At 38.3% G+C, this 144,179-nt stretch overlaps 3 protein-coding genes across 12 annotated transcripts; all 3 read left to right on the top strand.

Annotated features, from left to right (window-relative positions):
- Positions 1–15,336: 15,336 nt before the first annotated feature.
- CCNJ (cyclin J) lies at positions 15,337–25,646 on the top strand. Of its 2 annotated transcripts, XM_030488404.1 has the most exons (6): positions 15,337–15,422; positions 15,740–15,834; positions 17,699–17,909; positions 20,300–20,599; positions 20,687–20,846; positions 22,469–25,646. In XM_030488404.1, exons 2-6 carry the CDS (start codon positions 15,766–15,768, stop codon positions 22,878–22,880), a joined length of 1,152 nt encoding a protein of 383 aa, XP_030344264.1. In that variant the 5' UTR covers positions 15,337–15,422; positions 15,740–15,765; the 3' UTR covers positions 22,881–25,646. The 2 variants fall into 2 exon arrangements, with proteins under 2 accessions (XP_030344264.1, XP_030344263.1); XM_030488403.1 differs by having other exon boundaries at positions 20,300–20,846.
- A 25,073-nt stretch (positions 25,647–50,719) lies between these two features.
- On the top strand, positions 50,720–78,838 carry LOC115607945. Of its 7 annotated transcripts, none has more exons than XM_030485867.1 (13): positions 50,720–50,853; positions 51,384–51,574; positions 51,779–51,855; positions 61,342–61,417; positions 64,998–65,129; positions 65,988–66,111; positions 68,451–68,511; positions 68,615–68,661; positions 69,083–69,158; positions 70,097–70,198; positions 70,704–71,627; positions 72,512–72,553; positions 73,716–78,838. In XM_030485867.1, exons 3-13 carry the CDS (start codon positions 51,827–51,829, stop codon positions 74,026–74,028), a joined length of 1,926 nt encoding a protein of 641 aa, XP_030341727.1. In that variant the 5' UTR covers positions 50,720–50,853; positions 51,384–51,574; positions 51,779–51,826; the 3' UTR covers positions 74,029–78,838. The 7 variants fall into 7 exon arrangements, with proteins under 7 accessions (XP_030341727.1, XP_030341724.1, XP_030341726.1 ...); XM_030485864.1 differs by having other exon boundaries at positions 72,443–72,553; XM_030485866.1 differs by lacking the exon at positions 51,384–51,574 and having other exon boundaries at positions 72,443–72,553.
- Positions 78,839–84,743: 5,905 nt separating this feature from the next.
- On the top strand, positions 84,744–129,076 carry BTAF1 (B-TFIID TATA-box binding protein associated factor 1). Of its 3 annotated transcripts, none has more exons than XM_030485839.1 (38): positions 84,744–85,190; positions 93,426–93,549; positions 94,540–94,654; positions 95,890–96,036; positions 98,474–98,637; positions 98,927–99,063; positions 99,710–99,821; positions 101,095–101,163; positions 103,548–103,637; positions 105,141–105,236; positions 105,477–105,653; positions 106,199–106,339; positions 106,458–106,582; positions 107,551–107,671; positions 107,749–107,853; positions 108,456–108,605; positions 109,231–109,373; positions 109,544–109,718; positions 110,220–110,423; positions 112,576–113,005; positions 114,062–114,252; positions 115,213–115,366; positions 115,459–115,568; positions 117,625–117,826; positions 118,227–118,375; positions 121,275–121,427; positions 121,929–122,050; positions 122,134–122,301; positions 122,496–122,573; positions 122,654–122,783; positions 123,424–123,565; positions 123,732–123,862; positions 124,265–124,390; positions 125,190–125,342; positions 125,930–126,141; positions 126,298–126,457; positions 127,073–127,243; positions 127,481–129,076. In XM_030485839.1, exons 1-38 carry the CDS (start codon positions 85,177–85,179, stop codon positions 127,625–127,627), a joined length of 5,538 nt encoding a protein of 1,845 aa, XP_030341699.1. In that variant the 5' UTR covers positions 84,744–85,176; the 3' UTR covers positions 127,628–129,076. The 3 variants fall into 3 exon arrangements, with proteins under 3 accessions (XP_030341699.1, XP_030341701.1, XP_030341698.1); XM_030485841.1 differs by lacking the exon at positions 84,744–85,190 and adding an exon at positions 90,120–91,734 and having other exon boundaries at positions 106,569–106,582; XM_030485838.1 differs by lacking the exon at positions 84,744–85,190 and adding an exon at positions 90,120–91,734.
- Positions 129,077–144,179: the final 15,103 nt, after the last annotated feature.

Genomic DNA, 144,179 nt, shown 5'->3' with positions numbered 1-144,179 from the left:
AATGACCTACTCATGGTCAGGTAAATTACATCTTGCAAAGCTAAGACATAAATCCAAATCATCAACATACCAGTCTAACACCTTAATAACAATGCCATTCTTATTCAGTTCTTTCAAGATTTTGTCCCTTAGAACTGGTGTAAAACTGTAGAAGTTTTCTTCCATTTTCTCCAGTGTTCCTTACTCTTTTCCAATCTGCTGCAGAGAGACAACAGTCAAGATACCTCATCTAGGCTTTCTGTGTGAAGAGAAAAAAATTTCAGTTCCCCAAATATCAGTTACTACAACAAAGTCATCTTAGGTAGAACACAGCTACACCAACAGTCAGGACTAAGCAACTTAATTAAGAAAAATGTGCATTGCATGGTCATCCGAGCATGACCCAGAGCTCTGCGCTGAGTAGGAGGGACTCCGCTTATCACAAATTCCATTCAGCCTAGCCCTTTAACTTTCTATACACTGTTTTCATATGGATGTTATATATATATAAATGTATATGTCTATGTTTGCATATCTAAAGCTTTCTTTCCCCATTTACAGATGTTTAAGATCAATAAGCTGAAAATACAGTTAAAGCATTTTACTGTAAGCAGTTATCAAAAGTAAATAAATCAGAAAGATCATGAAGACGCACTTGGCAATGAGTAGGAGGAAAACATGCAGAATTTTGCTTGAAGAGTGTAGTTATGCTGAAGAGCAAGTTCAGACTAGTTTGGACATACAGTAACAAGGAGACCATGTTTACCTTGATTTATGCTGAACAAGAAGCCAGGGAGTGATTTCTCATTTTTAGTGAAAGCACTAAGTTTTCTACCCTAACTGATCATAGCAGAAAATTCACAGCACAACTGCTTTAATGCAGAAACAAAGAGACAAAAATGCTACAGGGATGTTCAGACATCACATAACCCACCATTTTCTGAGAGCTCATTCTGCCCTGACTGCGGTGGAAGAGGTCAGACTGGAGAGGGACAGTGGCTCAAAGTGGTTTGAACCACAGCTCCAAATGATAGAAAATAATAACCCTAAGTCATGAGTACAATCCTCTGCCTACACTGTCCTTGCAGGGGGAGGAAGAAGAGGGGACAGTGCAGGAGACAGCTGAGCCCTGCAGGGAAGGATATCTCACTACCCTGAACACAGCCCAGTGCTCGCAGGGATGGGTTCATGACACTGCCAGTGTCATTCTTGTCACAACTTCGCTTCCCACCGTTCCTCTCCTTTCACTATTTCATTATTATTGATATGGTAAAGTCTGAAGCGCCCTGTCTTCAGGCAGAGCAGGTAAGGAAGAGAAAGGAATGTGCTCAGCTTACTGCCGGGTGGCAGGCTTCATCTCTGATCCTGGTGGTCCCTCTAGAGGTAAAAAAGCAGTGCTGTTTCCAAATCTATTCCTAGACATCCCACCCAAGCTGGCAAACTAGGAGTGTGAGTTCTGAGATGCTAGCACACAACAGGCTGAGATTCATCCACTAGAAATTACCAGGCTATAGTATGCATCGAGTTGCACCAACTTAACGTACCCATCAGCTAAGCATAGGCTCTCAGCTCTGCCTCATTTCCAGCTCCTTAAGCCCTGAAGCAAAAGACTTCAATATGCTAAGTAAGAATGCTTGTATTTGACAGGTTTCTTTTTCCATACATTCATCCCTTTCTCCCCCAGAATTCATGTCTTCATTTTCAGGCACTAAAAGGAAAACTTAAAGCCCTTAAATGAGGACTATTACATGAATAAACAAAACTTCACATTATCAATGGTTAGGGGTTTTTTTTCTATCATCAAACAGAAGTTTAATTACACTCAGGAAAGCTACCGTTACTAATGAAAAAGTTATATATACATATATATACACACACATATATATATATAAAAAGAACATTAGATCTTCTGCTTCTTTCCCACAGTGATTACATACTGATCACAGGCTCCTCAAGAGAAGAAATAGCAACAAAAGCTCTTTGTCCGATTGCTCTGCTGCCGATTGGCAGCATTTCACAGTACGCATACCCAATTTCACACACACATACACACACAAATACATATGCCTTCTGCTCTGCAGATGTACACAGCCAGTGGAGCTCTAAGCCACCAGCGTGTCACTTACTGTTACCAGACGAACTGTGCGGTTCAAACCAGCAGAGCACCCAGGGGAGTTGCAAAGGATTTTGTCACTGCATTTCAAGGGAACTGAGCTGGATCCTTGGCGAAGAGCATAGAAAAAAATTGGACATGTACAAACCTGGAAGCCAGAGCTGTCGCAAGCCTGACAGCAGTGCCTTGCATTGTGCATCCCGAGGTGGTGGCAATCTGTCTGGGAGTGCAGCTACTTAGTCACAGGCTGCAGCACTCCAAACCTGAGTCATTGGTATCAGCACCACCAGTTTCTCACCATAGCCCTTCACTAGATCCCAATGAATCTGGGCATCACAGGAGACTTTCCAGGATAAGCGTTCTGGAGCTAACAGAGTTTTACAGTGATACCAGCCTTCTCAAGCCAAGACTTGATTCATTAGCTAACAAAATAAAGTATTTGTGCACATAGCATAAGTGCACAAAAAAAGCCTCTTTTTCTACCCTGGTTCCCTGGTTTAGTATGGTGGCTCCTGCACTTCACCTAGAGTGCAGATACAAGTTTTCAGTGTCTGCCCCATGGCCTCAGATCTGATAATGGGCTCACCCATTATCCAAAGGAGTCTCCCTGATAAGTGACCTTTAAAAGCTCTAATGTGACCGAGACATTAGTGTCCAGAGCATCCCACAACCTCTCCAGTTACATGCTGGCAGTTCTTATAGAGTCATTCCTGCCAGACTAGACATGATTCAGTCATCCTTATCTAGCCCATTCAATTATCTGTGGAGAGGCCAAAGCACCAAGACCAAGAGTCAGCAATTTTTAATTTAGTGGGTATCTGAGTCACACACCATTTAAAAACAAAAAACAAAAAACAAAAAAAACAAAAAAACAAAAAACAAACAAAAAACAAAAAACAAAAAACAAAACCAAACAAGCAAAAAAAAAAGCAACAACCACAAATTTCCAAGTGCTAACACTGTTCCAAGTTCTCCCTGGTCTCAGGCAGCTGCCTCAACCTTCTGCCTTGGTTTACTTTATCTAGGACATTAAGATGATAATTTATCAGTAAGGAAAAACAGATGTCTTTAAAATGCTTGGAGATTAAAACTGCTCTGGTATTCTGGCTAGTATTAGATAATAGAATAGTGGCAATGAAGGCATATTCTTGCCTTCCTTCAATTTGCTTTGAAGAATCCCAAACAAACAAAGACTTCAAAATAATCCTGACAATTTGTAAAAGCTATCTTCTCTAAGATATCCCAGGCTTCCATGGATTAAAAGAGGCAGACAGGATACAATCTCAACATAGACAAAGGAGTATCAAGATTACAGATAGCTAATGCATCTACTAGATATATTCATAAAAAACAGAAAATTCTCCAGCTGCCTTTAGCTGATGCAACTAATCACAATGGCACACTTAAGATGTCCACAAATGTCAGGAAGGTTGTGTAACTAGAATGACATAAGATTCAAGAATCTACCAATTTACTCATATATGAATCTAAGGCACTCCCATACATTCTCAGAGATAAAATTACTTTTAACTTGAGAATACTTAATCATTTCCATTTCTTTTAAAATAGTACTATGTATATTGTAACCCTGTCTGAAGTGAGGTATTTCAAAATACTTTGCACACAAGCAAACCTGACAGGCTTTCTGCTGGTTTTGTCAACAGGCCATAGAAGGTACCCAGCTTTTCTTTTACATTGGGGCAAGCAGTTTCAAATCACATTGTATTATCAAAAGTCTGTTACTGCAAATGACCTGTGATCTGTCATAGCTCCCCATTCAGCAACTCCAGGCTGAGCCTTGGAATATAAATCCATAAGAAGCATACAAAAATTTTGTGTTCAATTTCTGGGCCTGTGGTAGTCAACATCAAATTGCTGTGAAGTAAAGCCTGCCTTCTTTTGCTGCTCTCTTTGCCCTCATTACAAAATTACTCTAAGACTGAATGATTTTGGTTTCCACGTGTAACATCTTCATTTATTTGAAACTATTACATGCACATATTCATTTACCCAGACTATTTCTGCTAACAATATTCAATGCCTTATTTTAATATATGGGTATATGACTAGACTTCGAGATAGAATATATTTCTAGATGCACACCTCAAGAGGTTCTGTTAGGAGCAATAAACCTGTAGCAATGCATAAAGAGAGTTAGGAAGAGGGTTTGGGTTTTGTTTTGTTGTTTTTAATAAATTGTTTCCTTCTTCTGTTTAAACCAGGATGTTCTGCGAACCCTACTAAAACAGCAACATCACTAGATACTATCGGAAAGTTAGAAGGCAAGTGGCAGCAGTGATTTGACAGCTCTGAAAACAGAAACATTACCAGGAAATGGGCCATGGCAGGTTCAGCAGATTTCAGTCCAGTGCCTTCATCGTTCTCAGCCACAGTTTCACAAGGAGAAATCAGAACAGTTCTCATAGCAGGCCACATCTATGCTTTTCCTAAATAATGATCCTCAAAGTAGCCAGGAACATGACATTTTCCTAAATCCATTTGCTTCATATTGCAAAAAGCCTGCAGGCAGTATGACTGTATTTGGGAACACACCAAGAATGCGAGATGCACTAAAGCCATGCTAAACCACAAGCCATATTGAGGCAAGCAGCAACCTTTGGGCTTCCAAAGAGCTTCTATTCCTGTGTCAGATGAGACAGGCTCAGTGATTGTTCAGGCAATTAATATAGTCTCTAGGCCCCCAAAATAGCATGTATACATAACCATTCAGTCTTCTGCTTCTAAAGGAATTTATTTTCCTCAATTATATCATTGTTATCCCAGGTAAGTAGGTTCTGTGAGCTACAGTACCTACAGTACAGTAGGACAGTGAGCTAGTTACTGAGATTACAGCTGTTCCTACAGCTGGGAACAGGAGTGCTACCAGGACTGGTTTTGGTGCATGCGGCACTGAAAGTAATATATTATTCAGTAAAGACTGTACAGATTTTGACAATTTAAGAAGAGTAATTTCTCAGTATCAAAACTCCAACTGACTTCAGTGGGAACAGAACCCAGCTGTTGCAGTAACTACCATCAGATTTTAAAATCTGGATTATGGGGAGCCCTCAATTAAGCCTTGGTAATGATATGCTTATGACATGCTTAAATCATGCTAATACAGCCTTTGAATGTTTTATTAATTCCACTGAGTAACCTGGCTCTTTCCCATCTGGTTGGAAGCAGGTCAAATTAGGCAATGCTGCTAGGGCGGGCCCCTGACAGACATGAGTAATTACCCTGGAATCTTACTCCTGAGAACTCTTTCTAAATGACTTCAAAAAGTAACCCAAGTTACACTGCATTTTCCAAATTTACATTTTCACTCCGTATCAGGCTCTTAGTTAAGTAAGTAGTTTAGGTGTTCACAAGAAAATTCTGGTTGGAATTATGCCATTTATTCCTCTGCTTCAGGAAGAAGCTAAAAATAGGAAGGCATGATGAATGCTGTGTTCTTCTGCAATACTGCTCAGCTCATTTAACTGCTCCTCATGATACAGTTAAATAAAACAGTGATGATTCCATGACAATATAAAATTAATCTTTATAAACTTATATAGACTTATGTTGCAAATAATCCTAATTTGAAAATAGTTTAAAACAGATGCATGCACTGCATATAACTTCCCCTGCATCCATGTACCCAACTTTTCCTACTTCATGATCCACGAAGCATTACAGATGCATGGAGATTTCTCTGATCATATGTTGCTGGCTTTCTCTCTTATTTTCTCTGCCTAAAATACGTCTTAAGTGAAATGTACATTGCTATTATTGAATTTCAGATCATGACTGAAACAGTTTCATGGGAAATGCAAAATCCCTGTCAAAGAAGATGGGGACAGTGAATAATGTTTCTCCTGTCGTGAAAAGGATGTTGTAGCTACACTGGAGAGCTCTGTCAATTCACCTTGTGTTCTGCAACCTCAGAATGTTTCACTGCTTGCCCTCATTTAACTGCAGACTGTTAATCAGCCAAAAACATATATTTTGGCTTTGAGAAGTACTCACAAACCTCTAGAGAAACACCATGAAATAATATTCAGTATGACCTAATCTGAACTCAGAAGCAAAACAGTAGATTCTTTTATTACTTCTGTGATTTTTTCTCTGAATTCAGTCAATCTGTATTACAGTTCCATAAAGTTGAGCAAGAAGGATGTCACTCTATCTTTTAAAAATAATTTCAGCTTTCAATCTCTTCCATTGATGGTAAAAAAAAAAAAAAAAAAAAAAAATCAAAGCCTTCATTGTCTTTTTGTTTTCAGTAACTACTTGAATAGTTGTTCAATCTTATGTACTTTTTAAGACAAAGACTGCCACCTCACCTCATGTTACTCATTTGATCTCAATTGAAGCATTTTGATTAGTTAAATTTGAAGGATTATTTGCATCCAGTTATTGCATGGCATGACTGTCACTCAGTCACTTGGGCCACAGCTAACTTTTTTCCAGAACAAGGAAGTGAAACTCAGGAACACAGAGGATGCAAATGTTCTTAGCCATAAGTAATACCAGCCTTCCATAGGCACTAATACCACACCTGTGTGCTGTTGGATCAGCCAGCAGTGGAAATTTCATCTATATCAGGATCTATATAGATCACATTTTGATGCGATTAAAATAGTAAGACTATAAACTACAGGGCTTATACTAGCTTTATAATTTTATGCGAGCTTTATGTTGGCTGTCAGAGAACAGGTGATTCCTGTTCTAAATATACAGTTACTATAAAGTAACTGCAGCACCAAGAGACAGTTGTTGATATAAACAGCACAAGCATAATCCAGTAAGTGTTTTAAACAAAGCTGAACTATCGGAGAAACTTTATGCCAGATCAAAGCTTTGGGTCATGTAGCAACACATTTTTAAACCTCTTGTAGGAGTCCAAAAATTTAACTTAGCATTTTGTTAAACCACAACCCAAACTGGTTCAAGCATCAGTGGTTCTGTGTCTGCAGCATTATACCTCTGATTTTCATAACAAAATGAATAATTTAAATCTAAGTAAAATGTGGGTGGGTTTTTTGTTTCGGTTTGGGGTTTTTTTGGGGGGGGGGTGTTGTTTTGGTTGTTTTTTGGTTTGGGTGGGTGTTTCCATTTCACTTCTAGATCATCACTGTGGAAATGCTTATCTGAAATCTTTAATAAACATGGTCAGGCAGTAAAACTTAACTGTTGGAAAAGTCTGTCTAATCTGACATGCTTTTTCTCCATATTTAGCCCCTGTAATCTAATATACATGTTGATCTAGCAATGAATTTCTGATGTTGTTTGAAGAGCCAACTCTTCCATGGCGACCCCAACCAAGCATATCAGTGTTTGAGCATTGCTCAGAACATCAGTCTCTAAGGTCTTACCAGTTCATGGTCACTCCTATTAATCACCTGATTCTGTTCTCCTCCTAATCCATCCCACCATATGCCCGCCTCCCTGATCAATCACCTGCAGCCACACATTCACCCAACATTACTGAGAGGCATTTCCCTTCACCTTCTGCAGTCCAGAGGTCTTGCTCCCCTACAGCACCACATAGACACAAAAAGCCAGTTTTGAGCATGCACACTGATGCATGTAATAGGATAACTTTAAATGGCACTGTTTATGTTCATAAAACTTAAAAGAGGATCAGAGCTCGCTTCAATTAAATTCTGGTGGTTATTTACAAAAAACAACCAGGAACCAACAATAACAACACTTGGCTTTTATAGCTAAGTAACACAGTAACATGCAAACTGCAGATGGTAAACTCAAAAGAATCCAAGCATTTTCAACTGAAGAGTAATTTACAAACTGTAACAAACTTCCACAAAACAAGCATGCAGCAGTATCAATCAAATTATTTCTTACAAGCAATACCTACTCCAATCACAGTCACATACTAAGCAAAGCAATGACTCAAACACAAAGATTGACTTTTGCCATCTGTTTTGAAATTGTTGGACCACGACTTAAACAAAAAACACAAGCTGGCATTTCTTAAGACTGAGGCCATTAGTGCGAGGAGAAACATGAAGTGCTAGTTTGTTTTCTTGCCAAAGAGAATCTTGTACAAATTTAAAATATGGTAATGTATGTGTGTTTCACAGATACTGTTTATTTACCATATTGATATCTCTAATTTGAGCCTGAGATTTTTATCAGTTTTTTCATATGTAGCATTTCTCACACAAAATGCTAAGCAAATGTGACTCCATTTTGCCAGCAGTGCAAAAGAAATGGCTCTTACACATTGTTCTCAATTAATGAGGCAAGAAAATAAACATACAATTTCATTAGAAATTATGCACGCAATCACAGCAATGCAGTATGCAAAGCAACTAAATAGAGTCCAGTCACTGATGGACACTGACTCTTGACAGCACTTTTCCTCAAAGTCTGAGGTCGTTAAGGTGCAGAAAAAGCAATGTCTCACCAGTTCCTCTTGACAGTGGCATACAGTGGCAGTGGTGGTGGTGGAGATTGCCCTTTTATTCCTAGAGCAGAACCTCTCTTCCTACTGTTTCTTTCCTTCTTTGTTAGAGAAACAATCAGTGATGACTAATTTACACAGAAAAAATACTTCCTACTGAACCCTTCCTCCTACAAGGTGTTAACTACCTGTTCAGGCACAGCTTTTATACAGATCTGCATATGTCTTAATTAAACAGTCCCATATAAAGACCATAATATAAAACGGGGGGGGGGGGGGGGGATGGACACACAGAAAACGACAAACCACATGGACATTTCATGAGGGAGTACCACCGGCAATAAGCTGTGAAACCAAACAGTTTGGGTTCATTTTACCCTTCCATCCAGATATCCTTTCAACTGGATTGTTCATTTAGCACACTTTTTAAACCCATCATCACAGTGCTTTTAATGATACCCAAATGGAGGTAGGTTTCTGCATTTTTAATAACACAGTGGGTGTAATGAGTCACAATGCAATGAGTGAAAATAAAGAGTACTGACTCATGTCTATTAACACATCTCAACTAGATGTGCTGTGACTAGATAATTATGTACTGAACAGCATAAGAAGACACTAGGAAGCAGAAGTGAAGGTCTATTTCTCCATAAAGCTTGAGAACAAGTACATCTATACACTAACCAGGCATGATATAGTTAAACAGCTCCTCCAATACATGACCATGTGCCTGGCAGTAAAAGCTCCTTCAACACAAGACCACATGTCTGGCAGTAAAAGGTGTCCCAAACATATAAAAATCTCAAATTCTTTCAGCATAAGCAAGACACAGGAGCTCCTGTGTCCATTATGAGGTTCCTGGACTCTGGCTATCAGATGCAAAATTGGCCACATCCATCAGACATGGCTGCAGAACCAGATCCCAGATCTCATTGTGATCTATGATCAGATTAGGGTACACTATTCCTACATAATGCCACCCCAAACCACAAGCTCATCACAACCAAATAAGGTGCAGCACTTCTAAATAACAGACCGAGATGCATAGTACTTGAAACATACATAAACCCCATGGGATTTGGCAGGATTTATCACAGCCCCAAGTCTGCTAAAATTTATGTCTTTTGTTGTTGTTAGGGTTTTTTTTTTTTTTTTGTTGGGGTTTTTGGGGTTGCTTTTTGTTTGTTTGTTTGTTTGGAGTTTTGTTTTGTTGGGGTTTGTCTTTACCCTCATGGACACAGACGAAACCATGCTGTGACCCTGGCAAACATCCTGGAAGAAAGTGCAACATAGACCAGCCTGCTCTACAGGGAAGCTGAAGATTCCCAGTGGCAAGGTGAACATGAGCCAATGGTATGCCCTGGCACTGAAGAAGGCTAACAACATCTGGCCTACATTAACAGGACCACAGCAGAAGAATCGAAAGAAGTTATTATTACTCTCTATTTAGCACTACCATATCTAAAATACTGCATCGAGATTTGGGACCCCCTCCTCCACCCAGTACAACAAAGACATTGACTAACTGGCCACCGAGATGGTTAGGGACTGGAGCACTTGCCCTTTGAAGAAAGGCTGAGTGATCTGGGCTTGTTTAGCCCAGAGAAAAACAGCTCCAGAAGGACCCAAGAGCAGCCTTCCCTTACCTAAATGGAAGTCCAGTGGTCTACACATCCCTGCCTTAACCCTATGCATGTAAATCAGGACAGACTGGAAAAAAAGCTCAGCAAGTCCTCTGAACAGAGAGAGGACGTTAATGGTTACTTTCAGTAGTAGCAGTTGGGTTTTCATTGGCAAGAAACTGGGAGCATGAAGTTTTCCACTTGTGCCTGGCTACAGAGGTGAAAACCTACTAGCCAAGTACTTTGACAAGAAACATAGCAAAGGCCAAGTCTCCCTGTGGATGTAAGCCCATGGCTGCATGCAGTTGTCCTCCTTGGCAGCCACTAGGAAACAAAAGCATTAACTTTGTGGTACCCAGCCTAGGCTGGCTCCTAATTTGGCAGCCCTGGATGTTATATGGAGAAAAAAATATCTTCTTTGCTGGACCTTCAGTTTGAAATGAAAAGGAACAGGCGACTTCACCCTGTTATATTCTGTGGATATAACTAAAATCAAAACACGTTTGACAGGAACGACGACGATGTATCACTAACTACTCTACCCCTCTATCCCTGAGCTAACTGCATGACAAGTAACTTTTCCTAAATTCCAGTCAAATGAGCTGAAGCCTTCCAAGCAGGAAGTACATATGCTTAGATGCAAAATTCCTCTGGTCTTTTTCGTTACTGACAAAGTTATTTCCTAAACAGAGAGTGTGACTTACAGAAAACAAGACCCACTCAGTACAAATTATATCTACCAACACTCTTCCTTGCATATGGACATTTCCTTCATCCAACACATTATCAAAACCATACACATTTATCCTAATGCCAAATAAAACATTCATGGGCACACGTTTTTATAATGCTTCCCAGAGGATGGGAAAACACTTAAAGCCAAATTGTTTGTTAAAATGCCTCATGAAAAGCATGTATCATTCAGGTCAAAGCATTCTCAGATGCTTTCTCTCTTAATAGCTGTATTAACAACTAAAGTCAACAGTTCCAAAGGCTATTTACCAGTAAAGTTCAAATCCAATAATCACATTTTAGTAGCTATTCTGGGAATCCAAATCCCCAGACAACTTTGAAAATCTTACCCACAGAGTACCTTTAACATTCAATACAGGCATTTATAAATACAACCCTGGAGTACTTTCAGTTGGAGCCTGTCCTCACAAATGCTTCTGAAGTGTTACAATTCTTTTTACTGACATGCCACATTTCATCTACCACCATGCTGTAAAAGAGCCCTGTGAGCAGTTACAGTCCTGTCTTCAGAATGATTCATTCCCTTTAATTAAATGCCCTTGAAATATTATGGCTACAAATGTCATCAGATGCAGCCTTTGTTTGAAAATAGGACCAACAAGTACAGTAACAAAAGCAGAGCTAACTTTGTCAGCCCCAAGAAACACAGGAACAAAGTCTGGAGGATTTAGTTCTTTTTTTTTAATAATGCTCAGTTCTACAAAACTGAGATTCTTTTACATTAGAGCTCAAAAAATGCAGTCCTTCAAAAATGCCTTTTAAGGAATTACCATCTCTTTATTCAGAAGACAACAACCAAGGAGCATCAAGACAAAAGCAAGAACCAGTAAGCAAAAGAACAATTAACATAAGGATTCAGACATTATTTAAATATTTCTATGTCATCCCAGAATTCAGTTTCTATCCTGGACTCTGCTTACATAGCTGAAGTGACTGATTGCTCTCACTTTGCCAGTCAAGACAAATCTAAACTTCAAAGATGTGTCTTATGACAGCGAGCATAAAAGTAAATAAACATGTCAGTCTTTAGAATCTGTTGTACTCTGTAGTTGATGTACCATTAAACCCAAGAACAATATACCAGAAATGGATCCTTTGTTACTAGGAAGGGGAAAAGATTTCTAATGTAGAGAAATGGTAGTTCTCAAGATCAGAGTATTTCCTATACTTGGCAACTACCTTTAAGTTCTTCATTTGTATTTTAAAAGCCGTGTTTCTTTTTCCACAGGCCACGAACCACCACCAAAAAATAGGGGAGGAAAAAACACATAAATACATGCATTAACTCCTGAGATACAGATCTAACCTCCCAGTAACTTCAAAGAGAAGTCAGCTCACCCACCATGTCTGAAATTGTTTTAGGACTATAACCTGTGAATTACAGGTCCATAAATTGTAGGACTTGGGCAGCATCCTCTTTAGAAGATTCCACAAAAATGTAACAAGCATTTTAGTCCAGATTTCACAGGTTACATTCTAGCCTGTTTTGGATGTAATTCAGGGTCATAGTTTTTCTTGTGGAGTTCCAAAAATAACGGTGTTTCTTGCTATCTGGCACCCTTTCAAAGCACAGACAGCAGTTCTCGCAGCCAATTTCATTTCCCCCTTGAGACGGGAATCACCTATTTGCTTAGGTGATTCATGGTCATTCACAGAAAGATGATACCCATTTCAAAACGGTTTCCTAACATTTAGTTCTGCTTTCTGTTCTCTCAGGTTCCATGAACTACACATAAGCGGAAAACTTCACACTTCCAGATTCTTGCTAAAGAAAGCCTAACTACTGCCCCTGAAAGTAATCTTTAATATCCTCAGTTTATTCCAAGGACTTACCAAGTTTGTTTTGATTCTATCCTGATTTATACACAGGGGACTAAGACAGGAATGCTTACAGCACCATACACAGCCTTGACCATCAAAACTAGATAAAATCTGCACTGGTTAAAAAAATACCCCTGGACATTTCAGGACTGATCGTAAGACATGCAAAGAAGCTGCATTAACCTCATTACAATTGTGCTACTCCCATTCCCATTTAGATCTTGCAAACACTGGATGCTGAAAGAAATAAGCCTCAGTTTGGAGACTTCAAGACTGTTCTCAATTCCTCCGCTTGGTGCATAAGGTGAAATGTATGCTTCCTGCAGATAATGTGGCAGTGCAGAAGTGCTTTGGCTTTTTCAATAGGGTGATTTTCTGGATGTCTGGAAGATCAGAAAAATGCATGCCAGGATTTCTCCTGGCCTCGGGCAGGATGATGAGGTTTTTTCCAAACCTCTCTTTTGATTGCATGAAAAGCAGACACACATGTAACTTCACAAGATCAACAGCTCAATTAAAATAGGTTGTAATGCGTACATAGAAATGTGGAAATAGCCAATGAAGAGGCATTACAAGGACCTGAAATAGGCAGTTCCACAGTTCAGTCAGCTTTGTAGTGTGGCAAGTAACTACAGCATCGTTTTTCTCAATTATTATATAAAAATGAAATAGCTCTCAGCAAACGTAGCTTTATCAGGCTGATGTTTCCTACCCAAGTCAGACAACTACACCTGAGAAATAAGCCGGCAAGCATCTACTCTATTTTTTTTTCCCCTCCACTTAACAGTCTAGAAACAGCCTAATACACGTGACGGTCAAATAGCTCGGTGGGGAGGCAGCAGTGCTAATAGTAATTTCTCCCAATAACTAAGAGCAGAAACAGCACATCCCTGTTTGGGCCCACCGTAACAAGTTTTTAGCATGTTGGTGTTTATTAGCTTTCTCCTCTTCAAGCAGGCAACACATTTTTGAAGGCCATAAAGCTTCTGTGAATGACAATGTCTCCATTAGAAATCTGCTTTTGAGATTTATCTTACCCTTGAAATACAAAATTTGGTGTTACCTTTCTTCAAGAATAAATAATTTTAAAATGGTGTATCTGTAACTATCAAAAATAGCTTGAGCATACACTTGCCTATAAAGCAATGGATAGAAATGAGACAAAAAGCCATCAAAACAGCAAAATGCGGCTTTGTCAATAGTCCATAGATCTCGGGCAGCTAATTAAATTGTGAAAGAGTTTTTGCAATTATGTAGGCAGGCATAAAAAATGCTAACCTTTCCTGTTCTCTCCCCCCTCCCCCCAAAACTATTATACAACAAAACCTGTCATAAATGGAAACTGCCCAAGAAGCGTGTTCTCAAAAACTATGGCTTTCACCTATGAGCATACCTCCTCAGATGAAACAGACCAACTGCAGTCCATAGGACTACTCATTAAAGTTAAGACGTGCATATTTAAAGAATCAGGCTTTTACAGCCCTGGCTGCAGAGTCATTAAACTGGTTATGTCAAAAAGTTGGTTTCCATTTTCTTAATTAAAAGAAAAAAAGTCATGCCTGAGCATGGGTAGAAATGAAAAACACACTCCCTCAACATAAAGTGCATCCAAAGCATTTCTTCTTCATTGCTTTGCATTGCTTGTTGTTCTCAGTTTTACATTCTTATTAGCTAGTTGTTTGGATATTTGGGAATTCAAAGATGCAAACCACTACAAAGCACCAAGTATTGTTTCACAAGATCTCCACAGCAGGGGGTTACCAGCAGGTGGAAATCATCTAGAAAAAGGCTTTCTGAATACAAAACAGGTGTGCAGCACCTACTGCTCAGCCAGAAGCCCAGGTGGGAGCTCCTGTTCATCATCATGATGCAGAGGATGCAGAGGCCCCTCAGCTCAGGTGAACAGCAAAGGCTATTTAAAAATGGGATGTATGCTATTACAAATTTTCCCCTGGGAATTTAACTGGCAACAAGAGCTCACCCACAAAATAGTCTAATACTTAAATCTCGTCGCTTTCACAGCCCATGAAGTGTATGTCCTGCCACAGAAAGGAAAACGTGTCTGAAGCGTAAAGGAGCCAAACAAGACACTGCTCCCGACACTTTACCACAACCATTCCACGTGGTAAAAATCTCACAGCTGAATCACAAAAGTGAAAAAGTCAAGGAAAAAAAGAGGAAAAAGAGGAAAAAAGGGAAAAAGGCGCTGTCAGGTGCTGTGTGCGCTGAGCACCACCGCGCTCCGGCCGGGGACAGCCCCGCTATCCCAGCTCTCCCCACCCGCCCGGCGGGAGTGCCCCGAGGGCCCCCACAGCCCCAGCCCCGACCCCTCCCCGGGTGATCGGGGCCGGCCCCCCCGCGGCACCCGCCCCGGCCCCTCCTCCCTGGGCCTATTACCGTAGGGACGGCTACGGCAGCTCCGCGGGCCCAAAGCCTTCCCGCGCGGGGCCGCGGAGCGTGGGGCCCGGCGTGCCCCATGAGCGCCGCGCCCTGATTGGCTCCCGGCGGGCGGGCCGTGCTGTAAAGCGGCAGGCGATTGGCGGCCGGACGGCCGCGTGCGGGCGCTGCCTGGCTTTGTACACACGCCGGCCCGCTCAGCCCTTTAACAATGGGCGAGGCGGGCGGCGCCGCGTGATGGCGGGGGAGCCCTCGGGACGCCGCGCCGCGCTCAGGTGCCCCGGGTCAGACCCCGCCGTGGCCGCCAGCCCCGCTGCTGCGTAGGGTGAGTGGTGGCTTCGGCAGGGAAGTGCCGCCGGACTTGGTCGGGGCGCGATCGCCTTCCCTTGGGGCCGCCGCCTGCTCCGCGACCCCTTCTCTCGGCCGTGCCCCGCAGCGGGAGGGGGCGACTTAACGAGCCTCACTTGTGCCCCGCATGGCGGGCAGCTGGGCTGGGGGGCCGGGGGCGCCCCGCGGCGCGGGCGGCAGCTGATCGCGTTTAACCGGGGGTGAGCGGGGAAGGGGGTGAGGGTGGTGCTGTCCGTCCCGTCCCGTTCTGCCCCGCCCGCGCTTAGTGAGCGCCGCTTTCTCCCCTTTGCCCAGGCCCCGGCCGCCGCGCCGCGCCGCCGATGGAGCTGGAGGCGCAGTGGTGGACAGGACAGCTGGCTGCCGACATCCACCAAGCGCTTCGCTACAAGGTAGCCCGGCGCGGCGGCGCGGGGCAGGGGAGGCGGGTGGGAGCCTAAGGGGTGACGGGGGACGGCGGCGGTCTCGGAGCTTTTGTGAAGGCTCTAACAATCGGAGCCGGCCGGCCGGCCGGGGGGAGCCGGCCCCGCGGCTTAAAGCGGCGTGGAAAGAGTGTGTGAGGCGGCCGGGGCTCGGCCCGCCGGGGCTTTGGTGGAGTTTGCTTTCCTAAACATTGGAAAAGACGATGTCTTCCCCTCAGTTACGGCTCAGGCTGTTTGTTTTCGGGCTTGACAGTTTCTCTGACTGACGAGACTCGTCTCTGCATTTAGAAAGGCAGAGGGGTCCCGGGGCGCTTAATTCTTCTGTCTGGATGTGGAAGTGGGTCCAAATTTAAGCTTTGCAGAACTCGTTGTGATGGTGTTGGAACAAAAAACTCTAAAAGCCAAACAAACAAACAAACACTAGATGCAGTAAGGATAGTAAAGGGTTTAGGCAGTACTGCTTTGAAGTTGCTTCGGCTGACTCAAAGTTGCTCTTTGGGGCTGCTTTCTTAATACATCTTATGCCCAGCGCTGAAAAACAGTTTACGGTGGCTGAACCTACTAAAAATGCACTTTTGCTGCCTGATAGTACTTGGTGAGTGGATTATCTTTCTTTAAGGTGTGATTTTCTTGAAGCAGGGGTGGTGGGACAGGAGGACAGGATAAATTATTTGCTACCAAAGTTACTGTTGTTAAACTAAAGTGTTGTGAAAGATGCATTCTAAAGCTTAGTAGGTATAGGGGGGTTGTTGTGGGGTTTTTTTGTTTTGGGGGGGTTTTGAGAGGGGGTTGTTAGGTTTAGGGGGTTTCGTTTCTTCACTTCAGTAGCATGTTTCAGAGCTTTGAATTGACCTTAAGACTCTGAAAATTTTGGGCCACTCCATTCCAACTGGATGTTGTCAGACTGTCCTGCTGGAAATGTAATTGTACTCAAAACACCGCTTACACACAGTAAGTAGGCTGCGCAATCTAATTCATAAATTTATTAATGATAACAAAAGACGGCACTGCTGTTCTGCTGTATACAAGAGGAGATACTAGGCAGGAGCCTGGGGAACGTTCTTTCTACCTGTCCAAATTTTGTATTCAAAATAGATTACGTCACAGACTTTTCTCATCTGTGGTGTTAGTACGGCTTTTGTGGGGTCCCCGCCTCAAATCTGAGACGGTGCGAGTTTTATGTATGCTTGAACTAAATGCCCAAGAGCACACTATAATCAGTGCTAGTGCAACATCAATCAGATCAGATTAACTTGGGGTTTAAACGTGCATGCAGCAAATGTTGACACATGCACACCCCATTCCTCTTCCTAAGGTTGCTACCTTCAGTTGCCTGTTAGTGCCCTTCTCCTGGAGGCACCTGCAGAGAGCCAGTAGCATTGGAACATGCAAACGCTTCAGTACAAAGTCTGATTGCTCAAGTTGAACTGTAGTGGGAGGGGGTTGAGTTAGCTGATGGACTTTGCATTGAAGCAACTGAGGAGTACTCACATACCCTTGCTGTTTGCCTGCTGGGAGGTACAGCCTTTGCAGTGGAGGTAATACAACAGAAATGATAAAAGCTAAAGTCACTTCAGCCGTTTTCCCAATTGAAAGATATTAAATTTTAAATTATTACTCTAATGTTATGCAGAACCAAATTATTTCTTAGTTCTTCTGTAATACAGCAGATTTTGTTCTGTGAAAAAAATGCTGAAATGATGGAAACAGAAGGAAGAGGGGAGAAATCTTTTGGAAATTCCATGATAAGTTTGAGAATATCAGCTATGTTAATCTGATACCAATTCAAACTAAATGATGGTTTTAACAAAATTACATGCTGCTGTCCATCTAGGAGCTGAAGCTGCCCTCCTACAAAAGCCAATCTCCCCAGTTACATCTGAGAAGATACTTTGCAGATCTGATTGCCATTGTGAGCAATCGGTTCAGACTTTGTCCTGCTGCACGACATCTAGCTGTGTATCTGTTGGACCTCTTTATGGATCGTTATGACATATCTATACAGCAGCTGCATGTGGTTGCTCTTTCCTGTTTACTTTTAGCAAGTAAGTATGTAGCACCAAAGTTTAACTAGAGTAATATAGGTTCTGCTGCTAAATACAAGGCATGTCTTGATGGGATATAGCAGATAGGGGAAACAAAGTGGTTATAAAAGACAGGCAGATTAGTGTGTATCAGTTTGGCCCAATTGGTAGGACCTTTCTTTAGACTCTTGGTTTGAGTTCTGTTGACACCTGATGAAGCTGATGGGAGAAAAAACAAACTGACATGAAAAACTAATGTTTATTCTTGGAAACAAATTGTTCTAAGGTGAACTTTCAGAGCTGTATTGTAGGAATAGAAAGACTATCTTTCTGAGGACCTCTCAAAATAGGTAGATCCAGTGCTGGAAATAAGAAATTTGCATAACTGTGATAAAGGAAGAAATTAAATAAACCATATGTAGTCTGCACTGCTGATGATGTGTGGTTCTGGAATACTTCAGATTTCATAAATTGCAATGTTCTTTAAGCAAGCTAAGGCTAACATAAACCCTGTATTGTCACATACAAAATGTAATACTGGTGAAATGATAGTGAATGTACAGTACCCTGAAGACAGAATTAATTACAAACACTCGCTATGAGCAGTGCTGCTTATATTGACCTCTGCTAGATTCTTGTGGTATGTATCCATTTTTTGACATTTGTGGACCCCTTTTAGATGTCCCCAAAGAAATATGGGTACACTTGGCGGGGTACCTGCTGCATTTGTTCTTAAATCAACAGATTCAGATAAACAGGTCCTGGCAGCAGAACTAACTGTTGGTTCAGTTTCTGCTGATCTGTTTCCCTGAATATTTTATCAAATAAGATATATGGCATCATAGCTCCAGGCCCTCTCTGCTAGAAAACCAGAGCACTGAGGTGCTGGTTATTTTTGCTATACTGCTTCCTTTCATTGCATCCCCCTGTCTCCCACCAATACAGCTATTCAGCAGAACAGTTAAACAAGAAAAGGGTTATTTCAGATTCTTCTGGGGTAAACTTTGACTGGATGCCATCAGCCAGCAATCTTTTCTTGGCAAAGGATGAGGTGCTGAGTATGAAAACCTTGCTTCAGAAACCAGCGTAATCCATTTAGGAAAATGGATTTGCTTTGAACTAATGCCAGATTTTCAAATAAAATTCATGTTGTGAAGAGAATTATAATTAAAAAAAAAAAAAAAAATCACCTCTGCCATCTTTCATGACAGTCTGCAAGCAGAGCTCCAGAAGCCTCCCTTCCGAGTAGCAGCACATGAATTGGTTCAGAAAGCACAAACCAGAATGCTATTTTAAACTTTTGCCCTTTGTGGCTTTAACAAGCAGTGTAATCAGTGATGCAATATGTTAGGCAGATCACACCATGATGTATCTGATAACGTTATAGAAGTAGTAAGAGAAATTATTATGTGACTACTGAAGCTTTTATTTCTGTAATTACTAGAGTATGGGAAACAAAAATTAGCAGACTGGGACTGCTGTTGGATTAAGTCCTGTATAAGTACTGGGGCGGGGGGGGGGGGGGGAGAGAAAAATGTTCAGTTCTGCACAACTCCCTAAAAATGTGCATTTACAACATCTCATGTAGTACTGAATAGAGAGTGTAAGATGGAAAGAATTTGCAATGAAATTGAAATAGCACAACCATATGGCAAACTGTATGGAAATATGACACTTGTTTCTCTTATTAATGGGTTTTCTACATACACAATTTTGCTTCAGGCTAAAAACATACATGCCTGATGAGTTAAAAGTCCAAAGAAAGCTGAAGCTGCTAGCAGCATTAAAGTTGAAACAGTGTATATAGCAGTGTGGGTTTTCAGCTGTATATTGCTGAAATCCACTTGTTTGAACTGCAGGAGCAGCTTACCAACTATCAAATCTAAAACCATACCTACCATAACAGGCATTAAAAGCAGCCACGTTAGCTAGAGCTCTAGCTGTACTCTAATGAGTTTTAGAAACAAAAAGGGTGTGTGCGGGTGGGAGGGTGATGAAAGCCAAATGTTGTGGTGTTGTGTATGCCAAGTCACATCACTGTGGTATTTCATTGGTGATGGGGACACATAAAATAATTTGATGACAAAAACTTGCATATGCAGTGCCAGTGACACTAATACAGCTTGCTTTTGCTCTTGACAACCGACTTCTGTGTGCCAGGGTGGGAAAACCAACAGAAAATATGGCACTGCACAATATCCTACACAGTGTTTGACAGCTTTTTATAGTACATACCCCTTTTTGTCTCTGATGACATCTTCCATTTGAACTTTGCATCTGCAGGAAAGTCTCAAGCTTGTTTGACATAGAATTGAAATATGACCAATGCAGACATTAGATACAAGCTGTTTTGTAGTTCACTTGTGCTGAAACTTATTTTTTTTTTTCCTCCTCTTTCTATTCACCGGAAGGTAAATTTGAAGAAAAGGAAGACAGTGTTCCCAAACTTGAACAGCTGAACAGCTTGGGTTGTATGACTAACATGAATTTGGTACTAACAAAACAGAATTTGCTTCATATGGAGTTGTTGTTGCTAGAAACATTTCAGTGGAATTTGTGCCTCCCAACTGCTGCTCATTTCATCGACTATTATCTTTCTATTGCTGTCCATGAGACTGATCTTCATGATGGCTGGCCAATGGTTTGCTTAGAGAAGACTAAGTTATATATGGCAAAATATGCTGATTACTTTCTGGAAGTATCACTGCAAGGTGAGTTACGTATTTCAGGTAATGACTCCTCTGTTGCCTTGACAGACAATGACCAACTTGAATCTTTTTCTTATTCCTTCTTTCTAGATCATGCATTTTTAAATTATGCTCCTTCTTTAGTTGCTACTGCATGTGTAGCTTCTTCAAGGATTATCTTGCGTCTCTCACCAACGTGGCCTACCCGACTGCATCATCTTACTGCATACTCCTGGGATTTTCTAGTGCCGTGTATTGAGCGACTATTAATGTAAGTTAACAGTAGCTTTTTTTAAGCCCATTTCCGCATCTGTTGATATGCTTAATGGCTGGTAGCACTCAGAGTAAATGTCTTCTTTTAATTTCAATTTTTCTATTCTAAAAATACTTAGGTATTAGGTAATATAGTTAAGTAATAACTGTTTTTCCAAAAAAGAAAACCTTATCAGATCTAACTTCTTTCCTGTTCTTTCAACAAACAAACCTCAGCCTTGCATTTCCACTGAACATCTTCTGGCATGCTTTGAGAATCTGTTAAATAGCTTGTTCCCAATCTCTGTAGTCTGCTCAGAGAGCAAAAAGAGTGAAGAGTTCCAAAGGCATAGCAGCTCCTACTTACTCTGAATTATTTATCCCTTGGAAGTTCAAGGGATGCTCCAAACAGATTATGTAGACTGTTTGAGTGGCCAATTTTAGGGAAAGGAAATGACCTGAAGGTTTTATTTAATTCTGCACTACAGTGGAGATATCCAGCTGACATGAGAGAAAAATACCAACAAATGCCAAAGTGAACCTTACTGGAAAGGGTTGTTAAACAATCAGTTCTTTTATTCTAACCCTTAAGATCAAAACCTGTGCCCACCATAACTGCTTTCCTCCTAAAGAAGTTTTCTTTTGCCCAGATCTAAACACAGTTTTCTACAGTATTCTATAGAAGCATAGGAACAGCTGTATCTGGAAGAAGTGCATATTCCTTAAAAGTGTGACATTGTTTTGGCTTCGCTAATATGTGTAATAAAAGGAATAGTACCTAAAGCATGTGAGTGCTGTTGTAGAATTTTCAGTATTGCTGTGGAACACTTGTGGGGTGTGAGGAAGGTGAAGCGTTTAGGTCATCTTTACAGTGCACCATAAAAAGCAGTCTTTCAGGAAAACCTATTGAAGGGTTGAACCCCAACTGTCTTCAAGAGATCTGCTCTGTATAGTACAAAAACCTTAGATGATTTTAGGCCTGACTGAAGTATGTAGGTGGCACCTGATTAACCTCATCATAAGAGCAAGAGAAAGAGTACAGCTAAATACATTTCAGACAGGTGTAAATCAAAGGGAATTCAGGTGAGCTAAACTGTCTAACTGAAGTGTACTCTGTGGGCTAGAAAAAAGGTGAGAGGAAGATAAAAAAATGCATTTCCACTCCCCAGAACAGAATCCAGTATCAGTATACATATGATCTTTAAGTACTCTAATGTACATCTCTAAGAACCCTCTGATATCATGTCTTTTAAAACCCTATATTCTTACCCAATTTAAATGAGGTAGAAGCAGCAAGTTTTAATTTCAGGTTCTGGTAATCTGGCACTTTATTGCAGTACCAGTAGATTATATTGCACTCGTAATTTTAGATACTGCTGTATTATTTGTATTGTACTTGGTGTTTATTTGCATTTTGTATTGCTGTGCAATGAAGTGAAATGCTGAAAAGAAAGTGTATCCTAAAGAAATGAATTTTAAAATCTCAGATGATTTTAAAGGGTAGGCTAAAATTATTTTTTTCTCTCTTTTTAAAGCTTTGGAAGCTTTCAGATAGAGCACTCTAAAGGTCGCGCCGTTTAAATGTTAACCTAGAAGAGTTTAAATTATTTTCATGTATTCTGTCTTCTCAATCTGTTTTAGTGCACATGATAACGATGTGAAGGAAGCAAACAAGCAAAAAGGACAACATGCTCAGTCTGCCCAACACACTGTATTTCAGACCTCAGCTCCAACTCCCCAGCAGGCTAATGCTCAACAGCACATACCACAGTATCTCCAAGCTCATCAATCTTCATTACAGTATCACCATCAGACATCACAGCAGCAAAACTGTCAACAGATATTATCATCTAATCATACAGCATCTTACCCACTTCAGACTTGCCCTGCTGCCTTACAGTCTAGTGTTCAGGCTCGAGGCCATGCACAGACTGGTGCTGCAGTGTCAATCACTGCTCCGCTAGAAGTGAAGCCATGTATAAGTGTCTCCTACAACCGGAGTTACCAAGTGAATGGACGATATTCCTGTATTACTCCTTGCTTTGAGAGGTGATAAATACAGAATGGTTTTGTGCTTGTTTTTTTGGGGTGGGAAGTTGTGTTGAGGGGAATTGTTTTGGGTGTTTTTGTTTTGGTTTGGTTTTTTTGTTAACCCTCAAATAAGTTTGAGGGCAACAAATTGAATAAGAGAGTGTCTTTCCAGGAAAAAAGGCAACTGGATTGGCAAGCAGTACCATAGGTCAAATACAGACTTGAAACAAGCACACAGAACACCCTCCAAAAAGAATGTGTATACCTGGAGGTAGTAAGTTCTTTCTCTGGCACTCGGAATACTCAGTGCTTCTAACGCACATCTTTGAAATACCAGTCAAAAGTAGCTGTGGATTAACTACAGGCTTACCTTTTAATGAAGGAGATACGCAGTATTATTTTGAAGACATTTATGTAATACCACCATACAGTATTAACACTTACTTTAAATTTACTGAAACTTAAGAATCCATTGAATGCCAGATTTCTCCAGATACATGGGAACCACAGGAAGAAACAAATCTCATCTGGCTAACTCCATACTCTTGCCCCTTTTTCAGCATTTGTGTTGGATATTTGCTTTAGGCTAAGGCATTTGAGTTAACTGGTATTTTGGCTAGTTTTAAGTTTTGTACCTCACAGGATAGACACTATGTTTTTGCTTCTTTTCTTCTCCCTGTCTTTTTTATGTTTAAAGTAACTCTTTCATACTAACTCAGGGAATTTTGTATTCATTACGCTGTGCTGCTGGTTTGTACACTTAATTGGGTATAACTTGAAGGGAGAAAGGTAGAGAGGGAAGAGATTATAGCAAGTGGAGTGGCTTTTCTTCAGGGCATCTATGTGCAGGAATACCAAAGGGATATGTTAGTATTCACAGAATGTAGATGTGAGCTACTGCCCAGCAGTGTGCTGTTGAGTAATTGAAGAAAAGAGAGTTTCAGCTGAACTTGCACTGTACCAGAACTACTACAGTGGCTGCGATTCCTCTGTGTATACACAAACACACATGTAGTATTAATCAACGGAGAGCATCCTCCAGTTGTATTGACAGTATCACTTGTACAGAAAAAGTACAGTTAAATGTACTTTCAGGCTTATAGTGGAGGGAAATTCTCAGGTAATAGTGGGGCAACTTTTTCTTCTACTATTTTGGAGTTCTAGGAGAAAATGCAGAGATTTACTCTTTGAAAGGGGTGGATCAAAAATATATTGCAGAGTGAACTGCTTTATCACAATTAAGGTGCTAATTATGTAACTTTATGGATTTACACTATCTCCTGTGGAGTGGGTAGTCTGAGGGTAGAAAGCTTCACTCATCCAACTCTTGGATGAAAATGGTGGTAGAGGTATTAATGGAGGATTATTTTTTTTTAATTATTTTTTTTTTTAAGTACAAGAAGATACCTGAGTTTCTCCTGTGGTAGAATATGGGAGAGAGAGGGGTATGGATGACAGGATTCTTACTACTTTAAAATATCTTTGTAGTATGTGGACTTAAGGCTTTTTTTTGTTTTATTTTTTCTTCTACCACCTTCTTCGCCCCTGTCTTAGTGGCAGCACTTAAAATTGTGTACCATCTAACGATGCTGAAGTATTGTGAATCTTACAGAGACTGTTTTGAAAGCAGGGGCAATTAAGATAACATTATCAATATTTATCACAGAAGGGCCTTATCATAATGTTCAGAGTGGAGGGAAGACAGCTGTGTTAATTCTTTCCTGGGCTGAATGATAACATGCTACAAAAACCTACGTATTGTTGAGGAGAAGAAATCCTGTTTCTCTTGGTTTGTTTCGGTTTGTTTGGGCTATTTTGCAGAAATCTCAATTTGTGTGGTGGGCTTTTGTAGCATGTATGTGCAAGCCAGGAGGGTGAATGAATGAGATGACCCTCTGCTTTATGCTACAGAATCAACTTTGAAATAAGTATAGTGGGGTCAATTCTTAAATAAAGTGCAAGTTGGTTTGGTTGTGGTGGTTTTGGCTTTGTTTTTCTCTCCTCTCTCCATCTTTTCATGAATATTTGCCCATGTCTGAGAGTAGTGTTGAGACTTTCCACCTCATAAGATGCCATGGTTTTTATTCAGCATTGTTACCCATTTAAGAGGGAAATGGACTTCTTTCTCCTGGTTTCATTTTGTTGCAATGCTATATCCAAGTCCTCAGTGCTCTAACTACCTCTGATGCTATGAATGTACAGTCTTGTAATAGACCACAACTTGAAATAACAGCAGATGCCTGTAGCAATCTTTTATGTAAAATCTTTAAATCAGCTAACTTGTCATCTTTATTTGTGACACAGCAGTATAGGCTCTTCTTTTTGAGTATCAGTAAATTTATCCCATAGGCATTTGATATTTAAAAATTAACTAATACTTAACACTGGAATTATTAGGGGCGGGGGTGTATTCAGTTAGTTAATACAGCAAATTTACATTTAATAGGGTATTTTTTATTTGACTATTTTAAGACATTAGGTCAACTGTAAAAAGATCCACTACATGCTGTTTGTTTTTAATTTATTACTTAGTCTGAGTTTTTTCTGACACTACCGCTGCATAATGTCTACAGAGAAAATGTACACTGAACAGTTTCAATATATTATTTAAAAGGGCTTTACCAGTGTACATTAGAAATACACTGTTCTTACTATTAGAACCAAAATGTGGTTTTTATGGAATAAATAAGAATGGTGCTCCTAAATGCAAAATGTCCAACCAATGGAATCTTTGTGAGTGCTATGCATTCGACTTATTTTTTAAAATAAAACTAGTTTTGAGTAAGAAGTCTTGACTGCATGTTATGCTTTCAGGGGGTGGGTATGTTAAAACATGTAAACTGACCCTAATCTGTCTTGCATCATCCCCCGAGTATGGGCTGAAGAGGTAAGCATTTTCTTCTTTCTCCCCACCCTTTGCGACACTATAATAAGCTTCGGGAACACTCTGAATTCACAATTAAAAACAAAACACAAAAAAACCCCAAAACCCAACAGGAAGGAAATCATGCAGGAAGGGGCTTTAAAACTAATTGCACCCACAGCATATGCTAAACATTGTGTACTTCAACAATGTGTCTAGTGCACATCTGTAACAAAGAAAGTGAAGAACAAAAGAACTGTAGTAGTTAAAGATCAGGGGGCAAATTCATTTTGTTCTTGTTTAAAAACAAAAAAAAAGCAGTGATACTGGGAATCTCATACTAGAAATCATTAGGAGATGTGGGACTAGCCTTTTGTCAAGGGCTGCACCACTGAGGGTATTTATAATAGTTGTGAATGCTCAATCATGCTGAAGGCAGCATAAAATTGTGATGCATCCTAGCAGAAGTAGTTTTAGTTGCTTACAGTTTCTGATAACTGCTCCTAACTAAAAGAAATTCTAGTTCTTCCTAATAACGTGCACGTTTCACATTTGTTACAAGGCTATGCAATTACGGATAGAGCTCCAAAAATTAAGTAGGCTACATAGAATTTAATTCCTCTAAAAAAATTAGAAAATGAAGTTGAGATCTGTTAGCTTGCAGCAATCCATTCTGGAATAAACTCTGATTGTGAAAACGCTTGTAGAGGGCCTAGAAACAGAAGGAGAGCAAGCTCTGCTCTGTCCCACTAAGGAACAAGGGCAATGCTCCAGTATGATGGTGGCATGCGCACTGCATTGGTACTTTGGATCTGGAAAATTTTGTCCTCACCCTTAGGGCAGCAAAAATCAAGTCTGTCTAGACTGTCTCTTTGAAATCTCAAGTTTTTAATATCTCTTTTACTGTAAATTACAGAATAGGAACTACCCCTGACCTTGATGAGTCTCTAACAACTACAAAGACTGCCAGCTACTTTTTCACTTCAATATTTCAGTAGAAGTCTCTGCTTCAGATTTTAAATTGCAAGTCTGAGGCTTTTTTGTTTGCATGTAACAAGAAAAGCTTTATCTCTGCTTCCCATGAGCCAGGTTCATTATCTAGGTTAAATATGAGCATATTTATATTCTTCCTGCATTGCAAATTTAGCTTAAAAATTGAAATTTAAAGTTAACATTTTGGTGACTGACACATCACCAGAAGTAAAGACTTTTTGCAACTGTAATACTGCTGTCAAGAATATACAAGCCAGAAAGTAACGTAGTCATCCTCCTTTAATAAATTATTAACTCTACATTCTGAATGTTCACAGGAAGAAAAGTCTCTTAAGTAGATAAGGCCTTAATCTGACTGAACATGAGTGCCCAGTTAGTCTTATTTTATTACAAGGTTGTCAACAGCAATTTTTCTAGAACACCAAGTAAAGCAGCAATATCAAAATACACGCAGTTATTTTTAATCCCCATTGCAATGACATTTTAGAAGTTGTGGCACAACACATGCATTTGTGAAGTTTACATTACACATTTTGCTTTGTCCCTGTAATTAAATGTTATGTAAAAAATGTCTATAACTTCAATAAACAAGACATGCATTCTGACAAAGGAAAGCATCTGCTACTAAACATTAAAAAACCAAAAACAAAAAACCCCAACTAACTTATAACTGAATAATTAAAGAGTAACTATATAGAAGGTAGCTCCAGATTTCAAAAACTCTCAGTGCAACAAAGTATGTGGGCTTCTGCTGCCAGTTCTACCAAGAGAAGAATGCAGACTTAAGGAAGACTTACAGGTGTTAAAACAGCAAACCTAAGATTCAGTATGTAATTTCATATGCATCACTGCAAGTCAGTTAAATCATCACACCTATTAGCTGGTATATACACCCCAAAGCTATTTAGAAATACTACCTGCTTTTCTTTGAACATTTGAATTTACTCTCCTGAAACAGCAAGAGAAAAAAAAAAAAAACCCACTTCCATACAATAACCCACTAAAGCTCTCAAAGTATGCATTTTCCATATTCTATGCATCATTTATAAGACCACTCTCAGGCTATATATTGTCAGATTCTTTTTCATGCTAGTCAGCCATTAACTACTAGATTTTCAGCTACTATAATGCCCATTTATAATTTATTCTGCAGATAACAGAATCTTCCTATAACAACGTAATACACTTATTTCTTGTGGTACTGAAAAGATGTGCTATAATCTCACGGCGTTTTACAACCAAAAAGCTTCATTTCCTAGTTTTCATTCCTTATCTAGATGAAGTAGGTCCCTTCCAAATGAAATACTCTAGTGTTACATAGCTTTATCAGTAACTAAGATGTATATGTGCAATGCTTGTAGTTTAAATGAGGCATTTTACAATTACCTTTTATGGACTCAATCAGTTTATCTGGTAACCAAGCTCTTGCCAAGAATTCTTTTCTGCTTAAACACCTTTTTCTATGCACCTTCAGGTATCTAGGTATCCTTATCAAGAAAACAAAGATATATAAAGCATTACTTAGAAATGTACAGAAAATTAGACAATTGAATAGAAGTAACTGAAAATTAATGTATGTGTATTGACCCATTGGCATAGACTATCAATGTTCCAATACTCAAGCCCAAAGACTTACCCTCCTTTCAGTTTGACCTACAGATTTACTAATGGGACTCCACAGCACAAGAGGGCAAACTGTGAACCCACCTACGGTCAGCATAAAGTTGTGAAAGACTTTGCCAAATGGTGTTCTGGTTTACCGTTTTGTACAGAGGTCAACTATATGCACACTTGCATTCCAATCACCTATCAACTGTTACTTACAGAAGAGTTTTCTAGTTGGTTTGTTTGTTTTTAAAACACTGGCAACAGTAATGTTTTGCTAAGTGTTGCAATATGTTCAGATGTGTAGATTTTGCAGGAGGGTAAATGGCACTCCAGATGGCATCGTTGCAGATCTTCAGAGATGGAGAAATTGTTCAGTAATGCCACAGAGACTGATTTTCCAGGGAAAGTGCCTGTATTTTGAAGAGCAGTTCTATGCTTCTGGCCTTGCATCATATCTCCATGCTCATATCCTATCTTAGTGCTTGTTCACTGTGGCGCAATAAGGACAACCTCCAAGGACTTGGATATTCCATACCCTTCTCGCAGAGATTATGAATATCTAGAAGACTATCTTCATTGACAGATGAAGGAATGGGTGTGTAGCCATGCACCCAAAGGCCTGTTGAATGACAGATGTGAAAATAGGATAAGATCCTACTGGGAAACATGTTTCTCTACTAGTCCTTACCAGGCTTCTATACCCATGTTCAGATTGTGTGCTCTAAAGGGATCCTCCCTCAACACAGATGGTTCTAAGTCTGTTTTGAGAATTTCTTGTAAAGTCTCCTAAGACTTAGGAGAACTAGTTGGTAAAAAGGCAGCAAGCATGCAGCACTACATCTAGGAGAGACCACAAAGGCTACATCAAGAATTTTTTCCACTTCCTTGATCAACTAACTAGATTGTGAGAATACAAAAGTAGCTTGGAAGCACTTTCATCACCACTTTCTCTTTGAGAATGCTGCCTGTTTTGTTTGTTTCCATAAGCCATTCTCTGTTTACATATTTGTGTTTATGCTTACTCTAGTACATGCACTGTTTATATTTATAAACATGCAGTGTTTATATTTAACAAGAAAACATTCTATCTCCTCATTGATTTAACTCCTCAGTCTTACATTCTCCCCATTGACAAAGCAGTCAACATTCTTACGGGGATAAAAATGTATTGAACTGCTTGTAATACATTTCCTTGCAATACAGTCCCAATTAAGAGATTCCAAAAGAATTTTTCCAGCATTAGGCAAATCTCACTTTTTCCCCCCTATAATCTACACAAAATAGGTATCAGCAATGATGTATGCTTCGAGGGGAAAAGAAAGTAAAAAGGCTATTTTCTTACATACTTGCAGTAAGACTATATAACAGATTTTAAAGCAGTGCTTTCTTCTGTAGCCTTCGACAAATTGTTCTCTTTCCTTCGAGACAAAGTGTGGGGCAACTCTGAATAGATCAAAGTGTTTCATATGTCAAAAGAATAATTACAGCACAAATTACAGCTGTTTCATAAATACTACTGTATGTTGGGAAAATGGGATTAAAGGCATCAACTTCCACAACTATTTAATTTTACCTCGCATACAATTGCAATGAGTGCACAGACAAACTGAAAAAAAACCTCAGTATTGCTTAAAGAAGAATCTAGTGAGAGCAAACAGCAGACGGGGGCAAAATAATAGGGCAGACAGGGTAAAATTTGTGTTCTTGTCATCTCCCTGTTATTAAGAAAACCCAGGAACATTTAGTGGAACTGAAAGGCAATGTATTTAAATACAAAATTAACTAGAACAAATTATCACAGCTTTCAATGAGGGCAAGAGCTTAGCAGAATTTTCAAGAGATTAAGCATTTACGTAGCTAATGAAATCATTCAAGGTTTAAGCCAAATACTAATGGAGGTAAGGAAGCAATATCTCTTAAGGCAAATTAGTCAATAAGTGTCTGTGACAGGATTTCTTGCACCTTCCACTTAGCAGATCTGACTAAATGCAGAAAGCAGTGGACCTGCCCAGACTTGATACAGTTACTTTTCAATATATTTTCGCTGTAACAGATGTGTATTTGATTCCACTTTATATGTCGTATGCTTTTCTTAGGCACAGAAGTAAAAATGTGAACATTTACTGAATTAAAGAATTGCTTTGAAAACAGACATTCCCAAAGGCACCCATGCTTTTTTCCCCAAAATACAGAAAATATTTACACGAGAGTACTGCATGTTGTTCCTATTTCCCACAGTCAAACCGATGCAATACTATATGCAGAAGTATAAGGAATAAACTGTTTACCAGAAATTCTCTCCCCTCTCTGTAATACTCTCTCTCTCCTAGACACAAAAAAGTGTGTGTTTTTAAGAGAGTCTCTTTCTTCCTTTGCCCCACACACTTCCTCTAGAGCTCTTTGAGGAAAGAGTTGCTAGGCTTTGCATAATTCAGCTTGAAAACTCTCCTGGAATTGCATTATTATATGGTTATTTCCATACACAGGTTTGGCTATCAGAGCAAATCATACACTGTGTATTTAGCTAGCAATTAAGGATTTTACTTTTTTCTTCTCTATAAAGCAAATAATTACTTTGCAAGAATTTAAATGAACTTAAACCAGATTGTTTCAGTAATCTCCCAGCTCATTTATATTTATTATTTATTATGCAATTTTTACTTCTTATGTACTCTAAATATCAACATAATTTTCATCCAGTGTGTTTGATCCATAAAGTATTAAACATACAAGTCAAGAAAACAAGAACTACAAAAATATAAATACATGTAAATAAAGCATGCACGTAATAAATAGTAGCGAATGAAGTCCAATCCACCTTATTTAAAACCATCTGCAGGAATTATGATAAAAATTATACTCTACTGGATTACCTTTTATAGCCAGCACCAGCAAGTTATCAATTACGGTGTTAAATTGTGAGTCAAGACTAATTTCGCAAGTTCTGGGTTTTTTTTTTACTGGATGCTAAGAAATAAAATCATACTTACTTAAGTTAGAATAAACATCCACTAGCTCTTGTGGCAGATTCAGCACCTTTAATGTATTTCATTACTAAAACTCTTCTTCCTTCATTGTTAAAACCACAAGTTATTATTTCTTCTGTTTGGAAATTGTGCTTTACATTTCTTTTTAAAATACATGCTCTTTGAAGAACTCTTTAGTGTCTATAAACTAGAACATACCAATTACTTTGATATGTAACTTCAAGGCCCGATTACAGAGGAAAATCATGTAGGTAAATAGTATTGTGTGCTCCAAGGCACTAATCCATGCTATTTTGCAATTCTTAATGAATAAAACCTGAAATTCTATTTCTATTATTTAAATTTTATTTTTAATTATTTTCAGTGGATGATAGTTGAAGTTTGACTGCTGCAACAATGGTTACAATTGTATTATCTTTAAAATTTTGTCCATCACACACTTCTATAGGAAATAAGTGCCTTATTCAAGGTGTATCCAAGTAAAATTTGTGGTATAGTCACATTAAATGCTCTACAATTACGTATTTTTGTGCATAAGTCAGTATTACATAAAATCACTTTATCGCAGTATAAGAGATGGTATTTAAGGTACTAAATCCATTTGATTCAAATTATATCATACGAAATAAAAGGAAATAATAATTGTTTATATTTTCCTCAAAGGATTCTACTCACTAAATTCTGAAAAAGGATACCAAGAAAAGAACAGTAGCAGACTCTACGCAGGAAGATGCATCCTGTGACAAATTCTCTTGGGAAACAGTCTTTTGCTAGTCTTCTAGTTTCAGAGAACTGGAATAGAAATCTTGGAATGTGCATTTAAAAATTAAAATCTAAGGAACTTGTAAAATTAAATTAACTTGGTAGTGTTAGCTTTACAGTTGGACTTCATGTCCTTAAGGGTCTTGATTCTATTCTGTGATGCTAAGACCTCCAGTATTCTGCAATTCACTTTCCAGATCCTCTTCAAATTAACAAAGGTAAGTTAAGTAAAAGGAATCTGTGAAAAAGCCAATGAAACATTTTATTGCAAACAGAGCTACATTCCAAATACCCCTTAATTCACTCTTCTCCCAAACTTCCTACAATGTACATTCTCATAATAGGCATCAGCTATGGCTGAATGAAGAAGGCTGGAGCTTGAAGAGAATAATTCAAGTACTGTGAGTGAACCTTCTTCTCTGACTCTGTTGCTCAAACTTCATTTCAGTTCCTCCTTCAGGCCTTCATGCTCTCCTCAGCATGAGGGAAACATAACCACACCTTTCATTGTAGTCACAAAATGGACAAGAGAAGTGCTTCCTTAAAAGGTTTTGGGAAAAGGCTATTTTGGAATCATGGTAGCAAAGTGGAGGTCTGTCTTCACATCAGCTCTAAGGCATAAGAAGACACAGACAATAAATACCCACTGCAGCTGTTATAATATGTACTACTGGACACTGTAGAATATTATCACTCTGAAAATTTAAAAATCTCATCACCCTGCTTTTATAACAACCAAACCTCCTACAGACTTTTCTGAATAACATAGGAACACTTTATATTTAATTATATTACTTTCAATTTCTCCAGAGGAGCTGAGAACAGAATTGTAACTGAGCCAAGACAATTCTTTCTCATATGAGTAGCCATTGCAACACTTACAACACGTCCTATCAAAATGCAAAGATGATAGAATTGAGAACACAAAATTAAAACTATTTGTTGGCAGATGGAGAAAGTAACAACTAACAGTGCTGCAAGTATAGATACCAAACCTGCTTCCTCATATGCTAATTCGGATCTAGCCAGTTTTCTTAGCTCAAGATGCAGCACAGTGTTGATGCAGTTGAATCATTTCCAAAGCCCTTGGAAAACAGATGCATCATTTTCATACAGCATTGCACTTTGAACTAATAAGCACTGTTGGACGCAACATGGTGCTTTGCAGATCAAAGACTCAAAGAGTCCTAAGTTCAGAGTTCATCTTTTTAAACTGATACAAAAATGGCATCTAGTTTAAAACAAACAAACAAACAACAAAAAAACAACACAAGCCAGCAAAATAACTACCCCAAATTATAGTTGCAGTATCCTAGAGGAATTCCTGTATCAAATGAAAGGTTCTCAAAAGTGTCGTCAACACTTTCTCATTTCACCAGGTCTCAGTCTTCCCTGAGCATCTGGAAAAAGCTGTCTACTTTGCATCAAAGCATCTGACCAGTTCCTTCTGACGGCAGATTTTGAACTAACTGGATAACAGTAATACAGCAATATAGGAAAAGGTTGTCATCAAGACAGAAAACAGCAAGACAGCGGTCTAGATAAGGGGTGCACAGCTCAAAGAAGAGAAAGAAGATCAAAATTTTAAAATACAAAGGCAGAGATATCAGGTTCTGGTTACACAGGTAAAGCAACACTTTTCTTCATTACAATACTAGTGTTTTTCTGCCACCTACTGATATCTTTCAGCTCCCTTTTTTACCTGGCAGTTTACTCATAAGATATTCAATAGATGAGTAGGTGACTCAGCTAGCTGCTGCTTCTGGCATCTGCACATGCAATTATACAATTCATTGGAATTACTAGAATTTTTTAAATCTACATCTCTTCAAGTAAGCATCCAATGAAAAGCCCTGTGCACAGCTGTCACTGATAGTGCAGCACATATGTGGATACATATGCTTACGAGAAAGGTCTGAAATAATTTTATAATGCCTATAATGATAATAACTGGAAGTAGCTACTCAGGAAATGATTTTTCAAAAGGTCACCATGCTACAAAGGTTTTGAGAATTGAGATAACAGATACCTCGTATTATCAATATATTTTATGTCAGTTGTTTACACCTCATTATCAATATTTGTGTCAGTTATTTATACCACTTGTTGTCACAGACCTTATTTCTATTTGAGTCAATTGTATGATTTGGGAATCTACACAATTTTTTTGTGGCCCTAACACAACAATAAAGAAAAACACAAACACTGGCAGGGAACTACAGAAAATCTCTAGAAAATAGTCCTCAGAAGCTAATAACTCCCAGAATACACTCATCCTCTGCATTAAAGAGTTTAAGAATCAATAGTTTCATTGCTAATCTTGGCATAAAGACAGAGTGCTATAAAAAAAATTCATTTAAGAAAACCCTTATTAATTTAAACAGAAAGCTTCAGAAAGAATTGCAATGAAAATTGACAAGAAAACTTGCATTCTAGACAGACTGAAGAAAGTCAATTTAACATTATAAATACACGGAATGTTACCAATAGCCTATCAGTGTCTGCATAACAAGAACATATCCAGTATGTAGTCCTAAAGAAGGAGATATAGGCATACCAAGAAACAATTCCAGGAAGTTGAATCTCGATAAATTTAAACTGGATGCACAAGAGAGAAATAATACATTCTGAATAACTAATTCATTAGGGAAACTCTTCTAGGGGTGGAATAGATATTTCATCATGCTATCAAATTCTTTAAATGGCTAACTGAAAGAGGAGCTGTAAGACTTCTTAATGAAGGAAAAGACAGAAGTTCCTATCAGTTGGCTTGTTGAAGAAAGTCAAGCCAGAATTTCAACAGCAAAATTATTTCAGAGAATGTCAGGTTTCTTGATAAATTTCTAATTGTAGCTGAAAAGTTCAACGTTTAAAGAGAACACAATTTTTTCCCAAAACCAGAAACATTTTAAATAGAACAATCTCCATACTTCCTTAGTGCCACTGCCTTTGCTAACTCTTGCGTCATCTCTCAAGATAAACTGTAGCAGCTCAGCACAAGGGCTGCCAATGTCTCATGGGATATACAGTCCCGTCCATAAGGAATGTGTGAGAAGTCTTCTAGTCTACAAAAATCAGCATGGTAGAGGCAGTATCTAATCAAAATGTTACTTTTCAATTACATTGTAAAGTTTTTCCCCAGAGCTTCACTTTAAGGACATGTAAGGGGGAAATAATTTGTTCAAAGTTTATTTTTTTCAAAGTATTATAGTATCTAGCCTTAATACTTATGAGTAAAATTGTGCAAGTTATAAGAAATTTCTTATTGGATTTGGATCACATAATTTGTACTGTTAACTAATGTATGTAATAGGCTTCTAATTTCAGTTAATCCAAATCTGTTCAAAATAGGCAATAAAAGAGGTAGCAACTAAATTGATAGTGAACTAAATTCTCTGTTACATAAACATATAAAAGAACAGGAAAACTGAATTCAGAAAATGTAAAAAGTCAGAGATTAAAGTTAATATAATTTGTCACATATAAATTAAAACAAAGACTAAATACTAAATTCCTGAAATATTTAATGTCGTATCCCTCTATAAACAGAGCTACTTCAAATAAGAGAAGTTAAACTCCTTAAAGTTGTCAACTGCAACAGCTGGAAGCATTTATACTTTTAATATCTTCTTCAGTAACAAAGTTAAATTCTTCTTGCAGCTGTTCAAGACAAAAGTATTTTGGAATGGTTGGTTCCTTGGATCCTGCATATTGAGAGAGAATGCAAGAGCAAGGCTGATTTTACAAATTGTTGATTTCAAAAAAACTTTTTTTTTTTTACTTAACCTTTACAGTCTTTGCATAAATTTCCTCAAGGCTCTGATAATGTATCTTTCTGACTAGCACCAACAGATTAACCTCGTTTGTGGCTTATTTGAGAAGAAATTATTTATCAGGCCAAACTGCAATATCTTTTGGTTGTAAACAAATCCATATTTTTACTGGAGTGAATTTTTGAAAGTAAAAGAATGTTAATGCTTGTCCTACTTCTTTTGTTGTACTTTAAAACATGCATAATTATTTTTTTCTGCATAAATAAAATCATATAAGAAATTACTAACTGCCATTTTCTAGTACAGTAAATTAAAGGTGTTTTTTGCAAAATAATTTCATTTAATTTTTCTCTTTTCACTGGATTATCAGATACCTACTATCCCTATTAAAGTTACTAGATGGGCCAGATGTATGGAGCACAAGTAGATGAGCCATACAGGATATGCAGCATAAATCCACCACAACCCACACATCAGAATTACAGCCTGAATTCTCTAGCTTTAATCTATTTACATGCAATAACCCTAATGTGGCCAGAACATCCCAGAGTTACTGAGTATGGACAAAGCTTCTGTGCATCTTGGAAACGACAAGACCTTTATTCCAGTCACAGAAGTGATCTTCACGTAACTGCAGCAAGTGATACAGGTTTCTCTATTTGGTTTTATTATTCTGGTACAAAACCTAATCTCGGGCAACAGTTCTGCACCGGGCTTTTAAATAGTTATAACTACTTAATTTTGTTCCCATTATTTACTTTTCTATATTACATGTTAAAAAAACATAATTAACCTTAACTCAGTCTCTATTATTTGTAATCTTGAAGCCAAAAGAACTTGCATGAAAAATATTAGTAGTACCTACAAGTACCCAGTTTCCTAACACAGTACAGACAATACATATTTTCTTTAGAAAACATGTCAAAATGTGCTATCAGAATCTGCTAAACATTAACATAATCAATTCCATCATACATGAATACCATCATACACAAATTCTCAGGATATTTGGGATCAAGCTCAACTGCTTTAACCCATTCAGTAAGTTTGTGTGTTAGCGAGCCATCAAATTCCAGTAGCTATTTCTGCGTTTATATTTCCTAGTGCATTAAAATAAAACCATCTAGCATTAATTGCAGAACATTTAAAGGAGTAAATGTTTATTGCATTGGAAATTTTTAATAATCTATACCCTTTTTAGAACACATTTCCAATTCTGACAGATTAATCAAGTTATCTGATTTAATGCTATATCTACTAAAAAACCCACTACTAAATCAACCAGGAAGCACTAAAAACCCTAAACATAAACATTTCCCACAGTTCTGAACTTAAAATCCTAACAGATGAGAATCCTGATAAACCTTAAAAATATACAATTCATTACCACCTGCATCAAGCAGAGTTTATCACCTGAGAAACAGGTGCTACAGGAAAGCACTTCCTTCATCAGCTGCCCATGATAAAGCATGCATGAGTTTGCCTGACATCAAAGGATGTAGTTTCTCTTTTTAATCTAGAAAGAAAAATATATCTAGGTCAAAATTTGTTGAGAGAAGAAAAAAAGCCATTCAATAAAATTATGCATATAGGTATGTATCTTATAAAAATATATGTGAAAGGTCGCTCTCTTTCCCCTCCAGATGAAGCAAAACTTCAACTTAATTTTAATTGACCATAGCAACTACATGGCTTTCAAGCAAAATCTACAGTTGGCTACCTCACAGGCACAGCACTTCACCTGCATTTTAACATCTGAATGACAGATAAGCATGTGCTTAGGTATTTTCTTGAAGGAAGATGCTTTCTTGAATTTCAAGTTAATGGAGGGGGAAAACTTGATTCCCTAAGACCTCCAGAAAACATATAATTAACAAACAAATACTTAACAAGAACTGGTAGAGCTCAGCATTGGCAGCCTGTCAGAGGCACCTCCCTCCGTGTCTCCTTTCAGGATAAGGAGAGTGGCGTTCAGAACCCAACCCAGACTTCATCTGCTTCTTTTAAGCTATTGCCTATTATAACTGTAACAAAAGTTACTACAGAAATGGTATAGTCATGGACTTGGGCATTTCTTCTACAGAGCATGTTACTTTCACTTCCAACAGTTTTCTTAAAAACTTTAAGAAAAACAAATTACCAATTTCCACAGTCTTTACAGGTCTCCATATGAATCTCTAGGGGAAAAAAGCAAAGCCTTAACAAACACAGACTCCTACAGAATTCTAAGAGGCAAGGGAAATTACTTTGATTCTAATCCATTATAAAAATTTTGAAACAACTTCTCATAGATGGAAGCTTTCATCAAAACCTTGTGCTTCAGGAGATCCCCAGGTCATTAAGTCCAATATATTAATATCATCAGCAAGTATGTCATACAAGCCCTTTCATCAAATTGCTCTAAAACTTTGGTCTGACAGGGTTTAAAGCTCACAAGTCATGTTTGTGAACTTGGAACATATTCACAGACATTTGTTCTTGCACCAATGCTGCCTTTCAATCTAAATCAGTCTTTCCATGTCTGGGTTTCTCTTCCTGCTTCACTTAAATAAAGCAGCTATGGAAGAGCTGCATAGCTGTTCCCTCATCACATGTCTAGGAGCATGTGCTTCAACAAGCAATGCTAAAGATGGGAAGGGGAAGTTGCAGCCACCTCAGCCTCCTCAGTTAATCCCTCTCAACTGCAAGTGCTCCCTGGTCTTAGCTTCTGCTCAGAAGAGATGTCTGTTCTCACAACCACCAATTCCCAGCATTCTGGTGCACCAGTTCTCATCTGTGCTCACCTTTCCCGAACACAGGCAACCAGAATTGTACACATTATTCCAGACAGGTTCTCAATTGGTGTGTCTCTTTCATAATGGGAGAGAAAAGGGGAAATGGGCAGTGGCGGGAGTGGGGTGCTCTTTTTCTGTTCGGTTCATAAGTTTGTAAGAGGTAATTCAAAGAAGGCTCCACACACCCTAGAAACAAATCCATCAAGCCTTACAGGCTACAAAACGATCCAAAACTGAAGTGATTTGGATCACTCAACATGATTCCATTGGACACTTAGAAAAGTGTAGCCCTATTAACCTAGGCTTCATTATGATCTCTAAAAGGATAAACTCACCTAGCAAGTACTAAGGCAGGTAACATTCCTGGAATTCTACACTGCAAAGGATATTGCTTTCAGTACTGGAGCTATGAAGTTCAAAATTAGTTTAACAGGCCTATCTAAGATGCAGATCATATTTTTAAAATACAACATAAGCAAACACAATGAATTTACACAACATGCCTATTAGAAACTTAATACTTCTCATGTCTCAATTTGTAGGTTTAACTTGCAGATCACAGCTGATACATCTTGGCTTTTAACATCATTATTGGTAAGGGCTAAGAATTTTGGCCCTCCTTGTCCGGTGACAATTTTCATAGCATCTGGGCACTTCCGAAGCTTACATGTGATTATTCCAGTAACACCTTGTAAGTTACTGAAATACCACTGAGCTGTTTCAGTGCAAAAGAGCAGAAAGGTGTACTCATACCGCATTAGCCACTTTTACTCTGGCATTACAGTTATTTGACCTCTAAATTCTTTCCAAAGTCACTGTCCAGAACACAGTTATATTTTGCAGATATATACCCCTCCTTTTTTAAGCATGAGTTTTTAATGGCTGCAAATGTACATTTTCATAACTAAGTTCTGAAAAGATCTGCACCATTATGTACAAGTGCCATTACCCAGAAGCAGATTTTTCCCACCAATGATTTTAGCTTACTTTCAGATAACTGAGGGGAAAAAATTACTGAAATTTCAAATTATTTAAAAATATTCAGGCTTATTATTAATTTCACTAAGAGTGTTTCTGTGTGATAACAATCTATCAATTTAGTGACAGTTATTTTAAGGTCTAATTTTTATCTAAATCTTAATAAATTTAATGTATGATTTATGATTACTGATACTGTACATAACAATTTTTACCAAATTATTATCTGATATTAAACACATTAGTAGTCTTAAAAACATTTAACGAACTTTATCAACCAGGTTAGTAATTTAAGTGATTTCTTTTTTTTTTTTTTTAAGTAAGATCTGTATCAGTGGAACTGATGGCACTCCTGTCATTCAGTTATTGATAAAATCTCTTGTGTTTTCAATGCTTGAGGATTGATGTTGGCCTTCCTACAAGCAATAGCACTCCTCTGAACCTTACAGAGAGTTATAACAGAACCATGCATGGCCAAGATATCCACAATGAAAGTAAATTAGATAATTGTATCTTTGATTCAGATCAATCTGGTACTCAAATACTGAATATCTGATGAGTATCAAATATCGCTTCAAAAACTAACTGTAAAGAAGACACTGATGGAGACTTGCTTTCCATTTCAGGTTTTTGTTTTAATTTTTTCGTTTGTTTGGGGTTTTTTTATAAAACACAGTTTCTTCTCCTCTGTTGATGTCTTTTGTGGTAGAAAAAGGCAGAACAAACTAACAATTACAAGACAGTACAGGAATGCTTTGCCATCATATTTCTTTTTGCCCGCAAATTTCTTACTAATCACAGAATCAGAATCACATAAGCCACACACTTTAGGATGTTTCTGGAATGGATCCAAACACTCCTTTGGCTGTAAATTCATAATTTGGACAAATTAACCCCTTCTATAACGGAAGCTATAGCTAAAGCTAACTTACACAGGGATTTACTTCCTTCTTATTAAACAATAACATGATATCGTACACTGACTGTCAAGAGTACCTAAGACAGCATTTTCCTAAATTATTTGTTAATCCATATGATTTATAAAGATTCTCCAGTCTGTAATATGTGATAACAATAAAGTACACACCAACTCAAGAGTAAGTGCTGCTCTGAAGGATCTTGGACTACCCAAGAGCCCTTAAATAATTACTTTGTATACTACAATTCCAGAGAAAGTAAAGATACAGAAAAATGGACAAGAAGGTAAACTGTAACAGTCCACTTCACCAATACAGAAAAAACAAGACATAAATCCTAAACTGGGGAGTTCATTTCCAGCTATTCTGTGCTCAAGCGTGTGGTTTAGAATTCACAGGAGCTAGAGAGGAACCAAGAGGAAGAGGTTTAGTCAGGAAACAAAAACAAAGAGCTGCAGGATAGATGAAGGGTATCTGGGCAGCAGGGAAGATAGACTACAGGCCTATCTAGGCACTATTCAATCTCCGATAAACACAATAAAATACACCTCCAGGGCAAGTATATACTTGAAGTACTCTTTCAGCATTAGGTAGTCTGTATTTTGAATACCTGTTAAAAGTTAGTACCTTTATGTGCAACAGTTCCTAACAAATATCTATTAGTTTATCCAGTCTCCTTTTGAATCTGTACAAATTTTTAACCCTAACAATGTTCTGGAATACGGTCTTCTATTCTGGGAAGGACTTTCTCCTTTTGTTTGGTACTAACTTGGCCTTGACAGTTCATCTGACAATGCCCGTCTAACCTTTCTGTTTGAAGAGAAATGGAACAGCTGAGCACTGTTCATCTTCTGCATTCAATGAATGATTCTCTAGACACTCATCAAGTTCTTTCCCCCTTAAGCCATCTCCTTTATAGGTCAGCATATACTGAAATTCCTCACATATGAGCATAGCTTTAAATTCATTTTGCTATCGTCCTCTTTCATTTTTGAAGAGTTTTCCATTTTTGAGATAGGGGGCAGAACTACAGTAGTAGTCAAAAAGCTGGGGCAGTCTAGGTTTAAGTGGCTTAATCATATCCTCTTCTACTCCTTATTGTGTCTGAGCGCTGATCTGATGTTGTCACATCTAACATAACTGTGAAGTTTCAGAACTTGAGAAACTTTTACTAGGTCATAAGCTATCACTGTGCACAAGGAGCTGGAATTTTAGTGTCGTCTATGCCATCTGCCATTTTTTTGCTTAGTCATGCAAATCTTCTGCACTTTTCACCTTTGTTTTTTACCATGTTGCATACTTTAGCACTGTAAACAAACTTAGCTTTGTGTTCTAATTCATCTTCTCACCACTCACTGCAATATTCCCTAGCTCGCACTCTCCAACTGCAATAGCAATGATGGAAATACAGCTTTCTGCTTTTTCTGAGTTTCAAATTCATCTGAGGGAAAAAAGTTTCAAAGGAAAGAAGCATTTTTAGTCAATACACATATGAATTACTTTTACTATAAGCGATACATCAGCACTCAAGAGTAATGTAAACACAGGTACTTGAAACTACAAAAATTTGGAGAAGTGATAACACTTCACAAAGTCCGTTTGCAAAGACACTGTTTCTGATCTCAGTCATAAACATCTGTAGAGGCTCATGCAAATAATTGTTTGAATAAATGTATATTGTACAACGAATTTGCATTTCATAGCACATTCGTGCTTTACTGAGTCTCTATTTCTAATATACATATTTGAAAGAGATTGCTTCCATGCCAGAACACTTTTCTGCGAACTCACATGATTCTCTCTTGTATAGCTGTGTATGTTTGAATGGTACCATTTGATCAACTAAGAAATTACGGTTTTGGGGTGGATTAATATTTTCTCCAGTTTCCTACTGAGCAAACTATGAGCATTGAGCAAGAAGTTAAAATAATACTCCATTACACTATGAGGCACAATACCCAAGCAAAATGGTCAGACAACTATGGCAGTTCTTACTCTCTCTTCCATTATTGGGGAAAAAAGTTATACTATAGTGTACATACAGTAAATGCTTGTAAAATGAAAGGAAAGGAGAAGGTCATACAAAGTTTAGCAATTTCATAAAAGATTATTTTGTATTTTAAATTAAGCAAAGAAAATCTTCAATCTTTTATAACTTATGTTTTCAGCCAGACATATTTATAAAAAACAGACTGAAAATGTCTATCCTGTCTTAAAAAAAATTGAAGCTGAAAGTAATATATTCTAGATACAGTACACTTGATTATTTTCAACGTTAAGCTCTAGATCATTACAAGTGGCAAGTAAGATAGTATTTCTGCTTACTCTGCTTGTTTCCAAATTTTCTCCTATTTTTTGTAGCACTCAGTGTTTTAACCTGGAGTAAAAATACTGTGAAGTAGAAGACTTTACAGAACTCAAACTAACTTAAGTAAGATTACACAATCCAAGTAAACCGAATTTTTTTCAATTGCAGTTTAAACTTTTTTCTTAAGGTTTGGTATAGATTGGGTCATGTTTTGTTAGACCATTCACCTTGAAAAATTATTTTAATTTACGACAGTTGTAAGACTATCTTAAAATGATGTGTTAGATCACATCTGACATCGATTTGTAAAAAAATAAATCAATCTAGAAGTATGTTTAAATGCAGTCATAGTAGGGGCTAAAGAGTAGCATAAATGCATCTTTATCACTTGACAGCATGGAACTCAGTGCAGTAGATGTTCTCTATTCCTTCTGCTGAGACCCTAACCCTAATCCTTAAAGCAACACTTGGTTTTATATTCTCTCCAAGTGCTACTGGCCTCTGCATGTGTGTAGTCAGGTCTCCTGGAAACAGAAATACATCATTTTTAGTCTGTCCACGGCAGCTGCACGTGTGACATACAAACCACTTCAAAGTGGCATGCCTATGAAGCTCATAATCCTGCTTGTATGAAGATACAAACTTAATGCAAAGAGTAATTATCTCCTCATGGGCCACTTCTGTTCAAAGAATCATAGAATATCTCAAGTTGGAAGGGACCCATAAGGACAGTCGAGTCCAACTCCCTGCTCCTCACAGGACTACCTAAAACTAAATCATGTTCATCATGCTTCATGGCATCTTCGTTCTGTACATGGTAAAACATCTTGTGTCCACCCAGTATCTTCTAGCCATCATAGTGACACTGTTCAGGCAGGTGGAAAGTTGAGGCTGAGATGGCAGAGATGGGAAAAACAGCAGCATGGGTTTCTCATTTAAGAGAATGAAAGTATTTACAAAGGTGTGGGGTCATCCCTCCTCAGCAATAAGGACTCATACACCAGCTGGAGCTAGTAAGACTGCTGACGAGTGAATATGAGGAACCAAATTCAGAAACCTCTACCTTAAACCATGGGAATAGCCACCAAGTTCAATGGGACTATTCGATGTAAGCATGTAAAAATAAAAGTTGACAGACTTCTAGCTGACTGGCAAAGTTTTGCTGCACAATAGCAGGAAATATGTAAACAAGTATTTTTATTGTACTAACTTCCTGTAGGTTCTGATTTACAAGTTCTTCTATTTGTTGCCTACATACTCAATAACATACTCAAAGACATACTCAAATATCTTCACTAACCTATGAGTAACAAACCAGGAAAAGCTTTCAATGTTTTAAATAAAACGTAAACCCCATTTAATTTTTTCCTACATGCTTAATGTTTGACTAACTGCTGACACATTTTTATTAGTGAATCTAAATGTAATAACATAAAATTAACTTAGTATTTATAATTATAAATAAACTAAAATGTCCGATGTTTCTGATATTTGAAATTTAACATTGTTACGTTCCAAATGGATTATTTTCTGACGCAAAAATGAGGAGTGCGAATAGGTCATGGGCTAGTTCCTAGCCTACGATTCTCGACAACCAAAGAAATGTGTAGTGTAAAGTCCCGACCGTGCAATTCGCTCCCTCTGGTGGTTACGGCTCAAATTTGTGTTTCAGAGCAGATTGCAAAGGGGTAGGCTGGAGGGGTGGGGGAAGGTGTCTCCAAATAGAGACTAGCACTTTATACAGTGAAAATAAAAATAATTACTTTTTCATTATATTCTTAAAAAGAAAAAAAAAAAAAAAAAGAAAAAATCAGACTAAAATGAAGGCTTCTTGGTTCATAATACCGGAAGAGAGATTGATAACCAGCAAAATGCTGTAAAGAACCTACCACATTCAAACCAGTATTTAACATCACATTTATCAGGAGTATTAGGTAGCATCACACTATACTATTAGAAATGGAACACAGTTATTGGTCAGAGGGCTGTTTTAATTGTTTTCTGGATGTCAGTTTCCTTTTCAAGATACCTGGTTTACAGCACAGCTGTACTTGATCTTTCTTCAATATAACAACATGAAACTGCATTCAAACAGCCCCCCAAAATGCACAAATATTTCTTTGAAAAAATCCAAGCCAAATCACTGGATGCAAGTTTCCCCTTTTCAAAAGGGAATCTGCTCTCATCAGCTAGACTAATGCAAATCCACACTACTCACATTCAAAACCAAAACAAGAGCTATTACAGATTTATACCTGCATTGCTATTAACAGAATTTTGTATTTTGTACTTTTCAATTTTCATTTACATCCCAAAGGCTTTTCTTTGATTAAAAAGAACAAAGACGCCACAACTTCAAAGAATTATTCAATTAAAAACGTAAATGCCCATGTGATGTTTAGTAATCATATAGGAGATCAAAAAAGTGAAGTTATACTTAAAAAAAAAAAAAAGGACAGAAATGAACAAGTATGAATTATCAGTTTGTACTGAAAGCCAAGAGGAATAATGTATGAAAAGCATCAGAAACAGTATATGGAAAGCATATTAGTAAGTTTCACAAATTAGGCATCTCAAAACTGCTGTACAAAAGCACTTAACTGCAGGACAAGAGTGAAGAAACAGAGCAAAGAACAACAAACTCAAAATATTTGCTTAAAATATTTAATGTACTTTTTTCCTGATCCATGTTAAATGATACAGTATCAAGTAGATGTCAAAACATATTAATAAATAAATGAGAACCAACATTACAACAGCTGTTTCACTGTAAATCATGATCTAAATATTCAGAACATGCTTCTAGTACTGACAACCATTCTGGCTGTCATCCACTTATGACAACTCAAGAGTACTGTGCAGAAGCACATGGGAATAATCAAGCAAACAAATCAGCACCACCCAATGAAGTTTCAGGACAACAAAACCAAAAATAAATTGGCTTAAGCGAGGGATGAGCTGGTTTTTAAATCAGCATTACTTGCACTTCTTTGACTAAGGAGATGGTCTATTTTGAAACATCTAGTTGGAAAAGAATTTGGCATTAGCTCTAGCTCTGAAGGACATATTCTACATAAACCATGCTGCTATCGGACACTACACTCAAGTGACAGCAAAGAAAAGCTAAAGCTTTGGGAATGCACTATAATTTCAAAGCACATTTAGTGCTACTCCCAGAAAACTGCCTAAATTGGGTTAAGTGATAACAAGAACTTGACTTGAACCTACAGAGTCCCTTGTGACTTACAGACAAAAAGATTTACTGCACAGATGAGCACCTTTCACTTTTTTTTCCAAAGTATAAAATTTCAAAACTGTCTGTATCTACAGATAACAGAACAAAACTGACGAAAGAACAGTAAATTCTAACAAACCAAAAGCAATGCATATTCTTCAAGCCATGTACATTCATACAAGACACTTTTTAATAACAAAGCTGCACTATGCAGGGAAGGTGAATCACACCTACGAAAAGCGTAAGCATGTAAATGCTTGTTTGTGTTGTAACTTTTAATATAAATGTAAATCAATTCAGTTGAGCAAGCTGAGATATAAAAGGACTGATACTGAAAAAAAAAAAAGTTTTCCTCATCCCCCCCTCAGGCATTTATGAAACCAACCTAAAAATAACTCAACACAACAGAATGCAGCAATCATTTCTCCAAAATCAGGCAGTAATCAGCTGTTCAAAGTTTAGACTAAAACTATTCTTGTCTAAAATAATGCCATTTTACAAATTTACAAACACAGAATATTACTATAACCCAAATATGACTCAAATTCAAAAGAAACAGAAAATTTAGTATTAACAATTAAATGAAGCTTGTTCAAGACAAGACTCCAATGACCATAATTTTGAAGAAAAAGTAATTTTAAAATGGTCCAAAGCATATTTTGTTACAAAATATAATTTTTAACTTCAGTTCCTTAGAGGATAATTGTGTTAACATTAATAAATGCACTCTGTTGAGAAAATAGCAATATTATTGTTTTAGTAAATTATATTTAAAGCCAATTTTAAATTATAAGACCACTACCAGATTTTTTTTCCTCCAGATGTGTTATAACTGCATAACTACTAGAAAAGAGCATCACTGGTTATTTGTCCTGTTTATGTAACTCCTGCCATTCATACTGACACATACTAAGGCATTCCAAAACTACATACAAGAGTCACAGCATCTTAATTACCTGACAAACGACAATGAAGTATTTTTGCCTTTCAATACAGTGACATTCAGTTATACTATATTAAAAGGTAACATTAACAAAGCACTTTCTTATAACTGTCCTTTTGCCCCTCCCTGCCCCGCCCAGTCTTTATCCTTTCTGGCTAATTAAAAATAGTGTTGTAGAGATGAGTTATATGTTTACTGTGTATATAATACACATCACTAATAGAAGAAAATGAAGTTGATACTAAATTGCTGTAACACTCAAAGTAACGGCTCTGCAGTCCCTGGAACCAATCAGTGCATTGACATCCTACTTAAACTGTGGAGCTGAGGAGTTCCGATTACTGTCTGCTTTTCCTTGTTTGCACTGGCTGAATGACTGCTAATTACCTGTTTGCCTGCTGTGCTTTCTCTAACTTGATGTGACAACCTCTGGAAATATCTTATGCAAAACATTTGGAAGAGACAGAAACAAGAGTTTTCTTTGTTAGAAATTACATACCAGACCAAATACATCAACCTTCTTACTCCAGGGCCATAAAAATTATTTTACTTAAATCTTACTGTAGGTTCTAAAATTTTCTCCTCTGATGTTGGCTTTGTAACTTATTAGGCAATGAAGTGATTGCATTCACTACATTGCACCTTGCTTAGAAGGATCTAATTGGCAACCTTTAAGAGGACACTTAACAACTGATATGTTCTCCTTTCAAGTGTTAGGCTTCAGAATGAATACTTTATAGTTAAGTGCAAGAATTCAACTATTCTTCAAAGATGAAGCGTTATGTGAATTGCAAGAGTTTATAGCGCTCTCATAACAAGAGCGCCTTATGATTCCACAATATTATTTTGAACAATTGTGAGTTACACTGGTCTTTCGCTTTCCCTCAGATTAAAACATGTTAGGAACACAGGATATATGTTTCCTTTATTGACAATACAGGATGTTTTTCCTTTTGTCCATTTCTGGAAGCAAAAAACACAGCATTGTACTATCCTTGAACAAACTCTTGAAAATACTGCTATGAAGCACTGATGCCTACGTTAGCGGCTAAAATATGAGTAGCTTTCACAACACTCACTCACAAACCTGCATTTTACTATTCTCAGACTGTAAATAAACTCTACATTCAAAAATAGAAACAAAAAAAAAAAAAAGAAGAAAACCTCTTGTACTCCTACAGATCAGATTTCATAGCAATAAAATTTTCCACAATTGTGTTGTGGTAAGCATGCAAATCATCATAGTTATCTCTAAGAAACAAATGCTTTAGAGAACTCAAAAACTATCCAAATAATTAAAAGATGCAATGCCAATTTAATTTTCTAAATTACTCTTAGCAGAGAAAAATTCAATAACTTTTTTTTCCTGCAGCACAGTTACACACAAACATTTTCACAGAAGCAGTTCAATCCATTTTCCTACATCACACTTTTCTCTAACAGCAGAAAAGGCACTCTGTGGCTTACTCCACTATACTGAACGCTTCAGGGTGCTGGTGAGCCAACTGCTACATCACAAAACAGTAGTGGCAAAAAGCCAAGTGATAAAATACCACAGAATAGCTGTCAAAATAATTCTCTCAAAATAAACTGCACAGGCATGTTCAGACAGCACTTCAGCAAAGAGAACGGACATGACTGCTCTCACAGAAAACTTACTGTATGCATAGTTGCTTAGTTATGCTAATAATCCTCACTGAAAGCATGATCAAGAACTGTTTTCCTGCACACATCAAATTGATTTAGTTAAGACTAGCAATTTTACACAGAACTATGCCACAATCTTTCAGCTTCAAATTGAGTTTTGGGGGAGGCTGTTGCTTTTTGTTTTAAAGGACATCAGTCTATTTCATTCTTACACATATAAAAAAGATTACTACTTTCTCCTACTACTTTCTTTCTAACCTGAACTCTCAGCTCTAAAGCATTAACTACAGACCTAGTTAATCATTCCACTGATTTAGTGAAATCAGTCACGAAACATTTCTTACACTGATGAGGAAAAAGAGCAGAAAGTGAGGATTCCTGGCAAAACAGAACACTTTTGGAAGTCATATTTGCTATGTATTTTTCTAGTTCTTTCTTTACAGTGGTGTGAAGAAAAAGATGGATGAACTCTGGCATTTAAAAAAATATTTCTTTTAATTATTTTGTCTGATGACTTTTCATTTTGTTTCTGATCAGGATCCATTTGTTTGAAATGTCTGCCTTAAAAAACAAGTTGCAACATGTATACCAGAAAAAGGAGTACATTCAATTCAGCAAACGGAAAGTTATATAAACATTGCTTTAAAGTGTGTAATAACGGAGTGAAAGAAGCAGTAAGACATTAATGTATATTCAGGAATTATAGTTGAGTTTTTCCCTCAGTACATTAACTTAAAAAAAAACCCAAGCTAACAAAAAAAAAAAAAACCCAAAACAAAACAAAAAAAGAACAAAAACAAAAACACACACACAAAAAAACCCCAACACCAAACCCCAAACAAAAAAGAATCAAACAAAAACCCACAAAACCTGAAATCTGTAATACTCCAGATTTACAAATGTTCAAAGTTTACTATCTTGACAAACAGAAATAAAGTCTTGTTTCTCTTAACACCAGCACAATAATTTCAGACTAAATTGCAGCTCTGTCATAGATAAGCAGGCTTATCAATTACGTGGCAAGGAACGTCCACTCTGAAATTTAACACTGGCAACTTCTCTCTCATATAAGCAAGTGAATGGGAAGTGTAAAAAGGCTGTTATGTCAGAGCATTTGTACATTAATACACTCTAAGTTGTCAACTACTTACAGTCTTTCAAAAGATAAACACTTGAAGGAGTTTCAGAAAAGACTTACTGGCCAGCCTGAAAATGAAAACTAATACCAGAGACCGCACGTTAGCATCAGTGATCCAGCACTGGCTCACCGATTACCTCTCCCCCCACCTGCCTTCCACTCTAAAAAGTGGACATGTCCTCTCATCTATCCACCTTCTGAACACAAGACGTGAACAGGACAGTGCTGCAGGACAGAGGCAGCAGGCACAACACAGGGCAGCAATCTACAGGCAGATCGAATCAAAAACCCGAAGAAACTACAGTAAGAAAGAGTTGGAAGCGACCCCGAGCACAAAAGCCGGCATCTCCTCCGGGAGAAAAGATGCGCACGGGGCGGCAGCGCATCTGTCTTTGTAAGACGAGGCCATACCCTTCCCGACCCGCCCGCTCCGTGCGCTCCCCCCTCACAGACTCCTTCAAGCCTCCGCTTCCGACAACCGCTCTTCAGCGGCTCCACCGGGCCGCCGAGCCCCAATTCCAGGGCTGCACCTGGCACAAAACCTCCCCCCCCCCCGAGAAAAAGCACCGCTGCCTCTGCCTCCCCCCCAGCAACGAGCCCTGACGGAGCCGAAGGACCCCCCCCGCCAACCTCCACAACACCCAAACCCAGCACCGCTCCGCCTCACACAGCACCCGCCCACCCCGCCGAGCCGCTGCGCATGCGCCACAGCCCCGCCCCGCGCCACAGCCCCGCCCCGCCCCGCGCTCCCGCGGGCACGCATGCGCCTCCAGGCTTGTTTCCCCCCTCCCCCCCCCCCCCCGCCTTCACACGGCTGCGCAAGCGTAGAGGCCCCCCCCCCCGTCATCCTATTGGCCAGCCCCGTGTCGCGTGCTCAGGGGCGGGTCTCCCGACCCCTCAACCCTCCTCGCCGCGCAGGCGCAGTCGGCGCTCGCCGGCCCGGCTCTAGAGGAGCAGGCGCATTGCCCACCCTGGCTAGCCGGCCGGCTGCTGCACAGGCGCAGTCCGGACCCTTTCGGGAACGTTCTGTCTCGCCACAACCTTCCTCTGCAAGGGAAATCCTGTCAGGGTACGGGCCGCCCGCAGCCCCGGTCCTCCCCGCCCCGCCCCGCCTTGCCGGCGTCCGGGCCTTCCCGTTTCCGACTCCTGCTTGTAGCCCGCGCCCTTCTCCGCACAGCCCATCCCTCTTCGACAGCCGGCTGCCCGGCCCCCCGCAGCAGGGCCGCGACCTCCCTTCCCCCCCACCCCCCTGCCCCGATCTCTTTTTTCCTCTCCCGAGCTCAGCCGCTTCCCGCTAAAAAGAAGCGCCCCGAGCCGGCCTCGGAGGCCGGTCGCGCCCTGGGCTCCCCGCGTTCGCGGGGGCATGCGGCTTTGAGGAGGGAGCCTTGCGCCAGCCTCAAGCGTCTTCTCTGGAGCGGCGGACATGGGCCCTCCGTGCTGGGGGGCAGCTCCCCTCGCCCCTCTCCTCCCTGCCCTGGTCCCACTGAGATCGGCGGGCGCTGACGCTGCCCAGGATCTAGCGGGAGCCCACCTGTCTAGGTTAGAGTGGGCCAGGTGATGGTTCTTCCGTTGCTGAGGTGCCGGCATCGCCTCTTGCAGCTGCCTGGAGCTTCTCGTTGAGACGAGTTCTAGCTGTGGGAGCACAAGGGCAGAACAGATTGCTCCGAACCACAGGAGGGGGACGGAAGGGGCTGCCAGGAAGATCTTCGTCCCTGCAGCGCTGCTGCTAGAGTTAGAGAGAAACCTGCTGCCTCTCCTCTAGGTTTCTTTTGATCTCCTGGAGAGGAGAGGTGAGTTGTATTTCCCTCTTGTTGTGCTGTAGCAGTGGAGAAAATAGGCTAGCATGCAAGCTGCAGAACTTTTTCAGGATGGCTTCAAGCCCCAGCTGACTGCTTGGTTTATTTTACTTGAGACTCAGCCCTGTGAAAAGGCCCACTGATGGAGAAAGAGATTAGCACCGTGTTAACTGCGCGGTTCTCTCTCCTTTGCTGCAGTGCCCACTTTCACCGCTGTCTCCTGCTCTGCCTGCTCCTGCTTTCAGCATGGTAAAGAAGAATACTATCCCCGATGGGTAAGTATCCCTCACTAATCAAGAGGCAGGAGCGGGCACAGTCCTGCCCACAGAGAAGGGGCACTGACTGCCCCAGGCGCTTTCTTGCCAAACATCTTCACCACCTACAGCGAGGTAAGGTAGGTATCTTCTCCAAGACAGGAACAACCCAGCCCTTCATCCCCCAGGTGAGTATAATGCTCCGACCTGTCTGTGAACACTTCTCCTTCATCAGCCAAACACAGTCCCTTCTTCCTAACCTTCTTACCCCCAGATACATACACTGGGGGAATGGGGAGTAGTCCATCTTTCTGACTACTCACATGCTTGCTACCAGGAGTGGAGGAAGAGCTGATAAGATGGGAGCAGGTGGTTGCATGCATGTGATCAAGGAGTATTTTTATGGAATCAGGTCCAAAAATATCCTTCAGTTTTGTTTTTAACAAGAGGACAACAAAAATGTTTTAATAATTAAAATAAAAACAAAAATAATAATTAAAAAGCCCCAAATGGGCTTTCTGATGCCTTGATTGGGAGTGCATAGGGGAACCACAGAATGCTCTCCTTTAAAACAGATACAGTTCTATTCTCCAGCTCTACTGGGAAGAAGAAGAAAAAGGAAGTCCAAGTTTAGAAGTTTAACCCATGCATTACTCCTGGCATCAGTACAAACTTCATGGATAGGAGAGTGTGCTGAGGTATAAAGGCACACTGTAATGGGACAAAAACTTGCAGTTTTTACATTATTTGAGGTAGGGTTGACGTTATCCTGGTTTCAGGGGAAGTGTTAAATAAGTCTATTAAGAATCTTCTGAGGAGGAACAATAAAATACAAAAAGCATGATTTCCTGCGAAATATGTTAGCCTAAGAGCAATAAATAGAAACAAAAGTTGAACAAAATTTTTAAAATAACTTCAAGAAATGTAGAAGTTTCTTTTCATAGCTGACAAACTCAAGGATTAAAATTAGAATAAAATTTAAGAAAAGCTAAATTTGTCTTTCTCTGACAGTTTATATAAAATTTCAGTTAAAAGTTGGACAGAATTGAGCTAACCTGGGTTAGGTTTGCAAGCAGTAATGCAGAAAGCCTGAAAGAATAACTGTCGTCCTTGTTTTCGCCATACTGGGAGATTATTACTAAAACAGAGAGAATCAAGTGCTCATTTCTCCCTTCTTTTTCCCCCTTGCATTTGAACTGGAACAGCTTTCAGGCTACATGCATTTCTTAAGTATGGAAGAAGCACTGGACTGTACTTCGGCTTCTGATTGGAAACTAACAGCTGTGTATCTTTCAAGGAGAGAAACATCTACTGTGGAGTAATTGGTTATGAAGTTTGTGTTACCGTGACAGAGCTCATGATACTGAAGTGCTTTCAGCTTCTCCAGAAACTCACTTTTTGATAATATTAACAAATCAGGCCAGACATCTACAGTATTCGGTTTTGGCAGTAAAGAATTTTAAGGAATTGTCAGTCTCCCGATCTCATGCAGCAATATACTGATGTCATCCTTGTGCTAGCACAATATGTTGTAGTCTTCCACTGTGATTAGTTTAGTACACCAGGAAAAAATAGCAGTGAATCCTGGAAGAGGGCTTAAGGAAAACTAATTTTAACCTAGGTGTCCTGCACATGCAATTTACTGGCCCCAGAAATAGCTGTTGGCAGAAGTGAGATTGTGGTACACTATAGCATAAGGACCAGTCTAGATGGTAGCATACTATGGAAGTACCGCCTCAATCATATCACAGTACTGTAACAGCAAGAAATCTAACAGTAACTGTTGTTTTTAATGATACTGCAAGAGAAACATTGCAGTTAACAACCAAAGAAAGTCACATTACATACAAACTTTAGATTATGTGTTACTGTCTGAACTCTTTATACAGTTCTTAACAGTCTCAGTCCGAATTCTGTTCTGCTAATTAAAGCAATAGAATAACTTTGAGGTTCATTTAAGTTATAAGTAGCTAGGAGTAGTGCAACTAAACAAGAAATGTTGATTTTCAACTGGTCAGCTAATTACTATCATCTTTTACAATACTGTCTGCGACATAATTAAAGCTGCCTTTATGTAAGGATTGTGCTATAGCAACACACAACCTTGCTAAGTATCAGCACTTTTGGGTGTATTTAAAGTAATATGAAAGTGATATTAATTGCCAGTGTTGCCACTGGATCTGCACTGTTGGTTCGTAGCTTGTTCTTCTTAGCCCACTGTCTCCTAACCCATGTTTGGGTTAGGTGAATGTTTGATCTGGTGCTATTTGCACCATCTTTTGCTCCAGCAGTGAGAGAAGAGGGTGCACTTGGAAGCAAGATATATTCTTCCTGTATTCCTTCATACCTATAAGTGTTTCTTTTCTCTTAGTAATGTCTAGTGTCTAGGAGCAGAGCTAAGGTGTACAGTGTCCATTGCAGTCTCAATCCTAGAAAGTAGTGCGAGAAGTAATTTTGTTACAGAGCAAGACATCAGTATAAGAGAGGGATTCAAGTGACAGCTTGCAATGTCATTTCCACCATTGAGTCAAGTTCTGGTTCTTCAGTTTCTGAAATGGTATTGTTCTTCAGTAGTTGCATACTATGATGTTTTAATGGAGAACCAGACAGTAAAATGAGTTCAAGTTACATAAGAAACAGTCATAAAATACTATGATGTTTTTACAGATCTATATGTGTTTGTGCTTCAGCATTCAAAATCCTGCTGTGGGTATAATTTCATAAACTCAGATTCAGTTCTGAAAAGCATCTGCAGAAACGTCACCTTGCATGCTTCCTTTAAATGGTATAAAAGAATACCAGCAGTGGGATTTTTTTATTATAAAGACAAAGCTGAATTGTTTCTGCCTATGCACTGTAAGCATACTGGTTTAATTGATTTTTGCCTGGGCAGACTTAAAAGCATCAGCATTTTCATTTAGACAGGAACATTAAATACTGTGGCAGAACTGATTGTGCATGTTCAAGGGTGGATGGAGAGAATGGTTACCATAAGGTGAGAGTTTATTTGTAAAGTAAAAGTGCCTCTTACCATCAGGCACAGAATGCTTGCACTTAAAAGTGTGGGCTGGGGAGAAATTACTTCTTATAATACCCAACTAATGATAACATTACTATAAATGTTGAAGGCCCATATCTTGTGTTACAAGACACCACCACAAATACAAAGCTATACAATTACTTCCTGACATAGTAAGGAAACTTTTCTCACATGCTTTATAGCCACGCTGTTTTTTACAAGCTAGGACTTATTTGAATCCCACTTACAGGGGATGAAGAAAAGCAAAGTGAGAAATCTGTGTACTAACAGATGATTAAGGGCTATATTCCCTTCCTTCTGCTTTTGACCTGTTCAGTATGTGTTCTGTTTTGACAGCATGTCATGGTCTTTGCACAGCTATCTTTTCAACAGAGTAGTACTGAATGTGTGTCTATAGAGGTACGGAAGCCGCTTGGAAAATAATATGGAAAAATACCATAATTACTCTGTACAGGTATTACAGTACAGAGATTTTTATTCCTTTTTCTAGCATATACTAATGTAAACATCAGTTTCATAAGCTGTTTAAAGTGGGTTTAGGCTTTAGAAAGACCAGTGCTTGCCATAAAGAGTTTGTAGGGTATCTGTTGACAGTTTGCCATGCTCTGTATTTTTGTGTAACTCTGTCATGGAGATCTGACAAACTTAAGACATGAAACTTCCAAATTATTTCCAATTCAGTGGTTCTGTTGTATGGTACCTATGAGTTATTTAGTAGCTCTCTTGTGTAGCTCGCCCTTAAAAGTGTAGATAATATCTTTATGTGAAACATACTATTTTTGTTCTAAAAAAATCATAGAGAAAATAAATAGTAAGGTATTTTGCCATTCATTGATACATAGTTTTGTATGTTTCAAAACTTACATAAATGTCTTTGCTACCACTTTTTTGCTTGTTTGTTTGTTTTGTTTAATAGGAAGATTATGCAAAATATAGCTATTACAGTGTTCTTTGGTTGGCTTATTATCTTGGTGCTCAACATACCTTTGAGCTTAAAGCTAAAGAGGCTTCAGAATGAACACTGAATTTTGCCTTACTCAAATTTACTGTAAGCTTGTCTTTATCATGGACATTCCTATAATGTCTTCTTTTATCCTGCTTGAAGCTAGAGGGTGCTATGCAGGCCCTGTTGATGATGCTCAGTTGCTTGGTTTTGGAGCTGATTGTTTTTTAAAAGTGGTGGGGTTTTTTAAGCTTTTGTTGCCATTTGGTTTTTTTCTTTTTTCCTGGAACAGAGGCCATTTCACTAGTTGTTGCCATTACAAAGCATATTGCTGCTGGATTCATGGGTTAATTTAGGTCACATATCTTGAAAACTTTTACTGGGATGCATGAAGCTAGTTTCTTTTGTTTTACTGAATATCTCTGAAATGTTTAGATTTAAGAAAAAGACAATAAAACATGCTTGGTTTTCATTTAAATTAAAAAGGATAAGCAGAGTAATCCATTTTCATATAAACTAGACTCAAAAACCTCTAACAGATTAGCTGTCTAGAGTCTGTAGCATCGGTAATAATTGCATTTAACAGGAAGCCATTCAAGCATCACAGAAATTTCAGAGGGAAAGGAGAATTATTGTATTAGTTTGATTTCAGCGTTTTTTCTCAACCAACACCCAATTCTTTTATTTAGAATGGCAGGCAAAATTCTGCCTGTGTTTTAAGGTAATTGATGGTAGTTGAGGAGTGATGAAGACAAACATGATAGGGAAGTGGGAACTGCAAAAGCTAAATAGTAAAATAATTGGTTAATATGTATATGTTGTTGACTTTCAGGTCTTGATCTGCATGTAGTCCCTGGATTGTTTACCTGTTTGAAAACTTAGAAAAATAAAGCTGTAATTGAAAATGTATTGTGTGCGCAACATGTCACTTTTTATTTAGGTGCTGTAGTCTTTTAATTACTTTCGTGTTTGACCATGCAAAATTTGGGGGGTTTTGTGGCTTTGGGTAAAGTTCAGAAAAAACTTAATTACCACATTGGGCCCATAAAAGCTATTCTGATGCAAACTTAAGAGTTTGATTTGTGTTTCTTTTAACATACTTCTTGAGATTCTAAAGGGAGTTTGTTTTGTGAAAGGGCCAGAAATATCACAGATTTTAAGCTGATAGTTTGCTTTACGCATGCTGACCTAGATTATGTGCAATTTGACAACCATAGTGTTTTGTAGAGAAGTTCTCAAACTTGAGTTTCTTCCTGGAGATGCCTCTTCTGACTGTTTGTGTTGGGAAGCTGCAGTGTTTCTTTGAATTTACACGATTCCATTTTAGATTCTTATCATAGCATCTTTCTAATGTGAATGCCATTGGTTCTATGGCCAGAGGTATTTGATGCAACTGCCTAGATTTATTTCTAGGCATAGAAATAAATTTCATGTCTGTGTCTCAGTAAGGTATCACTGCTTCTTCCAGGAAACTTCTTGCCATCTTTTCAGCTGCTTCATATCCAGCTTGTTTTTAGCTCAAGTCTTGGTTACCTTTTAGTCATCAGTACAGGAATGATGACAGTGCCAAGTCTTGTGTTAACACCTTTGACTGCTGCCTTTCTTCTGTTACTTATGTTCAAGCAGGGCACAAATAATGTATCACAATTCTCATTCATACTTGTTAAAATGTTTATTTCAGCCTTTGCTCATGAAATTCCTGCTTATGTGACCACCTGCTGCTCACTTTTCTTTGGTCAGTTCTGCCTTTATCTAGACTTCTGTCAGAGTTTTACTTTCTTTAGCCGCTGTCACCTATAATTCCCAACCAGATTCCTTTGTTGGCAACAGAACAAATTTGAATTCATTTCCTTAACTGACCTTTGCTTAATTTAAATCTACTGTTTTCTACTGGTTTTAGTTTGAGTTCTGCAGCAATATGCTGACATTTCCTCTTTAAATATAATTTTAAAGCTAACATGGAATACATACCCTTTATATATTTTGATGAAGAGTGCCTTCAGTTTATTTTCTACCATAGAACTGTCAGCAGCTTTCAAGTTTCTTGCTGATTATGCAGATTTATTTCTGGACGGATTTAAACGGCTTTAAATACAGGAGAATAAAAACCTGAAGTTTATGAACGTCTGACAACAAGCTGTGCAATCTTGGTGCATTGTCCTGTCAATCCCTTAATCTGAAAAAAAGGTTGGAATTTTTACAAAGCCTTTTTTACGTGCTAATTACAGAAAATAAGATTTTTAGGCCTTTTTAAAAAAATAATTTCTTACTGGCTCCTAATTGCTCGTATTTATGATAATCATGGTTTTCCATGAGAAAGCAGGTTAAAAAATGCCTGAATTTGTAATTTATGGCATGTTTTAAATTGTCTTACTACATAAGGTAATTGTTCTTTTATGGTTGGGACTTTTTTACTTTTGCCTTCCTTCAAAATGTTTCTAAACGTATATATGTGAATGTGGCTGGCTGTCAAATCCTACTTTTATAAAGCGTTTCTTACATTTTATTGGTAGAGGTAACACCAAAGAGTAATTGAACTAGGTGGAAGAAAAAATACTGTATTCATGTTTGGCTTATCTCTATGACCGCATTTGCAGCACTAGTTTCTATATCTCAAGGTACAGTTCGTTTTCTAATTGTATTTGGAAGTGTAAGAACAAAAGCAGGAGTATTATTTCCTTTTTTTTTTTTTTTAAATAAAAGCATGTAATTTCCAGAGTTACGTAAATTAGCAAGAGGCAGAAGCTGGTATTAAACCTGACTTTGTCATTAATTTTAACAGTAGTTCAGATTAAATATACATCTAAATAAGGCCCACAGCATTTAGTACCTTTCTAAGATGAAGTAAATGAGATAAACTATGCACAGAGCAGATATCACAGTTTATCCTATAGATTTTGTTCATATTTTTTTAACTGAGCACTTCTTGTAACTAAGATACTTCATAATGTTGTGGGGTTTGTTAGCTACAGTAATATTTTCAGTCCTTTTATGCTGTTTGTGATCTTAATCGATTCACATACAATTTATCTAAAACTAGAATAAATGGAACATAGTCTGAATTTTTTGTTTTCATAATTTACAGCTAGTTTACAGCCACCAGACTCCAAAGTTTAGAAGCTTAAAAATTCACTTAGGAAGACCTCTCAAGTAAGAGCACTTCTGTAATACCCAATCTGTAATTTTTTGAGCAATGCTTTTCAAACTACAGCAATTGAGAATGTGCTCTCTTTTTTATCCCTGTATTCAACTGTCCTAAGCTAAGGACATACATGAAGTAGGAGTCTGGTTTTGTTCGCTCATTGCAATTATGAAGTATAAAGTTTCTGCAATAATTTAGAATTTAGTGAAAGGTTTTACTTGGAACATCTCTTACTGATTTAGTCTGTAGCTTGCCCTTGCAGCTTCTCACCTTGTATCAGTCTTCTACATGACAGCTGTTTGCAACAGCCTTCCTAATGATGAGTTACTATTATTCATTTGTTACTTCATTTGTTATCCATTAAACTAAGCATTTGTAAGTCTGCATTGTAAGTCTCAATTATGCTTCTGGTTACCATGCTATAAGTGTTTCCCTTGTTACTTCCAAGCATCTATGAATGGTAATGCTGTTATTTATATACTATGACAAGAACAATTATGCATATTTCATTGAGCGTTTTGCTAGCCAGCATTTAGTTTTCATTATGGTCCCATATGGGAATTGCAAACAAAGCAATATGCTCAGTGGTTAGACTACTTTAAAATGGAGTGTTCAGTTTATTTTATAATTTATGTGGTTTTATGGAAATCAGCAGTCTAGAGGCTGTTGGATACTCTCTTTAAAGGGAGAGATTAATTTAAGCATTAATTCACAAAATTATAAGTGAATGGGCACCAGTGTTAAAAACTCTTATAAAAAATATTTTGTATTTTAACAGTTGAGGTGAAAATGGAAGAAGGCTATGTAGATTTTAAGTCATCTATCTGCATCTTTTGAGGTCATAGAAATAATTTGCCCTCACATGAGAAGAAATAAAAGTCCTAAATTTAGTAAGTTACCTCTTTGAAGGTAAAACTAATCTGCTGATTAACTTGTTTTCCTCTTCAGGTCAAGCTTTTCATACTTTTTTAAAAACCCGAAATCTCTGAAATGTGATATATCAAGAGGTTTTTTCAGTACAGTGTAGAATTTGTGAACACCAGTTCTTTGTGGTTTTGGAATTCCTAGTATTTTGAGTGTTGTAATAAATCTTCATATTAGTAGGTGATTTTTGCTAAGTTTTGATGTGATGGAATATTCTCTGTTTTTTTCAAAATACGAAGAGAAAGTTCAGTGAAGAATCTTTCAAAAAAGCAGCATATTACAGAGTAAACATATTTGCAGAATCTAGCAGCTTTGTATTTTTACTGGAAGTAAATTTTGCATTTCATTGTCAACTGAGTGATTGATCTGAGCCTGTGATAACTTTTTAAAGGTGTTTGATTTAGCCAAGTTGAAAAATTTCCACCAGCTATAGTAGAACAATACTTTTTAACTGGTTGAACCTGACTCATCTGCTTTGCTTTACATTGGTGCCACTTGGTTGTAAATGCTGTCCTACTATTCAGAGGAGAGGAATTTTTTGGAATTTGAAGAAGAAGGAGGGAAAAAGATTGTTTTCAAATGTCCTGATGATACCTTGAAACCACTTCATGGAATAATTGCAGATCTGGGGACTTAATTCTACTGTACGATAACAGCAATCATGCACATTATCTCTAAGAAGTATTTTCTTTGTAGTGGTGCTCTAAGGAGAATAAAGACTCATTTTATCAGGGCTCCTGACTTCAGACTTCCAAACAATAAAAATATCTTTCTGTAAGCTGTGTATTGTGCTAAATAAGCTTCTGCCCTGATCAATGCTGTAGCAATATTCTGTTTATATTCTTCCAGCATCTTTTAGGCAACTCGCTGTTTCTGTTATCCCAAAATAGTGCTGATCTGTTGGTTTTATTCAAATATATAATATCAAATTTTTACAATTCTCCTAAAAAGATGTTAGTTTCTTGGTGAAGCAGGCAGGTTACTAATGGAAGATGGATTTTAAAAAATATTTTACTTGCATATCAGGCTTGAATTGGTCATATTTTCAAACTCATGCACATCAGTTACAATTGCTTGGTTATGTGCTCAGGGAATTTTAGGAAGTGTTTGATCCTCCTGTTTGGAAATCTAAATGTTAATATATTATGCTAGTAGTTGCATGGCCCATCCTAGGAAAAAATACAACTATCATATCTTTCTTGCAGAAGTTTGAAATAACTATTATATTCAAAGTATGTGAAATACGGTACCAGATTTGCCTAATACTTGTAAGATAATTCACATAGTTTGAAATAACTTACAATTTTAAAGGAGCATGATTTTTATGTGCTTTGTTTTACCACAATTTTAATTTTAAGAGGAATGTTTTTTTTTTAAGTTTTACATGAAGGTGTGGGTGTCGTCTGTTGGATCATGTCATCTGGAGATATTTAACAATAAATATTTGTTTCATTACAGATGGCGGAGTTTGACACCAGTTGGACAGCCTATACCAGGAACTAGATTTATTGCATTCAAAGTACCTTTAAAAGGGGTATGTATAAAAAGTAACTACAGATTGGTTCTATAAGATACAGTACAAACGTAATGGAGAATAGCATGAATATTCATGCAAACTTCAGGAAAGTTTTACGGTAAAATAATTTATTCAGATTTAGTAGACTACATTAGTCATCTACTAGTGGCTTTTTTTACATAATATTCTATATTTTTTCCGTTTCTTTTAAAATTTTTATTTGGTGTTACTCTTTTTATTTATCTTTTAAAAATTGTAAAATCTCTACTCAATCAGCACAATTCATTTGATCACTAATAAGTGGCCTAAATTCAGTATCATATTTAAATCTTTTCATGACTGTTGTTAAGAAAATTGTACGGAAGGGGTTATGATATTAATAACAATCTAGGTAATGTAATCCAAAATACAATTTTACAGAACCAAAGCACTCATTAAAGGATACTCATTAAAAGTATTGCCACTGCAGTACTTTTAAAATGACAGAATTCAGAGTACCAATTTCATAAGCAAAAAGCTTAAGTGATCTGGAGGAATGTAGTATATTTAAAAATGAAGTCTTCATAGATTTATTAATGTCTTAGTGCTTCCTTTAGATTGTTACTAACATGGAGTGCCGTCTTAATCTATAAAATAGTCAGGTTGTTTAATTCTTTGTGACAATACAAAATGTGAAGGCTGTCTTTTTTAGACTCCAGTTCTTTTGTGGATTGAGGCATAGGTCAAATAGGGCAAATTTGTCCTTGTATGTAAATTAACACAAGTGCTGTATAAATTTTTCCATGTCCTTGCTTCAGATACACAGGAAGTAAAAGTTAATAAGCTCTTTTGAAGTTCAGTGGCTAGACATAACCTTAGCAGGTAAGAGTCTGTCTAAGCTGTTGTCTACAGATTGCACTCTAGTATTCATAGACACAAAATTTGGTTTTTTGGATATATTACTGCCCATTATGTTTTCAATCATCATTCAGTTCTGCTTCCTGCAGATGCTTTTACAGCTTTATTATGATGGTTTTGTTCCTCTGACACCAAGGATCTCACACATGACATTGGTCATGTTCTCCACAGATGGATTGTGCAATCGTGTGTTTTTACCAAGACCATCAGTGAACGGATCTAGAAGTGAATATGAAATTCAATAGATTTATAACTAGCTTTTTGCTACTGGGGTATTTGAGAGAGGATTTTTTTGTATCATAAGCTCCTGTAATTCCACTTGATCCAGCACCAGGGTTTCACATAGAAGCAGTATTCCAGGCAGGATTTGTTCAGTGTATGTATTTCCAGTTCACTGTCACTGTCACTCTAAATTTCAGAGAAAGATACTTCATTGCTAACTTTACTCTTTTCCCTGCAGCTCCTGTGGTAGTCTGGAAGGAGCTCCACCAGTGATCATAAAAAGGGCAGGCATTCTCAGAGAACATTTATAACAATATCAGAAGTAGGCACTCTATGTCAGTGTGTTGCTTACTTCCAGTCCTACTGGGGCATAGATCCTTCTGTGGAATCTGTCTTTCAGCTTGGCCAGATACAAAGTCTGGTGCGCAAGAAAGCAAAACATATAACATTTCTGTCCCTTTGGTTTGTTCAGTGTCAACTGTGCAAGATACAGAAATTACAAGTCTGCCAGAGACTGTGTGCTTGAAGCTCCTGGAGTTTCTGGCAGAATACATATAAAATGCTTATTATGATGTCTTTGCAAAGATGATGGAGGTCAGTAAATCTGTCCAGAAATGCTGAAGACCTGATTTGCCACAGTCTATCAGAAGTCATGTTATTAAATTGGTGGAACAGACCTCTTCACTATGCAGCAGCTTCCTTCTTTGCTATCTATTAGGAAATTGATGATTGGTGATTTCACCCAAAGGGACAAAACATATTTTCAGTATTTCAAGACTCAAGGGTTATTGTTTTAGCAGTAGATGTACTGCTAATAAAGGCTTTAAGGTCACAGGTTTACTTGCAAGGGTTTTTTGTCTTTCCTTTCAGATCATCATTGTAATGCTAACAGTAACGCTGGAGTATAAGGTCTGGGCAAGTTCCTTCCCACGCCATTAGAAGGATTTTAGAATTGATGCAGATTTCTCACATTCTCAAAGCCCAATTAAACACCTAAACTACTGAATACTCAGCAGGAGTTTCTCAGAAAATTCCAAATAATCTTTCAAAACACAGTCTTTCATAACACATTTAACTGTTTACTCAACCAAGAAATATGTTTAGAGATGTTTTATTTTTGTAAATTCCACCTCAGTTTGTGTGACTTCATGTAGTAAAATGAAAAATTCTTCAACATTTTACCATAGACTTTTTGCAGATTCTCTGTTAATAAGTTCAGTTTCAGATTTTACTAAAACTTACTGCTGAATAGTTGTGAGAGAATGGACTTTGTTCATTTTGTTTGAATCTTAACCTCCACTGTTTCTTCAGCAGTGTATCAGTATCTGAAATACATACGACTGAATAATTTTATATGCTTTCCACCCTACTCTTTTTAGCTTGAGCTTCCTAATCACATACCAGCTTTGATAGGACTGTCCTGCTGTTTATTCTTTAATTTGGTTTCCTGTCTCTGTTTCTAAATGTGAGATAAGTGCATGCTAGCATCTTAGATTATAACCCATAGAGTCAAAAGAAGGAATGGTTAGTTACTCTATACCATCTGTGGTTCTAAGAGGTATGTGGTTTGTGGCTGCCTTCCTTTCCCTTAGTCTGAGTCCTGTCTGCTTGAATTTCTTGTTGGCAAAGGAATTGAGAGGTGGTTGAGACTGCTGCATCTTTTGCCACTGTCTTCATTGGTTGTGGCTGAGCCTGTGTCAAAAGGTTGTCACAATGGACAAGTGCACTATTCAAAGAAAATCCAGTCTTGCATATATGAGGCATTTTCATATCTACAGTAAAGAACACATTTCAAAAAAACACAGCTAGAGCAGGGTGAGTAAACATTTTTTCCCACTGTTTCTGTCAAATGAAATTAATTATTCATTACCCACCAACATGCAGCTTTCTGAGTAACCACATCTCAGTCTTACTTAATATTTCCCAGTGCTAAATGACATGCAAGTACACTCTGCCAAGAAATGAAGCAGGGATAAAAACGTCTGCACATTTGTGGGGAGAAAGTTAAAACCTTTAGAAGAAATTAACACTTTTATCACAACTTCTCATGATTTATATGAAATACACTTAATTTTGTGTTACTTTGTAGGATGAAGTATGTTTGGGGAAAGCTGATCGTGGTATTTTGCTTTTTGCTGATGTTTAGTTACTTAAAAATCAGTATATACATGCTGCTTTTTGCAAGATCTTTGTGTCTATCAAATTTGTGCTTATTATAATAATATTTGTTAACATTGTACAGGAGGAAATGCTCACACATTTTCTTGCATTTTTATCTGAATAAGAATACACAACAAATTCTTGCTTTCTGTTTATTTGGTTCCTTTTATCTGTATAATACATGGATGTAGTTCTGATACTGTAAACTTTCCCTCTTGAATACTGATGTTTCCTAGTCCTAATTAAAACAGCTGAATATTACAAATACCTTGTTATTAGAACTTAAAAAGAAAATAAATATTTTCTATTTTCCTTGTAGGCAATTAACCAGAGGCTTACCCCAACCCAGAAATTTACACCAAAAGACTTAATAGCTGCAATGAAAGCCCTAAATGTGGAGCTTGGATTAGTTATTGATTTAACATATACCACAAGATACTATGAAGTTAAGGTAATATAAACAATAACAAAATAAAATAGTTACTGCAACCTTTATTTTGAAGTATTTACACATTTGCTTACATTGAATTGGAATAGACAAGTACGCCATCTAGACTTATTTTGTGTCTCCAATAGAAACTAAACGTTTTACCACAGGAAATAACTCTTTCTCCCAGCTAGTTGCATTTGTGGCTTATCTGTATTGTGGTAACTTAGAGTAACAGATAAAGACTTCAGTGTCGAGCATCACAGAAAAGGTGGAAAAGACTTACAGTCTGTGTCCTGAAGATGTTCGTATTTATTCCTTGAGTTCTTTCTAACTGATCTTCTGTGGAATCCAGTAAGAAAGTGTACATTTTCAAACTATTTAATCAATTTCAAATTTTTTACCAGTATGATCCAAACAATTGTGATTTATCAGCCTTCTATTGAAAAGGAGAATAAATAGCAGTGTTTTAACTGACTGCTAATCTTTAAATGTACATGGGCTGTAAGCATTAAGGGGGTGAATATGAGAGTATATATATGATTGTGGGTGGGAAGGACAAATATTGTTCGTAACTGTAAAATGGGTTAGAATGAAATTACAAGAATCTGCTCTTTTTTAGTTAATGTTCTGCCTTATTAGCAGGGATAAATAAGTCTTCTGTAAAAACAGTTGTTTAGGATCAGGTGTTTAAAGTGGAAATGTAAATAGTAGTTTATGAGAATATATCTCTATAGAATTGTGTCAAAATTGTTTTCAGTTTCTACTCAGGATTTGAACTACTGTTTTATAGTGGCATTATGTTAGATACCACTTAAGGTTTTTCATTGATGCAAGACTTCAATAATTTTTTTACCTTTTTTTTTTTTTTCTTGTTGCTAGGATTTACCTAAAAGTGTGCAGTATAAGAAACTTTATACTGTTGGACTTGAAGTCCCCGATAATGCTACTATCCTACAGTTCAAAAAATGGGTCAGAAAATTCCTATGGGAAAATGCAGGAAATGGTAAATATCAGCATCTTATGCTGTAAAACCCCATAAATTTTATTTCAGTGCTAACTGTATCATTTATTAATTTCAATAGATAATTTACAACACCAGGGATATCAGACTTTCCATAGCACTTTCCACTTTATTATCATAATAAGATACATTATGTGAACCACTGCATGTCTTTTTTGCATTCAAAACATGTCTTTAAAAAATTACTAGTAACTTAAATGCCCTTCCTAATAGTATTATATTTGAGTATATGTCCAAGTAACTGCAGCAAGGCTTTCATCTGTCTGACCCAAACTGTCTACCATCAGCTTAGTGTTGTAGCTGCCAGCCCCTTATGGATGTTCTAAATAGCACAGGGTTTCTTTCGTGACACTAGACATTGATATGTGTAAGCAATTTAAGTCCGTTCAGTCTGCTGTAGCAGTATTTTGATTCATGAGTCATTATTGCCTTCATATCCTAGAAGTTCTTAAAAATCATTTTACTGTCAGTATCAATGTTTCCACAGTGTGGCTCTGCTCTTAGTATTCATGCAATAGTACGGTTCTTGCTGTATAAGGCACTTTCCGTCAAAACAAATTTGCATTCATTTTGCCACAGCCTGTTGTAGGTTTTACCTTCTCACTTTTTTTGGTAGTGTTTCTTTGTAGGCAGATTTTAACTGTTTGTCCATCGAATATTGGAGGACCATTCTTTCAAGCTTTTTCATTCTATTTGCTCTGGTTACTTTGGCATTTTCTGTGAGAAGGTAGGGATATTAACTGCCCTAGTGCACAGAGTTTTTGCTGCAGAGCATACCTGTGTGTTTGCTGTGGATAATCCCCTGTTTTGGGAAGGAGATCTGACCTAAATCTTGGGTATGAGATCCTGAATTAGAAGTGCTGGGAAAATGAAAAGGTATGAGAAGAAGCCTTTGTCCTTGCCCAGGAAGTTAGCATGTAAGTTCTTCCTTTGCTCTTTTTTGGTTTAGGGAAATTATGTGGAGATTATGGGTTTTCTTCTGGTTTTGATCTAGTGATTTTTCCTGTAACAAACAAGTCTGTACTTGAATCTAGTTATTTCTGATTCTCAGAAATAATTTGATTCTGGATGAAGACCTGCAGTTCCAGCTAGCAAAACCATTTTGGCAAGGGTTTATGTAACTTCAGAGTTGGAAGAACTTTCATTTTTATGTTAATTTACTCATCATAACTTGTCCTCGTTTTAGATTACTACTAAAATTCCTCAAGATTCTTCTTACAAATAATTTTTGAGAAGTTGGGGTTTTTTAGTGTCTGAATTGTCAGGACATATATGGCAATACAACTGTCCTGTCTCTGGCAAGCAGTTGTATTTTATATCATTTAAGAATTTGTTAAAGTCACATTTTGCAGACTGTCTGTCAGTAGTTTGTCCCTGCTACAACTTTTTTCTTCAGACAATTAAAGATTTTCTTCTAAAATCTAGCCTAAAACTCTCAGTTAATATACATTTATTCTTATGCCAGTTTTGACCTTAAATATTGTTGTTCTTCATCCCAGTTATTATATTCAGTATCTCAGATTTGGTTTTACAGACTGACAAGCTTCCTACATCCCTTCTCATAAACATTTTTTGTGACCATCATAGTAGCCCTTCCTATATATATTTAAATTTTATTTGAATTTTTCATTAAATATGGGTAAGTAGAATTGTATGAGATGGTATGGGTGAGGTTTTATCAGTGCCTTGCATGACCATATTAGCGTTGCCCTATGTTTGTTGGAAATACCTCCTTTGAAACATCCTTGCAATAGTAGGTTATTCTGTTTTTTAGCCTTTAGCTGATTAGCAAAACCTTTCCAAAAAAGACAAGATTTCTTTAGAGGTTACTGGTGCTTCTCTTCTCCATGTATTTCATACTCCTAGCCACTAGGGGCATTATGTGTATTTTCTCCTTTTTGTAGGTTTTACAAGAATCTGTAAGTTAAGTTCCTCAGTTTTACATTTGTCTGTTTAGATTTGCTTTCAAAAGCCATATGTTATTATTTTTCTCCTGTTACTGCAGTTCTGGCTGAGGCCAGCCGCTTTACCTGTCATCATTCCTCTTCCTTTTTTCCTACGTTTCTCAGAGTTAATCTCAGTCTTCACAGGTTTGGAAGTAGTCAGTTAACTGCTGCTAGAGATCCAGCATGAAGAGGACAAAGTCTAGATGTGTCTGTTGTTTTACAGGCATAGCAGTATAATTTGTAAATAGCAAACATTATTTATCATTACTTTCCTAGAAAAGTACCACTTTTTTTTTTTTTTTTTTTTTTGTTGCACTAATTTTTTAGTAATTTCACTTTCTGAACTATTAAAGACTGTGTTTTCCTTTTTGATAGAGAAACTCATCGGCGTTCACTGTACTAATGGAATTAATAGAACTGGCTACCTTATATGTAGGTAAGTGTTGTATAAAGACAGAAATCATTGTTCACAAAAGATAGTGTCCTTATATTAATCTATAATCCCTTTGGGACCATAATATAATCATATTTTTCTTCAGGTATCTTATAGATGTTGAAGGCTGGGATCCAGAGGCAGCGATCCAAGGTATTTATACAGTTTGAATTAAGATACATGTGTAATTCACAGTTTCTATAATTGTACTCGTAAATACTACAGTTCTATGTTAGTAACTTTAGAGTTATTTCATGTGCTGAAGATTCTGATTGTTGATTCTATTTGAGGCAAGACTCGAGCATTAGCAAATTGGCAGCATAGTGGGAATATGTTTCAGCTACCTAATAAATTTTTTTCTTTTGCTTTGGAGGGTTTGACTCATAGGTTGCTACCACTACTAGTCTCAGTTGTTAAAAAAAAAATGCTGCTGTGATGCCAGTTTGCTGAAGTATTAATATCAAGTTTGAATTGTTTGAAATTCAGTATCTCATGGTGAACAGAAACCTGCCTTTTCTGGTTTTGTGGCTCGGTTTGAGCACGTTTCATTAGTCTTGTATCTCTTTTTCCTTAGCTTTTGGTGATGCTAGGGGTCATCGCATGGATGGTCTTGTATATCTCACAGATCTCAGAACACAACCAATGAGAAGGTAAACATAACAAAAGCTTTTAGTTGTATGCTTAACATTTCCAGTATGTCTGCTCATATTTTTAAAAGTTCACTTCCAGTCACAAGCCAAAATTAACCTTAAACCTTTAATATGCAACTACACATATATCATAAGACTTCTGATAGGAATAACATGAAGTGCATGTACTTCATTCACCTTTTGAATTTATATGGTTCAAAATATTTTTCTAATCCGACAACTACTACTGAACATTGGTTTACTTCTGTCATACTCTGACAAGTGTATCGAGTCTGTATTCTCATTATAAGCTGAAAGGAGCTGCTGCAAAGATACCTTTAGAAGTTACATGATCTGCCTGCTGTTGTTGGCATGGTAAAAAAACAAAACAAAACAGTTTTAGGAATAAAAAATGATGGGAAAGTGAAAAATTGTTCTGAAGCTCCTCTGTTCATAGTAGTGTGTCCCTGGTATGTAAGAATTTTATGCTTATCATATTCACCTAAGAATATCTAACCTTTACATGTTCCGAAGTTATTTGTGCCAATGATATCTTGTAGCAGTAAATTGATTTTAAGCTTAAAAACTGATTTGCATATTTTTAGTTTAAGTGAATGCCCTTTGTTTTACTGCTACCATTGTTTCATAGTCTGTGCATGATTAAGTTAGTCCCTTGTCAGATTTTTTTAATAGGTATGGTGCTTGTCTCAAATCCTTTAGGATGTTTTTCCAAGCTTATGAAGTTTAAGTATTCTCTTTGCTTTCCCCGCAGCTCTTCCCCAAATATATTTACAAGATTAAAATTTGCTAAGTTATAAATGTGTAAATTTAATTTAACATGCAAAAATTTCTGTCATTTTGAGCTGAAGAATTTTTTATGTGGGGGGTTGGGTTTTTTTCTCTCTCAATAGTATGGTTTTAAAAAGGAAGCTTATGTGAGATGTATTTATTCTTCTTAGTAACCTTGGAATGGATGTATGGGATTCAGATGAAGATATTATTCCCCCACCACATGCAATGGAAGGACCTGTAGAGCGGTTCCCAAATGAAGATTTTCAGGGGTAATAGGATGAAACATTGAATAAAAAGCCAAAACAGTCGCATAGGGGAGAAGATAATTGTTTCTTATTAAAAAGAGATATTCTAAAAGATTTTATAAATATAACCTACTGATGCTAAATAAATTTATAGAATTTGGTGAAACAGTGAAAAGTTGAGGAGGAAAAAACGGAATGTGTGCTATTAGAAGTCTGTAAGTAATTAGTTCACTTGGAAAAAATTAGAGTTTTACTTTGCCTGTCCTTTTTTATTTTACAGTAATCTGCAATTATATTTTATTCATTTAGAATCACTGGTTTTGCCTGTTTAACAAGCACTATAGAATTACAGTTGAATGTTTGTCACAGCTTCTACTGTGACATTTGAAGTTTTATAATCTTACTTACTTGGATTCTTAGTAGCTTGGATATGTTTGCAATGTCTTTTATATCAGTTCTTGGTTAAAAAAAGTTTTCATTAATAACTTGTAGCTACAATATTCTATTTAAGACAAAAACTTCTTTACAGGTCTGGGAAAAGATTAAGAATTTATGATGACCACTCTCATGATGATTTGCAAGGACAGATACAGTTGAGAGATTTTGATTTCATTAATAAGGGACCTGGACAAAGACGAAGACCATTTCATGACCATCAGACTCAGGATGACTTAAGAGCACCAATGCAGATGAGAAATTGGGACTACAATAGGGGACCAGGACAGAGGCAAAGACCCTTTCCTGATTACCAGTTTTATGATGATTATGAAGAAGACATTCAGCTGAAGGACCCAGACTTCAGTAACAAGGGACCTGGACAAAGGTTGAGACCCTTTCATGGACACCAGTTTCATGATGATTTACAGGCAGAGAGACAATCAAGGGACACTGAATTTAACAGAGGGCGTGGACAAAGGCAGAGATCTTTTCCTGACCATCCGTCTCATAATGAGTTGCAGGAAGACAGGCAGTCAAAGGATTTTGATTTTGGTAGCAGGGGCCATGGCCAGAGACGAAGACCATTCCATGACCACCAATCTCGTGATGAATTTCAGACTCAGATGCAGATGAAAGAGTTAGATTGTGTCAACAAAGGTCCTGGCCAAAGACCAAGATCTTTCCATGACTATCAGTCACATGATGACTTACAGCCACAGATGCATTTGGGAGATTTTGAATTTGTTAACAGGGGTCGTGGGCAGAGGTTGAGACATTTCAATGATCACCAGCCTCGCAATGACTTAAAAACAGAGATGCAACTGAAAGATTATGATAATAAAGGTCCTGGACAATGGCAAAGACCTTTTCATGACCATCAGCCTTATGATGACATACAGGAACAGACTCAGTTAAAAGATTTTGATTATGGTGATAAAGGGCATGGACAAAGGCCAAGACCTTTTCATGATCGTCCAGGTCACGATGACTTGCCACATGAATGGTGTTCCGACAGGTAAAGCATCATTGAGCTGTAAGACCACAATTAGAGACTAGAAGCATAAACCTCAGCACTTCTAAATTAAATGTCAAATTAATTCATTTAAAAAAATAGACAATTACTCATCCTTTTAAAATCATATATAAATGATCAGTTAATTAACTCTTTTTATTTTGATTTATGAAAGGAGTGTTGAATCTTTGAAAGCCAATGTTTCCTAAATTAGAAGGTTGTGCTTCTTTAAAGCTTATATGTTTCCTTTACCTTTTAAGAGTCAGCTTGAAACAAAACTCTCTGTCCTACTTGGTTTTTTATAGAAACTTATATTTAGAAAGCAATCCTCAAGACAGAAGAGGATATGAAATTTTACTTATGCCCTTGGCCAAACAGCAATAAACAGTAATGCAACAAGGAAGTTTGATTTGCATTTGTTTATTCCATGAGTTAATAATTTGTTAGAAATCCCTTTGCTTCTGATCTTGCATTATATTTTCCCAAATACATATATCACTTATTAGTAAACCTATTGGACGCTGACATAATATTTCAAAATATTTTTAATATTTTGGAAAGTATTTCAGATTTTTTTTTTTTGCTAGTAAATGTCAATTTAATTTCTTCCATTATAGAGCTGAAACAGAGGGTTTCATTATGATGAAGCTTACCACTTTGAGGTGTTAAATTCATACAATTGTCATAGTTTTTATTAAAATTTTAAGTAGCTTTTAATTAAAAGTGAAAATATTTTATCTCATTCAATAAACACATATTTTCAAAGCTTACAGTTGTTGGTACTCTTCTTAACATGCAATTCTTTTGGTTATTTGCAGAAGTCAGTCTTTTTCTTCCCATGAAAATGTACCAGAACCTCATTTCTCCTCATCTCCTTCACTTCACAGAGATTACGGGTCTGATAATGATGACTTTAACAGAAGTTATAGGTAAATATCAGATTTCGTACGTTGTTTTCTGACTTATCTTTATACTTCCACTCCCCATTTTCATAAATGTAAAATACAAATTAACTGCACAGTGTAAAAATGGATCTTAATACTTTTGCTAAAATGCAGTTTAAACCATTGAATGTGAACACTGAGCAAATAACGTGGCTGATTTGTGGTCTGTCTATACTGAGTGTGATTATGAAATGGTTTGAGAACCCCTGATGTAAGTCATTGGCATGACAAGCATAGTTGAAGCTAATGTAGTACAAAAACATTAAAAGCTGTCGTCAATAAGCAAAAAATCAAAATACAGATGTTATATTTAAATCTTCACTGCCATATACAACAAGCTGATGAGTGTTGCTGTGAGGAAGGTCAGACACTGAAACAGGTTGCCCAGAGCAGCTGTGAAATCACCATCCTTTGAGATACTCAGAACTCTGCTGGATATGGCCCCTGCACAAATTCTTTTAATGAGACCTACTTTGAGCAGGTGGCCCTAGGTACTTCCAGAGATCCTTTCCAGTCTTAATCTATGGCTCAGTGAGGGAGAAGATTTTAAAATGACAAAGATTGTTCTGAATTAGCTTTATACACCACTTATTTTACAAAATAAGATACTTGAGAATGAAGAGAATTCAAACCAAAAAGTATATACATCGTATGTGTACTTGTAGATTCTTCCATATGTATTTTGTAGGAGAGTGATTCTCCAATTGCAGAAGAATTAATACTTAAAATATTTGGAGCTATAAATCCAAAGAATATTATTGCCTGTTGAGACTCTGTACTAGAGAGCTACTGTTGCATATCATTCACAAAATGAAAACATGATCTTAGGAACAAAAATAGCCCCTAGGTAAATAAATTCTCAGTAAAGAGGGAATTTTAATTAGAAACAGCACTTGGAAAAAAAACATCTTCTAGTAGAGTTACTTACTAGAAAGCTGTAATTTTAATCACTAGAATTGAAACATTAATATAAACAAATTTGCAATATCCATTAGAGAGGATTTTAATTTTAGGGGGTAAGAAAAAAAAAAACTTTTGAATTGATCTTTCAAGGTTACACTAGTTTAATTTTTAATGGTGGCCACCAACAATAAATCAACTGGTTTGCTTCTAAGGTTTTCATTGTGTATATTTGTTTTTCTTACAGTAATCGACCAAACTGTCCTGAAGACAATAGGAGAATGCATCCCTCAGATGAATTTAATAGAGGAAAAAACAGATTTGCACCATATTCTTCACGAACAATGCATCCATCTTCATCTGTACACCAAGAAGATAGTTCAATAGACTATGAAAGAAAACCTTTTCAAGGTGAAACTATCAGAGAGATTGGACAAAGCAAAAGATTACCAGTTGTAACAGTTGATTATAATTATGGTCTGCCATTAGATTATGGACCTGAAGAGGAAGAGGGGGAACATTACGATTTACCGTCAAGAGACCGCTACAACTGGTACTGAATAAAAAGGTCAATGTTTACTCATCTTAGACTTACTTTTACACGTTTGACTTTGTATGTGGACCAATTTTTTTTGGTTTTTTTGTTTTTCCCTCCACATCAGGAAAATGCAAATTTCAGTAGTAGAGAACTGGTCTCTATTGTAAGATTAGCTTCTACTGATGTTTGGTTCTTAAAATTTATTAGGGTGTATTTGTTTAAGTGTAGTTGGAGACAAGGTCTCAGTACACAGGGAGTTAAAGTAGTTCTTCCTTTTAGTGAACTTGGAATTCTGTACCTTAAACCAAACAACTTTCTGGGTGACTGTAGTTGTGTCTTTTGTTTTACATTTCTTTAAAATGTATGTAATTTCCGGATGCAAAAGTCATAATAAAATACTGCACTATCAGGTAAACTAGCACTGAGATTACAGAAAAAATACTATGAAATGAATGAAACAAAGTTATGTCCACTTCATCCTTTAATTTGAAAATAGCAGTCTGAATTACTGCTTACAAACTCAGCAGCATTGTAGTGTAATTCCAGATTTTCTGTACCATCAGCTGAACTGACCTACTTGCACTCTTTTTTTCATAGAATTTTTCCCAGAATCATAGAATTTTCTGAGAAGACAGAAGCAAATGGAGTTTGAATACTCTAAATGTCAAACTTGCTTTTCAGTAATCTGAATTATCCCATCCTGATGATATGGTTTTTTTTCCTGATCCCATAGGATGTATATGTTTTAGGAGAGCCCAGTGCAAGTGAATTTCATAGTTTTCTCACCAGCATATCAGCTTACCTGTCTCAACTGGCCAAGATCACCAGTGCCTATATATTTACACCTCCTGGTTTGTCAGTCGTATCTGTCTTACTCTCCAGTTCTATTTTTTGCTAGTTTCTTTTACAGCCCAGCACAGTTAATCAGAGTAGAAGAATTAGCTCTTCAGGTAAGTTACTTTTAAGGGTCATGCATTGAAAAGTCTCCTCTGAACTGCCACTTCAGTAGGTATCAAGAAGGTAGTGCAACAAACGGCAACTAAATTCATGCCAGCAGCTGCACAGTAGCACCAACAGCTCCTGCTGTGGATAAAGAAATCTTAGTTCGTAAGATGGAAAAACAGTATTCATGTAAGACTTAGGTGAACTTTAAAAATTACATTTTTCATTATTACATTTTAATAAATTAATATTTTTAAAGGTGTCACAGTAAATAAGGATAAAGCTAGACCATGATATTAAAATAAACTATTAAAATGAATGCTAGATACTTCAGTCATACAGTTAAGAAACTGCCTCAAAAGCCACATAGCTGTAAAGCATTAAGCAAGAGGGTGTAGGTATACCCTAGAAAACTGAAAGAAGTGTTTGTAGCCAGAACCCACAGACCTCTTTTGCCTTTTAGCAACAGCATAAAACGCACATTTCTGAATTCATGGTTCTATGACTACTAAATAATGACTGGATTTGAAAAGTGTGGAATATCTGGCAACTCCTGTTGGTTTGCAACACATGCAAAAAGTTCCTAAAATCACAGGACTCTCTGGATATAAATTCAAACTGCAAATGCTCCATTGCCTTTGCAACTGGTAGAACAACTTCAGCTTTGTTCATTGTACAAAGTAAATAGTTTTCTTGTTTTCACAGCAGCCAGTCAATTGTATTCCCCATTAAATCTCTGATTGTGAGCCTCATTCGTGTGGTTTCAGGAATGAAGCTCCCTATATATAAACCAGTTGTGGAACTGAGCACTAAAATGTTAAGAAAAGGCATTTGTTCCCTTACTTGCCCTTTTTTAAAATCATTTTTTATTTTTTTTTTTTAATGAATGGTAAGCTGAGAATCTTTATCTAGGCTTCTTTATTTGGAGGTGAGGAAGATCCACAACATGGGCTACTATATTGCCAGATTCTTTAAAAAAAGAATAAAACCCCTTCCTGGTATTATCCAGCAGGGAGCTAAGAATTAGGGACTTGTATTACAAGCATTTGGTTTTGGTTTGGGGTTTTTTTTATACTATGTATGCAGTATTCATGAAGTGAAGAAAGAGAAAACATTTGCTCTTCCTATTTTTGTTCTGGGGTTTGAATTACGGGGTTTTTTAGGCTTGAAGTGACCCTACAGTCAATCCTTTGTTACATCAGACAGGGGGTGCTAGGAGTCCCTGGAGAGCTGAAAAAGTTGGTGCACTGCAAAGCTTAGTGCAAAGGGAAATGTGGCATAATAAGTTAGCACTTAGTAGTCAGCATTAGCTGTTACCAGTCCTCTGACAGTTCATGCAGGACCCTCTGAGGGTTTAGATACAGTCAGATTGTATAATTCCTGTTATGTGATAAAGCAAACATCACTTCTGAAACTACGGTGGATTTCTCTTTTCAAACAAAATTAATAGACATGATGTTTCCACAAATGGTTTTGAGCTGACTATATGAAAATAGCCAAAGTTGGGTTTGTATATTACTATTTATATATATGTATTTTAAATATAGGATAAGGCTTTCCACCCTGTTGTTCCTAATGGAATTAGGCAGAGCTGAGCCCACGTAATATGTTACAAACTATTCCTGACATTTATTTCAAATTCCACAGCTGAGACATCACTGCATATTCGCATCTGTAGTATTCAATTACTAATTGATCCACATCGTGGAGAATGAAATGATACGAAATTAAATGCTTCTTGTTTCTTGTATTACAGTGGCACTCATTTAAAAAAAAAAAACCAAAACGACAACAACAAATACCCAAACTTTTATTTGTTTCACAGATCTACAAAAATGTCATAACATTTTGCTGGGATCTTTTGTGTATGTTCTCAGCAAACCTAGAAATAGCTGCTGTTGTATTACAGAGCAATAAAAAGCAAGACTTGGATGGACAGCGTTGGTTTCCCACTGCCCTGAGTGTGAAATCTTGAAGAAAAACACACGGATACAGTAACTCCAGAGGTAGCATGAAATCATTTGAGGGACTTGTAAGAGGGGTTTTACGTATGTGTGTGTGTGTGTGTATGTATATAACTATTGAACTCTGAACTCACAGAAAACTTCTGTTGCTGTGCTGAAGTCATGATTTAATTGGGAGGCCTGATTTTTATTGGGAGGTGAAACCATGGGGCCAGCTCACCCTCAGGTATGATCATACTGAGTTAGGAAATGTTCAGATGGTTCCTGGAAAGTGCTAGGGGAAAGTTTGGATGAGCTCTATGTAGAAGGCTGACTCCCAAGAAGGGCTTCGGGAAAAGAGAGGTCAGCTCCCGCAGAAAGATAGAACACAGGGGTACAACTAAATTTATATGTAGAAATCTGCATTACATATACAGCTAATTTACTTTAGCGTGCAAAGGACAAACAGTTACCTAAAAAAGGCTAGAAAGGTTTGCTTGTGACTGTTTTTCTCTTAGCGGGAGCAAAAAGTAATTGTACTTGTGGCTTCTCATAGGTCATTTAGGATCCTTTCCTGTTTATGTGTATCTAAAGTAACTGCTAGCAAGCTGCAGGGTTTTTTTCATGTGCAAAAGTGATCAGTGATGTGTTACAATTCAAATTTGAGGTGCACTACTAAAACTAGTGTGTCAGGACTGGCAGTTAGCTTCTGAAGATCAGCTCCTTCTTAACTCACCCTACATGAGGCATCCAGAAATGCAGACACCCAAAGATCATTTGTGGTTCAGAATCTGCTAGGTACTAGGGAAGGAAGGAATGTATTCCCCATCTGGGGTTCAGAAAGGGGATATGGATCCCTGGCCACTGTGACCAGCAGTTTATTTAAAATGTTTGTGTAAACAAAAGCAACAGCTTCTATGCTGTTATCAGCCACTAGTGTTTGCTTTCTCTCCAGGCTGACTTACTCACTCCAGTTGTCAGCGGACTGTGCTTTACTGGTTCCAGTGGACAGCAATTACTAAGCCTGCAGATCCCTTTCTTCTTGTGGGGAGACAGGAAAAACAGATGACAAAAAGGAACCAGGTGAGGAGGCAACTTGGATCTCCCTCCTGAGCTGAGCAGACAACGGGGGGGGGTTGAGGGAGAGGGACAGGAAAAAAGAAATATCTTAAAAGAGAAAAATGAAGGAGGAGGGAACATGAAAGTTGTCAGGGGGAGAGAGTTATCAGTGTGAGGGAAGAAATGTGCAAAAGATATATGTGTAAAAAGCTGGTGAAAGATTACTGGGTATAAAAAGAGGGCATATGCTGGAGGAGGAGTTCCTGGCAACTTCTTATCTGGGTCTTTTAAGCTGTGCCTGTGGTTCTGTGTGAGCACCATGCTGATGTAAATAACAGTTATCAAAAAAATACAGGAGCACTCAGACCTGTAATCCTGCAATAAAGTCATGTGGGAGCTTAAAACTAATTAAGGCATCCCTTTAAGCTTTAAATCTAGTCTATGTGTAGTATAATATCCTGAAGATATTCCCTCCAGAATCCAATGAGAATTTCAGACAAACAAGTAGGAAACAACTCCATAAGTCTGTTTCACACATTGAAAACAAGCTAGGTTTTTACTGGATATCATGAATCCCATCATATCTGACTCTGAAAATCAAATCCATTTTTTTTATTACAAATACATACCTGTCTTATTGCACACTTTCAGGACAGTATCAAAACATGCTATAATGTTGCTATTAATGTACCCATGACACAAAATTTACAGTTATGAATTAAAGAGTAACAAATAAATCTGAAGTAATTGCCTCTATAAGAAGTAAAACAAGCAAGTTAATGCAGAGTCATACTGAAAGCAGGAGGCATTTGCTTCCTTTATGAGGAATGTTCAGAACTGAATGCTCCACAAAGGAAGATAGGAAGATGAAAGAGCCACCCGGATAGATAAAAGTTGACACAGATGAGCATGATCCTCATGCAGTTCTTCAAAGGACCTCTTCTAAGATAAACAGAGAGAAGTTTTTACTTCGCCAGTTATACTACCAAGTAAGAGTCTGTACAGCAAAATTAACCCTTAAAGGAGAAGACAAGAGACTACAAGCTATGTTGATATGTGTTAATCAAATCTCAATCCATCTTTGGGATGCACATAGTAGAAAAATAAGAAAGAAATAAGAAAGAAAGAAAGTATAAACTGGTATTGCAAAGTGAATGCTGCAGCTGATTCATCCTTGTCTGCACATCCCAGATCAAAAATGGGACCACCTGATAGGTACATCATGTTGAAGCTATTTTATAGCAATTCTGCTGTACTTCTGATTTTCAGATGTTACGCACAGAGATTTCTAATAGGCCTAAAATATATTCTGAGAAACAGTCTAAAAATCAAAATATTGTTTTCTATTGTTTAATACAGTAAATAGTAAAATATAGAGAGAGCAAAGGATGTGTCCACCAGACTTGTTTTTAAATCCAATTTAAACTCACTAACTGTAGCAGAACTTGTGATGATGGTCACAGATTAGCCTTCTTTTCTATCTTTGAAAAGCAACAGCTTTTGGAAAGAGCTGGACTAAATGTGAAACCTCGGGCCCTGTTTATTCAGCATTATAGTGTGTTTCTGAATCCTTATGTCCCTGATGACAGAGGTGCTTTTCTATTTATGCTCTTTGCATTCAGTTTGTGCACACTGGAATTAGATGCACTCTTTTTTTCTTTTTTTTAAACTGCACAGGCTGATGTCCCTCTTGCTTTAGCTCATGAAAAAAAGAACAATCTGACTACCGAAATAAATAAATAAACCACAAAAAAACACCTTACAACCACACAAGCTTAAATAATAGAAGAACTTAATAAAAGGTCTCTGCTTGTTTCTCTCATGTTATTTTCATGTTGTGTTTTTCCACAGGCCTAAGTAGAAAGGCCTGCAGATTTATAGAAGCGCTTAACCTCATTATTTCCATTTCTCTTTGTCTCTAACTGTGGCTCATTTTCATCTGTTACCTTGACTCAGAAAAGCACACTTAAGAAACCTGACAGGAGCTTTTCTCCCCTTCAGTCTTCTTTCTGGATATATTAATTTTTATAATTGTACACATATCTATATATAAACGTATGTATATGTGCATTATATATCTAAATTTCTGTATATAAATGGAGATCTCTGCTCTCCTAAATGTCAGTGAGAGATCAGGTATAAAGATGCAGTTGTCCATGTGAGTTACTACTTTTAATCTAATACTTCAGAGTTCATAAGCTAGATTTAGTGAATGTACACATACTTCAGTAGCTTTCTTGACATAGGAAGTGGTGTAGTTACTAGTAATACCCTGCAAAGAAAAGTGAAAAGAGGTAGGATTTAAATGTAAACATAAAACTTTGTTTGGAAAAAAGAACAACTGTATGAAATTGACAGATTATATCATTTCCTAAAAGAACATGCCACAGGAACAATAAACTACCCAAACTAGAAAATATTTACTTAAATCAGGAGCATGGATAATCAGGAGCATGGATAGCAGCTGGACAAAACTAAGAAACTTCCAGGTTTTATACATAAAGTCTGTCCAAAGAATATCAGTAATTTAAGTGTTCATCTGTTACAAAATACGGTGGAAAGTAGAGCTGAGTTAGAAAATGAGAAGTTTGGGATCATAGAACTAAATGCTGGAGAAATTACAGACCATGGCTAAGAAAACCAAGGTTGTTGAACAACCTTGTACAACAAGGTCGATCAGTTGTACAGCATGTCTGTTTATAAAGGAGCTTCGCTTCTGAAAAAGTCCATGCGGTCTCATGAGAGAAAATCCCTGGGAACAGAAGATCATGAAAGAGAATTACAAGTTTTCTCTCTCTGTTGTATCAGGAGCCTCTAATTCGGGAAAATTGTCCTGAATGTACGATGTTAAATATGATCAGAAGTCACGAAAACTAATGAGATAATTATACAGCTCTTGTGACATTTGGAAGCTTTTTCATGGTGATTTTCACAAACTGATCGTTACTACAATCCTGTTTGATGTTGAGAAACTGGAGCCCAGTTACTAATCTGTGCTGTGGGTGGCAGCGCCTTCGCCCTGATTTCTCTCTCAGAATACAGCATTTCATTGGTATCTCTGAGGTGCTTCTTGGACTGTGACAGCTATCAGTCAGCATCCAGCCTTCAGCCACCATCACTTATGGTGAAGAACTTACAAGGAAGACCATGTACAAGCTGCCACTTTTTAAGGAGGCTTTCAAGAAGGTTATACAGCTAGTCAGAAACAGAGTAAAAATGATTCAACTAAAAGCATGAGAGTTGGCATGGAAACTAGTGACTCTTAGATGGTAAAAAAATAAATACACATTTAAATAAAAATTAAGCAGAGTAGCAATAAAAAGTATTAATTAGCAAGAAACAAGAGATTATTTAAGAAAAAAATATCCTTCGTCACTCAGAAATCTGATTTTAGTGATATGAGTGAAAAGGGGCCTAACCTACAGAGATAAAATGTAAAATAAAAATTAGCAAGATTAAATAATATTTGAAGAAGAAACAGTTAAATATATAAAAATAAGAATTTTAAGTATGTTAGAAATAGCCTACAAGATAACTGGTTAGCATGCAGACCTCAGAACAGTAAGCATCATTAAGAAATACATGTTGCAAAGAATGTGCACAATTTACCTGCCTAAGATCATAACACATAAATTCATCTCAGAGCAATTTTTCCCCAGATAATCAAAGTAATGACAGTGATTAAGACACCAGCAGAGAAGATGTCTGAACTAACTGCTAAACAGGGACAAGCTTCTAAGCCCAGCTTTTCTTCAGACAAGATTTCCAAGGGAATTTAGAAAACAAGACAGCCACTAAAAAATGTGCAAACTATTACGATAATCTCTTTTATCAGACTAGGACGTATCAAATGTTATACCTGCCTACAGTTACAGACAGTTTGGTGTGATCCTAAGCAATACAAATCTACAAGCCTACAGGACACAAAAAAACTAACTGGAAAAATAAAACTTGAAGACCAGAACATGTAGAAGATTATGGTATGTCAGGAAGGATTCCACCAGGAAAATTGTGCCTCTGTCATCTACTATTTGCACAGCCATAGCATTTGGAAACTGCACCATTTTTTCCCTAGTCTCTGTAGGCATATGTAGCAAATAAAAAAGCTGCAGTCACTATGAATCTGCACACTAAGCAATAAGAGTTCACAGATGGACACAGCTGGCATGAGGAGGAAAACAAAAATAATTGAGATCAATGCAGGAAGTAATGATTATAACATACCAACTGACTAGAAATCATTGAGTTTTAATCTAATTTAGGAACAGGTTTGAGAGAATATGCTGGCACAGAGTGGATTTACAGTGTGAGAAACAGTGTGAGAACACATGGGAAAAGAAACAGGAGAAAATGTATGGCTACTTGAAAAATGGGTCAAAAGAAAACAAATGTGCAAAAAGGATTAGTATGGCTATGAGCAGGTGAACAGATGCACGGACCAAGAATTGGTTTTGAGAGGGTATAGGAAAAGGATTGAGCAGAAGATAGAGGTGAGTATTTAAGTAACGATGTGCTTTACCTAAACGTCACATCAAAATGCAAAAATATATAGTGTGAAACTTGGCTGAATTGTGTTTCAGCCCAGAAAGCCTACTATTAGGTAAATAACAGATCTTCTTTCTGTCTTTTGCAGATTGTTTTGCTTGGACTGCAGTTTATCATCATTTCAGCAAGTACTCACTGCATAAGACCTACCACCAATATTTTTCCTGCACTTATTTTTATCAGGTAGGATAACTCCTACGAAGCTGTTCAAAACAAATTTTATTGCATGTTTCATGTGCCCTCTGCCATAACAGCTATTAAAGCAATGCACAGAATGTTTTTAAGGAACCTAAAAGGAGATAGGGTGTTAGAAATAGCACCTGAGAGTCATCTCAATAACACCCACAGCAGGACAGCATGGCTGCTGATTCCTGGCTAAACAAATGCAGAAATATTATCAGGGATGTTTGTCATGTCAGCAGCATCGAATATGCAAGAAAAATATATCTATCTTCAGCATGCTTCTTTGTTGCGGTTCCCTACCCCAACACCCTGCTGTTCCTCCCCATCACATGGCTAAACAGCAGGCATCCCATCATGTGGAAACATGTACACACACGGGACAGGAGTAGACATACGCCTTGGATCATGGTTGAGGGACTCAGGCAGGTGCACCTACAACACATGATGGCACAAAGGAAGGCATATGTGGTTTTGTAGTACTTCAGGAAGAGGCTCTCGGGCTCCAACTAACCCACTGTATTCTACTACAGGAAGTATATTGAGCTATCTAAAGGTAGTTACTACATCAGAGCCATGACAGGCAAGAGAAAAGGCATTATCTGGGTCATTGAGTGTAGCAGTGTGACACAAACCATCTCTACGCTGAAAATGAAGTCTGTGGTTTGCTCTGGCCACACTGCGTGATGCAGAGCTCTTGGGCTGACTCATATTGCTGGTGTTCGGTTGCCACTTCAACACCAGCTCCTGCTCACCAGAGTGCCCAACCAAAGGATGGGCGAGGAGACAGCAAAGAGGCACCCAGGATAAACGTTATAGAGGACTCAGGCATAAGCTGGACCCACATGAATAAGAATAGATTGAGGTATTATGTACCAGCAGCTTGTTTATACACGCAGATGGCATTAGTATGTCTATTTGGAATACGCATGTTAATAGGAAACAAATGAACGAACCCATACATGAAGAGTTAATTACTATAGGGAAAGGGACACCATCCAGTAGAAAGGCTGGGGGCAAGCAGAAATCCCTATAGAAAGGCTTGGCGTGAAATACACACCATGATGGGCTTTAGAGGAAAACTTTATCATACAGTATTATGCAAATTCATGTATTTATGTGAGTTTATGCATCACAGGAAAGAAAAATCTGTTCTCGTTTTCAATTTATCACATGAAAGGTTACGTGCATCAGCTAACTTTACATCCCTGGGACGTCCCTGATCCCTTTACTGGATGAGATCATTAATTTAAATGATTAGTGGAAGGCTGATTTCTTAATCTGTGTTACTCTGGAGCTGATGGAAGCTGTCAGCACGCACTTGGAAAGCCTGGCCTCCTTCCCAAGGGCTAAGGGGCTAGCTGCCCGGGGTACCGCACGCTCGGCGGAGGGGGCGCCCGGGCGGGACCCTAACGCCCCGTCCTGCTCTACAAACCGCCCGCAGCGCGGCCGGTCCGGACGACGGCCTGCCTGCCTCAGTAGAGGGGGCGACGGCAGGAAGTGGAACAAAACGCGGTCGGTGACTGTGCCGTGCCGCGGAAAGCGGCTGAGATACCCCCCACTGCCCGGGAGCTGGTGCCGGTTAATGAACTGAGTAACCGGAGTGAGCCACCATGAACCCACCCCCAGCGCCCAGCGCCCCCCGGGGGGCGGTGACCACCCCTCGCCCCGGCAGCGTCGCGGTTGCGTCCCCGCGCAGAGGGCGCGGCGCTGGGCGCGCTGCACGCCGGGAGCTGTAGTTTCCGCGGTCCCAGCGTACGCGCCGCAGCACCGGGCGTAAGCTGAAGCGCCGCGCACCTCTGCAAGTGGGGAGTGCCGCGTGAGTTCGCCGAGTTCCCCGCCGCCCTCTCCCGCCATGCTGGTGGGGGAGAAGCACCATCACCCTGTAGACTGGCAAGGAAACGCCGTACTTTGCCTTCTGGTGCCTCGCCTCTTCCCTTGGGATGCGGGACTGGCGCGCCCTCCTTTGCCGCTCCCCCCCATCCATCCTTGCAGATGGTACGCCCCGCCGAAGGCCGGCGCCCCCCCTCAGCCGGCTCGGCAGGCTCCATGGCCGGTCCTGCTCAGTCTGGCCGCTGCGTGCGCCCGCCCTCTTTACTCTTAGAAGCGCTCTCTCCATTGGCTGCGGCCAGACGCTCTTGCCAATCAGGAAGCCGCTATCATGGAGGAAGGGAATAAATACAAGATGGCTGCTCATATAAAACCAGGCATTGGGCTTCGCCCCGGCGATGGGGGAATAGAAGCTTTAACTGGCGCTCCGAGGGTTGTGCACCGCTCCTGCCCGCGCCGCTGCTGCCCCCCTGGGGGGAGCGAGACTCCGACCGTTTCCGGCCACAGCTGCGCTCAGCCGCTCCCCGCGGATCACCGGCGGGGCCGAGGCTGGGTGCGGCGCCCGAGAGGCCCGAGCTAGGCCCTGCGCCCTCCTCCCTGGGAGAGCGGCGCCGGCCCCCCCGCTCACTGTCCCGCCGCTCGCCTCCAGCGAGTCCTAGCTCCGGGCGGCCATGGCCGTCTCCAGGTCGGTAGGAGCCGGGGAGGGTGGGGGAAGGAGGGCCGGCAGCGGCGTCCCGGAGACCCAGGCCTTCCGTGTGGCCTGGGTGCGGGGGTGAAGAGGGGTGTCCGGTTTCCCCCTCCTCTCGTCTCGGGAGCGTGTCGAGGCCTCGCCGGGGCCTCCACGCTCCTCGGCGGCATGGGCCGCCTCGGTGGGGCTTGGGGGTGGCTGCGTGCTCCGGCGCTGGGCTTGCTTCCTGGCCGGGGGTGCCTCCCGTGCCTGGCGCACAGGGAAGCCCCCTGCCTTTCTCAGGCCGCAGGGGCTCTGCCTGGGGCGCCTCGGGCTTCCTTCTGAACTCGACGCCTTCGTTTTGTTGGCCAGTTCTTCCTTCGGGTTAAGCTGCTAGGGAATAGGGGGTAAAGATACGGAGTCTCAAGAACTGGCAAGAAACCGTTTTGCTTTTCGGAGCCCTTAGTTGTAAAGTAACCGAAATAAAATAGGCTTCCATGGAGAAAAGTGATTAGTGTGTTCTGGCTCTGTCTCAAGATGTTGGGTAGTATCTGCTTACACACATGTGCGCTGGGGTGTGCCAGCGTTTAAAGTATTCACAGATACAGAGGTATGTGTTAATAGAGCTGTTTTATAAAAATGCTGAGCACAAATTCCTGCCATCTCTGCTTTTTTTTTTTTTTTTTTTTTTTTTTGTGTGTGTCTGAAATGGGCACGTTAAGCTTCCTGACAGGATAGTTGAAAGGAAACCATGAATCCAAATTAACCTTGGGATAGATAAGCTTCAAGTCACGTGTTGGTAGTATCTGTGTACTTCGAAGTGCTGTACCAAAAGTAAATTCTGTTCCTGAAGCTGTGTAGGAATAAGTTTACAATTCTGTAAAGTAAAAAGTAAAGGTGTGCACACTTATAATGGAAATCCACTGTTAATCAAAATTTATAGCAGCAATACACCTTTTAAGACTTCTAGTAGCAGGTGTTTTAGCTTTGTAGTTTCTACAGAGTAGCCTTTATCTTATTCTACTCTTTATTTTTTATCAACTTGTTCTATATTAATTTGGTTTAGGTTTAGAAGAAAGAAAAAGTTGGGTTTTGGTTTCTTTGGGGCTTTTATGTTTGGGGGGGTGGGAGGTGTGTGTTTATTTGCTTTATTCTTCCCCAAATCTGTCCTTAAGAATCTGGAAGTAGTAAGGATTGCTGTAACAAGAGTACCGTGTATGTTAAAATACTACTGTAAGCCATCATGTAAAATAGAGTAGCATTGTAATTACGCTAGGTGTGGGGCACTCTACTTAAGTAACTCTGCTAACATACATGTGATATGGGGGCTAACTGGAATATCAAGATACAGCTTTTCAGCTGTATGCTCAGGTGGTGTCTACTGTAAAGATTGGTTTCAGATTCAGTTACCAATGTTTCTGTAAAACCACGTGGCCTTAGTGAAAAGCAGTAGCACATTATGCAAAGATTCTGTTAACACCTGCTTGGTCTGGTGAGCAGCAGGACAAAAAACTGTGTTTTGGGTAAGACCTAAGGTTCAATGTGGAGCACTAAAAAAGTTGGTGTATTAATAACATGTGATACATTGCTTTAGAGTACAGTTTTAAGATCAAAATGTGCACAAGTTGAATACAAGGGGTAGAACTTTAATAAAGATGTTGGAATGCTTGTGAGTTCATAAAGAATTGTTCCAATTCCACATGTAAATTAGGTAAAAGAATTACACATTTTGGAGTGTTTTAACATCTTGGTTACTCCTGGCAAACTCTAGTGTTTCTATAACTGAAGAAGTGGTGCTGTGTAAATTTGGCCTCGCACATGTTTTTTAATAGACACAGCAAAAACAGCTCTTATCCCTTTGAAGTTACACAGCAACTGGACAAATGAACCTTTTGGCTGATGGACTGTAGGAATGCTGATGATACAATGTCAGTGTTGCGTTTGTAAAATAAAAGATACGTTATCTTCCCCTTTTACTACAACATTGAATTTCCAAGGTCCTTTCCTTCAGAAATATCACAAATAATTTTGTACACCTACATACTGCATATCTGTGTTTTTGTGGAGAGTGTAGTTGTTCCAACTTCTGTACCAGCTCCATTTAACTGTAGAGATCTGCACTTGTCCTTTAGGAAGTTACATTTTATATTTTTGAAGGTCCAACATAATACTTCATTGTTGAATGATTCTAACTACACAAGCGTGGAGAGTGTGGGAGAAGATGATTCAAATTAATCTTTCTCCAATGACCATAGTCTTTGCTGAGTGAGTACTAAACACTGATATTAACAAAAAGCTTCATTAGGGTTAGGTCTGTATAGTAACCATATTAAATAAAAGCCATTTTTGGAGGGATATTTCTACATCTCAAAATAGTAAATTATGGGTTGTTTTCCCAGTAAAGTTTAGTTTCTACTGTTTGTCCAATTGAAAACCTTTCCTAAACCCCTACTCTGTTCAGGAAGAGCTAATCAAATATAGGGAATGCTTTGAAATACCTCAAAATCAGATTGAGAATTTGAAGCTTTGCTATTAATAAGGGCATCTGAAAAATAATTGTCATTGATATGTAATCTCTTGACAAGAGAGAATGATATTCCACATTATATGTATACATGCTTATTTTAAAAAATTCTGCTTTTACATGTGCCAGCATGACTGAAGACCTGCTTCTGTGTACCACTTCTGTGATGATACACTAGAAAACAGACCCAAAAGCAGAATAGTAGATACTTCATACCAAAAGATGTTGCAGAATAGTTGCTCTGTATATGCTCATCTCTGGTAGTTTTATGCTGAAAAGGTTAGCTAATGAACACCATCCTCCAGAAGTATGTATAGGTGGGTGGGAAGGTTGGTGTTCTTTCTGTGAAGGCACAAGCTGATTTGGTAGGCTTTATCTCCTGTCTCTGATCTTAAAAGTATGAAGTAGTACAATGTTTGCATAGCTAATAAAAAAAAAAAAAAGAACTGAGAAGGAAAAAGGGAAATGAAAAGTTTTACTTCAGCTTCATTCCTACAAAGTGTATGATCCAAGTGAATAAATACAGTGGCTCACAAGTGATCTCTTGAGATACTTTAGACAAAAAAGTAATACTGCCAAGAACATGACAACACTCATGGATTACTCAGGGTGATTAAGTTTCAGTAGATAATAAAGTGTTGATTGTCTCTTTCAATATCTAATAAAACTTTTTTTCCAGTTTCTTTAATGTGGTTAAAGGCACTTCATGTATTGTTCCAACACCAAGGCTTTCCCCTATTTTTGAGGGCCTTCAAGTATGAAGGAGAACAAATCTGCTTTTAAAATGTGATTAAATGCACAAAGCTGGTAAGATGCATTAAGAGTAAGTTACTTCAATAATATTTCAATAGTATATCTTTAAGTTCACCCTGAAATACCTTAAAGACAACCTCTTCTGGGTATTTTCAAGACAGTTCCTTAAGGAAGTAGAGGAGAGCATAATAACTGGCTGTGCTTCCAAGCATTCTCGATTTGGTCCTTGTAAGTTTCGAGAGTCTTCAGTGTTTTCATTTACTTGGATTTATGTATAATTAGTAATATGTAGATAAGAACCTAGTTTTTAATTTAAAGTAAATAATAACATCAGAAGGTTGTGATAGTAAAGCTCCTGGCAAATAACTTGGCCTTGTGTTCTTGATTTTTGACATGTAGGGCTGTGACTTCCCAAGAACAAATGGCTGCATTGGTTGGCATCATTACATTATAAAACATATAAAGCATTTCAAGTTTAATACTGCATCATTGGGAGGTCGAAGTTCTTACCATGATACTAAAATTATCCAAACATATCTTTTATGGGCCTGGTGTACCTTTTGGAAATGTTCTTTTGGGGTTATCCCAAGCTTTCTGAAGCAAGAATTCAGCTTCTGGCTTGTTTGGAAGCTATTGCTTCATGGCTGCTCTTGCATGAAAAGCAGGAGTTAAACTGAGCAAGAAGCATGTTTCACTACTATTTAAAGGCATATGCCTGTACCATTAGAATAGCTAGATGTTCTATAATGGGTGTGATTACAGCAGTTCTGACTCTAAAGAGGGGAAGAAAAGTGTAATTCTTCCCTGGTTGATGGAGATGAACTCGCAGACCAGGACAGTGGGCTGCCTTCCCTGTTGCTGTTTGTGGGAGGGAGTGCTGACAGAGTCATGGGGAGAGGGAAAGCAGAAGTAGTATGTGCAGTACTGCCCAAATGAAGTAGAGCTGTAAAATTTCTCAGACACCTAACAGACTGAAAATTGAAAGTCAGGATTGCATTCTGATAAGAAGCTTAACCTGATTCAGCAGCTAGAACTTGAATGCTCACCAAGGTGTTCCCTGTATAACTTGTAGATACATTTCTTGTATTTATATGTCTTTGCAGCTATTCCAATTTCTTACTCTTTCTCACAGTTTTTGTAATGTGATTGGTTGTATGCTTTTGGGCTGCCTTGTTTGATGTAGATACATACGTAATAATTTACAAATAAAGCTTGTCCTGCCTAATACTATGGATCATATTATATGAAATATACTAATTTTAACATTTACTTGGCTTCTGTGTGCAGCATACAATACTGTGACCAGTGTGGTCATGGAGCTTGTTTCACTCAAGGTGTCCCTTCCACTGCTCTGCAGGAAACAAGATTATTTCTCTTGTCCACAGCCCCACCTTCATAATTATTTCGCAGTCTCTCACCTATGAGAAGTAAAATCACAATCCATTCTTTGTGTGTCATCACACTTTTGTCATGAATTCTGTTCAGTGATTTTTCTCTCGCTTTCTGGTTGTCTATTGGGAAGTTGTTTACTTGATTATTTAATGGTTTGTGTGTGCTTTATTAGGGGTTTGAATTTTTTTTTTTTTTTTTTTTAAGCTGTGAAGCTGACCAAGCTGGGATTTGGCCAAATGACAAAACACCACTGACGGTCTGTCAGGTCAAGAAGAGAAGCTGAGGCATCTCCTTTTGAACTTATGTTTAATTTCACCATGGTTGTCAACCCTTGTCAAGTCTAAATTTTGATTTATCAGTATTTTCTATGTTTCTGGGCTATTTATGTGCCTAGAAGGCATGCCTGGGAGGAAGCTCCTGGGAGTTGAAATACGATTTATACCATAAATACCAAAGAGTATTCCCTTGCTTTCTGGTGGGTGCTAGATAGCAGTTTTCCAAAGAGCTCTAGGCAGTTTGACATTAGAGTGTTCCAGGGACTATGCCACTTATGGGTTTTTGTACAGTTGCACATTTCTAGTGGGTTGTAGGATATGCTGGTGTAGTTGTGAGCTGTTCTGTACCAGTTGGCATTTACTGTCAGTGACTGCTCCCTGGCCAACTGGACATACTGGCGCACACACAGATGTAGAGTCCAAACAAATCACTTCATTGGCAACAGTGATCAGTTCATAGTCCCTTTCAAGCCTTGGCTCAGTGAAATCAATAAACTGGAAGTTTCCCCATCTGAAGTTCTGTGGGGACCCAATCCAGTCACAGTGCTTACAGTGGGATGATCAGGATCTTTATACAATTCAGCTGCATATGTCTTCTTTTGTAAACATTTTGGAGATACTGGTGATAACCTCTGTATCCAGACCTGGTCATTAACTGTCCTGGTACTAGGTTTCTAATGCCTCTATCAGAGCACTTCACTCTGCCACGCTGATTTGGACTTCAATGTTAGGTTTGTGAACTGTTTGAGCCACACAGTGCTCTGCTTATAGCACTGTCTAGCATGAGAGGCAGAGAGCCACATGCCATTTGAAAAATCTTAGTTCTCTTTGGCTTTAATTACTAGTTTAGAGATTGTTAGTCCATTATGAGAATGAAAACCTTGTCAGAACTTAGGAAATTTATTTCCAAGCTGCAGGTACTCAAAATCAGTTTGTTTAGTATTTTGAGTATTTTTTCGTTCTTAACGAAACTGAGAATGAAAACTTTAAATTAAAAAAGCCCTAGTGCTGCTTATCAGTGGCAGCTTTCTCAGTGCTACCCTTCCAACAGTGAAACCTTCCTATAGTGATGTGAGTCAATAGATTTTTTTATTTTGCATTTGTGTGTCAGTTAAGCATATTGCAATTTAAAACCACAAATTACAAACCAAGCATGCTGCAGGTTAAAAAAACCCAAAGGAAGTAAACTGCTGTATTTTGTAGGTAATACAGCTTCAAAAAGTTGTGTGTTTTAGGAGTGAAGATCTAGTGTTGTAACAAAGATTGGAATTAAATCTGAGGTTTTTTGAGGGTATGCAGTCATAGTGGTTTCATCCTGTTTCGACATATGAAGAGTTCTAGGTAAGGAAGTGGTCTAAATTGCACTTTCTGCTTGACTTTGGAGATGGGGAAAAAAAACCCAACCCAGCTTTGATAGTTAAAGGAGTGGGTGGTGCTAAATGGTAAACTTGAGTATGGAACGTTGAAGTTTCACGGGGAGACGAAGAATGAAAGGGGTGAGAACAAGCAAGTTGGAGCAAGCTGTGGTTGCTCTGCAAGCTAGCATATTTTGTACCGAATAATATTGAATGCTGCAGATCAGGTTATTACTGTCAAGTGTACTAAGGCAAAAATGCTGGTAAATAAGTATCTGGTATGTTCCTCCTGACTAGCCCACTCTCAGTGGTTTGAAAGAGTTGGATCTGTAAAGCTTTTGCTTTTCTCCTTGACTGTCTAATCACACAGAACTGCTGGTTTAGATATGTTTGGGTTTTCATCTTTATGTAACTTGAAAAGAATTTACTAACTAGTAAATCACAGCAATTGAAACTCCAGTTTTATCTACAGAAATTGAAATGGGTTCACCTATTTTAGTCGTAGGAAGAGAATTATTTCAAAGCTGGCCCTTATCAGAAGTGTGTCTAGAATACTAGAATGATTTGAAATACTTTCAGGTTGGTTTTTTTTAATCTAATGGATAATATTTAGTCTAGTACCTTCCGTTGTGAGAGCCTTTGGGGTTTGGAACTATATTTCTGGCATTACTGCCTTGGCTCTGTAGCACTGCTGTTTCTAATGCATTGTAACACATTGCAAGATACTCTCAGGAGTAAGTGCACTCTAAGTGTGTCAAAGAAAATAAAAAATCCAGTGTTGCTGGAAAGAGTTCTTCTTGGGTTTGTTTCGGGGTTTTTTAATGATCGGAATGGATGTTTAAGGCAATTTTGGTAAAATGTAATTAGTAGCAACAGACTAACAATCAGAACATTTGTCCTTTCCTGTATTTGCTCAAACCTAGGGTATGTGTTTATGAGGAAGGCTTGTTGTTCAGGAAAACTATCCTTATTACATTAGGCTGTGGTCTAGGTGAGCCTCACTGCTGTGTAAATTCCAGCTTTTTATTGTTTCAATATTTAGAAGAGTATTTTTATGATTAAGCTAGAAGGAATAATTCTGATTGTACTACATGGACATATTCTAGACTCGCATTCAGTAATAACCTCATACTGCCCAATAACTAATAGATAAACTAGGCATTAGAGAGTTCTGTCCCAGTCACAGTGGAGGTAATAATGAGCATTTGTTACTTCCATCACTGATTGGATTATCTAGGTAGTCTCTATTTTTACATGCTTTTTATATGATGAAATGTAGTTAGCTATTTCTCATTTAGAACTTCTGAAAATGTATGCTCAGGGTCTCTTTCACCCAATACAGAAAAGAGATCTGCTGGTTAAATTCCCGTATTTCTTGGGAAGGCCAGAGGTGCTGGATTCTCTCAAAGCTGTAAATACAACAGTAGGTTTGGTCTTATGTATTTCAGGTAGTTAGGGAGGAAATATGTGAAAACTAAAAATTTGTGGTATAATGGAAACGCAGAGTTTGATATTATAGATCACAGACTAAATCTTCAAAAGAAATTATAATGCACAATACGAGCGGTTGAGGCCTTTGCTTTCTCTATCAGACAGAATTTGATGAAGATCATTTGCAGCTTAACAGTATTTATTTAAGATGGAAAATGTTTGATCACAGAGCAAAGAAGGGAACAAGTTAAATTTTTCTTGTAACTGCAGATTTTTTAAAACTAATGTTTCTAACAATTTCTTTAATTTTTTTTTTTCCCTTACCAAATTAAATGTTCTTCTGGAACAACTATGCTTACTATTAGAAAAAAGTCTGTTTGCCACCCTGTCAGTTAACAGTGTTCATGCCAACATTTCTTCTGTTTGCATGAGATAAACTGAAAAATGTGGGAGAATATTAATAGAAATGGGCAGCTGAACTATGAGTAGCATAACATTTTTGGGTTTTGTCAATCATATTTAGGCTTGATCGTCTCTTCATTTTACTGGACACCGGTACAACACCAGTAACAAGAAAAGCAGCTGCACAGCAACTTGGGGAAGTAGTGAAACTGCATCCTCATGAACTGAATAATCTCTTATCTAAAGTAAGCATCTCTTTTGTATAATTTTTCCAGTACTTTAATGGTGAGAATAAAACTAGTTTAAAGGGATGTGGATTCTGTGGGAAGAAGAAAAAGCATAGTAGTTGAAGAAAATTAGGAGACCAATTCTGTTAAGCTTGCTGTTTTGTTAGCCTCCAAAATGGTTATGTAAGTGAGGTTTCTGATATTCACTGTTTGCTGTAAGTTCAGATTTTCTTCTCTAAAGAGAAACTTTACAGCCTTATAAAAATTCCTGCTTCTGCCTTTAAAGATTATTTGTGTGATAACGCATTAAAAATATAGGAGGCTGCATGTCTTTAAAAGGGCTGGAAAATGGAAAGAGGTTTCCATTAGTTTGAGACTTCAATCTGGCCAAGTCTAGTAAAAACAAAAATAGTCTGTATCTGACAGCTGGAGATGGCTGAGTGACCTCAATTCTACTCTTATTGAACAGGTGCCCTCACCACAATTGATGGTACCAACAGAGTGGTCAAGAAATCATGAATAGCAAACCATTTTCAGAGAAAGAAATAGTTTTTTCCAGATTTGAGACAGTGGTAAATTAGTTTAGAAGAGCATATATTGCTTCTAGTGACCCACGTTGTCCCTCTTCTTGGGTTAAATGACTTCAGAGTTTTAAGGTCTATTAATCTCTTTCTGAACACTTGCTTTTAGAAAGAAAAAAAAAAAAGTTGTGAGTCTTGTTCAGTACCTGAAGGAAATCAAGGTTGAGTTTGACTGATGGGAATAAGTATATCTTATAAATTCTTAATGTCTGGCTATGGCAAGAGTTCCCCTAAGCAGTGAGCAATAAAGAAGGCTGCTTGCATTTCTTTGGTTTGATTCCTTGTACTTTGTTTTTGTTGTTTTGAATGTTGTCTTAACCCATAGCATAAAGAAGCGAGTGTATTTTAGTAGAGCATAATAGCTGATGGATTTTGTGAAAGTACATTTTAAGCAAATAATTATTTATTTATTAATCTGTCCTTAAAGGTGTTAGTGTATTTAAGAAGTACGAATTGGGATACCCGTATTGCAGCTGGCCAGGCTGTTGAAGCAATAGTGAAAAATGTACCTGAGTGGAATCCAACACCAAGATCAAAACAAGGTATTTCTTTAATGAATTATGTACAATTCATTGTTCATCTGATGTAGATTGACTGTGATATGAGACTTTTTAAGGCAGCTGTGTCATTCTGGGTTTTTATGAGTATAGACTTTTTTTATATGCATGGACTGTAGTAAACCTCTTTGGCTTTAGAAGTTCACATTCAGTTACAGTTATATGCCTGACCTTTGTTTCTTCTAAGGTTCCCATGCTTGTGCTCTGTACCCTCATAAAGCTTTTATAAAAGGAATAATAACTCATAAAATATCAAAACTTTTAACAAGTTAACTTCATCTTTATATTTTGCAGACATGCTTTTTCTTCTCTGTTTCTTTGTTCAAAGCACCTTTCTGAGGGAGGTGAAATGGCAACTTGCTGAAGGCTATTCTGTTAGTACTCACTTTGTATCTGAAATTGTTATGAGTTGATTTTATTGTCAACTTACGGACCTATTGTCATTGATTTTTGTCTAAACCCGTTGGGACTGTATTTACAACCTTATGTGGCACAGGTTCCAAAAGTTCACTGTTTAAAAAAAACTCCACCCAAAACAACAAAGAACCTTGTATGTGTTTTGAGGTTATCTCATTTGTTTCATTCAGTGCCTCCTCATTCTGTTGCTGTAGAATTTGACAAGCAAGTTCTGCATTTGCCTTATCCACTGCCTTGCTTATTTTTGTAAACAATCATATTTACTCTCCTCCAACAACTTATCTCCGGGTTGAAGAGTTACAGCATCTTCATTTTTTTTCTCACAAGACAGCTGCTTTGTCTTTTAGGTAACTTTATTTGAAGAAATGCAGGTGGTGTTTATTTTGTATAGTGTTTTGTGCACACTGTACAAAGAAATTATTATATATCTTATTTTGTACAATATTTTGTACTCATTCTACTTGTACGTGAACAAGCTTTCTCAAGTAAGTGTGAGTGTGGGATATGTATTTCTTGTAGGTAACACGTTTATACTACTGGTTGTAATTCAGGATGTGAGCATGCTGGATTATGTAGGAATAGCCAATCTTTTTGGATACTAAGATGCACATGACTAGGAGCCACAAAACACTAATCTTTGAGTGCTGAGGGGAGGGAATACTTTGGAAGTGAATCATAACCAGGAAATTCCTTTGGAGAAGAGAAATTACTATTTCCTCTTTCTCTCACTTAATCTTCTGCCAGAACTTTGAACAAAAATTTCAGCATATTGTCCTTAATATTGTTTTCAATGTCCTATCTAGAACCAGGCTCAGAAAGTCCTGTGGAAGATTCACCTTCAACAGATCGGTTGCGTTTTGACAGATTTGATATATGTCGGTTGTTAAAACATGGTGCATCTCTGCTTGGATCTGCTGGTGCAGAATTTGAAGTCCAAGATGATAAATCAGGTATATCTTTATGTTTTACTTGCAGACAAGACTGATTTGAAAGTTTGTTGTGGCAGTATTATGAGTATAGTAATCCATGGTTTCTTAGAAAGCTAGGAAATAACGAAGAAAATACTCCCCAACATAACTGTTGGGGAGTATAAACAATACTGTTTGTATTGTCTTGAGTTAAACAACTTTTTTGGGGGGGGGTGTATTGTTTGTTCATGTTTTCTCTCATTAATTAGTATGTGTAGAGTGGGAAGAGGAGAGTGTAAACCCAAAAGAGGGAGCAGAAAAAGCAATATTAAAGACTTCTGTAGAACTTCTGTAGACTTCTAAGAGGTGCAGGAACTATCACGACTTACTCTTCATTAAAACAGTGCTCCCAAATAGAGTAGTAGGATGTGGCTTATTTAAAAGCTTGAAGCCTTCAAAGTATAGAAAGATTGAATGAGAAATACTGCGATAAAACCGTCAGAGTTGGAAGGTCAAATACCAGTGCCTGTGTGATGTCTTTGGTTTCAAGTGACTTCTCTGAAATATTTCTGCGACTTCTGGCTCAGTGTTGCTTTATATCAGTGTAATGGCATTTTAATCTAAGATTTTTTTGCTATTACTATACTTCCTAGCTCTAATTCCAGTCTATCTTCCAGTTTCTGCACCAAATGAAATGATGCTATAGATAAGAATCATCTCTGACTGCATAGCCCTGATTTACTTGCTCCCTGTGTGTGATGCGTTCCATGCAGTGTGCACAGATCACTAGCTCAGTGAGGAACAGAACCTGTGGCTGCTGACTCTTAAGCAGTATCCTGCCTGTTAATCCTGGCTGCTATTTTATTGCTTGCCATATTTTATGCTAGGATAATAAGGTGGTGTACAAGTTTCATCTCTTCTCATGAAACTCTACCTGTTCAGAAATCAAGTAGATGGACTAGGACACTCTAGTTCATCGTAGTCTGATATCCCAGTGTCATATGATTGCACGTAAATAATTTTATGAATTGAAATAAATGAAAAAATATATTATGGAAAACTAAGGAAATTAAACAAAAATTTGCTTTAGTTGCTGCATTTTGGAACTAGGTGATCTCTAAGGTCCCTTCCAACCTTAACCGTTCTATGATCTTTTTTTAACTGGTGGGAAAACGTACATTCTCTTTGTTTTGTAGCAGCTTTCCTTTTCAAGTAAGTAGACAACATGAATGGACGTAAAGCAAGTTAAATAATCTTTAGAGTTAGCAGTCTTCAACCCTTTTTCTTAAGATGAACTTGTGAAGGATATTTTTTTAGAGAGTGGAAGTTGTTTGTATTTCTCTGCTTGCCAATTAAATGCTATTAAAAAAACCAGAACGAAAAATACCCCAAAACAACTTACTGGTATAGATATAATGAAGTACTAACTACTGCTCAGCCTGGCGTGTACCCCAAAACTCTGCCAGTATTGTTCACCTACTTGCAAGTTTATGTGCACATATTTGCCCCCTGCCCTCCTCCTTCCCCCAAAAATCTCTTGGCTGGCTTCCATACGGCACATGTAAAAGGAGGGTGAAGTCCAACAGCCCCACAAGCTACAAGTTTTGGTTTACTTGAAGGGTTTATTCTACTCAGGCACTAAAATACTCTATTTATGTAAATGTGAGTGCTTCCTAGTCTAGGTGTTCAGTAATTACAGTGTTGAAGCTTCACAGCATTCTTGAGGTAGCTGCTATTAACTTCCTAAATGAGCCTTGCTTGACATAGGAAAATTGAGGATAGGATTGTTAATAGGCTCCAGCATCCTAGGAAAATCATGCTTATGGTTCAGTCTACATTGCAACCAGGAGTTAGTGTGGGTAGAAGGAAAGGAGACACCTGGGTCTGGTGCATTTTACAAGGAAGATCATTTCTAAGAAAACAAGTTCAGATTCAACCTAGCTTAATACAGGGTATTGGATTGAATATTATTTGAGGGTTTTATTGGTGGTTGTTATTTAAGTCTGTGTTTCCCAACAGAAGATTAAGGTTAGGAGGAAAACAAACCTTAAAAAAACCCCCACCCAACCAAACCAAACACCCTCCCCCCTAAAAAACCCACCCTGAAAACCAACTGCCAAAATCAACTGATCCCCAGTGATTCATGTGCTCAGTAAAAAAGTGCTAGTTCTTGAATCAGTTGCTGGACTTAATTTTTAGTGTGTTCATTACTTTGACAATACACTTTTCTAAAAATACAGGGAAAACTTAGTTTTTTACTTCTGTCGAACGAGTGTAATTTAATGAATTGCAGGGGAGCTATTGCTTAAAAAATGACCACTGTTTAAGTCCTAGTATAGCTACAGCAGCACCAAAGGTCTTCCTAGGAGTCAGTGTGATTAGATTTAAGAGATTGTACATCTGGTTGGAAATCTGACACATCTTCCTTTTTTAAAAAAAGCTGTGTTTTCTTGGTTTTTGGGTTGGTTTTTTTTTTTAGGTGAAATTGATCCTAAAGAGAGGATAGCACGACAGAGGAAACTGTTACAAAAGAAACTTGGCTTAGATATGGGTGCTGCAATTGGGATGAATACTGAAGACCTGTTCAATGATGAAGATCTGGACTACTCCCCTTCTTCAGTTTCACTAGTAAACAAACAACCTGTAGGTAAAACCTCGGGCTGTTTGACTGCAAGGAATAATACAGTGGGTTTGCTTTATTTGTGCTTCTGCAGTTATAATCTTTATATTTTAAGTATGATGATCAACATTTGGTATGGTATGCTTTGGCTTTCTGAATTCTTACACCCCATAGTTGCATGTTAGTATTATCTGATGTCAAACTGTTGCTCTTGAGTGTCAAGTGGAAGTTTGGGGAGGTTGAGAGCAACGTGGGTTTGAGAATTTTTAAGGACCTTCATTGTAAGAAAATTGACAATAACTTTTCTTTCAGACTCTTCAGGCTGCCGAGTTAATTGACTCAGAATTTCGAGCTGGTATGAGCAGTAGACAAAAGAATAAAGCCAAAAGAATGGCTAAGCTATTTGCAAAGCAAAGATCCAGAGATGCAGTGGAAGCTAATGAGAAGAGGTATAGTAGTGAATTGTTTTGCTTTTATTTCAGTTAAATCACAATTCAAGCTTATTGGTTGAAAAACTTCTTACAGTCTTTGTAGCTTAATCTTTTACGTGCTAACTGTGCTGATGGTGCAAAGCTATGCTTTCTCCCCAGTAGAGCTTTGTTAAGGACCTAGCTTCAGAGAGATCTTGAAATAACGGGATGCTACAGTTAGTTTGTGGTTTGTTGCTGTTGTTAAATAGGGCTTGAAAATAATGCATGAAAATGGGGGATTTAAGAAGATAATAACTAAAAATTAAATACAACTTTCTGATGTATGCTGTGTTTCTCACTGTAGTTTATAGTGACATTGTACCTACTGTGTTTAAAACAAGCAGTAGACAAAATTCTTTCCTTGATATTACTAAGACATTCTGTATTTCTTGGAAAAGGCTGAGAAGGATTGCCGGTCTGGGACAGCATTCTGCTGTCTCCTAACTGAATTTTTTTTTTTTTTCCCCCCACATGTAGACTTACCTATTTTACATATTTCAGTGTTAAACCTCTTGGGTTTTTATTCTTGCCACACTCTATGGTATTTGAACGCTTCAGCTGTAGAAGTAATTACTTCCCCATAAACATACTTTCCCTCCATAAAGTTATACTTGTTCCTTCTTAGCAATGATAGCACTGATGGGGAACCAGAAGAAAAGAGAAGAAAAGTTGCAAATGTTGTCATCAACCAGCCTGCCACAGACTCAAAAGCATTGGTAGAAAATGCTCCAGAAGAGGTATGATGTGTAATTCTCCTGTTAGCAGGAATGATCAGTCAGTTTATCGGTGATGTAAATGAAAACTGATTTGTGCTCCCAAATTCTTTAGTCATTTTTGCATTCAGAGAAATGGAGTAAAGAATGCCATTGCCAGCTTACTTTTATATGTAATGAAGCAAAATGAACTTCAAACTGTGTATAGTATTCACATTTAAGCCATTAGTGGCAGTTTGTGACCCAAATGAACCTGAGTAGATGGATTACAGGTGTCAGACCTGGGTATTAAGCTGTAAAACTGTGCTAATCACTTAGATGATAGGATTACACTGAGCCATAAATAATTTGATCTAAATGTTCATGTACACTTTAAATAATCTTTGCCTTACTTTCATTAGGCTTAAGTTAGAATTAAGTTCTATCTTTAGTAGTTGAAGATTTAAATAATTATCTTAGTCTTAGAAAATCTTGCATTTGTTTCAATAGGCTGAAAAGCTGAAAAATTGAGAAATGCTATATCAGAGTACAAATGGTACATAGAAACTTATTTATCTTGTTTAATCTGTATGCTACAAAAATAAGCTTGTTTTCCAGTAATTAAAATATTTAGTAGTTAAATTCTTACTTGAGAAACGATGATTGGAAAATGAATTTGAGGTGAATGATAACTGCAGGCTGGATAGCTGATGGTTGCTAGCCCTTCAAATGCTGTGTTTGTGATAGTGTGAACTTACTCATGTTAGTATCATAATTTCCTTTCCACAGCCATACAGTTCCCTTGTAGGAATTTTTGGAATAGTGGATATGCTTCTGGTTTTCAAAAATGTGGAAGTGTTTTGAGAAGGGTGGTGTTTATTACCGCATTAATTGGCACAATTTGATTATGTAGTGTAATTTCAAACTGAGACCTGCCCATTATATTCTTTACAGGTGAAGTTCTTAAAGAATCACAGGGGAGCATAAGGAACTTTGCTTAATATTCTGCCTTAGCATGGTTCCTAAAAGGAGGCTGAATTCAGAACATACAAATTAATTGCAATAGAGAAGAGGTTACACTACTAACAGACAAACTTCATAAGCTTTTTAAAAGATCCACTGCCAATCAGCAAAGCTTCTGAAGTGTGGGAGAAGATTGTTAGTTTTGGGATTTTTTTCAATTCTGTCCTGTAATGAAGAAAAATACTTAACCATTTGGAGGTCTTTGTTACCTTCACGTAACTAAGTGTCATACAATATAAGAAGTGCTTGCCTGATCTCTTTCTCTTTTAATCTTTTTTTTTTTAATTATTTTTAGCCAAATGAATGGCCTCTGGAAAGCTTTTGTGAAGAGGTGTGCAATGATCTCTTTAACCCTTCTTGGGAGGTAAGATGTATGTGCAGTATCTAAGGTGTAACTATAGATTAAAAAAAAGGCTTCAACAGAAGCACAAAAATTGTATGTGTTGGACTTGAGCATTTTGTTAGGTATCAAAAATTACATCAGTAGTAAATACAGACTACACAGCTGAGACAAATCTGCTTTTAGAGAACTTATGGAGTTTTTAAAGGCTCACTTAAAGTATAAATGAAAACAGATGTGTAACGTATACTGGAGTGGATCATGGGAAAGATATGGAAAACAGTGATTATAAGTGAGAATTCTGGAAGTATTGAAATTCAAGCAAAATAAAAACACGTGAATCTGTGGTCAAAAGATTAAGCAATTAAAACAGGCCAAGAGTTTGACGAATATTGTACAAGTGTTGCTGATGACAGTGACATGTTTGTTTAATGCTAAACGAGTAGAAAAGGTGGGAGAATCATTCCTTTGGCAACTGATTTTCAAGATTCAAAACCTGTTCTGCTCAGCCTTCTATTCAATCCTTGTACTATTTTCCACAAACCTTGATACCGGTTCCAGGCAAAAATAGGAGGTAGCTGCCACTATATCTTCTCTTCCTTGAGCGGAAGATGGAAATAACAGTTGTCAACTAACTTCAATTTTTAAATTAAAAAGTTTATCTTTTGGATGATCAAATGTTAACACTAACTGTAACATACTCGGGTATATCTGTAGCACAGTTTCAGTGATGGGCTCTGCCCATGTGGACCTAAAACTTGGAAACACAGAGGTAGGTCATATGTAGCCAGCCCAATTATTTTGGGCACAGAAAAAGGATAATTATATTTGTTTGGGACATCACTGCATCTGAGCTAATAATCCTCCCTTTATTTGAAATCAGGCTGTTTGCAGTTGAAGTCAAAGTCCACTTGTCTTCTGGAATACAGATATATTCTCATAGCTTTCTTAGTACGTTTGATATTACGTTTGATATAGAGCACGCACATCTTAATTAAGGAAGTAGATCAATCCAGAATCATTATTAGGGTATGTTCTGGATGGAAACCAGGTTAAACTACCTCAAAATACATGTTTATAAAAGTGCCCTCTGGCATCTTCTTGCAATGTCTTGAGGCAGTCTGGATGAGTAATTCACAGTGCTTTCCTAGCTTATGGGTAGCTGAAGTCAGGCAAGATGAATCCTACTACTGGTATTTCCGTCATTTGTCTTGCTGTTGTTTTGTGTTTGCAGAAGCTGAGAAGTTAACTAGCGATCTGTTCCTCTTTTGGCTTGTAATAGCTAGCTCATAAGCAGTCTTGGACCAAATAAACAAATGATTGGTGTATTATGAACAATTAAGATTTAAGACTAGGCTTTGTGACTGTTTTTATTGGCTTATGGCTTTTAGTAACAGCCACTGAGCTGTACATATGGGATGTATATGCTTGCATTTCATCTAAAATACTCTAAGGAAGGACCTACAAACTACTTGGTTCTAGTTGTTACTATCGTAAAATGAAATGCAACAATTTTCTGCTAGCAACAAGCATGTATATGAAATGTCCTTAAAAAACAAAAAAAGATTAAGTTCTGCTATAACCTATGTGAAGACCTCTCATTAAAAAGCTGGTCCAAAATTTTGCTTTTGCAACTTTCTGTCTGTCTGTTGAGTGGGCTTTTCTTGATGAGCCAATTACAAGTCCAGGTATGTATCAAAAGTATCAGAAACAGGTATGTCAGTAGCACAGATCTTCTGGTCTTCTGCCATTTCTGAAACTATTTAGTGTGTTCAACTGTCCGTGTTTGGTGGGAACATAAAAGTGGCTGTAATTTGCTGTCTGGTATCACTTGTTCACTTCTAATATTTAGGCAAGCAAGGCAGGTTTGTAAGCTATACAGAATAGTAATTCTCAGAAACTTGTTTGGCAGATCCCAGAATATTCAGTGGGGATCCAAACTCTCTTTAAGAAATATGAAGAGTTGTAGAGAAACATAAATGTAATATATAATACGAAGAGAAATACAAAGTGTTTAAGAAATATGTGAATATTGTTTTTCTTATAAACTTACTAAAAAGATAATATCTTCTAGTTGCTCTTTCTGAAAACTAGTGTCCTATAACATAGTGAGTAAAACTAAATGAAAACTCTTCACTGGCTGCGTTACTACAAATATGATAACAATATCTTCTATGTTAGAAAATAGAAGCAATTCTTAATTGTTTTGTCCCCGAGCTGGTAGATACATAGGAAAAAATGGGTTTGTTTCAGACAGGTTAGTATATGAGTTTAAGTATGTGAGTTGGTCTAATCATGAAACATTTTTATTAAGAATAAAGTAGAAGTGTTCCAGTTACCCAGTGTGGCTTTTATCTTTGTATTTGTCCCTGAATATTTAAAATTTGAATTTTGATTTCACTGTCTAGGTTCGACATGGTGCAGGTACCGGACTGAGAGAGATACTTAAAGCTCATGGTAAAAGTGGTGGTAAAATGGGAGATAGTTCTTTAGAAGAGGTAAGTTTCCAGTCACATAGACTTAATATGTTTACTTAAATGAAGTTTAAAAACCAGACTTCTTTAAAATACTTAAGCTCTGCAAGAGGTGGCCGATCGGGGGGGGAATAAACCATAAGATTTGTCTGCTCAAAACAATCTGGATGAAATCACTGTATGCGCTGTATCTTTTTAAAAGGCCTGTTCAAAAAACAGTACTATTGTCTGAGCAGCCATTAATATGTAGACTGTGTGTAAAGTTACTAAACACTAGCTTCCATACTAGAAAATACTGGTTTTCAGCACACCCTTACCATGACTGGAAGTTAATCATGTCTCAGACCATCTAATTCTGTTCACTTAACTAGTGAGGTGACTCTTATGAATCTGCTTGCTTTGTTATTATGCGAAAAGTTATTTAAGCAGCCTATTTAAAAGGAAAACACTTTTTCAAGATATCCCAACAGTAGCAGCTTGTTTGTTAATAGTGAATCTCATCCAGATTCGTACTGACTTCTCTGCTTTAAAAGCAGCTGGGAGAGCTTGTGGTTTAGAGAGTGTTGAAGAATGAGGAAATACATTTATCAAATGTAAATCAAGCTACTTCAGCATACTATATATATAGGTAAAGCAAAAGCTACTATCTCTCCTTGCTTCCACATGGAGTAGTATTTGTTCCATAGAGATTGCAGGGTAATAACACGTGCTGCAATGGTAAGGTACTTTAAACAGTTTCTTAACTATTTATGGAAAGAGTATGTGTACTCCAAGCTAGCTTTAAAGTCTGCTGTACATGCTATATGCAGGCTGTAATTCTTTGACATATATGGGAATATGAAATCCATAATACAATTAAACTTTTGTTCATTAAAATGATAGCTTTCAAAGGAAGTGGTGGTCTAGTAGGCAAACTAGTGGCAAAAAGTGAAGATGACAAAGGTGATGCCTGAGCATTTGCTTCTATAGGCTTCTACTGAGATTCAGAGTTACAGAACTGGGTCTCATTAACATGGAGGTCTCATTGGGTCTCTTAACAAAGGCCAGAGCTTCAAGACAAGCTTGGTCTAAATTGCTTTGTTAAATCTGGAGGACACATGGCTGAAAGACAAGTTCCTTTCGCTGGGTCTCCCACAGCGACATCCTGCTTCATGGTTTATTTGTAAATATTCTTCAAGCATATTAATTGACTTGCCTTGGATGTATTGACATTAGTCAGTAAGGATTAACTGAATGACTCTTACCTTTAAGCGCTGTGTATGTTAAATAATAAATAAAATTATCTGTCTACCTACAAGGTGCTTTGTAGCTTTTTGATAAAGCTACCTTGGTTTTTTAAAAAATGTTTGTAATAAGCCAGGTGAGCTGAAATAGTGCTATTTTGCTTTGACTGTCTCTGTGAGGTGGCTATACTCGGTCAACTTAAACATGTTGCCACATCTCTTATAAATTTTAGCTAAAGCAAGCATATTGGCAATCCTTTATGAGTAAATACAGTCAAGGTGTTCAATTTCTCTCTTTTTACAGATGGTTCAGCAGCACCAGGAGTGGCTGGAAGACCTGGTTATTAGACTCCTTTGTGTTTTTGCATTAGACAGATTTGGAGACTTTGTTTCAGATGAAGTAAGTTGTCTCTGAGTGAACACGTAGACCAGCAGGTTTCTGTGGGAGATAATGCTGCAGCAGATCAGCTATGCTTGGTACAGTGCTACTGCTTGTAACTGCTCACAGATGCTTATTGCAAAGTAGCTAAGAGATTTCACTTTGTCTATATAGCAGTTTTGGTCATCTGACTCTACTCTTAGAGGTTTCTAAGTCAGATTTCATACAGAAATAACTGTTTTACAATTTACTTTGTCCTAGGTGGTAGCACCAGTACGTGAGACTTGTGCTCAGACTTTGGGAGTAGTATTGAAACATATGAATGAGACTGGAGTTCACAAAACTGTGGATGTTCTCCTGAAGCTGCTAACACAGGAACAATGGGAAGTGAGACATGGTGGTCTCCTAGGAATAAAGTATGCTTTGGCAGTACGTCAGGTAATAACCCTCATGACAAATTGCAGAGAGCTTTGGAACAAAAGTTCTGCTCAAAGTAGAGGATGTGGCTGAACAGTAGATAGATATGATAAAGCAGGCTTGCTTGCACTGCAGTCTCATGTGGGTTATAAGATGTGCGACTGCATTTTTATATCCAGGCTGCAGAAATGTGCATGTATATAGCAAAATTGTACTGTTGTAATGTGACAAGTTACATTACAAATACACTTGTCTGGTTTTGGTGATGCTTTCATGTGTGAGGTTAACAGAGCTCACTGCTACAAAGGTTTAGTGTGTTCATGATACTGTTCTGCAAACACTGAGCTTTGTTTACATACAAACAGATCCAGGTTACAGTTCATTCAAATTTATAACCTAGGTTTTACTTCATGAATGATAACTTAAAATATTTAGATTGTCGTCTTGGACCTGTAGCTTCTGTTTTATGCAACAAATGGGTTTATTCCCACACTTAGAGTACATCTTAGTTGTTTGGGGCATTATATGCTTTTTAAGTTTAAAAATGCTTTTGATCTTTTTGGCAGGACTTGATCAGCACTTTATTGCCTAAAGTGCTGCCTGCAATAATTGAAGGTCTCCAAGATCTGGATGATGATGTCCGAGCTGTTGCCGCAGCATCTTTAGTACCAGTAGTGGAAAGTCTGGTCCAACTTCAGTCTCAGAAGGTGACTGAATTGTTGTCCATCAATTCTGATGGAAAAGTTCGCTTTTGGTCTGGGTAAAGAAAATAATGCTTAGAGGCAGCACTTTTTTTAAGATAACCTCCTCTGCTTATTTGTGTAGGTGCCTTTTATTCTTAATACCTTATGGGATGCACTTCTGGAGTTGGATGACTTGACAGCTTCCACAAACAGTATCATGATCCTTCTTTCTTCCCTTCTGACTTATCCTCAGGTCCGCAAATGCAGGTAACTTTTTCATTAGTATTGCTTCAGTATTGCAGGTTTGACTGTCCAGTTATTTTCAAATTGGAATAAGCAAAGTTGCTTTCAAATCGCATGCCAAGGAGATGCTTGATTTAAATCAGTTTTGGAATTTTACTCTTGCTTTTCCTTAAAGTGAAGGACAGCGCTTCTATTTTCATTACATTTGTAAAAGACAACGAAATAATTACAAGGTACTAGACATTGTTTATATGTGATGTAGTTTTTTTCCTCTCTCCATTCATCTTGAGTATTTTAGTAAAGGATATCAGCTCCACTCATAGTGGTCCGGCCCACAGACTTTGTTTGTCTGCTTCTTGTTGACAGACTCCAATCTGCACACTTCAAAACACATGTATGTATCTGTAGGACTGTTATTTGAACAGTTCTAAAGGAGCTACAAATGTGAAAATTCACATCAATAGGACAACTAGTAATTCTATGACTGGTTGAAGACAATGCTTAGTTCCTATCTCTTTGGGACTGTCAGATTAGAGGGATTGCATGTTGGTATGTTAACATTTTTCTTATTCCAAATGGTAAACTCACAGCATCTGCACTTAAAGGTAGATGCTTTACACATCTTACCTTTATCATTCTGTATGACTGTCACTGCTCAAGCTGGATTTTGCTCAAATCCAAAATTAAGAATGAAGTTGTCACTAATGCCATCTTTAATTCAGCATGTCCTGCTTGCCTCAGTCGAGGTGCAAGTTCCTGCAGAAAAGATCCAAGCTTGTTTTTAATTATTTCTAAAATTATAACAAAACCAAAATGCCCATTTTTTTCCTGAATACTTTAACAAAGCCCAAAGTATAATCTGGGAAACAACATGGTAAAAATATATGCTTGAACTTTATATCTGAAGATAAACAAAATTAACTTAACTCTGTGTATCTATTTTCGGGTTTTTTCCCCTCTCATGGCTTCTACGTCTCCACTTCGTGTACTAGTATTCAGCAGTCACTCACAGTTTTGGTCCCACGTGTGTGGCCGTTCCTGCATCATACTATATCTTCTGTGCGAAAAGCGGCACTGGAGACATTATTCACACTGCTGTCCACCCAAGACCAGGTAAGAATTTAGTGTTACTGGTGGTTTACTATATGTTTACTATGAATCTGCTTGATCACACAATATCCTTGTTTCAGAGCTCTTCAACATGGCTGACTCCAATTCTGCAAGACATGTTGAGGCACATATTTCAATTTTGTATCTTAGAAAGCAACCAAGAAATTCTGGATCTTATTCACAAGGTATTTGCATGACTTATGACCTACCTATATAGTGCTAACTATCCTGCTCTTTCATGTCCTCTGCACTTTTGTACTGGTAAAGAATAGTGTGTTCATGTTAATTATTTTGTAGTTAGCCTATGTGATGTTTTACTATATAGTGAAGGAGGATAGAATCCTAGAATGGTTAGGGGTGGAAAGGACTTTAAGATCATCTAGTTCCAACCTCCCTGCCATGGACAGGGATGCCTCACCCTGGACCATGTTGCCCAAGGCTCTGTCCAACCTCAGCTTGAACACTGCCAGGGATGGAGCATTTACCACTTCTTTGGGCAACCTGTTCCAGTGCCTCACCACCCTCACAGTAAAGAACTTCTTCCTTATATCTAACCTGAACTTCCCTTGTTTAAGTTTGAAGCCATTACTGCTTGTCCTATCACTGCAGTCCCTGATGAAGAGTCCCTCCCCAGCATCCTTGTAGGCCACCTTCAAATATTGGAAGGCTGCTATGAGGTCTCTGAACAGCCTTTGCTTGGATGGTTCCTACAGTTTATCAGCACACATATGATCTTACGTAGACCCATACAAATTTGTCATGATTTCCGCTATCTTTCTTTCCCAAGGTATGGCTGGAACTGTTAAACAAGGCATCTGTACAGTATGTGGTTGCAGCTGCTTGTCCATGGATGGGAGCCTGGCTCTGTTTAATGATGCAGCCATCTCATTTGCCCATTGACTTAAACATGTTGCTAGAAGTAAAAACCAGATCAAAAGTAAGTGAAATGTGACTTCTCTAGCTGTTCTGGGGAAAGTGGGAAATTGATTAGCTGTATATAAAGGTGCTCTAAAGGTGTTAGAGGGGAGTGGTGGAGCCTTTTTACAACTCTAAATGTAGCCTATCTTACAAACCTCAAGTCTGTAGAGCAAAATAGTTGTCAGGTTATCTGTGAGAACTCAACATTTCTGTCATGTAGCACGCTCCCTGTGAATACTTTATAAAGTCCTTCCATAACCATCATGGTTTCAAACCATGTTTGCAGGTTTGAATCAGGTTCAAATCTGTTTGCAGGACTGAGTTAAGTCTGAAAGCATTGTGTTATTTCTGAAAACATGCTGAAAGAGTTTTCCTTTTTCCTCTATATGGACTCAGTTTATCAGCCAAATGTTGAGTGTTAGTTTTAATATTATTGTGAAGGAACCATATCATGCATTTAATAGGACCACAGAAACTGCTAGCGGAGAAGTGACTTACAGTGGTGAACTGCTTTATGTAAAGTCTGTTATCCAAGAAATGTTCTGGCTTAGTTCAACTTCTGCAGGGAATGTTACGGAATATGAATTCATGTTTTCTATCACAAGCACATTTTACTTTCAATCTCTCCCAAATTTATTCCATAGGAAAAGGCAGGTGCTAAACTGCGTCAAGGTCAAACCCAGAATAAGGAAGTGATTCAGGAATATATTGCTGGGGCAGACAGCATCGCAGAAGATCCAGCAACCAGGGATTATGTTGTCATGCGAGCTCGGATGATGGCAGCAAAGTCAGTTTACTGGAAATCTTAAAAAAATACTTTAAAACAATTTATGTTTTGGGTTCTGTAGTGCTTTTGCTAAAATCTAATTATGTAGACATTTTTGACATCTTCATTTTGAATCATTAATTGCAGGGTAATTGTAACATTGAGGTGACTGTTCTTTCTCCTTTTGTCAGGTTGCTGGGAGCACTTTGTTGCTGCATTTGTGACCCAAGTGTAAATACTGTTACTCAAGAAATAAAGCCAGCTGAATCATTAGCTCAGCTACTGCTCTTCCACTTGAATTCTAAATCTGCCTTGCAGAGGATTAGTGTTGCATTAGTAATCTGTGAGTGGGCAGCCTTGCAAAAGGTAGGATGTTTCTGCAGCAAAAATAAATTTTACTCACTATCTCAGTGCACAGCTTGTCGTCTGCTGCTTAGCTTGAAATGAAATTTCAGTTGATAAGCTGTAATCGTACTTATACATCTAAATACTAAAATCTTGATTGTAGGCAATGGAGGAATACATTACTTGGTAGCTAAACGCCAACTGTTGGAACTATGAATCAGTAAATATGCTCACATTTCTTCTACAAATATGTCTGTTCTCAAGAAGCCTGTTATTTAAGGTCAAGGCTTCCTTTTAACATGACTTTTCTCCCTGTTTTCACTGTCCCTTCAGTTCTCGTAGCAGACTGAAGGTTTTGTTCGTAATATTTCATATCTGGGTTACAAATATTAATGGTCCCTCTGGAAACTGAATTTTTTTTTTTTTTTTTTTTTTGTTTAGATTGCCCTATTTAGTGCCCAAAACTAAACAGCAGAAGCTGTGATTCCTCAGGAATAAACATGATGTCTTTTCCTGTTACAGGAGTGTAGAACTGTGGCTGTTTGTGTGCAGCCTCGCTTACTTGGGGTCCTTTCTGAACATCTCTATTATGATGAAATTGCTGTTCCTTTTACACGAATGCAGAACGAATGTAAACAGCTCATCTCATTGTTAGCCGACTCACACATTGACATTGGAAACAGAGTAAACTGCAGTGTATTTACAATAGATCAAGCAAATGAGCTGGTAAGTAGAGGCATGCCTGCCCTTCCTTCAGATCTGTTCCTGTCTTGAAATACATCTTCAGCATAATTATTACACAGATGGTAACTTTCAGAAATAAGGTAGTGACTTTACACATCCTTGACATGAAATACGTAATGGATACTTACCACTTCCCCCGTGCTGTTAGAGCTGTGCCAAAAACTGAGTACAGTGCAGGTAAATACTAGAGAAGAAACTGACAGTGTCCTGATCCCAGGTTTAGATTCACTACTAAAATCTACACAGAAGAAAAAGCAGGCTGGAACTCCTTCAAAAAACACAGTCAAAAGACTAAATGAACTGTGTAAATTCTAGACTTTCTCCCTACCAACTCCCATGCATGTGATTTAAAGTGTGGGGGTTTTTTGTTTGTTTGTTTTTATTTTCTTTTTCCTGGCTGTTCAATTGTTTTGTCCTTTTTTTTTTTTTTTTTTAATCTGAAAACACCGGTGTTAGATGTGCTCATGAAAGGTAGTTCTTGACATGAAGAGCTCTGTAAGCGAAAATAGAGCTGATAATGTTGGGGCAACAAATTAAAAGGTTTTTCTTCCAACCTGAAACTGGACTCTTAAGCAGAGAGAAAGATGGGTAGGACAGATGAGGTAGGATATAAATGAAGAGCTTGTGGATTTGAGAGCCTGCAAAATAAAAGGGGACTAGGGTGGAAGAGGTGTGTGGATTTGGGGGGATGAAGGAACGGTGATAGATGTGGTGCATCTTGGGGAGGGGGATGAGGAGGATTAGGATCCTGGATGCGTTTGTGTATGCAACTGGGATGCTGAGGATAAGCACAAGGGAAGGTGTAAGTTTGTACAGTTATGGCCATGATCACTGTAGCATGATGGATCTTGAAATTCACAGATGGTAGTATTTATGTATAATACGCAGTAGCTTAACTTGGAAATCTCAACATATCTCTAAAGTTATAGACAATTGTGTATATGGGCTGAGGGGATTTTGGCAGCCAGTCTAACTGTGACTACCATCTAAAATGAATAAATTTCCAAGGTGAGGCCAGACAGAATAATGTGAGCTCATAGTCTGTGAAGTACAGGAGTCTTCATGTACCTCAGTTGTTTACTTTGGAGTCCAGTGATAGGACTGCTTGACCAATGCATGGGTATTTTTCAAGAGATCTCCATTCTGGATTAAATGACTTATTCCATAGCCATAGGAAATAGTTATCTTCTGCACTCTTTCAGCTCTTCAAGTTTTCTTGCAATATGAACACCAAATCTACTCTGCATTGTAGTATGGGTCTTCATGCATTAGATGGAAAAACTGTGTTCTTCCTTGCTATTCATATTTTTTGCATCCTTTGGTCATTCCAGTCATCAAGGTCATGTGGAGTAGAACTTGAGGTATCTATAGAATGAAGCAGTAAAAGTCCTGTCATTGAAAGACCTGACCTGACCATTTAAAAGCAAAAGGCAAAAACCAACAAAAACCCCCCTCAGACTAACCCTCTCAACTGCTGTCATCTTTCCTGTACTTAGATGCCTAACTATCCTATCAGTAGAATAAGTTTAGCATTTCCATGATTCCATGTTGCTTTTAACTTGTTTCCTATGAAAGATTTGAGCAACAGTAGTCAGCCAACTGTGAGTGCGGAAGGGTATGGCAAGTCCTGCAACTACTGGGTTTTGCTGACATTTTCCTTACATTTTTATCCAAGTCTCTCTTTCGTCGAAAGAGTTTAGAAACAACTTTTTCATGCATGGGCCCTTGCACATCCTTTCTGGCCTTATGTATCCATAGCATATTCTACTTTGCTTATCTGTCATGTGCTTACACGTTGCCAGAATATCTGGATATATTTGGCAGAAATAGGACAATCTAAATTTGGAGGAGAACATAAACTCCTCGTTTAGCTTTCAGAATCTAGACTTGAAATGTTCATAATGTGCCTGATTTTTCCCCTTGAGCTGCAGTTCAGGATTCCAGAAACTTCTTTTTGCAGCATTCCCTGCTATTTGTTGGAAAACTAGAAATGATAATACCTGGTGAAACTAGAAATATACCTGGTGAAGTGGCTCGTGTTCTGCCAAGAAAACCATAGTTTTCAGAGGATATCCCTTTTTACAATAAATTTTACAGTAAACAGATTTGTAAGTTTTTTCTTCCTTTTTGTTAGGTTACTTCTGTTTTCAATGAAGCAACATCATCCTTTACTTTGAATCCTAAAATTCTACAACAGTTGGATAGTAAACGACAACAAGTGCAAATGACTGTTACAGAAACAAATCAAGAATGGCAAGTGTTGCATCTGCGAGTCCATACCTTTGCTGCGTGTGCTGTTGTGAACTTGCAGCAACTTCCAGAAAAACTAAATCCTGTTATAAAGCCCTTAATGGAAGCTATCAAAAAAGAGGAGAATACACTTGTACAAAACTATGTGGCTTCGTGTATAGCAAAGTTACTTCAGCAGTGTACAACAAGATCTCCTTGTCCCAACTCAAAGATTATAAAAAATCTCTGCAACTCCCTCTGTGTGGATCCGCATCTGACCCCACTCGCAGCATGTCCTGCACAGCCTCAGAGCAGCAGCTATGAAAACTCAAAAGGTATGATACCGAAGACTGCCAGGATTCTTAAAAATGTGTGTGGTTTTCTCTGAACTGTTAAAATGGGTATTTGAGTGAGTCTTGTTTTCAGTGGTTTTGAAATGCCAGCAACCAAGTCTTCATTTCTTAGTAATTATTTCATTTAGGTATCTTAAACTACACACTGTGTGCAACTAATGATGTATATAGTTTTCAGAAAATTTGTGTTAAAAACCACCTTTGTCCCAGTTTTCAGTTATTTGCGGTTATTATCCCCTTATGATTACATTTCATTTACATATGTTATGAAGCTTTTCATTGAAATTGAATAAGTATGCAAATTAGAGTAGCCTGTTAGAAAAAAGACTGACTTGTGTTGCGTTCCATGGGCTAACACTAAGATAACAAAAGATGAGTACAGTCTTTGATATTAACAAATAATTCTGTGCACCCTACAGTCATGGATTTTTCTTTAAATGACTCTTCCTTGCTGAAAAGGTATAGATAGAATGAACACCACTAAGACCTTAATACTGTCAAAGATTCTAACCTGCTTTAAGGTTTGACCATTATACATAGTACTTTTTCTTAATGAATACATCTATGTCACGTTAGAGTAACATTCATGTCTGATTGAAAATTAAGCTCATTAGCATAAATGGAAACATCAACACATCCAAAAATACTGATGGCATGTGCTGTTGTATCATGATAGAAGTCTTGAACTGTTTGTAAAGAACACAGAAGATAAGGGTTATTTTTAAGCTTTAGAACATAATGTGTTGTCTTACATAAAACAACCTTGTGCAGACGTTTTATATTTGACTGCAGTTTTGTTACCTGTGTTTCTTCTAAGTAATTTGTGTAGCAATTTACACACTTTGTTTTTGATGCCAAGGCTGTAAATGTGCTCTGAATGGAGTAACTCTGTACGTAAATTTTCCATCCTTGAGAACGATGACATGTTTTAGTTTTTTAAGGACATTGAGACCTGCAGATGGCTTGTAGCTAGCTATCACTTCTGCTTGTTTTCTGAACGGCAGCTTAAATTGTCAGGTCTTCTTTCTCTTCCTTCAGGGCCCAGCTCTGATAAAGATGGGATGCATCATACAGTTACTAAGCACAAGGGAATAATTACACTGTACAGACATCAGAAAGCTGCTTTTGCTATCACAAGTCGGCGAGGTCCTACTCCAAAAGCTCCAAAAGCCCCAGTTGTAGATCTCCCTGCTGGCAGTAGTGGAAGCATTCCTACAGAGCTTGACGAGGTAAAGTTCAAAAACTTGCATTTGCAGCTTGGACAATCACACACACACCCCCTGCATTACTTTTGAATTCACTGGAGTTGACAGCATTATAATAGGGATGTCCAGAATTTCTTCATGAGAGAAGAGTTGACATAAAATTGTGATGCAAGCAGCATATGTTTGTTGATAATGATATTTAAATCTTCAGTGTGTCATTAAGAATATTAATAACTCCTGAAATATTTTACATTTAGTACAATCTATGAATATCTCGGTACAAATCCATGCAAATGGATTTCCCCAGACTGTGCTGTGTCCTTACCCATGTTAGTGTTGGTCATCTTGATGCATAATGGATGCTCTGAAGCATTAAGAACAGTCTTTGAAGTATGACTGGCTTTAGGATGTATGTGTGACTTCCACACTTGATACGCTGAATTTTTTGTTACTGTTTTATCATATAAAATGTTGTCATGTTTTAATGAGATGCAGTCAGGACTGTGATTCCTCAACTGTGTTGTGAAGTTTCTTCTTAATTGTTGAAGTGATTTTTATCCATTCTGCTTTCTGAAGAGGGTGGGAGCAAGAGAGAGGGCTTAACAAAACAAATACTGCTTTTGGGAAGTCTTGCTAGCGTGTTACTCTTTGTGGTGTCCCTATATTGGCAATATCTGAGGTTCTGAAACTGGAACCAGTTGGAAAACCTCTTGCTGAAATGGGCCTGTGTCAGCAAAAGCCAAATCCCAATACTTATAGGATTTAGATAATCTGCTATAAAAGACCTTTGGTTGGTTGGGGTTTTTTTCCTGTGTAAAGAATAAAGTAAGTAACTTACAAAGCAAAAAATGGACCAGCAAATGTGTTGTAAATAGCTATAAACAGAGTCAGAATAGAATGCCTATGTAACAATGGGAGCCTGCTTGAAAGTGATTGCTATTCCTAAATGTGTCCTTTCCGGTTTGTTAAATTGTTTAACTCTAGGCTCAGAAACCTTATGTTGTACAGAGAAGAGGAGCTGAATTTGCCTTATCTACTATAGCTAAACATTTTGGTGCTGAAATGGCAACAGGATTGCCACATCTCTGGGATGCTATGGTTGGGTCATTAAGGAACAACATTCACATAAATAATTTCGGTAATTACCCTTCTGATTTAAGCGGGGGGAGGGCTGGTAGGCTGGGGGTGGTATGTCAGTCTTAAACTGAACACCTTTTCTGTTTTTAACAGACCGAAAGTCCTTATTGGAAAAAGGAGATGCTCCTGCCCAGGAGCTAGTAAATTCTTTGCAGGTTTTTGAAACAACAGCAGCTGCAATGGATACTCAGCTACATCCTCTGGTAATTATATTCCAAAGCAGCTTTTTTGTGGGAAGCAGTTCAGTCTGTTCATTGCCACTGTTTTAAATCTTTGTTTTGTAAGGCTTTTTAGATGTTTTTCTAATTTTGCTCAAATAGTGTTCTTATTCATTTGCTAGCCTGCCTGTTCTCCAAATCCCGTATCCTAGTCTTGATGAACTGAAGACATAGCCTTCTGTCCTCAGCAGTTCAGCTGTTACGTTTTAAAGCTGGTTTTCCCCATGTTCTGTAGGATGTTAAATTCTGTATTTATTTGTGTGGGGTTGAAGAATAAGCCCACACATAAATAAAGCAAGCACCTACCTACAACTTAGCCCTGGCCTACCCTCTTCAGATGGTCAGATGCCCAAATAAGATCGTGTCTGAAGTTTGAGTTAGGATAATATTTGTGCTGTTTTGTTACATTGAAATCAGCATCTTGACTCTGCTTTATTCTAATTCCAGATTTCTTAAACCTGAAGAACAGAGTAATAATATGATACCTTCTCTTTGTTAGTGAAGTACAGATAAAAATGCTGTTAAGCTGCACTATGTGGCTGACTGAAATGGGTTGACTTCTAATAGACTGACATGTAGTTTATGTGGCCAGAGTAGGGGGGGAAATGCTAGTAATAAAACTGCACAATTTACTGCCTGACTACTGTGGAACAGGCTGAAGGTTGTCAGAAAGGCTCCCTGTGCAGGGAATGAAAAATTATGGGAAACTTCAGTTTACCCCCAAGTAGACTGGATCAGTTGGTTTTTTTGGGGTTTTGGTTTTGGGTTTTTTTTTTTTGTTCTTTTTACACACCACTCAATGTAAAAGACTTAACACCTTACATGCAGTAGTGAGCTTTGAACTGACTATCTCTACTCAGGAAAGAGATTGCGTTAGGAGTGTTAGGAGTTAGGAGAGTTTTGTGAAAGTATCAGCTGAATGTAAAATACTGCTTTAAAAAAAGATTAGTTAGAAACAGAACAAGAAAGACATCATTATGCTTCCATCTGAACACAATTTTCAGTATTGGCCTATCTGCAGTACTATATTTCAGAATAAATATAGTAGCAGTGGAAAAGACGTAAGAGGAGGGCAACAGGATAATAAAAATATATGGAAAGACTCTCATGGAAGGAGTAAGTAGATCAGAACTCTGGAAAGGATATGATGGGAAAGGATGGATGTAAGGAATGGATGTAGCATTCTGAGCAGATGGAGAAGATTCATGCGGAACATATGGAATTGTTTGTTATCTATTTAAATAAAATACTGAAGTGATTTTGAGTGAATTTACCATATGAAATGGAAAGGGGTTTCTAATACATCTATGTATTTTATATGTATACATATATATGGTGTGCGGTTAATGTGTAGATTGTTTGGGGGGCTGCTAATACTGTATACGTGTTTAAAAAGGAAAAAATCCCATAGGAAGTAAAAGAGACTGGAATTGGCTCATCGAAGCTAATATTTAAGGACTTCCATGCTAGGAAAAACCTGGGCATCTCTTTAAGATATCTGACATAAAAATGTGTTTGTGCTGATGAGAAAGACATGTACATACACACATGCTCCCTTGGGAAGATGTGAATTTCTTTCTGGGTGTCTTGTCACACAGAGTTAATAAGACTCCCAACACACAACTCATCTCCCTAAACATAAATGGGATGAGTCTAGGATGAATTTTCAAGCTGGAAATTTTTAAATCTATGTATCTGTATTTAAGCAATGACTTTTTTTTTAAAGTTCTGAGTTGTTAGTACTGTGTTTTTCCAGTGTAAAACGCTTCCTTAATTACCAAGGGCTTCTTTAATTTTCATTTTGTCTAAAACCCTAAATATTTTGTTACTCAGAATTTTAACTGCGTTGGGGAGTAATACTTGTTCAAAGTTCAGTTTTCATCTTCTAGAAGAATTTTTCAGTTCTAAAGAATTAAACCTTGTGAAGGCCATTTCAGGCATTCTTTGGGAGGCAGCAGAGACTGTTAAGACTGTTTAATTGAAAATAACTCAGTAATTTCTTTACAATTCATATTAATCTTTACTCTTTTCTTCTGTTCAGTTAATACAGCACTTGACTCATCTTTATATGTGCCTTCAACATCCCAGCACTGCAGTGAGACACATGGCTGCTCGTTGTGTAGGTGTTATGAGCAAAATAGCTACCATGGAAACAATGAATATCTTTCTAGAGAAAGTTCTGCCATGGTTGGGAGCAATAGATGACAACACCAAACAAGAAGGTGCAATTGAAGCACTTGCATGTATCCTTACTTGAGCATTCAAAAATGTGGAAACTTCTTTGCAGTTGCTTAATTTGGGGGGACAAAAACTATGCCTGAAAAAATGGGAAGAGGAAGTAAATAAAATCTTAAACTATGTTCTTCCTGTAGGCAAGAAATAGAAGAGGCTTTCATTTCTATTGCCCTTATTTTAATGACATTTTGATGGAGATAATTGGATTTCTCAAACGATGGAATTCGCCAGGCCAAATGTAACTGGGTGGCTGAGACTTCTCTCTCTCCCCCACCCCATTGCTTTGTTAGTAGAAATCTTGTTCATGTAATCTGTTAATGACTTTTACCTGTTGAGTAGGAAATCTGCCAGGTTCATGTCAGACAATCCTGAACTGGTGAAAACTTACTTCCTTAATAACTGATCCAGGTGTAATGGAGCAGCTGGATGTCGGTATTGTTCCATACATTGTTCTTCTAGTGGTTCCAGTTCTGGGTAGAATGAGCGATCAGACAAACAGCGTACGTTTTATGGCTACCCAGTGCTTTGCAACACTAATTAGACTAATGCCTCTTGAGGTAAGCTCGAGTTGTAAGTATACTGAGTATGTGAACTGCCCTCTCTCCACTTTTTCACCAGCCAGAAAGTCCAAGCTTCTGGCTTATTAAATGCTGAGCAAGTAGCTTTTTATAGATGCTGAGTCCCTATCAGATAATTGAAGATGTGTCCTTTATAATGTAAAATGAGTAAAATTGGACCCTTTGTTAGTAATTTTCTAAATTAATGTTGAAGTAAAATTTCTCTTTGCAAGAAACTGTACATGAAGTTAAAAGTACATACTCATTAATCTTCTGTGTAATGCTGCTTTTGCTAATTTTAGCTCAAAAGTCTTAGGAGTTACATGTGTGCTCACTATGTATGCGTGGTGGTGTGTATGCGCTCAAGGGAAATACATAAAAAAACAATACTGATTTAAAAGGAAGAGATGAAATAGCAGTAATGGAAGTAGTGTGGAGATACATATAGTTACTTATTCCTAGTTCCTAAAATCAAAAAGCCCCAACCTACAGCTTTGGGTAAAATATTACGTTTATTATGATCCAGTAGTGTTTAGTCAATACAGATTTGCTTCAGTTTTTCACTCCTCCTACAACTTGCATTCCTCAGACACTTTCTAATATTGCACTTGAGGGACTAACTACAAGGCTTCTTAGTAACTTATTTTCACCACCAGATGGTAATAGAAGACAGTTCAGAATTCGTTTGCATGTTTCTAATGAGGAAAAAAAAATTTGTCAGTTTAATGGGTTTAGTATCTTCTATTATTGCAACTTTAAATTTAGTATAATAACCGTAGAACCTGTTAACGAGCAATCTGCATTAAACGGAGCACTTGCTTCCTGTATGCTTACACTGAAATGTTGAAAAAGTTAAAAGTGGGCGAAGTAGAAATGAATTTCTGGCATGCTGCTGTTTATTCCAGTACTATTCACACCAGTGCCCTTCATATGCATCTGGATACAGACCTATGGAATACATAAAACTTAGATTATTAGATTTTTTTTTAAAGCTATTTTAATAGAATTTAGTGAGCATCTCTTAGAAATGTAGAATACTTGTTTTATTAATTGCATACCTGTGCATGATCAGTTCGTGTTTCTTTTCCACAGTTACTCAAGAACTCCCTTAGGACTTCACTTTCCAGTTAAGGAAGTTCAGTATCAGATATTGAAATCTATTTAATATGCAGACTTTGGGTGAAATAGATTAATAATGAGCGAAAATACCAGTACTGTTGTGGAACAGTCTTTTGAATGCCAGCAATTTTAAATGTTAGGCCAAACAAAGAATATAAATTGATAACTGTAGAGGGGTTGGAGTCACCTCAGTGGAAAGAGTAGGGGGTGGATTTACAGGGCCTGGGGAAATAGATCTTTTATGAGACAATACTTTATGAAGGCATCCTTTTTTGAGGTTGAAATAACTTTATTACTAGCTTTCATAGTCAAAGTTTCATGCATGCTTTGTGTGAAAAAACTCATGGAGTGGTGTTTTATGGATACAGTTTTATTTTTTTAAATGGGAAGACTTTTTAGAGCAGTCTTGCAGATATTTCATAAGACAAATTCTTAGAGCTTTCTGTAGTTACAGTGGTGGTATAAAAAAAAACAGACTTCTTCAATTTTATGTCCCTGAAGCATGACTTCTAGTTTTGTAACAAAACAAAGAGTCTCTCTAGTCTTCTGTGTTTATTGTTGGCATTTTATATACTGCCTAAAATGTATGACCTGAGTTCAGCTCCTGGATAAGTAAAAGTGATAGAGGTCTGAATAAGCTTTGAGTTTCTAATCTGTATTTTTGTGTTGGTTTCTCATTGTGAAGAATTGGAAACAATAGCAGTAAATGAGTTGGGAGAACTTAGCTTGCTCAGTTTCCTGTATCTTTATTCTCAATTTCATTATTCATTCAACCATAAAGATGAAAATATGACTGAGAGAAGAATTGTAAGATAAATGCTTCAGCTTAATCTGTCCTGTTTTATTGATAAGCAGTCATACTGCAAGTTGACAATATACTTGAACAAAATTAACTGGCATGGTATTCATGCTTCAGATATACTATTTTGAAAGAGAGAGTAAAAAGAGCAGTTGAACAAGTAGGCTGTTGTCCATGTGTATGTGCATCTTAAATATCTTATTGGAGCCCTTGTAACATCTGAAATCTGGGTTAGGTGGAAAACTAACCTTTTCCACCTTCCTTATTAACCACATACACAGTGGAATGATAGAATTTTTCTTTTCAGCCAGGAGCGCACCCCAAGTGATTAGTAACTTGGGTTTTGAAGTAAAGCTAACTAAAGATGGAGGTGTCCCAGAAAACTGGGATGACACATGTGATGATGGGAAATCTCACTGTCTCTCTTGCTACTGTGTATTATTAGCAAGCAAGAATGTCTGAACATATTTGGTGTCCAGATACCCATCCACAACATGAACGAATATCTGGAGTGGTATGGGAAGTACCTAGGAAGCCAGTGTCTGCTGCTGCAAACCTGGAGGAGTTTAGGTTTTTCTTTTTCCAACTGCCTGAATTCATCCTATGACTTCCAGTATCACTTTAGGTCCAATTATACTAACATCTGTAAGAGAAAAATCCATCTTGCTTGGAATGGTGGATTTGGCTAAGGAGAAATGGGTGTCAAAGGATTCTCTAGCTAGCCAGATAAACTCTCTGATTAGAGCTAGAATACCTAAGATTTGTAAAATCTTACAGGCGTGACCAGGATTTCCATCTTCCATGTGATTCTATCAAGCTTTTCAGTGTGTCCTTTGGGGCACTGAGTTTGAATTTACACAACCAAGAAGATTGCAGAACTTTGCCATCTGTTTAAAATGTCTAAGCTAGTATGAATTTTTCTTCCTCTCTGTGAATTAAGTACTGTAGCCCCTACATTACTGCTTTAAAAATATTTCCTAGGCTGGTATACCAGATCCACCAAACATGTCTGAAGAATTAATCCGAATGAAAGCTAAAGAACGTCACTTTCTGGAACAATTATTGGATGGAAAAAAACTGGAAAACTATAAAATTCCAGTACCAATCAAAGCAGAGCTCAGAAAGTATCAGCAGGTAACAGCTTATACTTTTATTTTAAAGGAGCAGTATTTTATGGAAGGGTGGGAGTTGTTTGGGTGCTGGGGGTGTTTTGCTTGTGGGTTTTGAGGGGTTTTGTTTTGTTTTTAGCTGTGCAGTGTGTATCTTGTGTCCTTGGGTAAGGAAGAACAAATCAAGTAATGCGTGCCATTTATACAGTTTTTCTTTTAATGGTAGATTTTTTTTTTCCCCTCTCTCATCTTTCTCAGGGAATGGCCAATGGGCTATGCCTTGCTTAGACTGATTGTAGCTGCTCTCCACTGCAAAGCCAGACCTCCTTGTGCTGTTTGGCCACTTCTGTTTCTGCCTTTATTCCCCTCTGCGTTGAGTGAAAGGGCTGTAGTGCATGCATTTATGGTGGGAAACAAGCTTATAGTTGGGCAATGATGGATGATAGAACATACAGATGTTTGAACTGAAGATGAACTAGCCAAAAGCCAGTTCTTCTGAAGTGCTCTTTCTGTTTTCCAATTTCAGGATGGAGTGAACTGGCTGGCATTTCTCAATAAATACAAACTTCATGGAATTCTTTGTGATGACATGGGCTTAGGGAAAACTTTACAGTCCATTTGCATTCTTGCGGGTGATCATTGCCTCAGGTAAGTGTAAACAAGTAACATTCTATCTTAAAGATATTCTATGAAAAACTGTTTTTTTCAAACTTGTTTTGGTATTCTTGAAGGGCTCAGGAATATGCAAGGACAAAACTGGTGGACAGTGTTCCCCTTCCCTCCTTGGTGGTGTGCCCTCCGACACTCACAGGACACTGGGTGGATGAAGTGGGCAAATTTTGCTCGAAAGAGTATCTTAACCCTTTGCACTATACAGGACCTCCTACTGAGAGAGCAAGGTAATGTATTTTGCATTTATGACTTGGATAGAGTAAAATACAACACAGAATTTTGCAATTCACTTTACTGCTACTACTGAAGCATAATTTGTGGGCATGGTAAAACTTGTGATGGTACCTTTAAAATCTGAAACAATAACACGTGTAAGGAACATTTTAGTTATCTCCCCTACTTTATTTTATTTTTTCTTAAGATTACAACACCAGGTGAAAAGACACAATCTCATAGTGGCTTCATATGACGTTGTAAGAAATGACATTGACTTCTTCAGGTGAGAATTGGTTTGTTTTCTGAGGTTTTTAATAGCTTATAATTTTAAATGATACTTAAGTCTGCATTCTTCTTTTCCAGAAATATTAAGTTTAATTACTGCATTCTTGATGAAGGCCACGTAATAAAAAATGGAAAAACAAAATTGTCAAAAGCAGTAAAACAGCTGACTGCCAATTACAGGATAATTCTTTCTGGCACACCAATCCAGGTAACTGCTTCTCTTTTCCCAAGGAGTTGGGTGAGTGGTAGAAAACAAGTGAGACAGATCTACTTTGCAGTCTGTTTTATTGGGATTTTTATCAGAGTCATCTTGCTCCAAGTATACATTGTATTAAAAAAAGAAAAGCTTTTCATTGCTAAATACTTGAAATGACATCTTTTTCCTTTCCTAGTATACCCGTGTATCGGGGAAAGGGTGCAGAATCCATGGTACTAACGGGGGCTCAAAGTTGGCAACAAGACTTGCTCTACCGCTTGTTCTATACACAGCAGGCAGGGAAGGGAACTCCAGATCTTGGGCTTTCTCCTAATGAATTGTTTGTGGAGTATCTGTCTTGTCTGGGACTAAGACTACTGGCGTCTCCTGGGGTTTGTTGTCCAGAACTCACAGCGTGGCTTAATACATCAGACACAGTAGAAAGTCCATTTATGTGTCAAAATGCAGGTACAGGTCTTCTGTTACTTAGTTTGATGAAAGAGCCACCAAGTTCCAAGAGCTCAAAAGTACGTCGAAGTGTTCTGTTTGTAGTTTCATAGGCAGTGTTAAATAGATATGGAAATGTTTGTGATAACTTGTAACAACTCATTACATCTGAAAATAATTTTAAAAATGTTCTGTCTATGTTCAGAACAATGTCTTAGAGTTGTGGTCATTGTTTGACTTCCTCATGCCGGGATTTTTGGGTACTGAACGCCAATTTGCAGCTCGTTATGGCAAACCAATACTGGCAAGTAGAGATGCCCGAAGCTCCAGTCGAGAACAAGAGGCTGGTAAGGATCAAATGTTAAATCTTGGCTTTTGTTTTCTTCATTTAAATGAGAATTGCACATGAAAAGAGAAAGTGTGGTCAGTTCCCGTGTAAGAAATTGGGGGTGAGAGGTGGACATGTCAAATTATTTTTTTTCCTAAAATACTGCTTCCGTTTGTCTTCTCCAGGGGTTCTTGCAATGGAAGCACTGCACCGCCAGGTTCTGCCATTCCTCCTAAGGAGGATGAAAGAGGATGTACTGCAGGATCTTCCACCCAAAATTATTCAAGATTATTACTGTATTCTCAGTCCTCTACAGGTATGCTTAAAAAGTGGCTGGAAGCTTAGTGTTTTCAGCACAGTTAAGACCACAAAAGAAGCACTTCGGTAATCCTGGGTCAATCTGATGTCACCTCTGACATTCTTTGGGACCGTGGGACTAAAAGGTTTTTTCTAGCACATGTTTTAAAACTAATTTCAGTCCAGTTACAATAGAGTATTTCTTTAGCTTAATTTCTGGCATCATTCTATAGCAGCAACATCTTTCCAAGCTGAAATAAAATTGCAAGAGATTGCACTGTTAATCTCGATCTTGTGCTCCGTATATAGTTTTCTTAATTTATGGCAATTCAGAACTTTAACTTGGAACTAAAATTTAAAAATGGCTGTTTCTCTTTTTTCTATCAGGGAAAACATACTCATTCTCTTGTCTGCTCTACAGGTTCAGCTTTATGAAGATTTTGCCAAGTCTCGTGCCAAATGTGATATAGATGAAACAGTTTCTTCAATTTCACTGAATGAAGAAACTGAAAAACCAAAGCTTAAAGCTACAGGTCATGTATTCCAGGTACAGATGTCTTTTTATTTTTTACTACCTAGTTCATTTATCTCTGGTTACTATTTCTAGGTTAATAAAGAATGAAAATCAAAATAGTTAACTTGTACATTTGTGTACATATGATCCAAGTAAAATATTTAGATTTTGGATCAGACTGCCTGAAAATGATGTATAGCTATTATGCTTAAATTATGTTCTTGGGTTTTAAGCAATATAAAACTGTCTCACTTTTTTAATATGTTGTGCTTAACTGGTGTTCAGCTGTTTGTAGATCTTGGATACTACTTCTGATTAAAAACTGATTACCAGAAGTGCAAAACCTCGAAAAGAAAGGGAACTAATTTTGGTTTTATTAGTTGTTCCAGTACAAAATTAAGATACTAAACCATGAACAAAATTAGTTTCCTTAAGGTTAGATCTGAATTAATGAAGGTTCATGGTCTTACAGAATTGCAGGTTAAGTCTTGGCTACTGGGAAATAATAATTCTCAAAGACTCTGCACAGCTCCGAAACCCGTCTACTGTATCCCACACTCACATGAAGATTTGGGAAATGGTAGTATTTGTACTGTTCCTGCAACAGGAACCAAGATCATTACACACCTAATAGTTATTGGATACAGTTTGAAATACTGGTCTAGTTAACATAAACGTGTAACATTATTGTAATGAAAATATACCCTGAAGTTCAAATTGTGGGATGTGGCTGAGTGGCCCCTATACTTTGTAATCAATTTTGTTCATCCTTTTTCTGTAACTACATTGTTACTAACTATATCTTTGAACTTCATTTCCTAAACAATTCAAGGCACTGCAATACTTAAGAAAGCTATGCAACCACCCAGCATTAGTGTTAACAACCCAACACCCAGAATATAAAAGAATTACAGAGCAGCTTGCAGCTCATAGTTCATCCCTTCGAGATATCCAACATGCACCTAAGCTGTCTGCTTTAAAACAAGTAAGTAGATGTGCATGTTGTGCCTTAAATTTCCTAAATGTGTCTCTACTGATGTTACAATTTAAAAAGTTTAAGACTTCATCAGTATGAAAATGATCTTAAAAGTTTTAGTTAAGTATCAAATGAAATAGAGTACAAGGGTTTTTTAGACATATGTCCTATTTCTTCTGTTTAATTCAAGGGGAAAGGGGAAAGGGGAAGCATAAGCTTGCTTCAAGATGATGCTTACAAAATTTTTGCTGCTTTGTCAAAAAACTTACTTTTATTCTGTTTCTTACTCCTGTCCCTCTTATTACAGAAAAACATTTATTATATGGGAGACTGTTAGCTTGAAAATGTTAGATTGCATTACATACTTAAATTCTATTTTAAGTAAAACAAAATTACAAAAATGACTATTCTGTTTACTCTTAATTTTTCATACTTTGACAGTAAAGCCAACTTTGCATTATCATTTAAGTGACTGTCACAGACTTCCTCTATAGTTTGTTTGTCTTATTTCTACTTCTAACAGTTCATCCATGTCAATATTTACATGAGATACACTGTCATTTTGATGATATGCTTGAATGCTCTTTTACTTTAAGCTGCTGCTAGACTGTGGTTTGGGGAATGGTGGATCTTCAGAAAGCGGTACAGAAGCTGTTGTGGCCCAGCACAGAGTACTTATCTTCTGTCAACTTAAGAGCATGCTGGATATAGTGGAGCACGACCTTCTTCGACCTCAGTTACCTTCAGTTACTTATTTACGACTAGATGGCAGCATTCCTGCTGGTCAGAGGCATTCCATTGTTTCCCGGTAAGCATATCCCTTCATAAGCAATATGAGGGCAACTGTAATGAGCTATATTATTTATATGGTATGAAATTGTTCTTTGGTCTGCCTCAGAGCAGTTGAGGTTCATAAATTCATCATTTATGTGAAATTTACCTTGCTTTTTTTGTGTGTGTGCAGGTTTAATAATGACCCATCTATAGATGTTCTTTTGCTCACAACTCATGTTGGTGGACTGGGACTTAACTTAACAGGGGCCGATACAGTAGTATTTGTGGAACATGACTGGAACCCAATGAGAGACCTGCAAGCCATGGATCGAGCACATCGCATTGGGCAGGTGAACAACTCTTGAATTTCCCTTAATATTCTTCCCTTGCTGAACTCCTGTTTTTTTTGAATTGGGATAAGGTTGTAGCATATAGTAAGTGATCTCTGAAAAGCTTCCATTCATACCGCTTCCTCGCAAGTATGCCAGATGTTGAAGTGTGTACTTTCTTTTCCTGTCCCGATCTTGGTATGCCTTCTCTTCTGTACTGTCTGAGCTGCTGAGGAGAGGCCAGGGAAGAATCACCTTTCAGGGGAGGAAGAGATGCAATTGAGACACAGAACTTGAGGGAAAGCCCCCACAGGGTTGTCCTCCTCTGATGCCTGGACAGGGAAAGAGTGACTGCTGTTAGTCTCCCTCTACAGCTGTAAAAAGCAGTTAATTCTTAACTTCCTGAGTACAGATGCAATTGCAGGTGTCTCTACTGTATGCTGGCATGGTCTCATTCTTTTAATCTAACATCAGTCAGACTTACTGAGTAAAATTACTGAAGGGTAACTCCAAGCCAAACTGCTTTCAGACTCTTCATAATAAATACTAAAATATTATGCTGTCTTGAATACCTAAATACCTAAGATATTCTATATCTTTTTAATTTTTTGTGTATGTGCTTTTTTTTCCTTTCAGAAACGCGTTGTTAATGTATATCGCCTGATAACCAGGGGAACTCTGGAGGAAAAGATCATGGGTCTTCAGAAGTTCAAAATGAATATTGCAAATACAGTGATCAGCCAAGAAAACACAAGCCTGCAGAGCATGGGAACAGAACAGCTTCTTGATCTGTTCACTCTTGACAAGGTAAAAAGCCATTTTACAAATACCTACCAAAAATAGAGTAAGCTTAGGAAAAAGCTCTGCTTTGAAATGTAAAATTTAATCACACGAACACTCGAGGTTGGAATGATGAATAGTAGATAGCTCTCTGAAAAACAGGAGGAAGTGCTGTTTCCCTAAAAGAAAGGTAAGATTTGAAGAATTTTGCATAGTCCTGAAAATATTATTTGATATATTAATTGACTTTTTTTTTTTGTGAAGGATGAAAAAACTGAAAAAGCAGATACCTCTACCTCTTCTGGGAAAGCATCAATGAAATCAGTCCTTGAAAACCTTGGAGAACTATGGGATCAAGAACAGTATGACACTGAATACAGTCTTGAAAACTTTATGCATTCATTAAAGTAACCATCATATATTCATAATTCAACTGCTGCTAGTTCACATATTCTGCTGATATTCAGCAAACTTCAAAGCATATATAGTGAACCTTTAGCTTCATGTGTAAATAGACTTACTGAAAGAAGAATCTTCAAAAGAGTGGCACTGAGTAGTGTCACCTGTTTCACTGGGGAGTTACTCTGTCTTAAACGTTTGCACTGTATAAAAACTTTAAATGTAAACATTGTGAGGTGGTTTGAATTCTACTTGTTCTGAACAGCTGCAAGTTCTTTCTTGGTAGAAGAATAAAACAAAGCAAGTTTATACATATGTTAACAAGTGTTCCTTCTGTTTGAAGTTAAGTCCACCGTTATTTCTTTCTGTATCTATAATAGTTTTGTACAGTTGTTTCAGTGAGTACTTCAGGTTGTTCAGTGTACATTTTTCTTTTAAACACAACTTGCTTTTATGATGTATTAAAGAACAGTTTTCAACTTAAAACTTTTCAGATCATTTCAGGAGTTGTATCACCAGAGGCAAAGCCTAGAAGCCTTGAAAGTATTGAATAATTACCTGGCACTAGGTGTGTGCACCCACCTTTGTATATTGAGTATAAATATATTATGCTCTTCAGTCTTTTGACACCATCTTGAGAGAACAGCTGACTTGAACTTTTTAATGTAATGAGCTATATTAAATACAGGTAATGGCCTATTTGAGGCCATGTTTGCATCCTGTTAGCAGGGGTGTACTTTTTTAATTTATCTATAAGGCTAGAGTATAGCCACTTTGAGAGATGCATGTATTCAGTATGTTTCAATCCTATATATTTTTTGTAACTAAAAGAAGAAATTAAATATACGTACAGACATTTTCCAGAAGTAGATTTTACACTGTCTAGGATTCTAAAATCCATGCTAAAGTGACTGTTTACTAAACTGATGCATGATTTAAAGCTTCTTAAAGGAATAGGGAAGACTTTTTTTCTTTAGGAGAAAATATACATAGAGGATACCTACATTCAGTTTGAGGTAATTGAATAGTTTAAATGGTGTAACAAAGATAGTAAGGGACTTTAATAGCAGTGAGTGAGAATAATATGGCTGTATGTTAAGCAGCTTTTTATAAAAGGGAGGCAGTAGTAAAAGTGTGTTTCTAGATGTGCATATGTACCAGTATATGCACTTTTTATAAATATTAAATTATAGATAACTTACAGCAGTTGTCTGGATACATAGAATATATGTATAATATAAAACCTAAGGTTTGTAGCTTGCTGTGTGCTTAAGCATCAGAGCTTAAAAACCACCAGAGACCTCAACTATGTAAAATAAGATTGTTTTAAAACAATATATATAAATCAAGACTGTTCTGCAGCATTGGAGATGAATTTATGTCACATTTCAGTAGTTCTGAACTGCCATATTGTAACTAAATTAGCATTCCATGAAAATAAACAAAACTGGGAATATATAACTTGTATGTCCATGTTTAAGTTTATTCTGCAGTGAAAACTTTCACTGTAGCTGACTAGGTATAAAAACTAATGCTTTGGGAAATTACAGTTGGATTACTAGTAGTATTCTTAGTCATTTCTGCCTTCATACATAGAATATTTATGTTGTGCTTTCGACTGATAATGCAAGCAGGGGGAGAGGCAAGATGGGTTGGAGTTCTGTTGCAGAGGAATTATAATGCTGGAATACTGGGTACTTTTAAGATAATCTGGTGCTAGTGCCCAGAAATAATATATTTGAATAAAGAAACTTCTTATTTAGTCATAAAACACTGCATATGTTTTTCTTCAAGAGTTTTATTAGTTGCAGTGGTAGGAAACTATGTGGCTCCTGTTGGAAAAGAAATACACAGCAAAGGACTGCTTTAAAGCAGTCATTTATCACATTGAGGTTGCTATGCAACCATAATACTCTTAGTGATGGCTCTCTTGGATATGACATCAAAAAGACTCCTGTACTTGGAAAATGAGGGGAGCAAAACCTAGAATAATTGTTTCAAGATTATTACATGTACTGACTGATCATAAGTGTTCCGTGAATGAACACTTTCAAAATGAAAACCAGCAGGAACACTGCACCAAGTATATAAAGAAAAACATTTCTAGTTACCTTAACATTTAACTAAGAGCTTTTTTTATGTTTTCCAAGCTACCAGGATCTGGCTTATTAGTGTATTGTTCTCACTGGATTCACTTACAGCAAAAAATCACTCAAGCAAAAAACATTCTCTTGGAATGCCTCTGACCTGCATTGACCGGTTTAATGGGTATCCAGCTGGACCAGACCAGGATCAGGGCTGAAACAGAAGCGTTTTATTTCTAGGTTGAAATAAAAACTTCAGTGATAGCGTGGGGATGTCAGGTTGTCAGCACCAACAATTTTGTTGTAGAGCTCTCCCTTACTGCAGTGTATTACTTGATGATAACTGCAAATTCAGTCATTGCAGGCCCCAAAAAACATGGCCTGTGAATAGAACCATGCATGCCCAAGGCTTGATGAATTGTGTGTAATTTGCGCTGAATTACTAGTCCATCTCCATTATTTTAATGGCATCAAAAGAACATCAATAGTCACCAAAGCCAGACCTCCACATTAATGTAGTCCCAGATTCAAAGTCTGCTAATCTGTGAAAACTAAGTACCTCTCACTGGCGGGCTGGAAGAAGTGCTTTGAAACCACTGTATTCATAATGGTACTTTTCAACCAAACTTTTAAGGATGCTTGAAATCCTACTTGAAACTAAATGGAAAACTACCTTCTTCAAAACATGCCTTCCGAAGTGTCTGTCAAATTAAGAATTCAATCTGACAAGTCTGTCTTTCTCCACGCATGGAATCTTTGGAATCCATTTAAGCAGGAAGCTGTTTTATTTCTGCAATGGGTTTTGTTGTGGTTTTTTTTATCCTCCTCCCTAATGCTTTTTCAGGTTGGTGGGGATTTTTTTTGTGTTCGGTTTTGGTTTTTTTCCTCCAAGCTTGCTGAAATCAAATTACACTGAAGATCCAAGGTATGCATACCCACAGTTTAGTTTAACTCACGCCCATTATCTCTAGAAAACTTGCATTTACCAGATTTAAAGACAAATGCTTACACTTACCATCAGTGGTATCCTCAACTTTAGTACCATCCCATGCTTCTTCAGGTTACTAAGGCAATGACCACATCTTTCTAAGTAAGTCTTAATTCAAGCAGAAGAAGGGTACATTAGGAACTGAGGAAAACTTCCAAGATAAAAACATACTCGCATATGTAAGATTGTATTAACTTGCTTACAAATGGCCAATGAGGTAGTGTTAAATATTGCTAGGTGTGAAGCATGAAACAGAGTTCTGGCATCATGCACACTTTAAATCTTTTAAGGACACAGCAACAACTGACTTGTGACTAGTAATGAGTTGCTTTGTAACCAAAAGCTTGGAAGCTGCAGTTTTTTCTTTAAGCCAAGCAGGGAGATGCTTTAGAGTAAAAAATAATTCACCTTTTAAGTCACCTTTCAGGGAGCTACTTCAGGGGCAGCTCTCTGAGCATAAGCATCCTTATAGAGATGATTATTCATCTGAATTCTTTCCGTGTCCTAGTAAAAAACATGACCTTTGAGTTTGTGTCAGAAACTCCATTAGTTGGCTCCCTATCTTCTGGTGGCTTCACTAGTTCTTCAATACTCCCTCTCTACAGCATGTTTGGAGGTATCTGTTCAGTTACACTGTTTACTTTTAAGGTTCTCTCACTGTTCAGGAGTCAAGCTTTAGTTGCTACTCTAGCAGCCAAAACCAGAGACTAACCCTAGCTAAAATGGGGCATTCTGTCCCATAAAGGAAAGTCTCCATTAGTGTGAGACTGATAAGTTACATTTATTTCCAAGAAAACTAAGACAACTATCAAAAAAGATACATTTCAAATACTACTGTTGGAGTTGTAGGAGAAAGATTTTTCTCTTACCAACTAGAGCCCACCCAGGTCAGTGACTCCAGTTGTCTCTCCAAGTGCTAGCATTGCCATGCCAGCTGAGTGAGGTATCACCCTCAATCATGATTACATTGAACGTGTCATTCCTCACACACTAGTATAATTCAAGACTGGTGCACCACTGACCTCTCATTAAAATAAACTGGATGGATGTCCAGCTGAATGGGGGAAGAGGCTGGTTTTCAGGATCTGTAGCTTCTGCGCAGATGGAACAGTCCAAGATTCTGTGAAAAAAAATGAGCAGATCTGCTGCTTACCACAAACAGGGCTAAGACTGAATTTACACCAACTAAAAAGTTGCCACTTAAATCCATTTTAGTGTATATGTGTGTGTGTATATATATATGTGTGTGAAAGACTACACAAACTCTAATGCTAAACTGTGCCAAATCTTGAATATTTTAAATGGAAGAAACAAAGTACTTCAGAGCGTATAACCCTAGGGAACACAGACATGGATTTAGGAACTTTCTTAGGTTTATCTTTCCCTTTCCTTCCCCCAAACCTTAAAGAAGTCATACACTCAAAAGCTGTGCTGTTTTCTTAGCTCCTATCATATCAATAGCCAACTCAGTGGTTGGGTGTCTGTCATTAATTTATAAAGTCATCAACAAACATATGCTCTTATAGATGATGATCTGCAGTTAGTTTCTTTTAAATTCAGACCAGGATTTGCTAAATTGTAAGAGGAAAATTCCACATACAATAGGAAAATGTTTACTGCTCGATTTCCCTTTTTAGATGAGGGAAGTCAATCCAGAGAGCAGCAAATTCGCCATAAATTCAAACTCAGGTACAAAAACTGCAGCAAAAGTAGCGGGGCTGAAGTGCAGACATGGGGAGAAAGGAAGAATAATAATCCTGCCAAAGGGCTGTTCCAGGAACGTGGCAAACTGAACTAATCTGCAGTTTAGTCAGAGACTCAGAAATAGCCGAGCTATCAGAACACGCTGGCCACGTCTCCAATGCACTCTGGGTCCCGGGGCCTATGCACGGTGGTGCTGCGCTGTCCATGCCAAGTCTGTGCCTGCCAGAGATTTCCCATATGTCAGAGTAATTACATTTCATAGTTTATGCAGGCTGGCTGCTTAGATATTCCTTCAAGAAAACAGGAATACTTATCAGTATACCGGCAGCAAGTGAATTGAGTGGTAGCTGTGGTATGCTTTTTGCTACTATTTCTATGTTATTTCTCTTTGAATAAATATTATTCTCTGCAGATTCATGTTTATGTATTCTGACCCTGTTTCACATGACTCATGCTGCACTTATGGCAATTTAATTATCAATCACAGCCTAGCATCCCAGAAATAAAGACTTCAAGTAGAAATCTGTTAGAAGCCAAGGGAACGGCTACTGCAGATGTTCAAATCTAATTGCTTTTGCAAGTTAGTAAAGAGAACTTGAAAAAAGTCAGTTGAATTGTGCACAGTATCTGCCACAGCCAGACAAGGAAGACATTAAAAAGACATCAACCCCCAGAAAACAACACAATCTGCTTCCTGCCTCTCTTCTGAATCAGAGCTGTTTCACATAGGAGAAAATTGACTTTTGACTGTGTGCTACCAAAAGAATGTGGCTTTAGGAAAATGCTGCTCTGTATTTTGATCTATTTCTCCACGCTGCCCCCATCTCCACTTAGTGCAAATTATAAAACACTTCTGGGACATTTGCAACTGTTCAACTTTGGGGCTTCTGTCTTGCAAGTATCATCACTCACAGAACACAACAATCTTGCCAACCAAACTACAAGTACGGACATGCTATTTCTTGTTCATTTGGAAGCTTTGGATACACTTATATAAACATAGTTCCTATCTGTGCATAGTGTCAAAATACTGCTCATACTCATTCTCTTTAGCAGAATGTATTTTCAGGAGACTGCAGACAAAAGCATGATGCACACTAACCAAACAGTCAGTGCCAGTCCATCAGTGTTTATGATTAATTTAACGCTCACCCACTCAGGCATCCTATCAGTTAAATTATCAGTTCATTTGCAAGCCGGAAAGGAAAATGTGGCAGAATTCAAAGTCGATACTTCTGTTGATACCTTCTTTGCTGCCTTGTGAAGAGCTGCAAGATGTGATCAGCATTTCAGGCTTCTCAGGGCCGGCGCAGTCAGCAGTCGTTAATTATTGTTTATAAAATGCAGAACTGTGTGTTCTCACAGTTACATGTTACATCACTCTTTGGCTGTGCCTATTATTTCTCAGCTGAAGAGCAAGGCAGCAAACAAAGCAAGAAGAGTGGCGAAAAAATAATCACTATGACAGTTCACGTGGGCTGTGTGGAGTAAGGGGAAGCAAAGGAAGAGGGAAGGACACGAGATGCACTTGCCATCAGCCCATCTTCCAAGACTCATTTTAGTTTATTTCTCCCAAGTTCCCACTGTTCAGTAATTTCTGCCTCCACCATAGACGTTCTCAGAGCTCCTGAAGCCACCACAGTACTGCTGTGTAGAAGACTGGAATGCCTTACCCCTGGGAGCCCCGTGAGCCTTCATCCTCTTCCCTCTTGAGCAGGAAGAGTAGCTCCAACCACCAGCACAGGAGCCTGGTGTGCCACCACCAAGAGAAATGCAAGTGCAAGTAAGCTTAAATGGCAGACGGCTGCAAAGACCCCACAGCTTCTTGCATCCGCACAGAAACGTGGAGAAACCACACCAGTTACACACGGACTGCACAGCCCGACACCGGCTGTGAGGGTGCAGCAAGCAGGGCTGCCATCACACCTTCACCACCCCTCCTGCTCAAACGAAAATAAAAGTAATAATAGAGGAAAAGGCCCCAAAGCCGCAGCGCCTCCCTCGGAGCCCGGCGCTCACACCACCCTCCCGCGGCCCCCACAGGCGGAGGCGCGAGCCGGCACCGGCGCGAGAGGCCGCGCGGCCGTTGGTTTCCGTTGGGTGGCGCGCGGAGCCCGCCCTGCCCATCGATCCTTCCAGAAGCCGCCGGTCCCGCTCCGCCCCGGCCCCGCTGTGTGACCAGGTCACGCCGCGTTCCTCAGGGACAGGGAAGGAACGGAGCAGGTTCCCCCGGCACCATCCCGCCTGCCTCGGAGGCACCACCGCGGTCGCCGCCGCCAGGGGCGAGCCGGTGTTGAACCATCCCAACAAAAACCAAACCCAAACAACCTCAGAATCAAGTGCAAGGCGGGTAGGCTGCAATACTGCTCTGCTGCTGCGAGAAAAGCCGGGGAGCAGCGAGCGCTCCGGTGGGTTTTTCAGTGTTTTTGCAGCCCTGCTGGTAAAATAATGCGTTTTGGCTGGAGGAGGTGGCCTGTGTGCTGTTGAAGTGTTTGTAGAGCAGCAAAAATGGTCATTTTCTTCTGCATTTTGTCTGTTTCCTGACAAGTGAGGATCAGCCCCAGTTTGGGGCTGAGCTTTATGCCTTATGAGTTTATTTATCTGTTCAAAGTCTGTAGAGGCAGGGAGACTTCCTCCCTGTTTCGTTAGCCTGCTGCTGATCTGTCATCAGACTTGCATCGGTGGCAGAGATGTATTCAAGGCACTAAATGGCTTTTGCAATTATTAGATGCCTTTATCAGCTTTGCTTGGGCATTTAATCAGCCACAAAAGCTATTTATTGCCTCATAAACTCCTCTGCAGCAAACATTATCCTTTAATTAATCCCCGAAAATTACAAAGGCTGATAAGGTAACCTGTTTTTCACACCACGCAATTAAGCTTAGGAGAGTTTGTTGCTGTTTTCCCTTTCATTTTGTTTTTAGACAGTTGTCAGCTGGCCCAGTCAGAGAGCTTGTTAGGACAGCTAGTAGCATTTAGCAGCATGGCACAGGTAACAACTACCAGCCAGATCACTGAGCTGTGAGGATTATTCACAGCTGAGAAACTTGGGAGATGAATAAAAGTTAAACCCTAATTTAACTCACATTAAAATCGGAAGGGCAATCTGAACAGTGTGTGGCTTCAGAACTAAATGATGTTACAGACTCATTAAAAGATTGGAGGACAGCTGCTAATTAGGAGTATTTGAAGCTGAGGACACAATGACAGAAGTAGGTCTCTTGCATACTGAAAGACATCAGATGCATGCTTGCTTTATATATCATAAATTTTTATATTTCAGCACTCAGAAATTCAGAGCAGCTGAAAAGCATCCAGATCTGTGGATAGAATAACTCAACACCTTAAGATATCCACTAGAAAAGTGTTTTATAGATTAAACAGAAGTTTTTTACAGCACAGATACAAAGTTTTGCTATTTCCACATACCCCAACCCATACCTCTACCAGAATCAGATTAGTTTTAAACTAAAGCAGTTCACAACAAAACAAAAATGTTAGGTGTTGAGTTTTCAAACTTTTATCTGGCCATATGAGGACTAGATATAGCTGGATATTCAATGATCTTGTTTAAACTTGTTGATTCTAGCAGAGAGCTTTACTGGGGGAGAAGGGAGCAAGAAATATTCCCCTGTGTATTTGGGAGTTTGCAGTGCTGAGGCCTACTTCATAGCTTCCCATGGATGGGTGATACAAATTCTTGTGGAATTGCCATTGCCTGCTTGGAAACGTGATATCAAGAAAGAAGGTATTTTCATATATTTATCTGGGTTAGTTAATGAGTTGCAAAAAGGTGTTGAGATCATGTAATCAGCCACTACTTTGCAGACCTACAGCAAATGTTTCATTGGTTGTGAATTATGTTTTAGGAAGTAGTTAGTGATGCAGGGTATAGACTTTGTAGTTAAAGTAGTATAAATTAGATAGAACACATGAAGTACAGGAAGGGAGGTTACTCCAAAAATTGTTACAACAAGTTTTGCCATCAGCATTTGAAGTTTCAAAAGCAAATTCCAAAAGGGAAAAAAAAAAAAAAATCCCTTATGTTTGACAAATGGAAAAAGAGAAAGAAAAGTGGAAAAAAATATTGCCTCCTATGTTTCTTACAGCTTTTTATTTTTCATCACTGGAAGAAAAAAACCCAACAAACACAAACCCCCTTGACCTTGCTCTAATGCTGGCTCCCAGCTGTTAGGGAATTTACATCTCCTGTGGCAGGTGTTAATCATGGTGAGACTAAAGAGCAGTTCCACTTCGGTGACTCTTTCTATGTGTTAGTAGGTGGTAGCATAGTCAGGACTCAAATTATAAGAGATTATGTTTTCAGAGATGTATTGAAAACTCCAACCCAGTAATTATGTTTTCCAAAGTAGTCCACTCGTGCTGTGTTCCTGCTGGAGACATTCTGCATTGCCTAAGTGATGTGTTCTTGCTGCCCGAGTTTCTGGAACATGAGAAGGAAAAAAAAACAAAAAGTAGGTGGATCCTGTTAGAGTAAAACTTGGGAAGCTAGAAAGTCCTAGACTTTATGTCCCAGGAGGAGGTGTGGTGAGGCAATGTAGTTTTATGCCGTGATAGATGGTACAGTTGTCAGCTTCTTGTATTGAGGGGAATGGAGGGCAGAGCCATCCAAGGCTTGGGAAAAGCAGGTCTCTGCAGTCGTGAGTACAGCAACAGTTCAGGTCCCAGGCTACTTTGGTCCCAGGAGCTAATACACAGGCAGTTTTACACATCCCACAGTGCAGTAGCACCTTGGTATGTATAGTCCACAGCTCATTGAAAAGAAAATAATAATAGTAGAAACTTAGCGGTGAGACTTTGAGGAGTTTGTTGGGAGTTAATGTAGTAATGTTAACTAAGTTACTCAGTTCTAATTCAAGGTACAGCCAGACAAAGTGTGATAGTGAGAACAGATAGTCAGGAACAGCAGTGTTCACCACTCACAAGCCTGTTCCTTGCCCTTTGGCTAGAGATGAGGGCAAAGGTCCAAACCTGTGAGCTAACCTCAGCTAAGAAATGCTGGCAGAGGTCCCTCATTATGCCAACTTTGGTGTTTCTGGGCATCTAATTTCTGCTTTCTCATATGCCTGTAACTTTTCTGAGTAGTTTGTTATTTTTGTCTTGCCTTAACCAAAGCTAGATTCAGAAATATGTGCTCCTCCTCCTCCTCGTTGTGTAACAGGACACAAATACCTGGTAACAGCTGCTGTTCTGTTCTTTTAGACCGCAGCTGGAGCACCAGGGAGAAATGGCAGTGCTGGTCCCTCTGTTTTTCTTTTTACTGACTAGAGTGCTTGTTCAGCAATGTTAACATAAAGACAAGCAACCCACTAGGCTATGAGTGGATCCGTGTGGGATTCCTTTCTACCCTGGAACTCTGCCACAATGCAAAACATTCAAGTATCATGAGAAGCAGAGAGTGTGAGAGTGAGTGTGTAAGGATCTCAGACTGCTCTCTGTAGTCGAGCATTTTATGTGCTTCTCATAGTTCTCATAGTTCTTATAGTATAGTTGTGTCTCTGCATCATGGACTGCTCAGTTTAAGCACATTAAGCAAAGCTAAAAAAGTCCTGGTAGTGTAACTGCTACTTACCTACAGTTACTTGAAAAATCTTCTCCTGGCTGTCTAGTGGATACAGAAACAAAACAAACAGAAGGAAGTTTGTTTCCTCCAAAGTACATCACATCACTCAAATTTCTATTAAGCTTCTTTTCAGTGTAAATTAAGAATATTTCTATTGTTTCAAAAAGATGACAGCATCCTGCCCAGTGGGCCAAAGAAATGATAATGCACTCTTACAGCCGTTTGGCCTGCAGTGAGGATATCAGTCTTGTTAACTCTCCTGCTAAGAATAAAGCAAAACAAAAAAGTTAATGCGGGGGTCAGGGTTGCATCCTTTAGAATGTAATTCATCAAATGCGCTAATAAAAACACCACTTTGTCATCATATCGTTAATAGACTGGTTTGACCAAAGCAGCTTGAAGAATAGGAACAATGTCACCATATTGACCCTAGACTTGGCAAGATAAAGAGAAGCTGAGAGCTACTTGAACAGTCTTCTGCATCGCTGAACTCGGCCTGCCCCACCATAAAACCTCTCATGAGCAGGAAGCTGAAGGTAAGGTCTCTTTGTGAATATCACCAGTAGGGGGGATTGTCTCCTACAGCTCTAGCAGCAGTGCGGTGCAAGAGGCAGACAAAGGCGTTACTATTATTCATGCTTTATTTGCTACAAACAATGCATTTTAATCTGCCTACCAGAAATCAAGCCAGATTGAGTCATAACTGTTGTGAAGCTGGATGCCTGAATTGTTCCTAATGTCTGAGCAAGCCTTTTTTTCCTGCTTCTGCCAATCTGATTTGCAATCCAAAGGGGTTCTTAGTGTTAACATAAGTACATTGAATAGGTTTTGACTAATTCAGTCTCAGTTGAAAATGAGTGTGTATGTAATGGGATATTTCTAAGAAGAAGCCTCTGGTATTGTGCTCTTCTGAGTGCAAGGTTTGTTTGAATGCTGTCATAGTCTTTATTGGACATCACAGCTGTGTCTTTGAAGCATTGTCCTAATAAAATCTAGTGCTGGAGTTTGGGAGCCAGTTAAATGTGAAACGAGCATAACCTCTCTACCCAACCCAAGTGATTATTACAAGCGAGACCAGCACATTCCCGACTTGCTGAATGATCTCAGACAAGTCATTTATTTTTGGTCCTTCATTTCCTTCTATGTGCTCTGTTTGTTTTGCCTACTTAGACTGAAAGCACTTCAGGACAGAATCTGACTCTGCTTTATGTAATGCCAGACCCAACAAAGCTCTGTTTTACTCTGAGGCCTTCAGACACTGAGGAAACATAAATACCTTGAAAGACAATTAGCTTTGAATGGGAAGTCATAGCCTGGCCTGAGAAGGAGGAAATTTTACTGCTCTTCCCTTCTGCTGATTAATACTGTCTTGGAAAGGAGGAGAATGGGAATTTTTCAAACATTGTCAATGTTCAAAATACTTGCAAAGTTGTGGCAGACTCTGAAGAAGGTGGATTGTGAGTGGTTAGATTGCATTTGGCTGAAAATCAAATTAGTGTCATCGCTACCTGTATGCCTCAATAGCAGAAAAAGCCCAGGAGAGGTTTAGTAAAATTTAAAGAGCTCTGCCCTAAACAGATGCTCATGATTACTTGTAAAATTTAACCATCGAGTGCCTCAAGGGAGAGGAGTGGTAGTATTTAGGCTGTAAACCAACCAAGCAAATCAAAATAGGCTTTACTTTGAAGAATTTTATAAATCTTTCATTCCTTCCTTTATATTTTTGTTTTATTTTTTTTAATAGCAATAGCACCTGAGAGTCCCAGTCAGCATAAAGGTCAAGGTACAACCCTGCCACAAAAAGGCTGTTGGTCCTCCAAAGAGTAGTTGATCTCAGGGCACAGTAAGCGGGGCAAATTAAGTTGTTTTAGAGATGCCTGGTCTAACTACATGTTAAAACCTTTTTATCTCCAAAAGTTCTCGTCATCTGAGTTCTGCCAGTTGATCTACTTTTTTAGTTTTATTTTTTTTTTTAAACTTGACTCTTTTAATAGAGTCAGGTGCCTTCTGTAGTAGTTAGATGAATAGCTGAGATGGGTGGAACTCTGGCAGAGATGTGGGGTTAAGTATCCACAGAGTCGAAGCCTCTTAACATGATCAGCAGCAGAAGACACAGCAAATGAACATGCACTGATTAAATCAGCCATGATCTCATGGGTGTGGAAAATAAATGCAGTCAAAAATTCCTTCTCACTGATTTGGTGCCAAGTTGTGATGAGGAGGAGCACCTGCGAAGATAGTCACTGTGGAAATTACACTGGCCTTTAATTTCTTTTAAAAGCTGAAGGAAGTCCCACCAGAATTATTTTAATTAACAGAGTGACTGATGTAATCACAGAAGGGCACATTTAAGTACAGATAGAGTATATACAGTTTGCTTCACCCCACTTGTGGTGTAGAAGGAGCTTTTAGCATAGGTGGTGCCACTAATTATTCCACAGATGCAACACAAAAGTTGGTGCGTGTGTGTTTTTGCTCAGAAGTTTTGTGGCTGCCAAAATGTCCTCCATAAGCAGAAAATATTTCTGTCATGGGAGTGGTCCAGGTTTAGATAGTCTGTTGGTATCATCATGGTGGATTGTTGTAATTCACCTTCTAGTTCACTAACATGTATTCCTAGTAATTGTAATTATTTAGAATCATAGACTAGACTAGACTAGACTAGACTAGTAAGGGTTGGAAAGGACCTTAAGATCATCTAGTTCCAACCCCCCTGCCATGGGCAGGGACACCTTGCCCTAAACCATGTGGCCCAAGGCTCTGTCCAACCTGGCCTTGAACACCACCAGGGATGGAGCATTCACAGCTTCCTTGGGCAACCCATTCCAGTGCTTCACCACCCTCACTGTAAAGAACTTCCTCCTTATATCTAATCTAAACTTCCCCTGTTTAAGTTTGAACCCATTACCCCTTGTCCTACCACTACAGTCCCTAAGGAAGAGTCCTTCCCCAGCATCCTTGTAGGCCTCCTTCAGATACTGGAAGGCTGCTATCAGGTCTCCATGCAGCCTTCTCTTCTCAAGGCTGAACGGCCCCAACTCTCTCAGCCTGTCTTCATACGGGAGGTGCTCCAGCCCTCTTATCATCCTCGTGGCCCTCCTCTGGACTCGCTCCAACAGCTCCATGTCCTTTTTATGTTGAGGACACCAGAACTGTACGCAGTACTCCAAGTGAGGTCTCACAAGAGCAGAGTAGAGGGGCAGGATCACCTCCTTCGACCTGCTGGTCACGCTTCTTTTGATGCAGCCCAGGATACGGTTGGCTTTCTGGGCCGTGAGCGCACACTGCTGGCTCGTGTTAAGCTTCTCGTCAACCAACACCCCCAAGTCCTTCTCCGCAGGGCTGCTCTGAATCTCTTCTCCACCCAACCTGTAGCAGTGCCTGGGATTGCCCAGACCCTGGTGTAGGACCTTACACTTGGCTTGGTTAAACTTCATAAGGTTGGCATCGGCCCACCTCACAAGCGTGTCAAGGTCCCTCTGAATGGCATCCCTTCCCTCCAGCGTATCAACCGAACCACACAACTTCATGTGTGTCGTCGGCAAACTTGCTGAGGGTGCACTCAATCCCACTGTCCATGTCGCCGACAAAGATGTTGAACAGGATCGGACCCAACACCGACCCCTGAGGGACACCACTCGTTACAGGTTTCCAACTGGACATCGAGCCATTTACCACAACTCTTTGCGTGCGGCCATCGAGCCAGTTCTTTATCCACCGAGTGGTCCATCTATCAAATTGATGTCTCCAGGAGTAGTACTACGTCATTAGACCTCCTGATCTTCAAGGCAGGCTCACTGTTCACTTACCTACAGTGAATGACCTTTGAAGGTCCCTTCCAACCCAAACTATTCTATTATTCTATGTAGATGGAGGTAATACCTCATAAATCCAGTAAGTTAGGTGCGTCTTTGTAGGCTGTTAGATAGATAGTTGAAGAATCCTGAACCTGCACAGTGTCAAGGGCAGTTAGATGCTTTCATACTTGGCAATGCAGCTTCACTAGAGCTAGCCAACAAGTGGTGTGGACAGCACACTCACTTCTGAGATCTTGCCCTTCTTTAGCGTGTGAGGATATCACTTGGAATTCACATTTGTATGTCCTTGCAATCATCTAAATTTTTTTTTTTTTCCTAAATATGTCTATATAACTGAAGCTTTTCTTATGAATTGTGAGAAAAGGCAGAAAGTGCAGCTTCTGGGTTGGTGGAGTGAAATGAAAGTGTGCAGTGGAGGTCTACAAAAGCACTTGCTCTTTGGATTTTGGTACTGTTCAGGCAGATACTATATACTGACCTGGTCCACTTTGCCAGGACAGGTAATTCTGGGTCTGTTCAGAGGCAGCATTAGGCAACTTAGTCAGCCAGAGAGTGCAGACAGCTTCAAGGTTATGCAGCAGCTGAGTAAGAGTTTTCAGGAACAGTTTTGGACTTTAATTTTTAATTACATCCTTTTTTATTTTTTCAGTTTGGACTTACAGCGAAATTTGATTAAGGCAGTACTAAAGGTTTTCCACACTAACAATTTCACCTTCAAAGGTGTTTGCAGCTGTGACCTCAGACACTGTCTTTGTGTTTCACTTATTTCTCCTTTGCTGACAGAAGGAGGAATTCATGTTCGCTGTCCGTAAATAGGATCATGCCAGAGAACATCCTGACTCTGTGTGCACTCTCGCTGCCTGCAGTCTGTCTGCTTGATCTGCCAACCCTGAATTTTCACCTACCCACCTGATCTGAAAAGGGGCAGGTTCTAGATTTCTCTCTGAAATGAACTACTGAATTAACAACTCTCTCTTCTAAGAGCCGCAAATGGAAATGAAGGGCTAATTCCTTGTGCTATGGTGCTCAGCCCCGAATTATGTGGCAGGCAGTCTAAGTAATGCATATGATATTCTTAGAAACCATTTTGATGAGGTATCACTACATCACCCAGGAGCAATGGCAGATGAAAGGCTCAACAGATAACAAACCAGATGAATTCCCTTCAGTCTGAGGTTCATGTCCTCATTCAGGAGTTAGATTTGGAATCTGCTTGTCCTAGGTATCATCAGGGTATATTTTGAAAGCACGGACACAGCTGTCCAGAAAATCTGAAAGGATTGCTGGCTAGTTCTTTTTTTTTTTTTTTTTTTTTTTAAAAGGTTGCATCTGGCTTTGATGTGCTGCAAATACACCTTTATGGTCTATATCCAGGTCAACAAATGCCTAGTTTAATGTTTAGCACTAGGTCCTCGATAGCCTCTCAATCAGGGGCTTCAGTTGCATATTAATGGTACAGGTCTTTGTGCAGGTTCAACAGCAGAAACATTGGTACATAGTGGGGCAGGGAATATTTTGGCTCACCATGTCAGATACAGCCATTGGCCCCAGTTTGGCAATTACTTCAGTGTGTATGTAATTCTAAGCACATAAGTAATTCCAGTCAGTCAGGCTTGTGTTTAAAAGTGCATTGCTGACCGGGAAATTGCTGGCTCCTATTGCTCTTCAGATCTTGGCTCCTAGGAGTCTTCCTCCAAATTTAACAGCATTTCTGCTTTACTCTCTTGTGGTAGCCTGCTTTGCTCTGTCAGCACAGACAGTGAATCTGCTTTAGTTACCATCCTGTGAGGATCTATCATTTATGCATCGAACAGATAACTTGATGGGAATAAACACCCTATGGTTAATTTTGAGAGGCTAAGCAATATGTATTGCTAAAGCTGATGCTCTTTAGCTAAGGGTGCATGAAAGTGCACCTTAGCCAATTGGCAAAAATTTTACACAAGCTTTTTTGGGCGCTTACTCTGCAAAGTTCAGAAGTTTACAAAGCCTAAATAGGACAGTACAGAATAAGAAGCAAGAGACATGTTAGAAATGGAATTCCCTTACACTGGGATTGGGAAAGAAATGTGTAAGCTCCTTTGAACTAGTTGAACAAGAACATGCAGCTATATCAGCTCCATGCTGTACATGACATAAATATTGTTTAAGGCCGTAAAGGAGAAGATATAGCATCTTAACTCTTTTGGGGGCATTTGTAGGGAAGCGACATGTATTTAAAGCTATGGTGTTATTCCTTGTCCTGATTTAAAAAAAAAAAAAAAAGAAATGGATCCTTCACTTTACCCTAACCTAGATGAATGAGGGAGTTTCTCCTTTCCTCTGGGCAGTGATGTGTCAATCTTTTTTTTGTGCTCAGTTGTACTAGGAAATATCATCAGGCTTT

Source organism: Strigops habroptila, chromosome 5, assembly GCF_004027225.2.
Source record: "Strigops habroptila isolate Jane chromosome 5, bStrHab1.2.pri, whole genome shotgun sequence".
Classification (NCBI taxonomy): Eukaryota; Metazoa; Chordata; class Aves; order Psittaciformes; family Psittacidae; genus Strigops; species Strigops habroptila.
This window is presented reverse-complemented; position numbering and strand designations above follow the sequence as displayed.

Excerpts from the sequence above, each read along its gene's own strand:
- CCNJ (XM_030488403.1), top strand. The coding sequence starts at position 15,766 with ATGGAGCTGGAGGCGCAGTGGTGGACAGGACAGCTGGCTGCCGACATC. Across the intron at positions 15,835-17,698 it reads ACCAAGCGCTTCGCTACAAG|GAGCTGAAGCTGCCCTCCTA; the intron begins GTAGCCCGGCGC and ends CTGTCCATCTAG. Across the intron at positions 20,847-22,468 it reads TGTATTGAGCGACTATTAAT|TGCACATGATAACGATGTGA; the intron begins GTAAGTTAACAG and ends AATCTGTTTTAG.
- LOC115607945 (XM_030485866.1), top strand. The coding sequence starts at position 51,827 with ATGGTAAAGAAGAATACTATCCCCGATGG. Across the intron at positions 61,418-64,997 it reads TCAAAGTACCTTTAAAAGGG|GCAATTAACCAGAGGCTTAC; the intron begins GTATGTATAAAA and ends TTTTCCTTGTAG. Across the intron at positions 69,159-70,096 it reads AGAACACAACCAATGAGAAG|TAACCTTGGAATGGATGTAT; the intron begins GTAAACATAACA and ends TATTCTTCTTAG.
- BTAF1 (XM_030485838.1), top strand. The coding sequence starts at position 91,685 with ATGCTGCAGATCAGGTTATTACTGTCAAGTGTACTAAGGCAAAAATGC. Across the intron at positions 106,340-106,457 it reads TCCAACTTCAGTCTCAGAAG|GTGCCTTTTATTCTTAATAC; the intron begins GTGACTGAATTG and ends TTATTTGTGTAG. Across the intron at positions 121,428-121,928 it reads AGCTCAGAAAGTATCAGCAG|GATGGAGTGAACTGGCTGGC; the intron begins GTAACAGCTTAT and ends TTCCAATTTCAG.